This window comes from Lithobates pipiens, unplaced genomic scaffold (genome assembly GCF_037356315.1).
Source record: "Lithobates pipiens isolate NorthernLeopardFrog02 unplaced genomic scaffold, aLitPip1_a1.2 Scaffold_18, whole genome shotgun sequence".
Classification (NCBI taxonomy): Eukaryota; Metazoa; Chordata; class Amphibia; order Anura; family Ranidae; genus Lithobates; species Lithobates pipiens.
The window spans coordinates 2,595,730-2,700,424 of NW_027507758.1; the positions used below are offsets into that span (position 1 = coordinate 2,595,730).

At 48.2% G+C, this 104,695-nt stretch overlaps 3 protein-coding genes and 2 non-coding genes across 6 annotated transcripts in view; 1 reads left to right on the plus strand and 4 right to left on the minus strand.

Moving 5' to 3' along the window:
- Nucleotides 1-14,536, minus strand: part of LOC143990083 (WD repeat-containing protein 43-like) — a gene marked incomplete in the record, with an annotated part of 18,624 nt that extends 4,088 nt beyond the window's left edge. The window contains 6 exon segments of the mRNA XM_077490283.1: nucleotides 254-356; nucleotides 2,610-2,743; nucleotides 3,314-3,434; nucleotides 4,465-4,586; nucleotides 6,709-6,843; nucleotides 14,263-14,536. Coding sequence (XP_077346409.1) covers nucleotides 254-356; nucleotides 2,610-2,743; nucleotides 3,314-3,434; nucleotides 4,465-4,586; nucleotides 6,709-6,843; nucleotides 14,263-14,487 — 840 coding nt within the window.
- Nucleotides 617-694, minus strand: LOC143990714 (small nucleolar RNA SNORD53/SNORD92). The gene has a single exon (XR_013277430.1). It is a non-coding gene; the product is annotated as a small nucleolar RNA SNORD53/SNORD92 (small nucleolar RNA).
- On the minus strand, nucleotides 3,942-4,016 carry LOC143990712 (small nucleolar RNA SNORD53/SNORD92). The gene has a single exon (XR_013277428.1). It is a non-coding gene; the product is annotated as a small nucleolar RNA SNORD53/SNORD92 (small nucleolar RNA).
- A 23,871-nt stretch (nucleotides 14,537-38,407) lies between the features above and the next one.
- Nucleotides 38,408-56,651, plus strand: LOC143986947 (tRNA (adenine(58)-N(1))-methyltransferase, mitochondrial-like). 2 transcript variants are annotated; one of them, XM_077485360.1, is made up of 7 exons: nucleotides 38,410-39,439; nucleotides 43,601-43,703; nucleotides 45,838-46,028; nucleotides 50,515-50,606; nucleotides 53,643-53,848; nucleotides 54,522-54,608; nucleotides 56,480-56,651. In XM_077485360.1, exons 1-7 carry the CDS (start codon nucleotides 38,447-38,449, stop codon nucleotides 56,542-56,544), a joined length of 1,737 nt encoding a protein of 578 aa, XP_077341486.1. In that variant the 5' UTR covers nucleotides 38,410-38,446; the 3' UTR covers nucleotides 56,545-56,651. The 2 variants fall into 2 exon arrangements, with proteins under 2 accessions (XP_077341487.1, XP_077341486.1); XM_077485361.1 differs by lacking the exon at nucleotides 54,522-54,608 and having other exon boundaries at nucleotides 38,408-39,439.
- A 412-nt stretch (nucleotides 56,652-57,063) lies between these two features.
- LOC143986949 (speedy protein A-like) lies at nucleotides 57,064-98,073 on the minus strand. The gene is made up of 6 exons (XM_077485362.1): nucleotides 97,861-98,073; nucleotides 91,445-91,503; nucleotides 81,968-82,053; nucleotides 70,146-70,317; nucleotides 63,438-63,720; nucleotides 57,064-57,942 (listed from the first exon to the last, which is right to left on the minus strand). The coding sequence occupies exons 1-6, from the start codon at nucleotides 98,063-98,065 to the stop codon at nucleotides 57,866-57,868; spliced, it is 882 nt and encodes a 293-aa protein (XP_077341488.1). The 5' UTR covers nucleotides 98,066-98,073; the 3' UTR covers nucleotides 57,064-57,865.
- Between the last annotated feature and the right edge of the window lie 6,622 nt (nucleotides 98,074-104,695).

Here is a 104,695-nt window from a genome sequence, read left to right on the forward strand (position 1 = left end):
GGAACATTGGATATGTCAAGTGGGAGACCGGCTGGACTGTGCTGCCCCCCATTCCCCCCCCTCCCCCCATGGTGCGCAGCCGCCCCAATGGTGCACAGCCCACCTTCCCTTATGCCCCACCTACCTCCCTATGCCCCCCCCCCTGTCCTTGTTCTGGCCATCTTGAGTAGAAGCAGAGACTGCACAGTGTAACAGATTCAAGAAAGTGGATAGCAGGGACTCCCCCAAGAAGGGAATCATTGAGGTGTCTTACCTCGTCTTTGCTGAGGGAGGGCGCCAGGTCTACAGCCACCGGAGATTTCTGAGAGGGTGAAGGACAGAACCGCGTTCTTCTCTTTCTTGTCAGTCCGACCTGCCTAGAACACACAGCGCATGTTTACAGGTCGAACGATACAAATCCAAAACCCTCTTATTACAGGAATACGTCACCGTCTGATGACACCTGAGCAGCACAAGTGGTGAACGTGGCGCGGTGACCCCCCCCCCCCCCCCGTGTTATCCAGTGTTCATTTTGGAAACAAAAATATTTGATGAAACACTAAAGTTGTCGGGGTGGGGTGGTGGCCCTCTTACAAGCAGCTATTGAGGACAGCCGGGGGAGGGGGGGCGACTGGTGGCGCTCAGACACAGCCAAGGAAATGTCTTCACTGGATTCAGAGAATTGAAACCACATTTTTGGAGATCATCATCGCACACACCAGTACTACCCCCCACCATCTCCTAAATTAGGTGGAAACAAGTTGAACCATTTTAATATTATCTGAAGGCCCAACCACATTTGGGAACGGGATTGTTATTCATAAACGGGGGTTTCCAGTGATTGGATGGTGAGGGAGGAAGCCCCACCCCAAAATAAATTGTAGCCATTCACATATAACTGCCCCATGGAGCAATCTGCCCTGTATGCAGACTACCCCCAGCACTGATCACCCACAGGTAAATCCCTCCATGAGATCACACGTGCTCCTACAGAAGCCCTTCCATTTCAATGGGGCTTCCTTCTGCATCTAATCGCTATGTACCCCATTTCCCCCCCCCCCCAGTTTCTTGCATGCAAATTGGCAACGGCATTTGGAAGAGTGAATGAGACCTTAAAGCTGAACTCCGGGCACACTGCAGGTGCCAACAATGCAGCACCCCTACACCGCAAACAGAGGAGAGCGAAGAGAGCAGAAAGTCCCATCTACATACCGCTGCTCCTCAATTGTCCAATCAGCTAGCTGGATGGAGTTTCCGGCTCAGAACACAGGTGGAGGATCTGGCTGGTGAGGTGCTTGGGTCAAGTTATTTTGCCCCCCCCCATATATGAAGCCATCTGGCTGCCTGCAGTTCAGTTTTGAGCAAAATGGTGCAACTTTCACATTCCTGCAATTCCAGACATTTTCTCTGAGTTACCAAGTCCCCAGGATAAGCCATGGAGACGGCACAAACTCAGGACCGGCCTTCCTTCTCTGCACGGAGAAAGCGCAGGTTACCTTTAGACCCCTTTCACACCGGAGGCGTTTTTTCCAGGCGCTTTAAGTGCAAAAAAAATAAGCGCCTGAAAAATACCTCATCTTCAGTCCCAGTGTGAAAGTCTGAGAGCTCTCACACCGGGGCGGTGCGCTTGCAGGACGTTAGAAAGAAAGTCCTGCAAGCAGCATCTTTGGGGAAGCTTGAGAGTTGTATACACCCCTCCCTCCACCGCCCCACCCATTAAAATGCATGGGCACAAGCAGCGCTACACAGGAGCTTTTAACCCCTCTGGGGGGGGGGGGGGGGGGGGGGGGGGGGGGTAAATAGCACCCCGATCCAAAGCACCGCTATAACAGCAGTAAAGTGCCACTAAAACCAGCAGCACTTACCCTTTTCACACTGGGGTGGTAGCGGTATTTAAAGGAATCTTTGCAGGATTGTAACACTTTTAGACATGGGACCATTTTTTTTCCTGCACCTCTAATCATTAAAAAGCCATCTTTAAGCTTCCATTCAGGGATGTATTGGCTGACATGATGCCATCAGTCTGCTGCAAGCAGTGGAAAGCTTTTCTCAGTCTCCCCTCCCCCAGAGATCAGACTGTAAATTAACTTTTAGTTATAAGGTGAGAGGCTTACGCCGGGGGTGGGGGGGGAATGATGATCTATGTACTGCTGAAAGAGGAAGTAAACCCTGATGGGTGTTACTTCCTCTTTGATTCCCTGCAAGGTAAAGCATAATGGACTACTATGCATCGCATCACATAGTAGCCCATTATGTGTCACTTACCTGACACAGGAGCCAGCGATGTCACCTCTGTCCCTTGTAGTCCGCCGCATCCATCTTCTCGTGGGTCTCCCTGCCCCGCCGCTGTCATTCAGCGAAGCCGCAATGACGTCACTCCCATGCACGGGAGCCGCCACTCGCAGCATATCGCCGTTGACCGTGGCGCGCTCAGTGCCTGTCTTTCAGCAAATATCTCCTAAACCGTGTAGGTTTTAGGAGATATTTCTTGGACCTACAGGTAGGCCTTAATCTAGGCTCACCTGTAGGTCAATGTTGGTTGTAAGGGTTTACAACCACTTGAAATCTGCATATTGTCAAAGCCGCTCCCCCCCCCCCCCCCCCCAAAAGAGATGATGCAGCCAGCTTACCACACACTGATTAACCGATCGTTTGCGGCTCCAGACAGGAAATACAGGCCCATGGTGTCACAGGATGAGTGAGACTCCCCTGGAGGTCGGATGAAGATGAGGGATGTGACGGCTGATGAGTGTCCAGTGAATTGCTGGAAAGGCAAGAAAACAGATAAAGCAACAAATTCGGTGATGGTGCCAACCGGGAAACCGATCTTTACCGGCCATTACAGCTCAACTGTTTATAAAATCTCAAAGGGAGAGATGTAGTGGGGGGGGGGGGGGGGAAAATCGAACGACTCTGGAGGACACAGTAGTGTGGGGGAGGGTTCTATAGACAATGTAGTGGGAGTTTGGAAATCGGTGAACCACAAAAGATAAACCAACTCGGTATTCTCCGCGGTGATCTGGCTGTCTCAGGAACAGGCAGGGACGGCACCATGCAGCAGCCCTGAGCAGGTAGACAGCCGATACCCTCCCCCACCGAGTCACTTACTGAGAGGAGTGTCTGGATTGTAGATCACATTTACCAACACATGACCGATGGCGGGGAGAAGGCAGACCAGGTGGTGCAGCCAAGAGTCAGCCTACCAAGTCACCCGAGTGAGCGCCACCACTGGGCCGGACACAGCGAGTACACGGGGAACAGGCTGAACCTCAGAAGGGCTCCGAATGTTTAGGGGTACCCCCCCCCCCCCCGGGTTCAGGTCGGGGTGACTTACCCTGGTCAGGTTTTTGGTTTCCAGGTCCCACAGTTTGATCGTCCGCCCCGCAGACAGCAACATTTTTCCATCTGGACTTATACACAAACAGCTGACCCCCCCATTGTCTCCTTTCCATTTGCTGCAAAAAGGGGGAGAAAAAATAAAATGTTACAGCAAGAAGGTCACCATGTTATATCACAGGAAGGAAATGAGAATGACCATGTTATATTACAGAGAGGAAGGAGGAGGGGGGGGCGGGGTCACCATTATATTGCAGGGAGGAGGAGGAGGAGAAGATACAACGTGGGAGGGAAAGGAGGAAAGTTTCCAATTTTACAAGAAAGGAAAAAATAGTATCCATCTATTCCTTCCTATTACAAAGGAGGGCTGTCATGTTAATAGTATCTAGATTGGAAAGAAATATATACAATGTTACAAGGCAGGGTCACTGCCATTATATTAGGGGGGCAGGATGCAAGGACCGCCGCGCGCTCCACCACAGGGGGGGGGGGGGGGGGGGGGCAGGACGCAAGGACCGCCGCGCGCTCCACCACAGGGGGGGGGGGGGGCAGGACGCAAGGACCGCCGCGCGCTCCACCACAGGGGGGGGGGGGGGGGGGGGCAGGACGCAAGGACAAATGACGGGACGCTCAGACAGCCAAGAGAGATTCACCATTTCTAAATCAGAAATAAGCAAAACCATTTTATATCATCACAGCGCTCCATCCAATCACCTCGCTCCTCCTCCGGGTATAGGGATTGGGGGGTTCATAGTTCTAGTGTAGTGAAGTAGGGCCCCCCCCCCCCTCCCCCCAATAGTGGTGTCTGATCACTCTTCAGAGGGACACCAATACAAATCCGACTAAAGTGACAGCGTGTAATTCTCTTTTGGTCTGATAAACATTAAAGTGGAAGAATTGTTTTTTTTTCTCTCTACTGAAGCGCCGCCATGTTGATTTTGTCAGGAAATCAGCTGATAAAACTCCTGCGCTTCATTACATAGTCGCAGCTCTCTGACAATTCTGCGCCCTCCCCCCCCATAGATACAGTAAAGTGAGGGAGCCTCATTACCAGGAAAATAACGGCGCCTGGAAGATGACTCAGGAAAACAAATGCCCCCATCTACAGACTGGTCTTGTTCCCGGGTTCAGAGCCCCTCATCCACTCACCATTTCACTTTGCAGGTCTGTGTGTTCCATTCTACGATGTGTTTGTCTTCTGAACAACTATACAGACAGCCGCTGTCCTGATGCCACCGGATGCAGTTCACTCGGTGATCGTGACCACCAACCTGGACCAAAAAAAAAAAAAAATTTTAAAACTTGGAGCCCTTTAAATAGATCAGTGTTCGGGGGATTTGAGGGGGGGGGGGGGGGTCCCAGGAGAATGTTGCGGACATTTAATATCGGCATGCCACACACAGACAGACCAACTCGGTAATGTCCACCATGATCTCGCTATCTCAGGAACAGGCAGAGACCACATAGTGTAGCAGCCCTGAGCAGGTAGATAGTGGAGACACCACACTGACCCCCCCCCCCCCCCATATTTATACCAGGGGTTATAACTGAAACTCACACCCATTGAAGGAAAAAAATAAAAATAAAAAAATAAAAAAAATAAAAAAAACACACATTGCAGCTACTCATTTGTGGTGGGCACATTATTTTTTTTAACCCCCCCCCCTTACTTTTTAACACTAAACCCCCCCCCCCCCCTTTTTGCCCCCAGGTAATGCCGCTGGTAACACTCCCTCTCCTGGGTGGGGGGAGGGTTACAACACCCACTGAACTGTATGGAGGGAGGGAGCCATGGGTGTCACCCAACCTTCCTCTTCCCACCTCCATTTTATGGAAGGAGATTTGAGGAAGAAGAGAAAACAGTTTCCAGTTTCAGTTCAGGAAGGACGCAGCATTTGTGGCGGGATCAACAGGTATTTTGTGTACAGGCTGAAATGGTTTTTTAGCCGGAATAAAAAAAAAAAAAAAAAAAAAAAAACCAATGAAGCCACCTGGTGATCTGCAATGCATTCAATATTAGCTCCCGAGTTCAGATCTCTTAACTCAGGGCTTGACAAATTTGCTTGAATCTAGGAGCCAGCTAAAAAAGTTAGGAGCCGGGTCGGTAACGGCAATCCAGACCTGTCCCTGGCCTGACATGGAGACGAGTGAGGGGAGGATAGCGCGGCCCCCCCACCTGTCTCCATGTCATTGCCCATAGCTCTTAGAGGGACATTTTTTTTTTTTTTTTTTTTTTTTTTTTTTTTCAAATGACAATTTTTTTTTTTTTATTGCATTTTAGTGTAAATTTGAGATCTGAGGTCTCTCTGACCCCAGATCTCATATATTTAAGAGGACCTGTCCTGTTTTTTTCAATTACAAGGGATTTTTACATTCCTTGTAATAGGAATAAAAGTGACAATTTTTTTTTTTTAAAAGCACCGTGAAAAAATAAAAAGTTAAAATAAGAAAAAAAAAAATGTTTAAATGCGCCCTGTCCTGCCAAGCTTGCGTGCAGAAGCGAACGCATACGTGAGTAGCGCCCGCATAGGAAAGCGGTGTTCAAACCACACATGAGGTATCGCTGCGTTCGGTAGAGCGAGAGCAATAATTCTAGCACTAGACCTCCTCTGTAACCCAAACGTGCAACCTGTAGAATTTTTTTAAACGTCGCCTATGGAGATTTTAAAGGCTAAAAGTTTGTTGCCATTCCATGAGCGGACGCAATTTTGAAGCGTGACATGTTGGGTATCAATTTATTCGGTGTAACATTTTTCACAATATAAAAAATTGGGCCAACTTTACTGTTATATTTAATTTAAAAAAATAAGACTTTTTCCCCCGAAAATGCGCTTGTAAGTCCGCTGCACAAATACGGTGTGACAGACAGTATTGCAACGACCACCATTTTATTCTCTAGGTTGTTAGAACTCCTAAACACACACACACACACACACACACACACACACACACACACTTTTTTTTTATTATTCTAAGTAAAGGTGAGATGGGTGGGCAGTGAAAGCTTCATTAGCATCGCTGGCTGTCATACCAACAGCCACCACTAGATGGCGCCAGATTACAGAACTAAACATAGGACCACAGAAGGCCTCAAAGCCGCGGCCTCAATTACCGGCCGGCGGCGGCGCGGCCCGACACGATCACGCCAGGGGGGGTGGAAGGAGACAGGATACCCCCGCTGTGCTGCCCCAGGCGCCAGATCACAAATTCTAGTCGCCAATGCGATCTGGCGCCCGGGGTTTGTCGAGCCCTGTCTTAACTCATTGGCTGTGGGTGGAGAGAATCGGCGCCGATTGTGGCGAGCGCTTCCAGTCGATCTGTTCAGGGCGGAGTAACACTTTGAGAAAAAGGCAAAAAAAAAAAAAAAAAAAAAAAATAGAAAAACAAACTCACCAATTTGCTTTGTAGTTCCCCTTTGATGACGCTGTATAATAATATGGTGCCGGTCGCCGTGCCGATGGCGAGGAGGTCGTAATTTCCATCTTTATTGGGCGCTTCCGATTTCCTCTTCTTTTTCTGATGACTTTCCTAAAAATAAAAAAAGTGACAAATCAGTTTCATTCCCCCGAGCCGTGTATACAGAATGTTCACCCCCCATATATAAAGACTTCCTCCGACCCCCCCAGTTATGTAAAGGACCCGCCCCCTTTCAGCAGAGATCACATGACACAATGCCTAGGCTTTTGCTTATATTGACTGCAGAAGACTATCCCCCGGGGTGGGCAATTCATCCTTTTGTTACCATGTATCCATCCGAAGGAGGTCAGTGCAGCTTCCAGCGACATCAGCGCACAGGACTGCAGCACTATGGAGAGGGAAATTGGGGGTCTCCAAAAACTTATACAGAGAGGGACATTTTACTGTCCTTCAGGTTTTAGGGGGGGGGGCTGGACCCCATGGCCAGTGGGAGTAGGAAATGTCCCATCTTTGGTACTAGGAAAATTGGTGCCCCCCCCGGCGGTGTCAGCGGGGGGGGGGGGGGGGTTGCCCCATAAAGGCAAAGGACCACACCCTCCGGGCCGAAGTTTGGAGATCACTGGTGTAAAAGGGGGGGGGGGGGGGGGGGGTGTCCATATCCTGATTACTGAGCTCTCCCCCCTGAAATCCAACTCCTTTCCCATCAAGCTCCAAACTACAAATCTGTAGATTGGGAACGTCACTTCCGTGGAGCGAATCCGAGGGAAGAAAAAACACGAATAGGAAGAAGTCGCATCAGACCAGCGAATTACTAAAACCGATCTCTGCATCAACTCCTCCGAGAATGTAAAATTCTAATTACAGACAAAAGTGTCAGAAGATCAGCTGATTGGAAGAGGGAATGGAGAATATCCAGCAGGGTGACAACACCCAACTCCCTTCAGTGAATTCACAGCAACGTTGTCACCTACATTCTATGGTGTCATACACTGAGGAGGGCCCCATCCTAAGCCAGCTGGCAAGGGATATGGAACTCTCAGGATCTGGAAGGCCAGAGGGAATCTTAGCATTTAGTAATGTGTATCAGCAGGTTATTACATATGGGGGGGGGGGGGTCAAAGAATCAGCCGGCTTTGCAATAGTGATTTTGATACAATGTTCACTTTACAAGGAGGAGGGGAAGAGAACAAATGAGAGGAAACATTTCATACAAATGTATCCGAAAACAGAAAGCGATGAACCGGATCCGTATCCGACACCAGCCGCCCCTCCCCCACCACACTTCTACTGTATGAGACGTGACCACATCCTGACATGTTACACCCCCCCCCACTGATATGTCATAGGAGACCCCTCCCCAAATCTATTACACGAGCCCCCCCCCCACACTATTACATGAGACCCCCCCACACTATTACACAAGCCCCCCCAACCACACACTATTACACAAGTCCCCCCTTGCCCAAATCTATTACACGAGACCCCCCATCCCCAAATGACAATCACTGCCGCGATATATGAGGTCACACATGACCAGGTGTGGGGGAGGGAAGACAATCGATCGTTTTGTATACAATTGATGACAGAACAAATCTTTCTAGTAACTCCAATGAGACGGATCATGTGACCAGATGGCTCCATGTGGAGTCACCGGGGGATGTGCAATTCCCATCACCCGCCGTCCAGGGCGCGACGTTCCGCCAAGATCATTTTTTTTACTTTTAGCCCTTCTGTGGGGAAGCAGCCGGTTCACTTGTCAGATGGACACAAGCCGACGCCCAATTCCACACACCCCGGTAAAGTGCCCCCCCTCCCCCCCGCCCATCTACCCAGTAGAGGAGGGCGGACACATCCTCTCCCCTCCCCCAGAAGAGACGCGTATGACATCACGTCCGGGTCCCCGCCCATCAAGACCGGGAAAGAATGGAATGTGGTGTGAGTTACAGTCAGTGGAGCACAGAGGAGATATCGGGGGCCGCAAGACCATGGGAGGTCTCACTAAAGAGAACGTCACCCCCCCCCCCCCCCCCCAAAAAAAAAAAAAAAAAAGCCCCACATCTGAAGACACGGATTGCAATGGACATGTTACACATCGCCGCACACGCCGGAGCGAGAGCGATAATTCTACACCAGACCTCCTCTGTGACACTAAACTGATGACCTATAGGGGACTTTTAAAGACTTGCCTATGGAATATATATGTGCTGAAGTTGGTCCCCATGTCAGGAGAGCACACAGATAGAAGTGATAGGAAGGGCAAAAAAAAAAAAAAAAAAAAAAAAAAACACACCACACACTTACCTCCACTGTGCAGCTAGTTTTGCAGTGACCCCAATCCTCTTCCGAGGTCCCTGGCGGCTCCCCCCCACATCTGATAACCCCCCCCCCCCGGTAGAAGCGCTTGCAGGCGCGCTCCCGAGTCCAGCATTTGCGTCCATAGACACAGCCGGACTTGCCCCCCCCGCATCATTGGATTAGATTGACAGCAGCGGGAGCCAATGGCTGCTCTGCTATTAATCTATCCAATCAAGAGCCTGTGCAGAGAGACAGCGCGTCCCTGCCGACTGAATGAAGGGTTCAGGCAAGTAAAAAACGACAATGGCAGCGGTGGGCATACCTGTACGAGCGCCTACCGCGTACAGCATGACCGTGGGTCCCGCGCTCGTGCCACAGAACAGGGAGTGGCCTATGTAAACAAGGCATTGCCCCGTTCTGCCTAGTGACATGACAGATCGCTGCTCTGCCATTGGGGGCGGCAATCGCTGTCATGCGAGTTGTAGCACCTCACCCCCAGTTAGAATCACTCCCTAGGACACACTTAACCCCTTCATCGCCCCCCCCCCCCCCCAGTGTTTAACCCCTTCTCTGCCAGTGTCATTTACACAGTAATCAGTGCATTTTATAGCTCCAATCGCTGTATAAATGACAATGGTGTCAGACATGTGATCTGTCCACCGCAGTCATGAGACTATAAATAAAAAGGTATATGTATATGTATATATGTATATATATGTATATATATATATATATATATATATATATATATATATATATATATATATATATATATATATATATATATATATATATATATATATATATATATATATATATATATAGGTATGTATATGTATATATATATCTATCCGCCATTACTAATTTTTTATTTTTATTTTTTAAATGCCATAAATCTGTCCTTATTTTGTAGACGTTATAACTTTTGCGCAAACCAAACGCTTACTGCGATTTTCTTTACTAAAAATATATAGAAGAATACATATCAGCCTAAATGGAGGAAAACATTTATATATTTTTTGGGGATACTATAGAGAAAAAAATAAAAATAAATAATAAAAAAAAACGCTTTTTCTCTAAATTGTCTTTTTGTTATAGTGAAAAAAATAAAACCGCAGAGGTGATCAAATACCAAAAGGAATCTCTATTTGTAGGGAAAAATAAAGATGACATCCATTTTGTTTTGGTGCGCGACACACGGCCGCAACGCAGTGCCGACTCGCAAAGAGTGCTCTGGTCAGGAAGGGGGTAAAATCTCTTGGGGCTGAAGTGGTTAAGGTGAAAAAAAAAACACACACCTTTACAACCCCTTTAAGGTTTAGCGTGTTGGGTATTTATTCCATGCGCCTCGTCTTTTATATTTTACCTAAAAATTTGGGTAATTTATTGCTTTTTGTGAGACCCTAAAATTAACTTTTTATTTACTGAAATTTTGAGTTCCCTTCTGGTAATATTGTGACACAAAATTGGCACCACCGCCATTTTATTCTCTAGGGTGTCTCCATCATGTATTGGGGGTTTTATGTCAATTTCAGGCCTCGGAAGTTCTGTTTGTTACAATAATAATAATAGTAATAAGACGTCACTTCTACAGAGGATGAGGTGATAGGAGGGGGGGGGGGGGGGGACTTATTACAATGTAACAAACTCCGAACATGTGACAGACACACCCCCATATGAGAGGATATCTCCAATCATGTCAGTGCATCTCCGGGGGGGATTGGACATGTTACATGTAGAGATCACATGTTCTGTTTGTTACATTGTAATAAGACGTCACTTCTATAATCTCTGTATAAAGGACATCTGATTACATTGTAATATAAAACATGATCACCGACCTCACATGTAACACGCCCACCGACTTCTACAGAGATTATCAGGGGGCGCCTTATTACCATGTAACATGTGATCTCCAACCCCCCCCCCCTATATACACACACCGCATGTGCCATATGCTCCCCCCCATACACAATGCCCCCCCATCTACACCCCCCCCCTTCTTCCTGGTTGCCCCTCCATACACACACTGGATCTCACCCAGCCCCCTCAGTTGGGGCCCCCCCATATACACACACACTGGATCTCACCCATCCCCCTCAGTTGGGGCCCCCCCATATACACACACACTGGATCTCACCCATCCCCCTCAGTTGGGGCCCCCCATATACACACACTGGATCTCACAAATCCCCCTCAGTTGGGGCCCCCTATATACACACACACTGGATCTCACCCATCCCCCTCAGTTGGGGCCCCTATATACACACACACTGGATCTCACCCATCCCCCCTCAGTTGGGGCCCCCTATATACACACACTGGATCTCACCCATCCCCCTCAGTTGGGGCCCCCCTATATACACACACTGGATCTCACCCATCCCCCTCAGTTGGGGCCCCCCTATATACACACACTGGATCTCACCCATCCCCCTCAGTTGGGGCCCCCTATATACACACACACTGGCTCTCACCCACCCCCCTCAGTTGGGGGCCCCCTATATACACACACTGGATCTCACCCATCCCCCTCAGTTGGGGCCCCCTATATACACACACACTGGATCTCACCCATCCCCCTCAGTTGGGGCCCCCTATATACACACACACTGGATCTCACCCATCCCCCTCAGTTGGGGCCCCCTATATACACACACACTGGATCTCACCCATCCCCCTCAGTTGGGGGCCCCCTATATACACACACACTGGCTCTTACCCACCCCCTCAGTTGGGGCCCCCTATATACACACACACTGGCTCTCACCCACCCCCCTCAGTTGGGGGCCCCCTATATACACACACTGGATCTCACCCACCCCCTCAGTTGGGGCCCCCTATATACCCACCCCCCTCAGTTGGGGCCCCCTATATACCCACCCCCCTCAGTTGGGGCCCCCTATATACCCACCCCCCTCAGTTGGGCCCCCTATATACCCACCCCCCTCAGTTGGGGCCCCCTATATAACACACACACTGGATCTCACCCACCCCCCTCAGTTGGGGCCCGCTATATACACACACACTGGATCTCACCCATCCCCCTCAGTTGGGGCCCCCTATATACACACACACTGGATCTCACAAATCCCCCTCAGTTGGGGCCCCCTATATACACACACACTGGATCTCACCCACCCCCCTCAGTTGGGGGCCCCCTATATACACACACACTGGATCTCACCCACCCCCCTCAGTTGGGGGCCCCCTATATACACACACTGGATCTCACCCACCCCCCTCAGTTGGGGGCCCCCTATATACACACACTGGATCTCACCCATCCCCCTCAGTTGGGGCCCCCCCATATACACACACACTGGATCTCACCCATCCCCCTCAGTTGGGGCCCCCCATATACACACTGGATCTCACAAATCCCCCTCAGTTGGGGCCCCCCTATATACACACACACTGGATCTCACCCACCCCCCTCAGTTGGGGCCCCCTATATACACACACTGGATCTCACCCACCCCCCTCAGTTGGGGCCCCCTATATACACACACTGGATCTCACCCATCCCCCTCAGTTGGGGCCCCCCTATATACACACACACTGGCTCTCACCCACCCCCCTCAGTTGGGGGCCCCTATATACACACACTGGATCTCACCCATCCCCCTCAGTTGGGGCCCCCTATATACACACACACTGGCTCTCACCCATCCCCCTCAGTTGGGGCCCCCCTATATACACACACACTGGCTCTCACCCACCCCCCTCAGTTGGGGCCCCCTATATACACACACACTGGCTCTCACCCACCCCCCTCAGTTGGGGCCCCCTATATACACACACACTGGCTCTCACCCACCCCCCTCAGTTGGGGCCCCCTATATACACACACTGGATCTCACCCATCCCCCTCAGTTGGGGCCCCCCTATATACACACACACTGGCTCTCACCCACCCCCCCTCAGTTTCTCATCCGCCCCCCTCAGTTGGGGCCCCCATATACAGACTGGATATCACCTGCCCCCCTCGGTTGTCCCCCCTATATACACACACTGGATCTCACCCACCCCCCTCAGTTGGGGGCCCCCTATATACACACACACACTGGATCTCACCCACCCCCCTCAGTTGGGGGCCCCCTATATACACACACTGGATCTCACCCATCCCCCTCAGTTGGGGCCCCCCCATATACACACACACTGGATCTCACCCATCCCCCTCAGTTGGGGCCCCCCATATACACACTGGATCTCACCCATCCCCCTCAGTTGGGGCCCCCCATATACACACTGGATCTCACAAATCCCCCTCAGTTGGGGCCCCCCTATATACACACACTGGATCTCACCCAGCCCCCTCAGTTGGGGGCCCCCTATATACACACACTGGATCTCACCCACCCCCCTCAGTTGGGGCCCCCTATATACACACACTGGATCTCACCCACCCCCCTCAGTTGGGGCCCCCTATATACACACACTGGATCTCACCCATCCCCCTCAGTTGGGGCCCCCCTATATACACACACACTGGCTCTCACCCACCCCCCTCAGTTGGGGGCCCCTATATACACACACTGGATCTCACCCATCCCCCTCAGTTGGGGCCCCCTATATACACACACTGGATCTCACCCACCCCCCTCAGTTGGGGCCCCCTATATACACACACTGGATCTCACCCATCCCCCTCAGTTGGGGCCCCCCTATATACACACACACTGGCTCTCACCCACCCCCCTCAGTTGGGGGCCCCTATATACACACACTGGATCTCACCCATCCCCCTCAGTTGGGGCCCCCTATATACACACACACTGGCTCTCACCCATCCCCCTCAGTTGGGGCCCCCCTATATACACACACACACTGGCTCTCACCCACCCCCCTCAGTTGGGGCCCCCTATATACACACACTGGATCTCACCCACCCCCCTCAGTTGGGGCCCCCTATATACACACACACTGGCTCTCACCCACCCCCCCTCAGTTTCTCATCCGCCCCCCTCAGTTGGGGCCCCCATATACAGACTGGATATCACCTGCCCCCCTCGGTTGTCCCCCCTATATACACACACTGGATCTCACCCACCCCCCTCAGTTGGTGCCCCCTATATACACACACTGGATCTCACCCATCCCCCTCAGTTGGGCCCCCCATATACACACGTTGGATCTCACCCCCCATACACACAGACTGGATCTCGGGTCTCACCTGCCCCCCTCGGTTGCCCCCCTATATACACACACACACTGGATCTCGGGTCTCACCTGCCCCCCTCGGGTGGGGCCCCCCCAGGCCAGGCATGTACAGGTGGCGGAGAGGTGAGCGGAGGGCACGTACTCCCGGCGGAGCTCCCCTCCCCCTCCTCGGCTGTCCCACACGGTGATCCTCCCGTCCAAGCCGGACACGGCCAGCAGATCTCTCCTCCCCGGGGTGAAGGCGCTGGCGGGGGGAAGCGCTTCGTACACGCCGCCCGCTGCAGCCGCCGCCATTCCTCCCTCCGATCCGGGCCACGTGTTTAAGGATGGAGCATGCGCACGACGCTCGGGGGAGGGGCTTCGCTCGCGCGCCACGCCTCCCCGGAGGAGACGTCGGCCATTCGCCTGGCAGAGTCACGCTGGGCGCCGCTCCGTCTATAGAGGCCGACTGATAGGACGCGCGGTGTCTCCGCGGCGGCGGCCATGATGGTGGAGCCCAGTTCCTACTGATAGTACTGGGAGGAGGGCTCCGAGAACATGGCGGACATAGCGCGTGATCGCAGACATGTTTGTTTTATGGGAAGTATAACACATGTCACTTCTCCAGCACAGGGGAGAGCACGCTGCCTTCACGTGGTGATGACAGTCCCCAGCCAAGAGGACCGGTCACCGGGCCCAATATCATATATAGACCTTGTCCAGGAGCTCACACTCTAATCTCCTTCACTATGGGACCCCATTCTCCCCGAATGTTATAAACACGCGCCTGCCGGTCAGGGCGATTCCTGCCTCTTCCATTAATGTCCATCGTGTCCCAGAAAATCAGTGAGAACCCCCAATATGTGAGATATTTTCTGGAAGCAGAGACCCCAGAGAATAAAATGGTGGTTGTGATTTTTTTTTTTTTTTTATGTTGCACAATATTTGCGCACATACCAATCAAACTAGTCAAAACCCAGTCACTATCACCTCGTATGACACCATTTCCAACCATCCATCTTTTTTTTGAGCGAATCCTGGCGGGAACTTCCCCCACCACTGGACAATCTCAACACTTATACACACAGGAGGCTCTATAACCTCACCTTATGAATCCCCACAGATCTCACGATTGTCAGTCTCTTCTCCTGTAGTTTATCCATTGATGAAATTAGCGTCTTGAAAAAAAGGCTTGAACTTTTGCCCCAATCAAGACATTGATATCTTCCAAATGTATAAAGACCTCCAGCTCTTTGTTTGAAAATTACTCTTGGAAAAAAAACCTTTTTTCAACAAGGAAATCTTGACAGAACAAACCCCTCAAGAGAAACAGGCCCTCAGTCAATTAGTCGCCCTCTTGGAAGAAAACGTTCCTAACCGACTATATCGATCGGGTCGACCTCACCTCGCTATTGGAGGATACTGTTTATTCTCACGATGCCTCTAGATTAACAAAAAAAATCTCATTTAGAGAAGAAATCTGACTTTTGTCCTGCCCCTAGCGGCTGTCCAAATGCTGCGGCATTTCTCAAACTCATACACAATGATTTGGAAGCTTTAAAAATCCATACTCAATCTCCCTCTAACCTCAATGAAAAAGAACATATAGCCTTAAAACAACTTTCCCAGAGTAAACATATTACTTTTAAAGTGGTTGTAAACCCTTACAACGCACTTTGACCTACAGGTAAGCCTAGATTAAGGCCTAGATTAAGGCTTACCTGTAGGTCCAAGAAATATCTCCTAAACCTACACGGTTTAGGAGATATTTACCTGAAGACAGCCACCGCTGTCTACGGCGCATGCGCCATAGACAGCAGCGCGCAGGCGCACTGGGTAAGCCGCAGATCGCGGCGATATGCCGCAGATTGCGGCGATATGCCGCGAGTATCGGCTCCCGTGCGCATGAGCGGGAGTGACGTCATCGCTGCTCCGGCGAATCACAGCGCTGGAGCAACGAGACCCACCAAGAAGATGGACGCTCGGAACTACAGGGGACAGCGGTGACTTCGCTGGCTCCTGTGTCAAGTAAGTGACACATAATGGACTACTATGCGATGCGATGCGATGCATAGTAGTCCATTATGCTTTACCTTTGCAGGGAATGAAAGAGGAAGTAAACTCATCAGGGTTTACTTCCTCTTTAAAGGGGTTCTAAAGGTTTGTTTTTTATTTTCTAAATAGGTTCTTTTAAGCTAGTGCATTGTTGGTTTACTTACCTTTTCCTTCGATTTCCCTTCTAAATGTTTTTTTTCTTTGTTTGAAATTCTCACTTCCTGTTTCTCCTCAGTAAACTTCACACCATCATCCGAGCCGTGTTTAGTCAGCCAGAACTGCTTACTGAGGAGGAACAGGAAGTGAGAAATTCAGACAAAGAAAAAAAACTTTTAGAAGGGAAATTAAAGGAAAAGGTAAGTGAACCAACAATGCACTAGCTTAAAGGAACCTATTTAGAAAATAAAAAACAAATCTTTACAACCCCTTTAAGGCAGCTGTCACATACCTAGTGGTGAGCCCGGAATGCAGAAGGAGACCTCTCTTGCGACTCACGGCCCCTGATGGTGGTGACAGGAGGCACGGGAGTCAAAGGTAGCACAAGTGCCTGGCAGGATCAAGAGCTGAAGGGTGGATCAGGCTGACTTCCGGAACTGTAGGTGGACAAGCAGGCCTCAGTGGCAGCGGACAGGAACCAGCAAACAGCAGGAGACCAACAGGAACAGGAAGATCGCTCAGGGGCAGGCACACAGAAGAGTCGGGCAAGCCGGGTCAAACCAGATAGTCAGTACAGGAACAGATGCAGCAGGCAGAGGCAGGAACGTGGAACAGGCCGGGTCGGTAACGGAAGAGCACGGATGGACCAGAGGATAAGACAGGTGCAGAGTCGTAGACAAGCCGGAGGTCAGAGGCAGGCAGGGAAGGTCACAGGTCAGGCCGGCTCAATACACGAACAGATCAGATTCAGGCAATAGTCTCAGGAATAGTGATGGACGAACTTCCGACGGGACGTTTCGCGAACGCGAAACGCGAACGGACACAAACGTTCGCGAAAACGACCGTTCGCCGCGGGCTCCATTGACTTCAATGGGAGGCGAATTTCGCAAACCTTTAGGTCGAATTTGCGGCCACGGGGTAATTATTAGGGGGTAGCACGTAGTCCCACCACCTGGACAATAGCATAATACATGTATGAGGTGAATTTGGGATCGATAACTACAAGCATTTTTTTTTTATTTGGGAAATTGTTCTGACAATTCAGGACTATGGAGCTAATGAAGGCAATGGAGGAGAGGGAAGGTCAGGGACCAGGGTAGGCAAACAAGAGGGTGCAGGAGATACAGAGCACTGACAGCAGCACCGTAATACAGAGCACTGACATCAGCACCGTGACATACAGCGCTGACAGCAGCTCCGTGACATACAGCGCTGACAGCAGCTCCGTGACATACAGCGCTGACAGCAGCTCCGTGACATACAGCGCTGACAGCAGCTCCGTGACATACAGCGCTGACAGCAGCTCCGTGACATACAGCGCTGACAGCAGCACCGTGACATACAGCGCTGACAGCAGCTCCGTGACATACAGCGCTGACAGCAGCTCCGTGACATACAGCGCTGACAGCAGCTCCGTGACATACAGCACTGACAGCAGCTCCGTGACATACAGCGCTGACAGCAGCTCCGTGACATACAGCGCTGACAGCAGCACCGTGACATACAGCGCTGACAGCAGCTCCGTGACATACAGCGCTGACAGCAGCTCCGTGACATACAGCGCTGACAGCAGCTCCGTGACATACAGCGCTGACAGCAGCTCCGTGACATACAGCGCTGACAGCAGCTCCGTGACATACAGCGCTGACAGCAGCTCCGTGACATACAGCGCTGACAGCAGCTCCGTGACATACAGCGCTGACAGCAGCTCCGTGACATACAGCGCTGACAGCAGCTCCGTGACATACAGCGCTGACAGCAGCTCCGTGACATACAGCGCTGACAGCAGCACCGTAAGCAGCCCCAGGAGGAAGTCAGCACAGCACAGGGATGGTGTGATCCCCTCATAATAAGAACCCCCAGGAGGAAGTCAGCACAGCACAGGGATGGTGGGAGCCCCTCATAATAAGAACACCCAGGAGGAAGTCAGCACAGCACAGGGATGGTGGGAACCCCTCATAATAAGCAGCCCCAGTAGAAATATGACACCGCTCAACCTCTTCAAAGAGGAGGGTAGGGGCATATAGTACGGTGTGCTTTTTTGGGTCAGGGAAGTGAGCCAAATGAATTAAGAAGGTCTGTGTGCTTGATTCCAAAAATTGTTTATAGACATATACATGGTCTACTGATCACATGTGTTGAATTCCTCCGAGATCCATGCCTCATTCATTTTTAGAAATGTGAGGTAGTTAACACTGTCGTGAGCTAGGCGAGTACGCTTATCGGTCACAATCCCCCCTGCTGCGCTGAACGTCCTTTCGGACAGGACACTGGATGAGGGGCAAGCCAACAGTTCGATTGCAAATTGGGCAAGCTCTGGCCAGAGGTCAAGCCTGCCCACCCAGTAGTCTAGGGGTTCATCACTCCTCAGAGCGTCCACATCGGCCGTTAACCCAATGTAGTCGGACACCTGACGGTCTAGGCGTTCCCTGATGCTGGATCCGGATGACACCTGTCGATGGGTCGGCTGAAAGAATGACCTCATATCCGAAGTCACCAACACATCTTCAAACCGGCCTCTTCTTGCAGGCGCTGTTGGATTGGTACCCGCAAATCCTTCTCTGGGAGTGGGAATTGCTCCTCTGCCAGCGCACGCAAAAGCAGAATGCAGCATTTCTCGAAGCAAGGCCTGGAAGTGCTGCATTCTGACAGCCCTCTGCGACGGCGGTAACATTTCCGCCATTTTGTGTTTGTACCGGGGATCTAAGTACGTTGCCACCCAGTACTGGTCCTTGACCCTCATGCTTTTTATACGGGGGTCCCTATTAAAACACTGGAGCATGAAGGCCCCCATTTGCACTCAAGCGGAAGGTATGTGGTGGTGGTGGTGTTGTTGGTGGTAGTGTCTTTGGGGGTGCACATAGCAGAGAGTGAAGAAGAGGGTGCAGATCGAGAGGATGAGGAGGGTGCAGAAGAATAAGGCTGAGTGAGCCACTCAACCAAGTCTGGTGCGTCCTTTAAAGTAATTGAACGCACCTTCTGCAACTTCCCACTTTGGCTCAAGGCTGTTGCTCCTGCCCTACCCCTACCACCCCTGCGGAAGGGCCTGCCTCTTCCTCTGCCTGTCATTTTTTAAATCACCCTGTGACAAAACTCTTAGTCCCTATACCGCTGAAGGACTGCTGCAGTATAGGGCAGCGGTCAGCAGTAGTGCACGTCAACCCTATGTATTGTGGACCGATAGCGGTCCTTACAGAACAGCAGACTGTAACGCACTCAGGCCTATGTACCGTAGCACCCTATACCAAGTTACCAGTCCTTATAAGAACTTTTGTGGACCAAGCAGGTTGTGTGTTAGTGATTAGCAGACTGTACGTCAGTCCCTATACCAATGAAGGACTGCTGCAGTATAGGGCAGCGGTCAGCAGTAGTGCACGGCAACCCTATGTATTGTGGACCGATAGCGGTCCTTACAGAACAGCAGACTGTAACGCACTCAGGCCTATGTACCGTAGCACCCTATACCAAGTTACCAGTCCTTATAAGAACTTTTGTGGACCAAGCAGGTTGTGTGTTAGTGATTAGCAGACTGTACGTCAGTCCCTATACCAATGAAGGACTGCTGCAGTATAGGGCAGCGGTCAGCAGTAGTGCACGGCAACCCTATGTATTGTGGACCGATAGCGGTCCTTACAGAACAGCAGACTGTACTGCACTCAGGCCTATGTACCGTAGCACCCTATACCAAGTTACCAGTCCTTATAAAAACTTTTGTGGACCAAGCAGGTTGTGTGTTAGTGTTTAGCAGACTGTGCGTCAGTCCCTATACCGCTGAAGGACTGCTGCAGTATAGGGCAGCGGTCAGCAGTAGTGCACGGCAACCCTATGTATTGTGGACCGATAGCGGTCCTTACAGAACAGCAGACTGTAACGCACTCAGGCCTATGTACCGTAGCACCCTATACCAAGTTACCAGTCCTTATAAGAACTTTTGTGGACCAAGCAGGTTGTGTGTTAGTGATTAGCAGACTGTACGTCAGTCCCTATACCAATGAAGGACTGCTGCAGTATAGGGCAGCGGTCAGCAGTAGTGCACGGCAACCCTATGTATTGTGGACCGATAGCGGTCCTTACAGAACAGCAGACTGTACTGCACTCAGGCCTATGTACCGTAGCACCCTATACCAAGTTACCAGTCCTTATAAAAACTTTTGTGGACCAAGCAGGTTGTGTGTTAGTGTTTAGCAGACTGTGCGTCAGTCCCTATACCGCTGAAGGACTGCTGCAGTATAGGGCAGCGGTCAGCAGTAGTGCACGGCAACCCTATGTATTGTGGACCGATAGCGGTCCTTACAGAACAGCAGACTGTAACGCACTCAGGCCTATGTACCGTAGCACCCTATACCAAGTTACCAGTCCTTATAAGAACTTTTGTGGACCAAGCAGGTTGTGTGTTAGTGATTAGCAGACTGTACGTCAGTCCCTATACCAATGAAGGACTGCTGCAGTATAGGGCAGCGGTCAGCAGTAGTGCACGGCAACCCTATGTATTGTGGACCGATAGCGGTCCTTACAGAACAGCAGACTGTAACGCACTCAGGCCTATGTACCGTAGCACCCTATACCAAGTTACCAGTCCTTATAAGAACTTTTGTGGACCAAGCAGGTTGTGTATTAGTGTTTAGCAGACTGTGCGTCAGTCCCTATACCGCTGAAGGACTGCTGCAGTATAGGGCAGCGGTCAGCAGTAGTGCACGGCAACCCTATGTATTGTGGACCGATAGCGGTCCTTACAGAACAGCAGACTGTACCGCACCCAAGCCTATGTACCGTAGCACCCTAGACAGACCAAGTTACCAGTCCTGATAAAGAGCTTTGTGGAACAAGTGAGTTGTGAATGATTAGCAGACTGCAGCAGAAGGGCAGCAGTCAAGTATAATATTCTTTCTATATTTGGAAGAAAGAATATTATACGTGTACAAGCCTATTACCGTACCACTGATACCAGTCCTGAAAAGAACCTTTGTGGAACTAATAGTAACAGCAAGTCTTTAAAATTATCCTCACTGCCTGACACACTGCTTCCTGCCTGTCCCTATACAAATTGGCAAAAAAGAGTAGGCTGGAACGATTAGCTGGAACAGCTCTTTTGTGGACCTGATAGTAACAGCTAATGATGATGATGATGATGATGATGAAGAAAGACTAATCTGGCTGAGCTGTCCCTAAAATAGCAGCATACAGCGCTCTGTCCCTTTATCTAAACTGACAAAAGAAACTCAGGCTGCTGACCTAACACCTATACCAGTCCTGAAAAGAACTTTTGTGTACCAAATAGCTAGCGTTTTCTCTGTCCCTACTCCACACAGGATCCTTTCCCTACAGTGACAGAAGAAAGAATGTAAAATGGCCACCGGATCGGGTGTATTTATAGGTTAGGGGGAATGTCCAAGTGTCCATGAGCTGTCATGTCTCAATTGGTTGTCCTGTAACACATGATAAACGTGTCACGAAAGGTTAAAGTTCTTGTATACATTAAACACGTAAGTCCGCCGGGGCGAACGACGGAAAAAGGCGTTCGAACCCGCGGACGGCGAAAGTCGGAAATTCGCCGCGAAACGACCGCCGGGCGAAACGTTCGTCCATCACTACTCAGGAACACTGTAGATCAAGCAGCAAGATCTGAAGGGAGAACTGGGTTTAAATAGACCACCTGGTGCCGATAACCGGGACACACCAAGGCACCCGCAGGTGCGCAAAGACAGGCAAAAGAGAACACTGTCCCCAGCCAGCCTTTCCTGACAGCAGCTGACAAGGGAGGGAACATTGTTGTCATGGACAACGCGGCATACGTTGACATGTGCAATAAAATACTCAGGGATGCAGACTGGTATCGCCGAGGTTGCGGCAGACATTGTAAAAATAAATATATAATGATGACTTCTATCTACTTGTAGATTCGGCATATTCCAATCAAATTATTACCCAGCAAACTTAGGATTTTATCAGGAACAAATTTCCCCGCTTACCTGTGTTTTAGGCGTTACCCAAAATCCACAAGGATGTAAACAACCACCCCGCAGTCGGCCCAACATTTCGGGAGTAGGCTCAGTTAGTGATAACGCCAGCAAACTTGTGGACGAAATTCCTCAAGCAACTAGTTTTTTCATTAACCCTCCTTTGTTAAAGAGGAAGTAAACCCTGATGAGTATTACTTCCTCTTTGATTCCCTGCAAAGGTAAAGCATAATGGACTACTATGCATCGCATCGCATCGCATCGCATAGGAGTCCATTATGTGTCACTTACCTGACACAGGAGCCAGCAAAGTCACCGCTGTCCCCTGTAGTTCCGAGCGTCCATCTTCTTGGTGGGTCTCGCTGCTCCGGCGCTGTGATTCGCCAGAGTAGCGATGACGTCACTCCCGCGCATGCGCATGGGAGCCGACACTCGCGGCATATCGCCGCAATCTGCGGATTACCCAGTGCGCCGGCTGTCTTCGGGTAAATATCTCCTAAACCGTGTAGGTTTAGGAGATATTTCTTGGACCTACAGGTAAGCTTTAATCTAGGCTCACCTGTAGGTCAAAGTGGCTTGTAAGGGTTTACAACCACTTTAAGGACACGCTACACGTTCTTCAAATTATTGACTCATTAGAGATTCCAGACCGATGCTCTTTTTGTCACGGTGGACGTAGAATCCCTTTACAGCTCAATTCCCCATGACAAGGGTATAGCTGTAATTAAAAACACTTTTTTTTTATTTATGGATGCCAATGTCGATGCGATGTATGGAGAATTAGTCGTATCTATCTTGGACTATACCCTTCAACATAACGTGTTCACGTTTAATGGCTCCCACTACCTCCAGGTACAGGGGGTCGCGATGGGAACGTGCTGTGCCCCATCATATGCCAACCTGTATCTGGGGGAGTGGGAGGCAATGGTCCTGGATGATGGGGAACTTATCGATGTACTCGGACCACATACTTTGCTGATACCGGTACATTGATGACATCTTCATCATCTGGGACGGACCCTCTGACCTATTTAGAGCAATGGCTTCTGAGAATCAATAAGAAATTATTTCAATTTATGTTTTACCATGACTTACGACCCCGATTGTGTAACCTTCCTTGATGGTGAGATCTATAGGGGAGAGTCAGGCACTGTTCTAAGTAAATTGTACAGGAAACCCACTGCGGGTAAATCCATTCTTTACGCCTCAAGTTTCCATCCTAAACCCTTATTAAATTCCACCCCTTACAGCCAGTGTCTCAGTCAGGCGCAACTGCTCGGATGACACCGCCTTTCGGGAGGAGGAGAATAAGCTCCGCGATAGACTTCTGTTGCAGGGCTATTCCCATACATAGTGAAAATAATGGTTTAGGGGCGCTCTTAATTAATTACTCTAATGGTGAAAATTACCTAAAGAAACTCAATAATAAAAATTAATAAGCAATAAATATGACATCAATGATAATAAGTATTCTATTCTCAAGTGATTGTGTGATTGAACTAAAATTAAGTTGTGAAGAGTTTTCTCTGGTCACTTGATCACAAGTAGAATACTTATTATCACAAATAGAGCTTTCTTTCGGTGGTATATGATCGCTAGGCTTGTGCAATTCGTTTCGTAACGAATCGAAATTCGGCCGAATTTTGCATCTTTCGGACATTCGGATGCATCCGAATGTCCGAATAAAAAAATAACAAATTACAACGAATACGAAAGAAATATAACGAATGAATTCGACATGATTCGACATTATTTCAACCGCATTCGAAAATATTTTGTGACCCGACTTTAGGGCCATGTATCTCGGGGGTCACTTGGTGCTAGACACTTCAAATTTGGATATGTTGTATTGCTAGTATTATTGTATTTGCATACCAAATTTGGGGTTTCTAGCTATAAGTGACCCCGAGATATGTGGCCCCAAAATCGGGTCGCAAAATGTCATTCTCTGCTCTATTAACTAATAACATTTTGCGACCCGATTTTGGGGCCACATATCTCGGGGTCACTTATAGCTAGAAACCCCAAATTTGGTATGCAAACACAATGGTACTAGCACTCCAACATATCCAAATTTGGAGTTTCTAGCACCAAGTGACCCCGAGATACATGGCCCTAAAGTCGGGTCACAAAATATTTTCGAATGTGGTTGAAATAATGTCGAATCATGTTGAAATCATTTCGAATCCGGTAGAAATATTTTCGAATGTGGCCGATTTTTCGAATTCGGTAGAAAACTAAACGAAATCCGAAAACGATTTTAAGGAAGTTAACGAATATAACTAAACGAAATTAATGAATTAACGAATTAAAACAAAACGAAACTAAACAAATTTTTTCCTTTTGCACATGTCTAATGATCGCCTCTGTGTTTTTTTTTTTTTTTTTTTTGCGCTATAAACAAAAAAAGAGCAACAATTTTGAAAAAAATCATTATTTTTTACTTTTTGCTATAATAAATATCCCTCAAAAATATATATAATTTTTCTTTTTCTCTCAGTTTAAGCGGATACGTATTCTTCTACATATTTTTGGTAAAAAAAAAAAAAAAAATCACAATACGCGTTTATTGACTGGTTTGCGCAAAAGTTATAGCGTTTACAAAACAGGGGATAGTTTTATGGCATTTTTATTAATAATTTTTTTTTTTTTTACTAGTAATGGCGGCGATCAGAGATTTTTATCGTGACTGCGACATTTTAGCGGAACACATCAGACATTTTTGACACATTTTTGGGACCACTGTCATTAATACAGAGATCGATGCTATAAAATTGCATTGATTACTGTAAAAATGTCACTGGCAGTGAAGGGGGTTAACCACTAGGTGGCAGTGTAGGGGTTAAAGCGGAGGTCCACCCTAAAGTGGACCTTCCGCTCATCGGAACCCTCCCCCCCTCCGGCGCCACAATTGGCACCTTTCAGGGGGGAGGGGGGTGCAGATACCTGTACAGTACAGGTAACTGCACCCACTTCCGGGATAGCTCTCTGCGGAAAGGGGCGTAGATTACGCCCCTTTCCGCAAGTGCCCGCCCCTTTCTGCAAGTGCCCCTCTGCCTGCTGGGAAACACACAGATCCCAGAGGCAGCGGGGACCGTCCTTATTGCGCAGCGCGACTCGCGCATGCGCAGTAGGGAACCGGGAAATGAAGCCGAAAGGCTCCATTTCCTGATTCCCATACCCAAGATGGCGGCGGCAGGACCCGAGAGACGATCTAGAGATCGGCTTCGGGTGCCGACATCGCGGGCGTGCTGGACAGGTAAGTGTCTCTATTTTAAAAGTCAGCAGCTGCAGTATTTGTAGCTGCTGGCTTTTAAAAAAAAAAAAAAACGCAGAGTCCCGGCGGACTCCCGCTTTAAGTGTTCCTAGGGGTGTGTTTCTAACTGTATGGGGGCGTGGCTGTGTGTGACATCACAGTGATCGCTGCTCCTGGTGACATGCTGTTTACATCGGCATCTCCCTGTACTTGAGCTCTGTGAGACGATCGCGGGTATCCCAGCGGCGATCGAGTCTGCGGGACCACGGTCACTGAGCTCGCAGCAGGTGGGTGTGCGTGCCGCACACGTGGCGGGAAATACAAAGTAACGTACGGGTACGTTACTTTGCCCAGCTGTGTCATTCTGCTGACGTATTTATACGGGAGCCGGTCGGGAAGCTGTTAAGTTTATTACTATCACAAGAGGTGAACAAGCTCCCTTTTGATAGCTTTGGGCAATGCCGGGTCCTCAATATGGAAACATCATCGTTGTTAAATAGTTGCTAAGGAGGAATAAAGACACCAGTCCATCCAGTTCACTCTGTGTGTGTAAAAAAGAAATCATATCCCATATCCCTGTATGTTGTGTTTGCTAAGATGGCCATCTAAGAGGGGTTTTTTTTTTTTGAACTATCAATACATCCCGCTGACACCACCGATTGTGGAAGAGAGCTCCACATCCTTATTTCCCTGAAAGCAAAAACCTCCGCACAGCTTAAGGTTAAACCGCTTCTCCTCCACACCCGCAGACTTTAGTGGCACATTAGCCCCTTCCCTAGGCCCGGGCCCTAGGCCTCGTGTCCTCCTACACTCGCTGAGGCTCATTCTTTTATTCCCTATGCCAGAATCGCCTTTGAGATATTTGTATATGTCGCCTCTCAGCGTCTCTTCTCCAGAGAGAAAACATTTAGCGCCTGTGGTCCCTCCTCATAATTCAGATCCTCCAATCCCCTTATTGATTTAGTGGCTCTTCTCTGGACTTTCTCCAGCACATCCCTTCTGAGGACTGGTGACCAGAACTGGACGGAATACTCCAGGTGCGGCCGGACCAGAGTTTTATAAAGTGGCAGATTATCGTTTTATCTCTGGAGTACATCCTCTTTTTTTATGTATGCTAAAATTCTGCTGGCTTTGATAGCCACAGCTTGACAATGCATGTTATTACTGAGCCTATCATCTACTAGGACCCCCAGATCCTTCTCCACCCTAGATCCCCCCAGAGGTTCTCCCCCTAGCGGGTAACTTACATTTATATCTTTAGGCCCCAAATGCGTTACTTTACATTTCTCCACATTAGACCTCATTTGCCATGTAGTTGCCCCTCCTCCCCCTTTATATTATTGATGTCTTCCTGTCAAGTTATGGTCCTGATTAGCTTCGTGTCGTCAGCAAACACTGAGATCGAGATTTTCCTATGATTTATGCTGAATGTGATTGTTGGTTCCAAAGTTGTCCCGTACTTCCACATCAGCGACCAGATCATAAGTATCACAGGCTCCTCCCATGTACATAAGTATCACAGGCTCCTCCCATGTACATAAGTATCACATGCTCCTCCCATATACATAAGTATCACATGCTCCTCCCATGTACATAAGTATCACATGCTCCTCCCATATACATAAGTATCACATGCTCCTCCCATGTACATAAGTATCACAGGCTCCTCCCATGTACATAAGTATTACAGGCTCCTCCCATGTACATAAGTATCACAGGCTCCTCCCATGTACATAAGTATTACAGGCTCCTCCCATGTACATAAGTATCACAGGCTCCTCCCATGTACATAAGTAGTACAGGCTCCTCCCATGTACATAAGTATCACAGGCTCCTCCCATGTACATAAGTATTACAGGCTCCTCCCATGTACATAAGTATCACAGGCTCCTCCCATGTACGTAAGTATCACAGGCTCCTCCCATGTACATAAGTATCACAGGCTCCTCCCATGTACATAAGTATCACAGGCTCCTCCCATGCACATAAGTATCCCAGGCTCCTCCCATATACAAAAGACTCCTCCTATGTACAAAAGTATCACAGGCTCCTCCCATGTACATAAGTATCCCAGGCTCCTCCCATGTACATAAGTATCACAGGCTCCTCCCATGTACATAAGTATCACAGGCTCCTCCCATGTACAAAAGTATCACAGGCTCCTCCCATGTACATAAGTATCACAGGCTCCTCCCATGTACAAAAGTATCACAGACTCCTCCCATGTACAAAAGTATCACAGACTCCTCCCATGTACATAAGTATCACAGGCTCCTCCTATATGCATAAGTATCACAGGCTCCTCCCATGTACATAAGTATCACAGGCTCCTCCCATGTACATAAGTATCACAGACTCCTCCCATGTACATAAGTATCACAGGCTCCTCCTATATGCATAAGTATCACAGGCTCCTCCCATATGCATAAGTATCACAGGCTCCTCCCATGTACATAAGTATCACAGGCTCCTCCCATGTACATAAGTATCACAGGCTCCTCCCATGCACATAAGTATCCCAGGCTCCTCCCATATACAAAAGACTCCTCCTATGTACAAAAGTATCACAGGCTCCTCCCATGTACATAAGTATCCCAGGCTCCTCCCATGTACATAAGTATCACAGGCTCCTCCCATGTACATAAGTATCACAGGCTCCTCCCATGTACAAAAGTATCACAGGCTCCTCCCATGTACATAAGTATCACAGGCTCCTCCCATGTACAAAAGTATCACAGACTCCTCCCATGTACAAAAGTATCACAGACTCCTCCCATGTACATAAGTATCACAGGCTCCTCCTATATGCATAAGTATCACAGGCTCCTCCCATGTACATAAGTATCACAGGCTCCTCCCATGTACATAAGTATCACAGACTCCTCCCATGTACATAAGTATCACAGGCTCCTCCTATATGCATAAGTATCACAGGCTCCTCCCATATGCATAAGTATCACAGGCTCCTCCCATGTACAGAAGTATCACAGGCTCCTCCCATGACACTCAGAATTGATCTCAGGTCCCTCTTGTTTCCACTGATCATCCTTGAAAAGTTTCTACAACCTGATTGGAGGTCACCTGTGGTAGATTCAGGTGATTGGACATGATTTGGAAAGGCACACACCTGTCTATAGAAGGTCCCACAGGTAACAGTGCATGTCAGAGCACAATCCAAGCCATGAAGTCCAAGGAATTGTCTGTAGACCTCGGAGACAGGATTGTATGGAGGCACAGATCGGGGGAAGGGTACAGGAACATTTCTGCAGCATTGAAGGTCCAATGAGCACAGTGGCCTCCATCATCCATAAATGGAAGAAGTTTGGAACCACCAGGACTCTTACTAGAGCGGCTGCCCGGCCAAACTGAGCGATCGGGGGGGAAGGGCCTTAGTCAGGGAGGTGACCAAGAACCCGTTGGTCACGCTGACAGAGCTCCATCATTTCTCTGGAGAGAGGAGAACCTTCCAGAAGAACCATCTCTGCAGCTCTCCACCAATCAGGCCTGTATGTAGAGTGGACAGACGGAAGACACTCCTCAGTAGAAGTCACATGACAGCCGCCTGGAGTTTGCCAAAAGGCACCTGAAGGATCTCAGATCATGAGAAACAAAATTCTCTGGTCTGATGAAACAAAGATTGAACTCTTTGGCCTGAATGGCAAGCGTCATGTATGGAGGAAACCAGGCACCGCTCATAACCTGGCCAACACCATCTCTACTGTGAAGCATGGTGGTGGCAGTACCATAATGTGGGGATGTTTTTCAACAGCAGGGACTGGGAGACTAGTCAGGATCGAGGCAAAGATGAATATCATTAAAGCCCCAAATCTGTATCCAGGTCCTCAAGTTCCCAGAGTCTGTGTGTTTTGGGGAGACGTGGACTTGAATCAGAAACAAGACCTCTCCAAGGGTCCATCGTCAGTAGGCAAGAGTCCACCCCGCAGTCCCCTCCAAGAGCTCCTGTCCTGGTTGGGTCTGTCACACCCCTGGATAGTTGCCAGCCAGTCATGTGAGCTGTCAATCCAAGTTTCAGATATTCCCACAAAGTCCACACCCTCCTCGTGTAACAGCAGCTCCACTTCCTCCATTTTGTTAGCTTTTCTCCTGGCATTTGTGTACATGCCTCTCAGTTTTGTACGGGTGCAAATTATTTTATCATTAGTACCCTGTTTCCCCGAAAATAATACCTAGCCTGATTGTCAGTGATGGCTGCAATATAAGCCATGCCCCCCAAATAAGCCCTACCCTGTTTCCCCGAAGATAAGCCCTACCCTGAAAATAAGACCTACAAGGACTTTAACTAGGGCTTATTGGGGGGGGGGGGGTATTGCAGCCATCACCGACAATCACGCTAGGTCTTATTTTCGGGGAAACAGGGTAGTTCTGTGGCTGTAATTAATTTGCTAACCCACCTATCCAGGGTTTAGTCATACCTCCCAACCGTCCCAGATTCCCCAGGACTGTCCTGGGATTTCAAGTAAATCCCAATGTCCTGCAAATCTGTGCTGAATCCCATAGTGGAGCAGTGCCAGAACAAGTTCATAGTGATCCTTCCTTCCTGCCTTCAATGTACCAGTGATCCTTCCTTCCATGTACCATAGAAATCCTTCCATGTGCCATAGTGATCCTTTCTTCCTGCCTTCCATGTGCCACAGTGATCCTTCCTTCCTGCCTTCCATGTGCCAAAGTGATCCTTCCTTCCATGTGCCATAGTGATCCTTTCTTCCTGCCTTCCATGCGCCATAGTGATCCTTCCTTCCTTCCATGTGCCATAGTGATCCTTCCTGCCTGCATTCAATGTACCATAGTGATCCTTCCTTTCTGCCTTCCATGTCCCATTGGGATGCTTCCTGTTTCCCATGTGCCATGGTGATCCTTCCTGCCTTCCATGTGCCATAGTGATCCTTCCTCCCTGCCTTCCATGTACCATAGCCAGCCTTCCTTCCATGTGCCATAGTGATCCTTCCTTCCTGACATCCATGTGCCATAGTGATCCTTTCTTCTTGCCTTCCATGTAACATAGTGATCCTTCCTTTCATGTGCCATAGTGATCCTTGCTTCCTGCCTTCCATGTGCCATAGTGATCATTCCTTCCTTCCATGTGCCATAGTGATTCTTCCTTCCTGCCTTCCATGCAACACAGCGATCCTTCCTTCCTTCCATGTACCATAGTGATCCTTCCTTCCATGTGCCATAGTGATTCTTCCTGCCTTCCATGTACCATAGTGATGCTTTATTCCTGCCTTCCATGTGCCACAGTGATCATTCCTTCCTACCTTCCATGTGCCATAGTGATCCTTCCAGCCTGCCTTCCATGTGCCATAGTGATCCTTCCTTCCTGCCTTCCATGTGCCACAGTGATCCTTCCTTCCTGCCTTCCATGTGCCATAGTGATCCTTCCTTCCATGTGCCATAGTGATCCTTTCTTCCTGCCTTCCATGTGCCATAGTGATCCTTCCTTCCTTCCATGTACCACAGTGATCTTTTCTTCCTGCCTTCCATGTGCCATAGTGATCCTTCCTGCCTGCCTTCAATGTACCATAGTGATCCTTCCTTTCTGCCTTCCATGTCCCATTGGGATGCTTCCTGTTTCCCATGTGCCATGGTGATCCTTCCTGCCTTCCATGAGCCATAGTGATCCTTCCTCCCTGCCTTCCATGTACCATAGCCAGCCTTCCTTCCATGTGCCATAGTGATCCTTCCTTCCTGACATCCATGTGCCATAGTGATCCTTTCTTCTTGTCTTCCATGTAACATAGTGATCCTTCCTTCCATGTACCATAGTGATCCTTTCTACCTGCCTTCCATGTGCCATAGTGATCCTTCCTTCCTGCCTTCCATGTGCCATAGTGATCCTTCCTGCCTTCCATGTGCCATAGTGATCCTTCCTTCCTGCCTTCCATGTGCCATAGTGATCATTCCTTCCTTCCATGTGCCATAGTGATCCTTCCTTCCTGGGTTCCATGCAACACAGCGATCCTTCCTTCCTTCCATATACCATAGTGATCCTTCCTTCCATGTGCCATAGTGATTCTTCCTGCCTTCCATGTACCATAGTGATGCTTTATTCCTGCCTTCCATGTGCCACATTGATCATTCCTTCCATGTGCCATAGTGATCCTTCCTGCCTTCCATGTGCCATAGTGATCCTTCCTTCCATGTTCCATAGTGATCCTTCCTTCCTTGTAACACAATGATCCTTTCTTCCTTCCATGTACCATAGTGATCCTTCCTTCCATGTGCCATAGTGATCCTTCCTGCCTTCCATCTACCATAGTGATCCTTTCTTCCTGCCTTCCATGTGCCATAGTGATCCTTTCTTCCTGCCTTCCATGTGTCATATTGCTCCTTCTGTTTGCCTTCCATGTGCCATAGTGATCCTTCCTTCCTGCCTTCTATGTGCCATAGTGATGATTACTGCCCTCCATGTGCCATAGTGATCCTTCCATGTACCATAGTGATCCTTCCTGCCTGCCTTCCATGTCCCACTGGGATGCTTCCTGCCTTCCACGTGCCATGGTGATCCTTCCTGCCTTCCATGTAGCATAGTGCTCCTTCCTGCCTCCCATGTGCCATAGTGATTCTTCCTTCCTGCCTTCCATGTGCCATAGTAATCCTTCCTGCCTTCCATGTGCCATGGTGATCCTTCCTGCCTTCCATGTGCTATGGTGATCCTTCCATGGGTCATAGTGATCCTTTCTGCCTTCCATGCGCCATAGTTATCCTTTCTTCCTGCCTTCCATGTGCCATAGTTATCGTTCTTCCTGCCTTCCATGTGAAATATTGATCCTTCTTTCTGCTTTCCATGTGCCATAGTAATCCTTTCTTCCTGCCTTCCATGTGCCATAGTGATCCTTCCTTCCATGTGCCATAGTGATCCTTCCTTCCTTGTAACACAATGATCCTTTCTTCCTTCCATGTACCATAGTGATCCTTCCTTCCATGTGCCATAGTGATCCTTCCTGCCTTCCATCTACCATAGTGATCCTTTCTTCCATGTGCCATAGTGATCCTTTCTTCCTGCCTTCCATGTGTCATATTGCTCCTTCTGTTTGCCTTCCATGTGCCATAGTGATCCTTCCTTCCTGCCTTCTATGTGCCATAGTGATGATTACTGCCCTCCATGTGCCATAGTGATCCTTCCATGTACCATAGTGATCCTTCCTGCCTGCCTTCCATGTCCCACTGGGATGCTTCCTGCCTTCCACGTGCCATGGTGATCCTTCCTGCCTTCCATGTAGCATAGTGCTCCTTCCTGCCTCCCATGTGCCATAGTGATTCTTCCTTCCTGCCTTCCATGTGCCATAGTAATCCTTCCTGCCTTCCATGTGCCATGGTGATCCTTCCTGCCTTCCATGTGCTATGGTGATCCTTCCATGGGTCATAGTGATCCTTTCTGCCTTCCATGCGCCATAGTTATCCTTTCTTCCTGCCTTCCATGTGCCATAGTTATCGTTCTTCCTGCCTTCCATGTGAAATATTGATCCTTCTTTCTGCTTTCCATGTGCCATAGTAATCCTTTCTTCCATGTGCCATAGTGATCCTTCCTTCCTGCTTTCCATGTATCATAGTGATCCTTCCTTCCTTCCATGTGCCCTAGTGATCCTTCCTGCCTTCCATGTGCCATAGTGATCCTTTCTTCCTGCCTTCTATGTGCCATAGTGATCCTTCCTTCCATGTGCCATAGTGATCCTTCCTTCCATGTGCCATAGTGATCCTTTCTTCCTGTCTTCCATGTGCCATAGTGATCCTTCCTTCCATGTGCCACAGTGATCCTTTCTTCCTGCCTTCCATGTGCCATAGTGATCCTCCCTGCCTGCCTTCATTGTACCATAGTGATCCTTCCTTTCTGCCTTCCATGTCCCATTGGGATGCTTCCTGTTTCACATGTGCCATGGTGGTCCTTCCTGCCTTCCATGTGGCATAGTGATCTTCCTCCCTTCCATGTGCCATAGTGATCCTTCCTCCCTGCCTTCCATGTACCATAGCCAGCCTTCCTTCCATGTGCCACAGTGATCCTTCCTTCCTGCCATCCATGTGCCACAGTGATCCTTTCTTCCTGCCTTCCATGTAACATAGTGATCCTTCCTTCCATGTACCATAGTGATCCTTTCTACATGCCTTCCATGTGCCATAGTGATCCTTCCTTCCTGCCTTCTATGTGCCATAGTGATCCTTCCTTCCATGTGCCATAGTGATCATTCCTTCCTTCCATGTGCCATAGTGATCCTTCCTTCCTGCCTTCCATGCAACACAGCGATCCTTCCTTCCATGTACCATAGTGATCCTTCCTTCCATGTGCCATAGTGATCCTTCCATGTACCATAGTGATACTTTCTTCCTGCCTTCCATGTCCCATAGTGATCCTTTCTTCCTGACTTCCATGTGTCATATTACTCCTTCTTTTTGCCTTCCATGTGCCATAGTGATCCTTCCTTCCTGCCTTCTATGTGCCATAGTGATGATTACTGCCTTCCATGTGCCATAGTGATCCTTCCATGTATCATAGTGATCCTTCCTTCTATGTGCCATAGTGATCCTTCCTGCCTGCCTTCCATGTCCCACTGGGATGCTTCCTGCCTTTCACATGCCATGGTGATCCTTTCTGCCTTCCATGTAGCATAGTGCTCCTTCCTGCCTCCCATGTGCCATAGTGATTTTTCCTTCCTGCCTTCCATGTGCCATAGTAATCCTTCCTGCCTTCCATGTACCATAGTGATACTTTCTTCCTGCCTTCCATGTGCCATAGTGATCCTTTCTTCCTGACTTCCATGTGTCATATTACTCCTTCTTTTTGCCTTCCATGTGCCATAGTGATCCTTCCTTCCTGCCTTCTATGTGCCATAGTGATGATTACCGCCTTCCATGTGCCATAGTGATCCTTCCATGTATCATAGTGATCCTTCCTTCTATGTGCCATAGTGATCCTTCCTGCCTGCCTTCCATGTCCCACTGGGATGCTTCCTGCCTTCCACATGCCATGGTGATCCTTTCTGCCTTCCATGTAGCATAGTGCTCCTTCCTGCCTCCCATGTGCCATAGTGATTCTTCCTTCCTGCCTTCCATGTGCCATAGTAATCCTTCCTGCCTTCCATGTGCCATGGTGATCCTTCCTGCCTTCCATGTGCTATGGTGATCCTTCCTGCCTTCCATGCGCCATAGTTATCCTTTCTTCCTGCCTTCCATGCGCCTTAGTTATCGTTCTTCCTGCCTTCCATGTGAAATATTGATCCTTCTATCTGCTTTCCACGTGCCATAGTTATCCTTTCTTCCTGCCTTCCATGTGCCATAGTGATCCTTCCTTCCTGCTTTCCATGTATCATAGTGATCATTCCTTCCTTTCGTGTACCATAGTGATCCTTCCTGCCTTCCATGTATCATAGTGATCCTTCTTTCCATGTACCATAGTGATCCTTGCTGCCTTCCATGTACCATAGTGATCATTCCTGCCTTCCATGTACCATAGTGATTCTTGCTGCCTTCCATGTACCATAGTGATCCTTTCTTCCATGTACTCTCCACCAAACACTTTTTATGACAATAACTTGCATATAAGCCTTTAAAAATTAGCACTTCTGATTTTTCATGTTCTTGTCCCTTAGACTTTAATAAGGTTCACATGTTCGCATGTTCTGGTGCGAACCGAACTGGGGGGGGGGGGGGGGGGGGCTTGGGGTGTTCAGCTCATCCCTAGTGATCACACTGGATGTATATTGCACTCTGTGATCACACTGGATGTATATAGATGTATATTGCACCCTGTGATGTATAGGTGTAGACTGCGCTCTGTGATGTATATTGCACCCTGTAATGTATATAGATGTATATTGCACCCTTTAAAGAGGAAGTAAACCCTGATGGGTTTACTTCCTCTTTTTTTCCCTGCAAAGGTAAAGCATAATGGACTACTATGCATCGCATAGTAGCTCATTATGTGTCACTTACCTGACACAGGAGCCAGCGAAGTCGCCGCTGTCCCCTGTAGTCCGCCGCATCCATGTTGCTTGTGGCGTCTCGCAGCTCCGACGAATCACAGCGGCGAAGCCTCGATGACGTCACTCCCGCGCATGCGCACGGGAGTCGACAAATTTGGCAAATCCATTCTTGGATTTGCCGCATTTAGTGCGCCTGCGCGCCGCTGTCTACGGCGCATGCGCCGTAGACAGCGGTTCCCATTTTCGGGCAAATATCTCCTAAACCATATAGGTTTAGGAGATATTGCTTGGACCTACAGGTAAGCCTTAATCTAGGCTTACCTATAGGTCCAAGTTGTTTGGAAGGGTTTTAGTGATGTCCAGTTCATGAACGAATCGTTCTTTTGAATCGATTCTTTTCAGTGAACTGATTCGTTTGAAACATATCACTCTGCACTCAGTACATAGCAGAGCAGCAGAGCTGGCAGTGGTAATATGATCCTAGAGTGAGAGAGCTCGGCCCCTCCCTGCAACCAATCAGCTGACTCAAAGCACAGCGACACTCAGGAACTGGATACAAACTTAAAACAAGAGCCAGGAGTACACAGTACACCGAGTTAAAGAATCGAACAGTACACCGAGTTAAAGAATCGAACAGTACACCGAGTTAAAGAATCGTACAAGTTACCGAGTTAACGAGTGAAAGAATCATATCAGTTTTTAGAACACAGTACACTAAAAGAACCACGAGTCCCACCAGTAGAGAACACTACACTAAATCAATGATCAGCTAGCAGTAGTACACTTACAGACTGCTTTATAGACAGAGAGGACAGAGTCAGGATAAGAAGATATCCTCATTCAGATTAATTATTTAACCCTTTAATATTTAGTTGGTTTATGCTAAAGAAGATATTCATGTTAAGAAGGACAGGAATGCCTTCTGGGACATGTGTCTAATTTAGTAGCTATATAACTGAATGAGAGAGCTGTCTAATTTTTATAACACAAAAATACATTTTATCCTGCTTTATGGTAATATTTTTCTGCGTTCTGGTCCTGAGATTTCTATGCCCCCTGGATCCTTAGATTATTATTTATTTTTTTTAATTCCTCCAACCATGACCATTTTTTAAATAGTGGTATAAAAAATAACACAGACAAAATAGGAAAAAAATCAACAGTTTTTAATAGAACAATATAAAACTATTTGAAAGTACTGGAATAATTACGATAAAAAAAAACATTTATTCACATGCAGATATCGGGGTTGGTGGGGATGGTTTTAGTTTTTATTTTATAAATTTTTCACTTAACAAGCCCCTATGTGATCGTTTGTTGAAGTGACAGGTTCTCTTTATTGCATATATGGGGTCTGGTATATGATTATATGAGTATAGGATTGTGCTCAGTGACCTGGGTAGCAGGTGTTCTGTCAGATCAAGCGATCTATAGGAGCAGCCAATATTGCGACTTTCGGTGATGCACAAACAGTCGTGTAAATGAAAAGCGTGTTTTTGTGTGTATTTTCTGCATTCTGATGGGCCAACTTCACATGTAAGATTGCTAGCTATCAGATTTGTCCGTAGTCTTTACAGTGCATAATGAGGCTCCTTTTACACTTGTGTGACTTATCATGCAACCTGGGACTACAAAGTCGCATGACAAGTCGTACCCCAAGATTTCCAATGAGTACCGTTCATATCTGTGGGTCTTCCAGTCACAGCGACTTCAAAGTAGTTACTGCACTACTTTGGTGCGATTTTGATGCGACTTGAGGCAGAGACCTCAAGATTACATAAGTATTCCTTCAAGTCACATCAAAATCGCATCAAAGTCACGGTAAAAATCGTGGCAAAAATTGCATGACTTTCAAGTCGCACAAGTGTGAAAGGAGCCTAACGATTGGATTTTACTACCGTGGACACTTCGCCTGCACACGGAAGTAAAATACAATCATTTTTCCTGTGAATACGCTGTAAAGAGAACGGAAAAATATGTCTAGCAATGGTAACTGTGTAGTTAGCCCATCATATGCACAAAAATCCGCTTTTCATTTTCACAGCTTTATGTGTCACCAAAATTGATGACACGGCTGATCTGACAGAATAATAGGATTGTGCTACTAGCAAGGAACTAAATGCAAGTAAACCTCCCAGGACCTGCCAGCCTTCTGAGAAGAATCATTCTTTTGATTCTAATCATTTAAGAAGGCTGAGTCAGAGCTTCAGTTCACTTGCTTGTCAGTAGACTCAGCAAGTGAACCGAAGAACCGAAGAATCCATTCATTGAATCGGTTCATTTCACTGAGTAGTTCGAAATGAACCGATTCAGTTAAAAGATCCGGACTTCCCATCACTAAAGGGTTTACTTCCTCTTTAATGTACTGGTATATTACACTCTGTGATGTATATAGGTGTATATTGCACTATGTGGTGTATATTGGATGTATATTGCACCCTGTGATATATATTACTGTGATGTATATAGGTGTATATAGTACTGTGATGTATATAGGTGCATATAGTACTGTGATGTATATAGGTGTATATAGTACTGTGATGTATATAGGTGTATATTGCAACCTGTGATGTATATAGGTGTATATAGTACTGTGATGTGTATATTACACCCTGTTATGTATATAGGTGTATATTGCACCCTGTGATATATAGTACTGTGATGTATATAGGTGTATATCGCCCCCTGTGATGTATATAGTACTGTGATGCATTATAGTTGTATATTGCACTCTGATGTATACAGTACCCTGTGGTGTATATTGCACTCTGATGTATATTGCACCCTGTGACGTATATAGGAATGGTAATTCGCAGTCTCTCCGCACATGTCACACTCCGGGCACACACGTGCAGCGCACTTCCTGTGTGTCGCCGGCTGATGACGTCAGTGCGGTGCGCGGGCTGAGTGTCAGCATGTTCCCGGGGAGGAAGGTTCCTCTGCTGTGCCGCGCTCTGCTCTCCCGCACACTGCCCCCTGCTGGCGGTGCGGACTCTCTCCTCTCCTGCAGGCTCCGCCTTCCCCCAGCTGCCAGTCACTCAGACTGCCCGGGAGGAGGCAGCAGGGAAGATGCCCCAGGGGCCCAGGAGGGAGGAGGAGCCCAAGAATCTGCCAGGGACAGGCTGCTCAGGAGAGCATGGGGCAGATCTCTGTCTCCCCTGGACAGGGTCAGTAGGATGATCCCCCCTGAGCTCATCTCCAAAGAGGTCCAGGATCTGCGGGGGCCGGAACTGCCCAGTCCAGAAGGCGAGGGGCCCTTGGACCAGGTCACCCCACCCCTTTCCTCTATGGAAAAAAACACCTTTGATGTGGGACTGGGGGACATCGGAGCTTCGGCACCTCTACTGGGCAGAGAGGTCCAGGATCTGCGGGGGCCGGAACTGTCTATTTCACCTGGTAAGGAGTCCTTGGACCAGGTCGCCCCACCCCCATCATCTCTAGGAAGCCCCTTCCATGTAGAACCAGAGGACGTTGGAGCTCCAGTACCTCTATGGGGTAAAGATGTGTCAGAAGAATTTGGGAAATTGGCCCCACCACATGCCGAGGAGGCCACAGAAGAGAACTCTCCACCCCATCCCCCAACACCCCCTCCATCACCCACCTCCCTTCCCACCCCAGAAGTAGATGGTGACCTCTCACCTCCGCAGGGTGTACCGTTCACTCCCGGGGACCTCCTGCTGGCGGCGTACAAGAGGAAATACCATTCCATGTTCAAGAAGATGTTCCTCCTGAAACCTCACGGCAAACTCATCACTAACTGGGGGGCCATCAGCAACCAAGACATAATGGGCAAACTGCCGGGACTGAGCCTCCAGACTTCTACTGGGCACAAATTCCTTCTGAGAAGACCCTCTTTGGAGGAATATGTCCGCTTCATGAAGAGGGGGCCAACTATTGCCTATCCAAAGGTATACAGGAGCTGGGCCGACACTGTCCCATGAAGGAATAAGGAATCACGTGAGGGATAATTTATACCAATGAGATAAAGAAACAACCAGGCATGGTGGGTAGAGGGTCAGTCGATGACCAGCAGGACAAGTATGGTGGTTAGGAGGGTCTGTAGATGACCAGTAGGACAGTATGGTGGTTAGGAGGGTCAATAGATGACCAGTAGGACAGTATGGTGGTTAGGAGGGTCAGTAGATGACCAGTAGGACAGTATGGTGGTTAGGAGGGTCTGTAGATGACCAGTAGGACAAGTATGGTGGTTAGGAGGGTCAGTAGATGACCAGAAGGACAGTATGGTGGTTAGGAGGGTCAGTAGATGACCAGAAGGACAGTATGGTGGTTAGGAGGGTCTGTAGATGACCAGTAGGACAGTATGTTGGTTAGGAGGGTCAATAGATGACCAGTAGGACAGTATGGTGGTTAGGAGGGTCAGTAGATGACCAGTAGGACAGTATGGTGGTTAGGAGGGTCAGTAGATGACCAGTAGGACAGTATGGTGGTTAGGAGGGTCAGTAGATGACCAGTAGGACAGTATGGTGGTTAGGAGGGTCAGTAGATGACCAGTAGGACAGTATGGTGGTTAGGAGGGTCAGTAGATGACCAGTAGGACAGTATGGTGGTTAGGAGGGTCAGTAGATGACCAGTAGGACAGTATGGTGGTTAGGGGGGGTCTGTAGATGACCAGTAGGACAGTATGGTGGTTAGGGGGGTCTGTAAATGAGCAGTAGGACAGTATGGTGGTTAGGGGGGGGGGGTCTGTAGATGAGCAGTAGGACAGTATGGTGGTTAGGAGGGTCAGTAGATGACCAGTAGGACAGTATGGTGGTTAGGAGGGTCAGTAGATGACCAGTAGGACAGTATGGTGGTTAGGAGGGTCAGTAGATGACCAGTAGGACAGTATGGTGGTTAGGAGGGTCTGTAGATGAGCAGCAGGACAAGTATGGTGGTTAGGGAGGGTCTGTAGTTGAGCAGTAGGACAGTATGGTGGTTAGGAGGGTCAGTAGATGACCAGTAGGACAGTATGGTGGTTAGGAGGGTCAGTAGATGACCAGTAGGACAGTATGGTGGTTAGGAGGGTCTGTAGATGAGCAGCAGGACAAGTATGGTGGTTAGGGGGGGTCTGTAGATGAGCAGTAGGACAGTATGGTGGTTAGGAGGGTCAGTAGATGAGCAGTAGGACAGTATGGTGGTTAGGAGGGTCAGTAGATGAGCAGTAGGACAGTATGGTGGTTAGGAGGGTCAGTAGATGACCAGTAGGACAGTATGGTGGTTAGGAGGGTCAGTAGATGACCAGCAGGACAAGTATGGTGGTTAGGAGGGTCAGTAGATGACCAGCAGGACAAGTATGGTGGTTAGGAGGGTCTGTAGATGAGCAGTAGGACAGTACGGTGGTTAGGAGGGTCTGTAGATGAGCAGTAGGACAGTATGGTGGTTAGGAGGGTCAGTAGATGACCAGTAGGACAGTATGGTGGTTAGGAGGGTCAGTAGATGACCAGCAGGACAAGTATGGTGGTTAGGAGGGTCAGTAGATGACCAGCAGGACAAGTATGGTGGTTAGGAGGGTCTGTAGATGAGCAGCAGGACAAGTATGGTGGTTAGGGAGGGTCTGTAGTTGAGCAGTAGGACAGTATGGTGGTTAGGAGGGTCAGTAGATGACCAGTAGGACAGTATGGTGGTTAGGAGGGTCAGTAGATGACCAGCAGGACAAGTATGGTGGTTAGGGGGGGTCTGTAGATGACCAGTAGGACAGTATGGTGGTTAGGAGGGTCAGTAGATGACCAGTAGGACAGTATGGTGGTTAGGAGGGTCAGTAGATGACCAGTAGGACAGTATGGTGGTTAGTAGGGTCAGTAGATGACCAGTAGGACAGTATGGTGGTTAGGAGGGTCAGTAGATGACCAGTAGGACAGTATGGTGGTTAGGAGGGTCAGTAGATGACCAGTAGGACAGTATGGTGGTTAGGAGGGTCAGTAGATGACCAGTAGGACAGTATGGTGGTTAGGAGGGTCAGTAGATGACCAGTAGGACAGTATGGTGGTTAGGAGGGTCAGTAGATGACCAGCAGGACAGTATGGTGGTTAGGAGGGTCTGTAGATGACCAGTAGGACAGTATGGTGGTTAGGAGGGTCAGTAGATGACCAGTAGGACAGTATGGTGGTTAGGAGGGTCAGTAGATGACCAGTAGGACAGTATGGTGGTTAGGAGGGTCAATAGATGACCAGTAGGACAGTATGGTGGTTAGGAGGGTCAGTAGATGACCAGTAGGACAGTATGGTGGTTAGGAGGGTCAGTAGATGACCAGTAGGACAGTATGGTGGTTAGGAGGGTCAGTAGATGACCAGTAGGACAGTATGGTGGTTAGGAGGGTCAGTAGATGACCAGTAGGACAGTATGGTGGTTAGGAGGGTCAGTAGATGACCAGTAGGACAGTATGGTGGTTAGGAGGGTCAGTAGATGACCAGTAGGACAGTATGGTGGTTAGGAGGGTCAGTAGATGACCAGTAGGACAGTATGGTGGTTAGGAGGGTCAGTAGATGACCAGTAGGACAGTATGGTGGTTAGGAGGGTCAGTAGATGACCAGTAGGACAGTATGGTGGTTAGGAGGGTCAGTAGATGACCAGTAGGACAGTACGGTGGTTAGGAGGGTCAGTAGATGACCAGCAGGACAAGTATGGTGGTTAGTGTGACTTTGTTGCCGTTGGGTCCTTGAGTACAGGGGCTTTATCCGCATGGCCTTATCTCAGGTGCTCTGATTTTTTTTCCCAAAAAATCCAAATCGGCCTCCATCCAAAACTGTCCTTGGTTGGTTGGTTGGTTGGTTGGTGTCAGCACAGTGGTGACGGGACATTGGATCTTCCCAACCGATAAAAAATGTTCACACATGATAAAGCCAGTGCTGATGTCTTCCCAGTCCATAGACCCCCCCCCCCCCCCCCATGTGGTGATCCTGCCTGTAACACACTTCCTGTCATAGGGTGACAACACTACATAATACTGTATGTAAGGAGGAACAGCGTTGTCACCTTATTACAGGATTTCAGAGCCCCTCCCCCCTCTCCTCCGGGATCCTACACCGTACTCCTTCATCCTGAGACTAAAGCAGCATTTAACCCTCGCACTGCCAGGGTGTCACAGTCCCATAGAGGTCCGCTTTAACCCTTTCAATACCGGAGACCTTCCCCCCCTCCCTGCCCAGGCCAATTTTAAGCTTTCACTGCTGTTGCATTTTGAATGACAATTACGCGGTCATGTAACATTGTTATTGTTTTTTTCTCTCACAAATGGAGCTTTCTTTTGGTGGTATTTAACCACTTAAAGCGGAGTTCCGCCCAAAATTGAAACTTCCACTCATTGGACAGGTATCCTGCCCCCCCACTTCCGGGAGTCTGGGCTGCGACGAATTACGTCAGCGGTTTCGCTCCTCCCCCCCCCCCCCCCCCGCTGCCAGTAGGGTTCCCGGCGTGAAGCGGTGATGCCGCACTGCCGGCATTTCGTCACATATGGCGACCTATCACATAGATATAGAGTTAGATTATAATAATGGTGAAGCGAGGCTGTGCCCAAAGCGTGGCGAGGGGCCCTGTGCTGGAACGCGCATATGGCGGCGGCGCGCATGCGCACTACAGCGGGTAGCAAAATGTGACTTGTCACAAAGTGTCATTTCTTCGGTGTCGTCACATGAAAAGATTTACACAGATGTGAGTGAGGGGTGTACTTACTTTTGTGAGATATTGTATGAGTTGAGGGAAAATTGAGAGAGTCTCTAGAAAGCTCACCCCGATCTCCTTAGACTCACCCCCAATCATACCCGAGTGCAGGGCAGGGTGTGCCCTCCTTCCATGATACAGTGCCCGGGTATGGGTGGACAGGGGGCAGAATTGTACCTTTTCCTGGGGTGAGTCCCAACGCCCCCCCACTATGGAGCTTACACGGGGTTTACCAACATGTTATGGGGGCAGCAGGTGAGTGCAGGAAGGGGGGGTATATGAAGGTTGGGGGGGGGGGGGCAAGCGGTCAAGAGCCCCCTGTCCCCTGGCTGTGTCTGATTCCTGAATAAAGGTGATGGTTTTCTGGGGTGCCGCGATCTGTCACATTACTGACATAATCTTCCCTCTGGCAGGACGTGGCGGCCATGATGATGATGATGGACGTCAGTCCCGGGGATGTGGTGCTGGAGGCCGGTTCTGGTTCCGGAGCGTTCAGCCTGTTCTTGTCTCGTGCAGGTGAGTGTGATGGACGGAGGTTCTATCCCTCATCCTCTATAGCAAAACGGGTTCCTCTACACAACATACTATATATTATATATATATATATATATATATACCCCCGGCCTGTCTCTGCACTGAGCGCCGGGGGCGGAAGGAGCATCTAGTACTTCTGGGTATGGAGGAGCATGTGACCATGATGGGCCAATCACGGCTGTCACACCAGAAGTCCATAGCCCTGTGCAGGATGGGAATCTGGCAATGCTTGGCTTTCACTGCTAATGGGTGAATGTCGTGGTCAGTGTAAGAACCCAGATTCACCCGGCCACATGTCTTACAATCTGATTTAGATTTGCCGACAGTGTGACAGGCGAGCCGATCGGCTACATAACAAGTTCCTCCACCCCAAACTCAGCCAACCCCTGAAAAACAACCCCACATCATAATTCCCCCTCCACACCATAATCCCTCCACACCATAATCCCCCCTCCACCTCCCCACACCATAATCCCCCACACCATAATCCCCCCTCCACACCATAATCCCTCCTCCACACCATAATCCCTCCTCCACCCCTCCACACCATAATCCCTCCTCCATCCCATAATCACCCCTCAACACCATAATCCCCCCTCCACACCATAATCCCCCCTCCACACCATAATCCCCCCTCCACACCATAATCCCTCCTCCACACCATAATCCCCCCTCCACACCATAATCCCCTCTCCACACCATAAACCCCCCTCTACACCATAATCCCCCCTCTACACCTCCACACCATAATCTCTCCTCCACACCATAACCCCCCCCCCCCCCTCCACCAAATGATTGGGACCAGTGCACAAAGCAAGGTCCATAAAGACACGGATGAGCAAGTTTGGGGTGGAGGAACTTGACTGGCCTGCACAGAGTCCTGACCTCAACCTGATAGAACACCTTTGGGATGAATTAGAGTGGAGACTGCGAGCCAGGCCTTCTCATCCAACATCAGCACCTGACCTCGCAAATGCTGCAAAGGGTGGGCCAACTCAACATTAAACCCTACAGACTAAGACTTAAAGTGTACATTTTAACCCCTTGCTGACTGCGCTATAGTCAACTGACGGCTACAGCACGGTTGCACATTTCTGGGAGGGCGTCTATTGACATCCTCTTGAGAACGAGCCTCCCGCATGCCCCCTGGTGGAAGGATCGGTGATCGCTGTGTGCCTTGAACACAGCACGTCACAGATCTGGGTAAAGAGCCAATCACAGAGGCTCTTTACCGTGTGATCAGCTGTGATTGGATCATAATGTAAACACACTTGCAGGTTATCAGCGGTCCTTTCCTCACGTCACAGTGTGAGGAAAGCAGAGCCAGTAACAGGCAAGTGTGACAGGGGACATGTACACAGGTAATCAGGGCACTGATCATCAGTGCAGCCCCAACAGTGCCCGTGAGTGTCACCCATTAGTGCCCATCAGTGTCACCTCATCAGTTCCTATCAGTGCAGCCCCAACAGTGCTGCCTATCAGTGCCCGTGAGTGCCACCTATTAGTGCTTTCTATCAGTACCGCCTCATCAGTGTAGCCCCAACAGTGCCTTTGAGTGCCACCCATTAGTGCCCATCAGTACCGCCTATCAGTGCAGCCACATCATTGTCGCCTCATTAGTGCCCATCAGTGTCGCCTCATTAGTGCCCATCAGTGCAGCAGCCTCATTAGTGCCCATCAGTGCAGCAGCCTCATTAGTGCCCATCACTGCAGCAGCCTCATTAGTGCCCATCACTGCAGCAGCCTCATCAGTGCCCATCAGTGCAGCAGCCTCATCAGTGCAGCCTCATTAGTGCCCATCAGTGCAGCCTCATCCCTGCAGCCTCATAAGTGCCCATCGGCGCAGCCTCATCCCTGCAGCAGCCTTTCAGTTCCAATCGGTGCACATCAGCGAAGGAGAAATATTACTTATTTGCAAAATGGGGGCGAGTTCCCGGTATTGAAGGGGTTAACGTGTGTGCAAAAACAGTCCTGGTAGGGGAGTTGTTAAGGATCTCATTACCTTTCTGTGTGTGGATTTTGCCCATCCCCCATTGTAGATCTCACCCGCCTTCACCTTGCTCTCATCTCTCCTCTTATGTATCTGCTCACCTTGACACCCCCCCGCCCCCCCCAGTGGGCTCAGAGGGCGCCGTGTACAGCTTCGAAGTGCGTGCCGACCACCACGAAGTCGCGAAGAGGAACTTTTCCAATTGGAGGAAGGCGTGGCAGATTCGCAGCGGTCGGACGTGGCCGGATAATGTTCGTTTTTTCAACAAGAGCGTCACCGACGCCCTTCCTGACATTAAATCTGTGGCCTTCGATGCTGTGAGTATCACATTCCCTGTACTCTTCGATCAGTCGTTTGTTTTTATAGTCACTGGCTGACTGCAGAATTACTGCGGCAGAACGCCCCCCCCTCCCCCCGCTGTGCTGGATCACATACATGTACACGTGATCCAGCAATTCCGGGTAGGGGGCGCGCACTCCCATCTGTGCTGCCCTTTGCTGGTCAGCGGGTCCTGACCAATGAATTATGGCAGGAATCCGCCGATCGGCTGAGTGAATGACAGAAGAGAGCCCTGTGTAGGTAAACAACACAGAACTTTCTACTGACACCAGCGATGGGCCGGTATTGTTCTCCCTGCAAAGCAAACCAGCACATTGCTTAGCAAAAACAACACACATTACACATTGTTAGACGCACATTTAACCCTTTGATCGCCCCCCCAAGATGTTAACCCCTTCCCAGCCAGTGTTATTAGTACAGTGACCATCTATAGTGTTATTACAGCACAGGCCGATCAGCGGGTGCCGGCCAAAAATTGTCCGCTGGCACCCGCTGATCGGCAAAGGGGAAAACAGGACAGAGCTCTGCATACGTGAACAACACAGAGCTCCGTCCTGTCGGCGGGGATGTGGCGGACTTTGTTTCCCTGAAGAGCACATCCTTTACCGAAAGCCTCTCACATAGTACAATACTGGCTAGGCACATATTTAACCATTTGGTCGCCCCTAGACGTTTAACCCTTTCCCAACCAGTGTCATCAGTACAGTGACAGTGCAGGAAGCACCCTGACGGCTAACAGAGGACAGAATTAGAATTAGACTTGGGAAACGTAACGTTAATAAATCACCGGGACCAGATGGCTTGCACCCGAGGGTACTTAGGGAACTCAGTCAAGTAATCGCCAGACTGTTGTTCCTAATTTTTACTGACAGTCTACTGACGGGAATGGTACCAGCTGATTGGAGAAAAGCCAATGTAGCTCCAATATTTAAAAAGGGCCCCAAATACATCCCTGAGAATTACAGACCAGTCAGCCTCACATCAATAGTATGTAAACTCTTGGAGGGGATAATAAGGGACTATATACAAGATTTTAGTAATGAGAACGGTATCATTAGCAGTAATCAGCATGGATTCATGAAGAATCGTTCTTGCCAAACAAATCTATTATGAGTAGGTGAGTTGCCATCTAGATAAAGGAAGGCCTGTAGACGTGGTGTATCTAGATAAAGGAAGGCCCGTAGACGTGGTGTATCTGGATAAAGGAAGGCCCGTAGATGTGGTGTATCTGGATAAAGGAAGGCCCGTAGATGTGGTGTATCTGGATAAAGGAAGGCCCGTAGACGTGGTGTATCTGGATAAAGGAAGGCCCGTAGATGTGGTGTATCTGGATAAAGGAAGGTCCGTAGATGTGGTGTATCTGGATAAAGGAAGGCCCGTAGACGTGATGTATCTAGATAAAGGAAGGCCCGTAGACGTGGTGTATCTGGATAAAGGAAGGTCCGTAGATGTGGTGTATCTGGATAAAGGAAGGCCCGTAGACGTGATGTATCTAGATAAAGGAAGGCCGTAGACGTGGTGTATCTGGATAAAGGAAAGCCCATAGACGTGGTGTATCTAGATAAAGGAAGGCCGTAGACGTGGTGTATCTGGATAAAGGAAGGCCCGTAGACGTGGTGTATCTAGATAAAGGAAGGCCCCGTAAACGTGGTGTATCTGGATAAAGGAAGGCCCGTAGACGTGGTGTATCTAGATAAAGGAAGGCCCGTAGACGTGGTGTATCTAGATAAAGGAAGGCCCGTAGACGTGTTTCTGGATAAAGGAAGGCCCGTAGACGTGGTGTATATAGATAAAGGAAGGCCCGTAGACGTGGTGTATCTTGATAAAGGAAGGCTTGTAGACGTGGTGTATCTGGATAAAGGAAGGCCCGTAGACGTGGTGTATCTGGATAAAGGAAGGCCCGTAGACGTGGTGTATCTAGATAAAGGAAGGCCCGTAGACGTGTTTCTGGATAAAGGAAGGCCCGTAGACGTGGTGTATCTAGATAAAGGAAGGCCCGTAGACGTGGTGTATCTGGATAAAGGAAGGCCCATAGACGTGGTGTATCTAGATAAAGGAAGGCCCGTAGACGTGGTGTATCTAGATAAAGGAAGGCCCGTACACACAATCAGACTATCCGGACGAGTAGGTCCAGTGGACAATCCGCCGGACTATGGCAGGACTTTTGAAATGAACGGACTTGCGCACATGGAGTAAAATCCATTCATTTTGAACGTGGCTCCAGGTAGACGGGACTAGGGAAGGAGGTCAATGTCGCCGCCTCCATACAGACCCTTATCCAAGCACGCAGCCCAGCCGGTCAAGAAAGGGGGTGGGGATGAGCGAGCGCCCCTCCCTCCTGAGCCGTACCAGGCCACGTGCGCCCAACATATGGGGGTGCTTTGGGGAAGGGGGGTCCCTGGGGCCCCCCCACCCCAAAGCACCTTGTCCCCATGTTGATGAGGAGAAGGGCCTCTTCCCGACAACTCTGGCTGTTGGTTGTCGGGGTCTGCAGGCGGGGGGCTTATCAGAATCCAGGAGCCCCCTTTAATAAGGGGGCCCCAGATACCGGCCCCCCACCCTATGTGAATGAGTATGGGGTACGATGTACACCTACCCATTCACCTGGTAAAAAAATGTGTAAATAAAAAAACACAACCAAAACAGAAGTTTTTAAAATAATTTATTAGACAGCTCCGGTGGTCTTCTTCCATCTAGGGGGGTCTTCTTGCCGGACTCCTCCACTATCTTCTGCTCTTTTGCTAGCTCTTTTAGTACCGGAGGCGCCCGGCTTTCTTCTTCGTCGATGCCGTTATCCGGGGGTCTTCTTCTGACTTCAGGGTCTTGTCCCGCTCTTCGGGGGTCTTGTTCCGCTCTTCGGTTCTTCTTGCCGGGCCTCCGCTATCTTCTTATAGCTCTTTTACTAGCGTTGGCCCGGTCTTCTGTCACCGCCGCCGCCTTCTTCTCTTCTTCCTTGCGATGTTGACACAACGCTCTCTGTGGCCGCAATGGCAGGGAGGCGTTGTGCGGCGACTTATATAGGGACAAGGGGCGGGATCACCGGGTGATGTCACATGGTGACCCCGCCCCTTATGTCGTCACAGCCCCAGCATCCTCCGGGACTGTGACGACATAAGGGGCGGGGTCACCATGTGACATCACCCGGAGATTTTGACGAGTTGACTTTTTTGACGGAGCACCGGCGCACCACCTAGCACACCTATGTGCACCCCCTATCCGGTAGTGCTGGATCACGTGTTAGATATACATATTCCAGCACAGGAGAGCCGCTCTGCCGCCGTACTCCTATGTAAAGTGCCCAGAAAGCAGTTAGTATACGAACAGTCTGTGATTGATAGTGTGGAATCACAACTTAAATCAACGCAAAGCCATATAAAGTGAAAAAGAAAAAGTCCAACGCACAATCCGAGATTGATGGCGATTTATGTGACAATTGATATGTTGTTAGAAGTGTCCCCGCACTCCTATTTCCTGTTGGGGGGAAAAAAGCGTGCATCCACCACCAGGTGTCACTGTATAAAGGAGCCTCTTACCGGACAGTGTGGATCACTACATTATAAATAGTCAGATAGACTTATACCGTAATACAGTGGTACCTTGGATTATGAGCATAATTCGTTCCAGAAAAATGCTTGTAATCCAAAGCACTCGTATAGCAAAGCGATTTTCCCAATAGGAGTCAATGGAAACTCAGATAATTAGTTCCACGGTGACTTTGATTGTATGCAGTACCGCATGTGGCCAGAGGTGGGGGTGCCGTAGACACTCAGAAACACTCGGAGACCGATTGGAATCACTCGGATGCACTTGGAGAGGATCGCAGATTCAGAGTGGCTCCAAGTGTCACCAGCGCCCCCACACTTCTGGCCAGATGCGGTACTGCACACACCCTATTGGCTTGAATCCTGCTCATCTTGCGAGACAACGCTCGCAACCCGAGTCAGGATTTAAAAAAATAATAATAATAGCTCGTATTGCGAAATGCTCGTAAACCGCGTTCCGAGGTATTACTGTACACGGTTTTCCATGCTTAGGGTGCATCCTCCATCTGGATCTCTCCACCAGCATTAGGTGCTTGCCAAAAAATAAAAATGATGCCTTCCCCCTAGTGAAGTATAAATATGTAAGTATAAAAATTTCATTTATTAAACGCGACTTGGGCACACCAGTTTATAAAAATATATGTGAATGGGCACAGCAACAATGCATATAGCAAGCTCAAAACGGGCTCTACAGCCGCAAATACCAAATAATTTTACCTGCAGGTGACACTTCCAGAGCAGCTGGCTGAATTAGCCGCACCGGGCTCCAGGCTCCGGTTGGCAGGTGTACATGTTGACGTCACGTTGTAGCCATTCCCTACGCGTGTCGTCAGAAATGACGTCTTCTGGAGGCAGGCTGAATTCTTTCATATTGACGATTAGTGGCTTCCATAAGGTGCTTTATTCCTTATCCTTTCTGTAGGCTGCACTGGACATGTTGAACCCACAAATGGCTCTTCCAGTAATAACAAGGAACCTCAAGCCGGGAGCCGTGTGTGCCGCGTACATCGCTAAGTAAGTCCATAAAGGTTTCCTGTTACGTCTAAAACATGCAAACATAACATCTCATCGATCAGTCCGTCTTTGTTACTCATGTTAGACTCATCCTTTTGGCTTCAATACTTTCTAAGGCCCCATTCATACAGGCGCCTCCATTTGGTGGACTCTACTTGCTCAGTGGTGGGTGGGAATGGCTCCGCTGATCCCCGCTAAGCAGGTAGATGACAGATCCGGGGAGACGGACCCAGCCCCACTCTCCTCTATGGGGAGATAGGGTGAAAATGCACCGCCTGTCCATTTTCACCCGATCATATCCGTCTGGATTTAGTAGACAGGATCATATAGCGGCGGGAGTCACCGGACATGTGACCGCTGACATCTACCGCTCCATTGGGGTGAATGGAGGGTCCGATCGGGTCCACCTGTTAAAGGCCTTTGTGAAAAGGGCCTAAGTCATCAGCCTAGAGCAGAGGGGCCTCAAACTGGCGGCCCTCCAGCTGTTGCGAAACTCCAAGCCCCATCATGCCTCTGCCTGTGGGAGTCATGCTTGTAACTGTCAGCCTTGCAATGCCTCATGGGACTTGTAGTTTCGCAACAGCTGGAGGGCCGCCAGTTTGAGACCCCCTGGTCTAGAGAATGTATGGATAAGGAGTTCTGATTTCACTCACTGCTTGTAGAATATATTGGAAATAGCCAGGTGAAAAGCATTTTTTAGGAGGCCAGTAAGGGCAATACATATGTAAAAAAAAATAAAAATAAAGTCCTCCGTGCAAAGAAGACCGCGCTCACCTCTCCTGCTGCCGTCAGCACCTCTGATGTCTCCTATAAAAAAAGAAAGAGAACCCCTAGGGGTGGGATTTTTTTTAGGCACTACCAGCAAACAATGAATTAAGAAGAATCATTTTAATAATTTTGTAGAAAAATACATTGAATATTAAAACAAAGTCATGAACATTGAAAAACCAAGATATGCAAATTGAGGCAAAGATCCTATACCCAACGCGTTTCGGAGATGAATGTCTCCTTCATCAGGGGTTAAACAGGATATATATAATCTCTTATTCAATTGGACATACATGAGGTCGCCCATATTCATTTTAAAACGGAGACACTGTGACATGGAGTCATTCGACCTTGAAGTAAATCTCTCTGTGAAGGAAGTATCTCCAGCCCAGAGCGTATAATGAAAAAATAGTCCCTATATATATGCCCCAATTCAATAGAGAGGGGCTTGTTCCTAATTGTGGCAAGGCCATGTGTACTGGGGCCTACAGAACAGGAATCCTTAATGTGAGGTCATATCAAACACCGGCAGCCAGGCTTGGAGGGACAGAAAGATCAGGAGAGGATGTAAAGTGATCCAATCACTGTTGCATTGAAGGATGTGAATGTGTTCAATCTCCCGTCAGCATCTCCGGATATGTCCGCCTGTTGACCGTGGTCTGCCTGTTGACCGTGGTCTGCCTGTTGACCGTGGTCTGCCTGTTGACCGTGGTCTGCCTGTTGCCCATGGTCCTCCTGTTGCCCATGGTCCGCCTGTTGCCCATGGTCCGCCTGTTGCCCATGGTCCGCCTGTTGCCCATGGTCCGCCTGTTGCTCATGGTCAGCTTGTTGTCCATGGTCAGCTTGTTGTGCATGGTCAGCCTGTTGTCTATGGTCCGCCTGTTGCCCATGGTCAGCCTGTTGTCCATGGTCCTCATGTTGCCCATGGTCAGCCTGTTGTCCATGGTCAGCCTGTTGTCCATGGTCTGCCTGTTGCCCATGGTCTGCCTGTTGCCCATGGTCTGCCTGTTGCCCATGGTCTGCCTGTTGTCCATGGTCCGCCTGTTGCCCATGGTCCGCCTGTTGCCCATGGTCCGCCTGTTGCCCATGGTCCGCATGTTGACCATGGCCTGTCTGTTCACCATAGTTGTCCCTATATATATTTTTTTTTTCATTATACGCTCTGGGCTGGAGATACTTCCTTCACATAGATTTACTTCAAGCAGTGATAATGTGAGCAGGATGGTCGGATAACTCCATGTGACAGTGTCTCTTTTAAAATGAATACGGACAACCTCATGTATGTGTAAATGAATAAGATATTATATATTATCCCTGATGAAGGAGACAACATTCATCTCCGAAATGCGTTGGGTATAGGATCTTTGCATCATCAATTTGCATATCTTGATTTTTCAATGTTCATGACTTTGTTTAATATTCAATGTATTTTTCTACAAAATTATTCTTCTTAATTCATTAATATTATTAATATTAAGGATAATAATATATTATTATTCTTAATTCATTATTTATTTGCAATCTTGCATGTCAGAATTTCTTTTTCCTATAAAGAAAAACAGACGGAGGAAGAATCTTCAGAATCTGACACTTCCAGGAGTGTCGGATTTCTGGCCGCCCTCGGTGCTCCTCCCGCCAGACGGTACGTCACTATAGGACACAGGGGGTGACGTAACGGCTGGTGGATCGACCCGCCGAGCACCAGGAACCCGACGCTCAGCGACGCGGGCAGCCGGAGAGGTAGGTTCTATCTTCTTTGCATGGAGCACATTATTGTCCATATTTATTTCAGTGACAGTCACTGAAGTGCTTCTTCAGGGTGCAATAAAAGGTTGACTCAAAATGGAACTAAACCCTCCTATCCTATTCAGCCAAGGAAGCCGTCATCTCAGCCTGTGTTTGATTCTGCAGCTGCGGTGGTGCTGTTCCTGTGATCGCAGCGGGCATTCGATGGGTAGACAGTTTGGTGACCCGTTCTTTGCCAGAGACGTTTTTGTGTTATTTGCACACATGTTTAGCCACCCCTCCCCCCCCCCCCGGCCCCACGCCCCCAGGGCTGACGTCATGTGACAACTTTGGCATGAAAAAAAAAGTTTTGTCTTTTTGTTTTTCTTTCTTGTGGATGGGGAAAGGGAGATGAAGGTGAAAAGTCAGGGAATCCGGGAGTTCAGCTTTATCTACACACACACCTTACTTTTTTTGTAATGTCTGAAAACAGCATGACGTCACCTGGGATTGATTTTCTGCTCTGCGTTGTGTCCATGTAAGCATCACGCAGGTCATTGACCTCCTGGAGGGGATTCGGTGCTGCAAGCTTCCACTGATGTGTGAAAAGATTGAAGAAGTCAGTGTCACAGACTGGCTGGTGGTGCCATCCGTACGCAAAGACGGCAAACTTTCCAAGAGGATGGAGCCTCAAACACCGGAACAGCTTCATCGAGGGGAAGAAGAGGATGACGATGGTGGAACAGATGGTAAGATACTACAGGGGGGTACCAGCAGGGCACGTATTCGTTAAATCACAGCAAAGGATCACTAATCAATATCTGCGTGTCCCCCCCCCCCCAATGTAGTGCGGACGAGCGCCCGCTGTAGGCAAAGCGACATACTTGTACGTCGCTGTCTAGGGCGCATGCCCCCCCCACCCAGCTCACAACGGGAGCCTGTCAGCATTTTTACTGAATGAAACTGATTCATTCGGTGTTTTACTATTGTGATTAGCTGTGATTGGCCAGAGCTAATCACATGGTACAGATGGGCTGTGATTGGCCTTGTCTGTACCATGTGATCATTGTGACCAATCACAGCTAGCAACACAATTGTACACAATAAAAATGGCATGTATGGAAGCCATCCACCGTGTACAGTTGTCAGATGATCTGCTGTGATCAGTCACAGTGATCACGTGGTATCCGGTGGCGGGCCGGAGCACTGATCAGTCATAGGCCGTCTCAGATGGACACAGCCGGTGACAGATCGTGCCTCGGGGTGCACAAGGAACGTTCTGGGAGGACGTCATATGACATCCACCCAGAACAATGAACGTCACGCCCAGCCATCATATTACAATAGGCTGTGCGGGAAGTGGTAAAATAAATCATAGTATAATTCTACCTTTCATACAGTATTTTTCTTTTCTTCCTGTAGAGGGCGATGAATGCCCAGCAGGATCAGAGGCATTTGGACAAGTGCCTTATATTGCTCGACCTCTCCCTTGGCAAACAGGACACACAGGTAAGTATCAGACATGCTGTTTTTAAAAGATAAGAACATGAAAGAAAAGACTGCGCTGTTGCCCATAGCAACCATCTGAATGTCTGCTTTCCTTTCCTCGCTTGTGCTGCCTTCTCATTGGTTGCTATTGGGAGCAGTTAATTGCTTGTTTTCTACACTGATCCCCACTATCGGTAGCTGAGTCTCTGTAGAATAATATACATGGAATGTAAGAAATGTCTGCTATGCTAACTTGCTGATAATTTTGTAAGTTGGGAAAAAAATAAAATTGTAAGACCCCTTTCACACCACACCGCCCATAGCGTGGGCGGTAAAACACTGCTATTTTTAGTGGCGTTTTACCGCCGGATTTGCGGCACATTTCGGCTGCTATCGGGGCGCTTTTACCCACCATTAGCTTCCAAGAAAGGGTTAAAACCGCAGGCAATATGCAGCAATAGCGGCGTTTTGCCGGCGGTATTACAGCGCTGCCCCATTGATTTCAATGGGGAGCAGCGGTGAAGGAGCGGCGTGAAGCTGCTGGCAGGACTTTTCCCTGACGTCTTGTTAGCGCACCGCTCCAGTGTGACAGCCCTCGGGCCTTCACACTACAGACAATGGTGCAGCTTTTTTAGGGCGCATTGCAGGCGCTATTTCTAACACTATAGCTCTTGCAAAACGCCCTGGTGTGAAAGGGGTCTTAGACCCCTTTCACACTGAAGGCGTTTTTCAGACGCTACAGCGCTAAAAATAGCGCCTGAAAAAAGCGGCTCCATTCATTCAAGTGTGAAAGCCCTGCCAGCAGCTTCTTCGGAGCGGTGAACTCACCACTCCTCCACTGCTTCTCCCCATTGAAATCTATAGGGCAGCACTGCTATACCGCCGGCAAAACGACACTGCTGTGGTGTTTTGTGGGCGGATTTAACCCCTTTTCGGCCGCTAGCAGGGGGGGTAACACCGCCCTGCTATCGGCCGAATAGCGCCGCTAAAACGACGGTAAAGCGGCGCTAAAAATAGCGCAGATTTACCGCTGACGCCCTAGGCGGCACAGTGTGAAAGGGCTCTAAAGCTGGGAATATGCTTTTCATCCGATCTCTGGCCTTCCCTTCAGGTCTTGCATTCATTGGATTTCAGTTCCTTAACTGCTTAAGGACCGCCTCCTGCACATATACATCGGCAGAATGGCACGGCTGGGCACAGTCACGTACCTGTACATGGCTCTTTAAGTGCCCAGCCGTGTGGTCACGAGTGCACCGGGAAAGGTATCGTAATTGGTGTCGGTGAGGAAAGGGATCGGTAATTGGTGTCGGTGAGGAAAGGGATCGGTAATTGGTGTCGGTGAGGAAAGGGAGCGGTAATTGGTGTTGGTGAGGAAAGGGAGCGGTAATTGGTGTTGGCAAGGAAAGATATCGGTAATTGATATCGGTGAGGAAAGGGATCGGTAATTGGTGTCGGTGAGGAAAGGGAGCGGTAATTGGTGTCGGTGAGGAAAGGGATCGGTAATTGGTGTCGGTGAGGAAAGAGATCGGTAATTGGTGTCGGTGAGGAAAGGGATCCGTAATTGATATCAGTGAAGAAACGTATCGGTAATTGATATCGGTGAGCAAAGGGATCGGTAATTGATATCGGTGAGGAAAGATATCGGTGCGTTACTACTTTCCACGCCTGGCCCTCGTCTCCGGGTTGGACATGAGGAGGCGCTCTCTCCGTCAGGCGGAATGTTTGTCCCCACCATGCCCTGGATGTCCCCAGTGTGTTCCCATTACATAGATTGCCAAACTCTAACTGTTATTGATTGGCTGTGAACTCTGTTATTGATTGGCTGAGAACTCTGTTATAGATTGGCTGTGACTATGAATGACCATTCAGCAGAATTGATATTTATTTTCCAGCCTTTCTTGTGCACCTGAGGAAATTGAACCCGGCACCACCAACAGATCCAGAAGATTCCGGCTGATGTGGAGGACTTTATTATGTGTATTATTATTATTATTATTATGTGTACATAGCTCCATTTTTTACAATATGCAGCACACAGTGACCCAAATAAATCTCTGACTTCTACTTTGTGTGTGGTCTTTATTCAGGAGAAGAAGATTCATACACTGACAATAAACAAGGATAGGGCTGCGATAGTCGGCACAGTATAAGAGATTGCCGTGTATCACGCGTGTGATCAGAGTCATAACAGTATAATAATAAAGTGCTAATGCTGTTCCCATCAGGAAGAACTAGGGGGGGATTGAGTGGGGTAGGGCATAGGGGACAAGGGAATGGGTGGTTATGGGGGGATGATGCTCGAGGGGGGTGATTGAGTGAGTGGGGTAGGGCATAGGGGGCAAGGAAACGGGTGGGTAATGGAAGAGAGGGGGGGATTCAGTAGGGTATGGGATAGGGGGCAAGGGAATGGGTAGGCATGGGGGAATAATGGAACAGAGGGGGGATTGGGTGGGGTAGGGCATAGGGGGCAAGGGAATGGGTGGGTTTGGGGGGGGGGGGGGGTGATGGGAGAGGGGGGTAATTGAGTGGAGTAGGACATAGGGGAGCAAGTGAATGGGTGGTTATGGGGGGATGATGGGAGAGGGAGGTGATTGAGTGGGGTAGGGCATAGGGGGCAAGGGGATGGGTGGTTATGGGGTGATGATGGGAGAGAGGGGTGAATGAGTGGGGGTAAAGGAATGGGGGGGGGGTGTGGGTGATGGGAGAGGGGGGTGATTGAGTGGGGTAGGGCATAGGGGACAAGGGAATGGGTGGTTATGGGGGGATGATGCTCGAGGGGGGTGATTGAGTGAGTGGGGTAGGGCATAGGGGGCAAGGGAACGGGTGGGTAATGGAAGAGAGGGGGGATTCAGTAGGGTATGGGATAGGGGGCAAGGGAATGGGTAGGTATGGGGGGATAATGGAAGAGAGGGGGATTGGGTGGGGTAAGGCATAGGGGCCAAGGGAATGGGTGGGTAATGGGAGAGAGGGGGGATTGCGTGGGTAATGGAAGAGAGGGGGGATTGGGTGGGGTAGGGCATATTGGGCAAGGGAATCGGTAAGTATGTGGGGATAATGGAAGAGAGGGGAGATTGGGTGGGGTAGGGCATAGGGGGCAAGGGAATGGGTGGGTATGAGGGTTCTCTCACCCCCCTATGATCCGGATGCCTTTACATGGGTTCTAATGCAGGATTGCTTCATACAGTAAAATCATTCCAATAATACTTTTTTAGATACAAACTTTTGCTACAATAAATATTCTGTAACCTTCTTCATCATGTCACACTCTGCGGATAAATCTACTCGCTGTGTGAGAACCACTCCATGGACTTGTCTTGGGATGGGACGCGTCCGCCCGTCACATGTTCCTGGTTAACTGAAAAGCGCACAAATAGACATCAATTTCACTGGGATGTTGTAGAAAATATAACTAAACACCAATCAAAATGTTTCCTACGCTTCTAGAGCCCTTTCACTCCGAGGAGTTTTTCAAGCGCTTTTGCGTATATATATATATATATATATATATATATATATATATATATACAGTGGTGTGAAAAAGTGTTTGCCCCCTTCCTCATTTCCTGTTCCTTTGCATGTTTGTCACACTTAAGTGTTTCGGAACATCAAACCAATTTAAACAATAGTCAAGGACAACACAAGTAAACACAAAATGCAATTTGTAAATGAAGGTGTTTATTATTAAAGGTGAAAAAAAATCCAAACCATCATGGCCCTGTGTGAAAAGTGATTGCCCCCTAAACCTAATAACTGGTTGGGCCACCCTTAGCAGCAACAACTGCAACCAAGCGTTTGCGATAACGTGCAATGAGGCTTTTACAGCGTCCTGGAGGAATTTTGGCCCACTCATCTTTGCAGAATTGTCCTAATTCAGTTACATTAGAGGGTTTTCGAGCATGAACGGCCTTTTTAAGGTCATACCACAACATCTCAATAGGATTCAGGTCAGGACTTTGGCTAGGCCACTCCAAAGTCTTCATTTTGTTTTTCTTCAGCCATTCGGTGGTGGACTTGCTGGTGTGTTTAGGATCATTGTCCTGCTGCAGAACCCAAGTTGGTTTCAGCTTGAGTACACGAACAGATGGTCGGACATTCTCCTTCAGGATCTCTTGGTAGACAGCAGAATTCATAGTTCCTTTTATCACGGCAAGTCTTCCAGGTCCTGAAGCAGCAAAACAGCCCCAGACCATCACAATACCACCACCATATTTTACTGTTGGTATAATGTTCTTTTTATGAAATGCAGTGTTCCTTCTACGCCAGATATACTTGGACACACACCTTTCAAAGAGTTCCACTTTTGTCTCATTGGTCCACAGAATGTTGTCCCAAAAGTCTTGGGGATCATCAAGATGTGTTGTGGAGAAATTGAGACGAGCTTTGATGTTCTTTTTGCTCAGCAGTGGTTTTCTCCTTGGAACTCTGCCATGCAGGCCATTTTTGCCCAGTCTTTTCCTGATGGTGGAGGCATGAACGCTGACCTTAACTGAGGCAAGTGAGGCCTGCAGTTCCTTGGACGTGGTTGTGGGGTCTTTTGTGACCTCTTGGATGAGTCGTCGCTGCGCTCTTGGGGTCATTTTGGGCGGCCGGCCACTCCTGGGAAGGTTCACCACTGTTCCATGTCTTCGCCATTTGTGGATAATGGCTCTCACTGTGGTTCGCTGGATTCCCAAAGCTTTGGAAATGGCTTTATAACCCTTTCCAGACTGATAGATCTCAATTACTTTCTTTCTCAATTGTTCCTGAATTTCTTTGGGTCTCGGCATGATGTGTAGCTTTTAAGGATCTTCTGGTGGACTTTACTGTGTCAAGCAGCTCCTATTTAAGTGATGCCTTGATTGTGAACAGGTGTGGCAATAATCAGGCCTGGGTGTGGCTAGAGAAATTGAACTCAGGTGTGGACAACCACAGTTATAGTATGTTTTAACAATCACTTTTTCACACAGGGCCATGATGGTTTGGATTTTTTTTCACCTTTAATAATAAACACCTTCATTTACAAATTGCATTTTGTGTTTACTTGTGTTGTCCTTGACTATTGTTTAAATTGGTTTGATGTTCCGAAACACTTAAGTGTGACAAACATGCAAAGGAACAGGAAATGAGGAAGGGGGCAAACACTTTTTCACACCACTGTGTATATATATATATATAAAAAAGCACCTGAAAAGCTCAAGAAAAACGCTTCCCATTAAAATCAATGAATGCTTTCATACTGGGGCGGGGGTGTGCTGGTGGTGCAGTGAACAAAAAAAAAAAATCTTGCATGCAGCATCTTTGGGGAGCTAATAAAAACGCCCCCCAAAAATGCCCCTCTCCGTTTAAAATGAATGGGAAGCGCTACAAATACGCCTCAGTGCAGATTTTGAGTCACGTGACCTTTAACAAACCAAACCGCAAACGCCTCAAAAGCGTTTTTCTAAAAGCATCTTTCTGGCAGTTTTGAACCGAAGCAGTGTGAAAGGGAGGGGCCTTAGTCGGGGTGGGGTCTTTTTTTTTTTTTTTTTTTTTAAATATCAATTCATTAAAGTGCATGTATATATGTGATTCTTCCTTCCTGGCAGAGGACGTGTGTGCCCGCCCAGCTGTGCTGTGATTAGTTACAGCACAAATGCCGATCACGGGGTCCCGGCCAGTCACTGACCGCCGGCAGTTCTGAGCGTCACGGAACACAGCTGTGTGAGTGTAAACAACACAGAGCTATATTCAGTGACCGGGGATCTTATTTAACCCTTTGATCGCCCCTATTGTTTAACCCCTTCCCAGCCAGTGTCATTACTACAGTGACAGTGCATATTATTACCACCGATCACTGTAATAATGTCATTGGCGATGTCAGTGGCAGTTGGTATGACATTGCACGCCATTCTGCTATAAGCCGCTGATCCCCACCATTTACTAGTATTTAAAAAAAAATTAAAAATTCCAGTACATATCCCATTTTTTTTTTTTTTTTTAGGCGCTATAATTTGCACACAAACCAATCAATATAAACTTATTGGGACTTTTGTTACCAGACCTGTAGCAGAATATATTTTGACCAAACTTTTTTATTAAGAGATTTTATTTTATTTTTTTTGGGATATGCTTTATAGCAGAAAGTAGAAATATTTTTTTTTCAAAATTGCCGGTCTTTCTTAGTTTTATATAATAAAAAAAACGCAGAGATGATCAAATGCCAGCAAAAGTAATCTCTATGTGTGTGAAGGATATAAACGCCATTTGGGTACAGCGTTGCATGACAATTGACATGTTAAAGTAGTGTAGAGCTGAATAGCAAAAAAGTCATTCACACTTGTGCGATGCCAGACTGCACTGCTGTGCAGATCACATGCGATCTCTGACTGTGCAATGCCAGTTCAGCCATACAAACCGAGTAGCTGAGTTGGCATCGCATTTGGACCAAACTCGTGCAGGACCCTTTATTTTTGTCGGCACCAGAATAGGATTGCATGAATGTTCATAACCAACGCCATCCAATTCCTGTCCGAATTTACAGTTCGCACTGGGGGGGGGGGTGTCATCACCCACAGCGTTTCGCAAAGGGCAGTGTGACCCGCCGGCGAGGATTGGATTGGCAGGGTTTCCTGCATCGCACCTGTGTGAATTGAGCCTCAATCTTCTGGAGGTCAAGTGTATAAATACCTCTAAAAATTATATGACGAATCAAATGCACTGATGTTTATGCTTTTCTTGTCGGAGTGCCGGTTCACACCAGCAAGATTCCGGTCCCGGTTCACACCAGCGAGATTCCGGTCCCGGTTCACACCAGCGAGATTCCGGTCCCGGTTCCCGCATCGCATACAACTCGCAGGCAGCGAGAAAGTTAATGACACCCCCCAGATCAGTTTGCATATCGCAGTGCAAACTGTCAAATGGTCAAAACAGGCCTCAGATGGTGTCACCTGGTACTTCCTGCTGTGGTCCCCTCCTCCCTACCCGGTGATCACTGGACAATACAGGCCTCAGATGGTGTCACCTGGTATTCTCTGCCGTGGTTCCCTCCTCTCTACCCGGTGACCACTGGACAATACAGGCCTCACATGGTGTCACCTGGTACTCCCTGCCGTGGTCCCCTCCTCCCTACCCAGAGACCACTGGACAATACAGGCCTCACATGGTGTCACCTGGTACTCCCTGCCGTGGTCCCCTCCTCCCTACCCAGAGACCACTGGACAATACAGGCCTCAGATGGTGTCACCTGGTATTCTCTGCCGTGGTCCCCTCCTCCCTACACAGGGACCACTGGACAATACAGACCTCAGATGGTGTCACCTGGTACTCCCTGTCGTGGTCCTCTCCTCTCTACCCGGGGACCACTGGACAATACAGGCCTCAGATGGTGTCACCTGGTACTCCCTGCTGTGGTCCCCTCCTCCCTACCCGGTGACCACTGGACAATACAGGCCTCACATGGTGTCACCGGGTACTCCCTGCCGTGGTCCCCTCCTCCCTACCAGGGGACCACTGGACAATACAGGCCTTAGATGGTGTCACCTGGTGCTCCCTGCCATGGTCCCCTCCTCCCTACCCGGGGACCACTGGACAACACAGGCCTCAGATGGTGTCACCTGGTACTTACTGCTGTGGTCCCCTCCTCCCTACCCAGAGACCACTGGACAATACAGGCCTCAGATGGTGTCACCTGGTACTCCCTGCCGTGGTCCCCTCCTCCCTACCCAGGGACCACTGGACAATACAGGCCTCAGATGGTGTCACCTGGTACTTCCTGCCGTGGTCCCATCCTCCCTACCCAGGGACCACTGGACAATACAGGCCTCAGATGGTGTCACCTGGTACTCCCTGCCGTGGTCCCCTCCTCCCTACCCAGGGACCACTGGACAATACAGGCCTCAGATGGTGTCACCTGGTACTCCCTGCCGTGGTCCCCTCCTCCCTACCCAGGGACCACTGAACAATACAGGCCTCAGATGGTGTCACCTGGTACTCCCTGCCATGGTCCCCTCCTCCCTACCCAGGGACCACTGGACAATACAGGCCTCAGATGGTGCCACCTGGTACTCCCTGCCGTGGTCCCCTCCTCCCTACCCAGGGACCACTGGACAATACAGGACTCAGATGGTGTCACCTGGTACTTCCTGCTGTGGTCCTCTCCTCCCTACCCAGGGACCACTGGACAATACAGGCCTCAGATGGTGTCACCTGGTACTCCCTGCCGTGGTCCCCTCCTCCCTACCCAGGGACCACTGGACAATACAGGCCTCAGATGGTGTCACCTGGTACTCCCTGCCATGGTCCCCTCCTCTCTACCCAGGGACCACTGGACAATACAGGCCTCAGATGGTGTCAACTGATACTCCCTGTTGTGGTCCCCTCCTCCCTACCCGGGGACCACTGGACAATACAGGCCTCAGATGGTGTCACCTGGTGCTTCCCTGGCCGTGGTCCCCTCCTCCCTACCCAGGGACCACTGGACAATACAGGCCAGTCAGAAAAAAAGTCAGAAGGAGCCCACACACGATCGGAATTTCCGACAACACAATCCGATCGCATATTTTCAGTCGGAAGTCCGACCGTGTGTACAGGGCATTAGTGTGGGCGAGTGCGGGGTGTACCAAGATGGCCGTGACGGAACGTCACTTGCGTTACCAGTTTTGACAGGTCACCCAATCTGACGGAACACTTGCAACTGTCATCCTTGCAATGCCTCATGAGACTTTCCTTGCAATGCCTCATGGGTCCCGTAGTTCCACAACAGCTGGAGGGCCACAGGTTGACCACTTTGAATAAACACAAACTTATTGAAATAATAATAAATAAAAAAATAAAAAAACATTTACGATAAATTGCTACACCGCCTAGTGTAATATTTCACAGAGAGGGGCAAACCTTGGAAGTAGTGGCAGGACGGTTGTGGGTCGGCTGTTGGTTTTGGAGAACCCTGTGGTACTTTTCTTTTCATGGGTGAAGTGTCGGATGAGGATGACGAGGAGCCGGATAATCCCGGGACTACGAGGCGTCCTTTTTTTCCGCACACGAAGCAGTCTGGAGGTGTAGCTGAAGGACCGCGGGGAAAATTAGATTCATCCGGATTATAATTTCTCACTGCGCCGCTATGCTGTTCAGAGCGTTCTCGCTGCCAGATGTAGTGCGCCGGAGCGATCGCCATCACCTGCAGAGGAAGCGAGAGGGAAGTAAACGCTGGAAGGTACACAGGCCGGTTTTATATTATTGATATACATTATTATAGGAGGTCATGTCAGTAATCTCTGCAGCTTACAGTAGAACTAGACACGTGCAGAGCAAAAAAAAAAAAAATTTTTTGGGGATTAATTATTTAAATAATTTTGTTTAGTTAAATTTGTTTAATTTGCTTTAGGAATTCATTTCATTTATTCGTTTCCAAATTTGATTCAAATTTTCCTGAATGCGGTCAAATTCAATTCAACTGAATTTAGAAAATGTGAAATCGGCATTCAAATTTATTCTATTCGAATTTCGTAAGACGGATGGTTATATTCTTTCTAATTTTTTTCTATTCTATGTTATTCAAATCTATTCTATTCGTAATTAGAATTTTCGGAAGACTGTTATATAATTGTATTTTATTCTATTCTATTGTGTTTTCTATTTTATTTATTTCTCTTATCTTCTATTCTATTAAAATTTTATTTATTCAAATGTCAGAAGATGGATATATTCTTTCTATTTTATTCAATTATATTGTTTTTTTTTCTATTCTATTCTTTTACTTTCGATTCTATTTGAATTTATTCTATTTGAATTTGGGAAGACGGTTATCTTCTTTCTATGTTATTTCTATTCTATAGTTTTTTTCAATTCTATTCCTTTCATTTCTATTCTATTTTATTATTTTATTTTTTATTCTATCCTGTTTTACTCTGTTCTTTTCTATTCTATTTTATTCTATTATTTTTTATTCTATCCTGTTTTACTCTGTTATTTTCTATTCTATTTTATTCTATTTTTTTTATTTTATCCTGTTTTACTCTGTTCTTTTCTATTCTATTTTATTCTATTTTTTATTCTATCCCGTTTTACTCTGCTCTATTCTATTCTATTATTTTTTTATTCTATCCTGTTTTACTCTGTTATTTTCTATTCTATTTTATTCTATTATTTTTTTATTCTATCCTGTTTTACTCTGTTCTTTTCGATTCTATTTTATTCTATTATTTGTTTATTCTATCCTGTTTTACTCTGTTCTTTTCGATTCTATTTTATTCTATTATTTTTTTTATTCTATCCCATTTTACTCTGTTCTATTCTATTCTATTATTTTTTTATTCTATCCTGTTTTACTCTGTTATTTTTATTCTATTTTATTCTATTATTTTTTTATTCTATCATGTTTTACTCTGTTCTTTTCTATTCTATTTTATTCTATTATTTTTTTATTCTATCCTGTTTTACTCTGTTATTTTCTATTCTATTTTATTCTATTATTTTTTTTTTATTCTATCCTGTTTTACTCTGTTCTTTTCTATTCTATTTTATTCTATTTTTTTTATTCTATCCCGTTTTACTCTGTTCTATTCTATTCTATTATTGTTTTATTCTATCCTGTTTTACTCTGTTCTTTTCGATTCTATTTTATTCTATTATTTTTTTTTATTCTATCCCATTTTACTCTGTCCTATTCTATTCTATTATTTTTTTATTCTATCCTGTTTTACTCTGTTATTTTCTATTCTATTTTATTCTATTATTTTTTTATTCTATCCTGTTTTACTCTGTGCTTTTCGATTCTATTTTTTTTATTCTATCCTGTTTTACTCTGTTCTTTTCTATTCTATTTTATTCTATTTTTTTTATTCTATCCTGTTTTACTCTGTTCTTTTCTATTCTATTTTATTCTATTATTTTTTTTATTCTATACTGTTTTACTCTGTTATTTTCTATTCTATCCCCTTCTCGGTTAGGCTGGCTGGAGGCTAGGGAGGCCTAACAACTTAAGTACATCAACCGGCATACCTCCGTTATAGGGTTTGTGTTTGCTGAAACATGAAACAATATAGAAATATAGAAATATAGAAACAATATAGAAACCCCTGAAAGGCATACTACTCTAAATCCAACCCTGTGGTAAACAGAGAGAATATAACTTGTACTAAAGGGGTTGAGAACCCCTCCCAAAGTAAGAAAATATCTATTTTCCGACAACAAAATCCGATTGTTTACATTTCCGATCGCGTGTACACAATTCCGACGCACAAAGTGCCACGCATGCTCAGAATAAGTTACGAGACGAAAGCTGTTGGCGACTGGCCTGTTTATAGTCCCGTCGTACGTGTTCCACGTCACCGCGTTCTGAACGATCGGATTTTCCCGACAACTTTGTGCGACCCGTGTGTATGCAAGACAAACTTGGGCCAAAATCCGTCGGAAAAATTCCAACGGATTTTGTCGTTGGAATGTTCGACGGTGTGTACGGGGCATCATTTTTTTTTTTTTTTAACCACTTCCGGACCGCCCACCGTCGTTATACATCGGTACTTTGAAGAGGAAAATCGTTGCTATGGCAGCAGCTAGCTGCCATAACCCCCGCTATCCTCTTCTTCAGCGGGCGGTCCGCTGCAGGATGAAAGTGGTCTCTGCGGCGGATTCGGTGCAAGATCACTTACCAGAGCCGCCAGCAGCGTCGAAGGCGATCGGATCTTCACCCTAGCCTGACATGGAGAGGAGTGAGGGGAAGATCGCCCCCAACCGTCTCCATAACATTGCAGGGCGGAAGCGACATCAAGGCGTTACTTCCACCCATAGCTCTTAAAGGACCATTTTTTTTTTTTTTTTACATTTTTTTTTTTTATTGCATTTTAGTGTAAATATGAGATGTGAGGTCTTTTTGACCCCCCCCCCCCCCAGATCTCATATATAAGAGGACCTGTCATGCTTTTTTCTATTACAAGGGATGTTTACATTCCTTGTAATAGGAATAAAAGTGACACTTTAACCACTTGCCGACCAGCGCACGACGATGTACGTCGACAGAATGGCACGGGCAGGCAAATGGGCGTACATGTACGTCCCTTTAAATTTGCCGCCCTGCCATCGGAAGCCCGCCGCCGGCGGCGCGCTCCTGCGCTGGTCGGGACCCCCGTGAGTCCGGTCGCGGGACCCGCAGACTCGATCACCGCGGGCATCCCCGCGATCGTCTCACGGAGCGGCCAAATGAAGAAATGCCGTTGTAAACAGCATTTCTTCATTCTGCCTAGCAACTAGTGACGCTGATCTCTGCTCCATGTGATTGGAGCAGAGATCAGTGTTCACTAAATGAAAGCCCAACCCCCCCCCCCCCCACAGTTAGTAACACACCCCTAGGAACACTTAACCCCTACACTGCCACCCACTGGTTAACCCTTTCACTGCCAGTGTCATTTACACAGGAATCACTGCATTTATATAGCACTGATTGCTGTATAAATGACAATGGTCCCAAAAATGTGTCAAAAATGTCCGATGGGTCCCCCACAATGTCTCAGTCACAATAAAAATCGCTGATCGCCGCCATTACTAGTAAAAAAAAAATAGTAAAAAATTATTAATAAAAATGCTATAAAACTATCCCTATTTTGTAAACGCTATAACTTTTGGGCAAACCAATCAATAATCGCTTATTGCGATTTTTTTTTACCAAAAATATGTAGAAGAATACGTATCGGCCTAAACTGAGGGAAAAAAATGTTTTTTTATATATTTTTGGGGGATATTTATTATAACAAAAAGTAAAAAATAATGCGTTTTTTTCTAAATTGTCGCTCTATTTTTGTTTATAGCGCAAAAAATAAAAACCGCAGAGGTGATCAAATACCACCAAAAGAAAGCTCTATTTGTGGGGAAAAAAAGGACGTCAATTTTGTTTGGGAGCCACGTCGCACGACCGCGCAATTGTCAGTTAAACGACGCAGTGCCAAATCGCAAAAAGTGGTCTGGTCTTTGACCAGCAAATTGGTCCGGTCTGTAAGTGGTTAAAAAAAAAAAAAGACTGTGTAAAAATAAAAAATAAAAGGTAAAATAAGAAAAATAAATATGTTTTTTTTTTAAACGCGCCCCATCACGAAGAGCTCGTGTGCTGAAGCACATGCATATGTGAGTAGTACCCGCATGTGAGGTATCACCGCGATTGTTAAAGCGAGAGCAATAATTCTAGCCCTAGACCTCCTCTGTAAGGCTGGGTTCACACTGAAGCGATGCGGGAACGCCGCGAATCCGCGGCGGGTTCCCGCATTGCATACCTCCCGGCGGCAGTTCACACAGCCCTATGCGAACTGCTGGGAGTGTCAGTGAAATGTTAATGACACCCCCAGATCAGTTCGCATATCGCAGTGCGATCTGCAAACTCGGACAGGAATCGGATCGCATGGTGTGAACACCCAATGCGATCCGATTCTGCTGCGGACCAAAAACAGGGTCCCGTGCGAGTTTGCGGCGGGTGCGATGCGAATTCAGCCATACTATCTGTATACTATCTGTATGGCTGAACTCGCATCGCACAGAGATCGGATGTGATTTGCACTGCAGTGCGGTGCGAATCACATCCGATCTCGTACACCGCTGCAATGTGAACCCAGCCTAACTCAAAATATGCAACCTGTAGAATTTTTTAAAGGTCGCCTATGGAGATTTTTAAGGGTAAAAGTTTGTCGCCGTAGCACGGGCGCATTTTTTTGAAGCGTGACGTGTTGGGTATCAATTTACTTGGCGTAACATTATCTTTCACAATATAAAAAAAACTAAAAATTGGGCTCACTTTACTGTTGTCTTATTTTTTAATTAAAAAAAGTGTATTTTTTCCAAAAAAAAAATTGCGCTTGTAAGACCGCAAACACGGTATGACAGAAAGTATTGCAACGACCGCCATTTTATTCTCTAGGGTAAAATTTTTTTTTTACAATGTTTGGGGGTTCTAAATAATTTTCGAGCAAAAAAAAAAAAAAATGTTTTTAACTTGTAAACAACAAATCTCAGAAAGAGGCTAGGCCCTTAACCGGTTCCCGAACCGGCTCCTGTACATATACGTCAACAGAACGGCGCGGCTGGGCCGTACGTTACTTTGAATTTCCCGCCTGTGCGCGCGCATGCCTGCCGAGAGCTCCGTGGCCGCGGGTCCCATGGACACGATCGCTGTTGGGATACCCGCAATCGTGTCACGGAGCTTAAGAACGGGGAGATGCCGATGTAAACAGCATCTCCCCGTTCTGCCTAGTGACAGCACACCGATCGTCTGCTCCCTGTCATCGGGAGCAGCGATCAGTGTGATGTCACACACAGCCACGCCCCTAGGAACACTTAACCCCTACACTGCCACCTAGTGGTTAACCCCTTCACTGCCAGTGACATTTTTACAGTAATCAATGCAATTTTATAGCATCGATCGCTGTATTAATGCCAATGGTCCCAAAAATGTGTCAAAATTGTCCGATCTGTCCGCTAAAATGTCGCAGTCACAATAAAATTCGCTGATTGCCGCCATTACCAGTAAAAAAAAAATTATTAATGAAAAATGCCATAAAACTATCCCCTATTTTGTAGACGCTATAACTTTTGCTCAAACCAATCAATAAACGCTTATTGTAATTTTTTTTACCAAAAATATGTAGAAGAATACGTATCGGCCTAAACTGAGGGAAATTTTTTTTTTTTAGATATTATTGGGGGATATTTATTACAGCAAAAAGTAAAAAAGAATGCGTTTTTTTCAAAACTGTAGCTCATTTTTTGTTTATAGCGCAAAAAATAAAAACCGCAGAGGCGATCAAATACTACCAAAAGCAAGCTCTATTTGTAGGAAAAAAAGGACGCCAATTTTGTTTGGGAGCCACGTCGCACGAACTCGCAATTGTCAGTTAAAGCGACGCAGTGCCGAATCGCAAAAAAAGGTCTGGTCAGGAAGAGAGTAAATCCTTCTGGGGCTGAAGTGGTTAACTGGTTAAGAAAAAAAAAAAATCTTTTTTTTTCAATAGATTAAAAACGTAAAAAAAAAAAGGTGAGCCACGTTTTTGAGCGTTTAGTGTTTTTAAGCTTCTTTTGTGGTCAGAAAAACAGCTCCTGAATGTTATTTTAGGGTGTTCAGACAGCAGCCCATAAACTCCATTGCTGATAAATGTCCAAAAATGTCCATGTGTGTGTGTGTCTTATGGACACATTGGACAACATAGAGGGGAGTTTATGGGCCTCCCAAAAAAAAACAAAAAAAACAACAACCGTTTATGAGCTTCAGTGTGCACGGAGCCTAAACCTGAACACATGACTTACACGGGTTTTGTGGCTGATTAGGGGTGCCTTATCAGCATTTAATCAGCCTCCGTACCCATGTAATTAATATGTGTCCGGGTTTAAAGTCCAGGTTTAAAGGGATGAGGTGGCAACCCTAGTTGAACTCCATGCAATGGATTCATAAAAACCGGACACAGCGAGCTCCCGCTCAGCCAGTGAATTCCTTGTTACACCGGGGGAGGGTGGGTCCTGATCGATCGCTCCGGGCAGTCGCGGAGCGGATTTCGCCTCTCATTCAGGAAAATGTAAATGGGAAACTTGGTCCCGTCCCTTTTATACGTGTTTGTAGAATGGACTGACCTCATCACAGCAACGCCGGCTGACTGACGCTCGGTGCTGGATGCGTGACCACAGCTCGTCCCTCGCTCTTAGGAAGTCTGGGAAGAGCCGCGTCCAGTTCTTTCCTAATGCCCAGGGGAAGATCTCGTATTTGGCTTCTTCATTGTCCTCTTCCACCGTGTTCGCCAGATATCTAAACAATAAAGAACAAGGAAAGCCTTCATTCTGGGATCATGCTTTACCTTACAACATGTCTGGTTAACTTTCTATATACACCCTTTATGGCAGAATAGGTGTTAGCAGTGGGGGGAGGGAGGGGGGTATTTTTAAGATTAGTCACGGTCATCATGGAATTATTCTATAGGGTTAGTTCACCTTTACAAAAGTACTGCCTATAAAGGTAGAGGGCTGTTTATGAATAAAAACAAACTATGCAGATCTGACCAAAGTTGGATAATGTCCTTACCAGTAGCGGCTGGTGGTTTTTTGTTTGGGGGGGGGGGAACAAAAACCATCCCCCCCATGGCACCTCAACCACCCCCCCCCACCCCCTTGCTGTTTGCCATTCCACTGGCACTTACCCCTATCAGGCACAATCACAGGGGGCAGGCACATCTGGTAGCGGCGGGCACATCGGACATCGGTGGGGATTGGTGCATCGGCGGGCATCAGGCTGCGGCTTCTGTGTCTTCTCCTCCTCGCTTCCACCGTGAGTCTCCTCCCCCTCCTCCTAGGAATCCAATAGGATCACCTGTCCTTTGAGCCAATCACCTGCTTCCCGAATGGCTGGAGGAGGATCAGTGTTGCAAGAGCGAATATTCATTCGCTCTTGCAACACACCTGGGTGGGCTCCGGACGCAATGCTCTGTGTCCCGAGCCCACCCTATTCTGAAGCCTATTGAAGCCTCTGGCTATAATCAGGTGCTTCAAAAAACACTCTCCCCCACCCCCCCCCCGCCATAGAAATTAATGCGCCCGCTGTCCTGAAAGGGGCCGGACACATGGATAGGGATGTCGATGTTAGGGAGCTCAGGTAAGTGTTTGGGGTGGGTGGGTGCTGTACAGAGAGGGTTTTTTTGTTAACCTCCATGCATAGAATACATGAAGGTAAAAGAACCTTACAACCTTTTTTAACTGCCATTTGCAGATTGAAGCTCATCCCCTTTATCTGCAGATGAATGAAACAAAAGACACAAAAGTAACAATGTTGCATTATATTTGTTTCAGAAGGTCATTTTTCCACTTTAACCACTTCAGCCCCGGGAAAAATGTACTCCCTTAACCTCCCTGGCGGTACGATTATTTCCGATTTTAGGTGCTGAAAGCAGTACAATTATTTTGCATGAAAATTTGGCGTTTTATATTGTAGTCCTGTAATTCTCAGCCCTTGTACACACGGGTCGGACATTCTGACAACCAAATCCGTTGGATTTTGTCCGAAACTGTTGCATACACACGGTCGGACAAAGTTGTCGGAAAATCCGATTGTACATAACGTGATGACGTTATTTCGTTACGACGGGACTACGTTCAGGCTAGTAGCCAATAGCTTTGATGTAGGAATTTGATCTGAGCATGCGTGACACTTTGTCCGTCGGAGTAGGCTACACATGATCGGAGTATGTCCGATCGGAGCATTTTGTCAGAAAATTTTACGGACAAATTGGAAAACTTGGTCCGTCGGATATTCCGACGGAAACAGTCCGATGGAGACCACACACAGTCGGATTATCCGACAACACAGTCCGATCGGACACATTCCGTCGGAATCTCCGACCGTGTGTACAAGGGCTAAGGAATAACTCACTTAAATCTGTCCAAACCAGAGTCTAGCAGACATCCCGGGTATGATAAAGTTTGAAAAATGAAATCATAAATTATAATATAATAAATAACTATAAATAATTATACCAAATAATAATATAACAATAATAAAAAATATTCAATAATGTGATCAAATCAAAAACACAGAAATTTGCTGAGTTGCAGAATTGTCACTGTCGTTACTTTTCAGTATTTGATGATGGATCTCCCCACAAATCGCTATCCTTCAATTCTGCGAGTGATTCCAATTTATTATCGCTGTTTTCTAGCTGGTCTAAAACCATTTTTGATGTAAAGGGACAGTTTTGGTTGCTATGGACAATCTCCAGTTTCCTGGCATAAAGAACAGTTTTTATAAGATAAAACTGCATGCAGGGCACTGGGCAGACCACTAGGGGACAAAGGGGATGTGAAATAATTACATACAGCAATATAATCTGTAAGATTACATTATACTGTATGTAATGTATGTGTTTCACTTTTTGAATTTGGCGCCGTTCTACGTCCCTGTGCGTCGCAAACGCTTGCAGGGAACGGAGATCGGCTCTGTGATAGATCGAGCGGAGCACGGCTCGCTCGTACAGCGGGGGGGGGGACATCGCTGGATCCAGGGGACAAGGTAAGTAACATCTCCCTGCATTCAGCGATGCGGTCCCTAGTCTGGCTCGGGGGTTACCGCTTTTGGTATAAAATCTCCACCCCGAGCCAGGCTCGGGAATGCCGCCAGGGGGGTTAATGACCAGGCCATTTTATTTTATGCAATAAAGCACTGCGTTACTTTTAACTGACAATGTCGCGGTCTTGCGACGCTGTAACCGATGCGCCCACAATGGACGGGCTGTCCCTGGTCCTTACTGTAGTAGTAGGACATTTACACGCCTCCAGAAGCCTGACTGGAATACTCCCAGGATGTTGCTAGGTGAGGCCTAGTCATTACTGCTCACCTCCTCCATCACAGGAGGGAACTTTTCATCTGATTCAAACCCCCTGAGCCCTTGTACACACGATCGGAGATTCCGTCGGAATGTGTCCTATCGGACCGTGTAGTCAGATAATCCGACTGTGTGTGGTCTGCATCGGACTAATTCCGTCCGAATATCCGTCGGACCCAATTTTCCAACATGTTGGAAATATTTCCCGACCAACTGGGCCGGACGGACCTAATCCGATCATGTGTAGAGCATTTTGATCGGACCAAGTGCCACGCATGCTCAGATCAAATTCCTACATCAAAGCTATTGGCTACTAGCCTGAATGTAGTCCCATCGTAACGAAATTACGTCATCACGTTCTGAAAGATCGGATATTTCGCCAACTTGGCCCGACCGTGTGTATGCAACAGTTTCGGACTAAATCCGACGGACAAAATCTGACGGATTTGGTTGCCAAAATCTCCGACCGTGTGTACGTGGGCTAAGCCCTTGTACACACGATTGGAGATTCCGACGGAATGTTTCCTATCGGACCATTTTGTCGGATATTCCGACTGTGTGTGGTCTCCATCAGACTGTTTCCGTCGGAATATCCGACGGACCAACTTGCCGGTAAAACAATTTTCCCACAAAATGCTCCGATCGGACATACTCCGATCATGTGTAGCCTACTCCGACGGACAAAGTGCCGCGCATGCTCAGATCAAATTCCTAGACCAACGCTATTGGCTACTAGCCTGAACGTAGTCCCGTGGTAACGAAATAACGTCATCACGTTATGTACAATCGGATTTTCCGACAACTTTGTCCGACAGTGTGTATGCAACATCACTTCCGGACCTCTTCCGGAATTAATCAGTCGGAATTACTCAGATGGATTTGGTTGTCGGAATCTCCGACCGTGTGTACAAGGGCTTACACTGGCTCTCTCTCCTCTGAGATGCAACAGCTCTGAGCTCAGTGTCTAAACCCCCTTGAAAGACATCTGTGCGGCTTCACAAAATCGACAAAAGTAGTGCAGGAACTACTTTTGCAAACGGGTACGATGCCGGAACAGTGCCGTTGCTGGACATAGGCTGCGACTCGTCATGTGACTTGACAAATCGCATGACCAATCGCTTCAATGTGAATGAGGGCGAAAGTGGTTTAACCAAAAATGCCATAAATCTACCCCCTATTTTCTAGACGCTATAACTTTTGTGCAAACCAATCAACGCTTATTGGGATTTTATTTCTCAAAAATATGTAGCGGAATACACATTGGCCTAAACTGACGAGTACATTTGTTTTTTTTTTATATATTTTATTTTGGATATGTGTTATAGCAAAAAGTTGTCGCTCTTTTTTTTTCTTTATCTTATTTAGCTCATTATGAAATACTTACCTTAGAACAAGGCCCCCGACATCGCACCCGATACACACTGAGGGAGCAGACATGTTCCCTCGGCGTGTTTTTCCGGATATCGCGGCTCCGGCGCTGCTGTAAGTGGCCGGAGCAGCGATTTCTTTTCGGCAGGGTCCGGCGTCTTCCCGGCTTCCAGCCGAGAATCCCCTGTGCGCAAGCGGCGCTGCAGTCAGCGGCTCATTGCGAGGGGAATATCTCCTAAACCGTACAGGTACAGAGATATTTTTTTTTACCTACAGGTGAGCCTTATTATAGGCCTTATTATAGGCTTACCTGTAGGTTAAAGTAAAAAAAAAAAAAAAACACTACACAACCGATTTAAAGCGGAGGTCCACCCTAAAATGGACCTCCGCTCATCGGAATCCCCCCCCCTCCGGCGCCACAATCGGCACCTTTCAGGGGGGAGGGGGGTGCAGTTACCTGGATAATCCAGGTAACTGCACCCACTTCCGGGCTAGCTCTCTGCGGAACGGGGCGTACGTTACGCCCCGTTCCGCAAGCGCCCGCCCCCTTCAGCAAGTGCCCCGCTGCCTGCTGGGAAACACACAGCTCCCAGAGGCAGCGGGGACCGTCCGGATTGCGCCGCGCGGCTCGCGCATGCGCAGTAGGGAACCGGGAAATGAAGCCGAAAGGCTCCATTTCCTGATTCCCATACCCAAGATGGCGGCGGGACCCGGCAGCCGAGCGAGCGATCGGCTTCGGGTGCCGACATCGCGGGCGCTGTCAGGGAAGAAGCCGCAATCTCGCGAGGCACGTTCGTGTTAGCGCGCGTCGGCGCCCACGTAAACGCACAGTAGTTTCTAAACGAACGACCGACGCTACGCCTAACCGGGCGGGCGTGCGCAGGGATGTCACGAGTACTCTACGTAGCCGTACGATCGCTCCGACGCGCCCACGACGTGACCCGGTCATCTCGTCTATTTAAACGTTCACCTGACAGAGCCGCATCGCTGGATTGTCGTCAGCTCTCCTGTGTACCTGTGCCTGCGATCCTTGTTTGATTTGACCTCCTGTGTACCGACCCGGCTTGTTTAACCTGTTCCTGTTGTTCTCCTGGCTTCGACCCTTGGCTTGCACCCGACGTTCCTTGTCTGCTCCCTGCACCCGATCTCGGCTTGGCTCAGACTCCTGCTTCCGGTCTCATCTAACCTCCGAAGACTTACCTCCCGTGTTTGAACCTCAGCTTGGTTTGACCTCTCTACTGAACTTCCTAGCACGGTTGCCCCGGACTCCTATTCACCAGGCCCTTGTCCTCAGCTGCTGCTACCTGGCAACCTGTGCTACTGTGGGCATTGCATCCCTGTATCACCTTCAGGGTTGTGCTGCACTCGGCCGCAAGGGGAGCCCTCTCAGCATCTCGGCCTCATCTCCCGGACGTGACAGGCGCGCTGGACAGGTAAGTGTCACTATTTAAAAGTCAGCAGCTGCAGTATTTGTAGCTGCTGGCTTTTAAAAAAAAAAACAAAAAACGCGGAGTCCCGGTGGACTCCCGCTTTAAGGGAGTGAATTCTTCTGGGGCTGAAGTGGTTAAAGTGGAAAAATGACCTTCTGAAACAAATATAATGCAACATTGTATGTTACTTTTGTATCTTTTGTTTCATTCATCTGAAGATAAAGGGGATGAGCTTCAATTTTGCAAAAGGCAGTTAAAGTGGTTGTAAATCCTTACAAACCACTTTGACCTACAGGTAAGTCTAGATTAAGGCTTACCTGTAGGTCCAAGAAATATCTCCTAAACCTATACGGTTTAGGAGATAATTACCTGAAGACAGCCACCGCTGTCTACGGCGCATGCGCCATAGACAGTGGTGCGCAGGCGCACTGAGTAAGCCGCAGATTGTGGCGATATGCCGCGAGTGTCCGCTCCCGTGCGCATGCGCGGGAGTGACGTCATCGCTGCTCCGGCGAATCACAGCGCCGGAGCAGCGAGACCCACGGAGACCCACCAAGAAGATGGACGCTCAGAACTACAGGGGACAGCGGTGACTTCGCTGGCTCCTGTGTCAGGTAAGCGACACATAATGGACTACTATGTGATGCGATGCGATGCACAGTAGTCCATTATGCTTTACCTTTACAGGGAATCAAAGAGGAAGTAAACCCATCAGGGTTTACTTCCTCTTTAAAGAGGCTGTAAGGTTCTTTTACCTTCATGTATTCTATGCATGAAGGTAAAACACCCTCTCTGTACAGCACCCACCCACCCCAAACCCTTACCCGAGCTCCATCGCGATCCAGCGATGTGCAACGACAGCTTCGACTCTCCGGGACTCTTCCTCCTCATTAACTAAGACAGCAGCGGGATCTATCGGCCAATGAGAGGAGAGAGGGGGCGGGGTTGAGCCACGGCTCTGTGTGTGACTAGACACTCAGGAGCAAGCCCCCATAGTAAGCTGTTTGCTCTGGGGGCAACTCAGCAGGGGCCAGGAGTGCCGACGGGGGGTGCCCGAGAAGAGGAGGATCGGGGCTGCTCTGTGCAAAACCAATACTGAGCCGGTAAGTATAACATGTCTATAACATGTCTGTTATTTTAAAAAAAAACATAAAAAAAAAAAACGTGTCTTTAATATCATTTTAAGAGCTCACTCGTGTGAAGGCAGAGGTGACCGACCTCAGTAGCAGACATAGGGTCAGGCTTTAAGCCTGCTACACATGATGAGAATATCGGAGGAACGATCGTCCGTTTTTTTGTTGCATATCGAAAGTGAAGAGGACACTCAACTTACGAAAATTCTTGTACGACAGAATGCAGCTTGGGAAGTGATGTAATGTGTTGCGTTGTATTGTAATTTATTCATTCGTTAATCTTGCTTTTCTGATTTTTTTCAGACGAAAACTGTATAATTAACCACTTGACATCCGCGCTATGGCCAAATGACGGGCACAGCGCGGATCTGGATTCCCGGGAGGCCGTCATATGACGCCCACCCCCGTGCACGCTCCCTGCAGGCTCTGATCACCGATTCACTGAGACTCGGGTGGTCAGCGATCCGAGTAAGGGGCCGATCCCGGCCCCTTACCATGTGATCAGCTGTCAGCCAATGACAGCTGATCACACGATCAAAACAAAAGCTCGGTGATCGTTTTTTTTTTTCTCCTCACGCTGACATCGGAGGAGAAAAAAAAAAGCCGTTCACCGGCTCATCTTAAAGGGACATCGGTCCCGAAAAGGAAGAGGCAATTATGCCTCATTTATGCCATCTGACAGTGCCCACAAGTTCCACCTATCAATGCCCACCAGTGGTGCCAATCAGTGCCACCTGAAAGTGCTGCCTATCAGTGTAACCGATCAGTGCCCATCACTGCCACCCATCAGTGCCCATCACTGCTACCTATCAGTACCCATCACTGCTACCTATCAGTGCCCATCACTGCCACCCATCAGTGCCCATCACTGCTACCCATCAGTGCCCATCACTGCCACCTATCAGTGCCCATCACTGCTACCTATCAGTGCCCATCACTGCCACCCATCAGTGCCCATCACTGCCACCCATCAGTGCCCATCACTGCCACCTATCAGTGCCCATCACTGCTACCCATCAGTGCCCATCACTGCCACCTATCAGTGCCCATCACTGCCACCCATCAGTGCCCATCACTGCTACCCATCAGTACCCATCACTGCCACCTATCAGTGCCCATCACTGCTACCTATCAGTGCCCATCACTGCTACCTATCAGTGCCCATCACTGCCACCCATCAGTGCCCATCACTGCCACCCATCAGTGCCCATCACTGCCACCTATCAGTGCCCATCACTGCTACCCATCAGTGCCCATCACTGCCACCCATCAGTGCCCATCACTGCCACCTATCAGTGCCCATCACTGCCACCCATCAGTGCCCATCACTGCCACCCATCAGTGCCCATCACTGCCACTTATCAGTGCCCATCACTGCCACCCATCAGTGCCCATCACTGCCACCCATCAGTGCCCATCACTGCCACCTATCAGTGCCGCCTCATCAGACAAAAATTACCCGTTTTAAAATTTTATAACAAAATAAAAAGTACATTTTTTTTTTTGATTCAGTCTTTTTACATTTTTTTTTAACAAAAAATAAAAATCGCCCAGGTGATCAAATACCTCCAAAAGAATTTAATTTGTGTACAGTGTAGCGTGACCGCGCAATTGTCATTCAAAGTGCGACAGCGCTGAAAGCTGAAAATTGGTCTGAACAGGAGGGGGGGGGGGGGGGGGGGGTTTAAGTGCCCAGTAAGCAAGGGGTTAAACTAAATTTGTTGTGTTCATGTACAATAAACACGTAAATAAAAAACCTTCTGTGTGCAGCAGCCCTCTCTCAGCCGGCAATAAAAACTGACAGGGGTTCTAATCCCTCTCCACTCCATCCAAAACTAAAGAAAAAAAGTTCTTCCTTTAGGCCCCTTTCACATCGAGGCGCTTTGCAGGCGCTAAAGTGCTAAAAATAGCGCCAGCAAAGCGCCCTGAAAGAGCCGCTCAGTGCACTCCAATGTGAAAGCCCCGAGGGCCAGCGCGCTGAGCGCCCCAGTGTGAAAGTAGCCCATGTTACAGCTCCTTGAAAAAGTATTCATACCCCTTGACATTTCCCACATTTTGTTACAACCAAAAACATAAATGTATTTTATTAGGATTTTATGTGATGGACCAACACAAAGTGTCACATAATTGTGAAGTGGAAGGAAAATGATAAAAATAAATATGTGAAAAGTGTGGGGGAGGGGCATTTGTATGGCGCCCCCTTTACTCCGATACCTCTAACTAAAATCTAGTGGAACCAATTGCCTTCAGAAGTCACCTAATTAGTAAATAGAGTCCACCTGTGTGTCATATAATCTCAGTATAAATACAGCTGTTCTGTGAAGCCCTCATAGGTTTGTTAGAGAACCTTCGTGAACAAACAGCATCATGAAGGCCAAGGAACACAGCAGACAGGTCAGGGATGAAGTTGTGGAGAAGTATAAAGCAGGGTTGGGTTATAAAGAAATCTCTCAAGCTTTGATCATCTCACGGAGCTCTGTTCAATCCATCATCGGAAAATGGAAAGAGTATGGGCACAACCGCAAACCTACCAAGACACGGCCGTCCACCTAAACTGACCGGGCCGGGCAAGGAGAGCATTCATCAGAGAAGAGCCAAGAGGTCCATGGTGACTCTGGAGGAGCTGCAGAGATCCACAGCTCAGGGGGGAGAATCTGTCCACAGGACAACTATTAGTCGTCTCTCCACAAATCTGCCCTTTATGGAAGAGTGACAAGAAGAAAGACATTGGAGAAAGAAAGTCATAAGAAGTCCTGTTTGTAGTTTGTGAGAAGCCATGTGGGGGAGGGGGCAGCAAACATGTGGAAGAAGGTGATCTGGTCAGAGGAGACCAAAATTCTACTTTATGGCCTAAAAGTAAAACGCTATGTGTGGGGGAAACTAACACCGCCCATCCCCCAAACACACCATCCCCACCGTGAGACATGGTGGTGGCAGCATCATGTGGTGGGGATGGTTTTCTTCAGCAGGGACAGGGAAGCTGGTCAGAGTTGATGGGAAGATGGATGGAGACAAATACAGGACAATCTTAGAAGAAAACATGTTAGAGTCGGGAAAAGACTTGAGACCGGGGCGGAGGTTCCCCTTCCAGCAGGACAACGACCCGAAACATCCAGCCAGAGCTACAATGGAATGGTTTACATCAAAGCATATTCATGTGTTAGAATGGCCCAGTCACAGTCCAGACCTAAATCCCATTGAGAATCTGTGGCCAGACTTGAAAATTGCTGATCACAGACGCTCTCCATCCAATCAGACAGAGCTTGAGATATTTTACAAAGAAGAAGAATGGGCAGAAATGTCCTCTCTAGATGGGCAAAGCTGGTAGAGACACCCCCAAAAAGACTTGTAGAGAAAGGGGGTTCTACAAAGTATTGACTCCGGGGGGCGCCATACAAATGCCCCTCCCCCACACTTTTCACAGATTTATTTGTATCATTTATAATTTTCCTTCCACTTCACAATTATGTGACACTTTGTGTTGGTCCATCACATAAAATCCCAATAAAATACATTTATGGTTCTGGTTGTAACAAAATGTGGGGAATGTCAAGGGGTATGAATACTTTTTCAAGGCACTGTGTACATTAAATATCAAATAAATACCATAAAAATATCTGATAGTTTTTGCGTGTGATTTGTGGTGTGGGAAGACACGACAGTCGCTGGCTGCAACTTCTATTTGCTAGATATTGTCACATAAGTTGGTGAGCGCGGAGGTTTTTTCTGGTTTTTCATTGGACGCAGGATCATGCATTTCATACAGGACTCTGTAGAATTTTTAGGCAGGTGTGAAGAAATGCTGTAAAGTAAGAATGCTTTCACAAATCGAAGAGTTAATTTTTATTTTATTGATTTTCAATGAACAAAATGGAAAGTAAAGGAAGGGAAATCCAAATCCAATCAATATTTGGTGTCACCGCCCGATCCCAGACAGACTTGATGGTTGAGATCCTTTGGATTATACAACGGGGCTTAAAGTGGAAAAAAAACATTTGCAATTTTTTTTTTTTTTTTACCTTTTTATGCCTGTTGCTAGGGGGTCCCTTGAAATCTGCCTTCTTCAGCACCTGCACTCCTGATGTCACTTCCCCTCAGTGCAGGAAGGGAGATCAGCTCCGCCCCCTCCCTCTAGGCAATCATCTGGGACTTGTGACAGGTCCCAGATGATTGCGCGGCCAGTCATGGCGCCGATCGCGCAAGCGCAGTGGGTGCCCGGCTGTGCAGCCACAGCTAGGCTCCCACAGTTAGCCGGCGCTCCCGAGCGGAGGGAGAGGGACGAACGGGGCTTCCATCCCCCACAATGGCTGGACCCCGGGACAGGTAAGTGTCCGATTATTAAAAGTCAGCAGCTGCAGTATTTGCAGCTGCTGACTTTTATTTTTTTGTGTTTTTATAATGGGAACTCCGCTTTAAAGAGGAACTGCAGTCTGCTCACATAATTTGCCATTCTGAAGCTTCCCTCCATCCACTTTGCATATTATTTTATATATACCGGAGATATGCAATTAGTGGACCTCCAGCTGTTGAAAAACTACAAGTCCCATCATGCCTCTGCCTCAGTGTTTCATGCTTGCAGCTGTCAGAGTCTTGCTATGCCTCATGAGACTTGTAGTTCTGCAACAGCTGGAGGTCTGCTAATTGCATATCCCTGATATATGCTGTGATTCTTCTGTACTTGCCAAAGATGCTGCAAAAATCTCCCTACACTGAGTCTGGCTGCAGCCATTTTAACTGTGGGCAGCTGAAGCCGCTGCCTGTTCACTTCCTGGGTTTACACAGAGCCACGGCTCCAGCTCTGCAGCTCTCATTGGCCCTCTTATGACTCATCCTCCCTTCCCTTCCTGGTAAACTCTCACCAGAGTAAGAGAGAGAGAGAGAGAGAGAGAGAGAGAGAGAGAGAGAGAGAGAGAGAGAGAGAGAGCTGTCATGATGATGTCATAAGCCTAGACTAGTAACCAGACAGGAAACAGGAAGTGGGCTGTATAAGGGGTTTACTGGCAGAAAAAAAAAAAGTTTTACTATCCAAAGTGAATATGTACAGAATATGAAACAATGTGATGTCTTCATTACTTATATACATTGTCTATCGTAATAAAAAATGATTGAACAAAATAATAAGCCACACCCATTACATGAATGTAAATGGTACTTACAAAGCTATAAAGAAATGAGCTCTGGTGTACTCATTTATACTGAATCCGGCTCTCTTAAAATAAACAAATGTCATTGCCAAGAGGTACTGCACACAAATAGAGAAAACACGCCGTCATTAGTATAGTATAGTATTAGTATAATCTGCACACATGAAAGACACTTCAGCAGCTCTCTAGCCTTCTATTCTACCCGGCAACCTATAATGACAGTCATTTGCACCATCCATATTAGTCTCAGTGCCCCTATAAAGGATACATAATGATACATAGTACAGTATCCGAATATCACACCCAAATTACCATTGTGTGTGTGTGTGTGTGTGTGTGTGTGTGTCTGCACATCAATTTAGCCCCGTCCTATCCAGCCCTGGCCTCCTATGCCTTGGGGGGAGGGATCAGCAGATCATGTGACCACTGTGATTATTTGTCATAGGCTGCATTCACACCTGCGCTTTTTTGGGCATTTGTATATCCGTTTTTTGAGCGTTTTTGTACAGCATGTTTGAGCGTTAGCATTTTTTTTTTTTTTTTAAATTAGCCAACCGAGAAAAATATCATGTTTCATCATTTGTTGCTATGTTTTCAGCTTTTTCATCTGCTTTTATTTATTATTATTTATTTATTAATTCATTTTTTAATCTTTTTTTTTTTTTTAAGGGGTTAAGGGTTATGGTTAGGGCTTATTTTATTTATTTACTTAATTTGATGTATTTATTTTGTTAGGTTAGGGGTCAATATTAGGGGTTAGGATTAGGGTTATGGGTTAATATTAGGGGTTAGGATTAGGGGTTAATAATATGGTTGGGGATTAATACTATGATTAGGGGTAAAAATTAGGTGTTAGGATTAGGGGTGAGTATTAGGGTTTAATATTAGGGTTTGGATTAGGGGTTATTATTAGGGTTATGGATATATTAAAGGTTAGGATTAGGGTTAACATTAGGTCAATTTTAGGGTTAGGGGTTAATATTAGGGTTAAGATTAGGGTTAGGGGTAAGGATTAAGGGGTTACTATTAGGATTAGGGGTTAAGATTAGGGGTAAATATTAGGGTTAGGATTAGGGGTTACTATTAGGTTTAGGGGTAAATATTAGGGTTAGTATTAGGGGTTACTATTAGGGTTAGGGGTAAATATTAGGGTTAGGATTAGGGGTTACTGTTAGGGTTAGGATTAAGGGTTACTATTAGGGTTAGGGGTAATTAATAGGGTTAGGATTAGGGGTTACTATTAGTGTTAGGATTAGGGGTTACTATTAAAGTTAGAGGTAAATATTAGGGCTAGGATTAGGGGTTACTATTAGTGTTAGGATTAGGGGTTACTATTAAAGTTAGGGGTAAATATTAGGGTTAGGATTAGGGGTTACTATTAGGGTTAGGGGTAAATAATAGGGTTAGGGGTTAATAATATGGTTGGGGGTTAATATTAGGGTTAGGGGTAAGGATTAGGGTTTACTATTAGGATTTAATATTATGGGTTAGGATTAGGGGTTAATAATAGGGTTGGGGGTTAATATTAGGATTAGGGGTAAAAATTAGGTGTTAGGATTAGGGGTTAATATTATGGTTAGGGGTTAATATTAGGGTTAGGGGTTAGGATTAGAAGTTACTATTAGGGTTTAATATTAGGGTTTGGATTAGGGGTTATTATTAGGGTTATGGGTCAATATTAAAGGTTAGGATTAGGGTTAACATTAGGTCAATTTTAGGGTTAGGGGTTAATATTAGAGTTAAGATTAGGGGTAAATATTAGGGTTAATATTAGGGTTAGGGGTAAGGATTAAGGGGTTACTATTAGGATTAGGGGTTAAGATTAGGGGTAAATATTAGGGTTAGGATTAGGGGGTTACTATTAGGGTTAGAGGTAAATAATAGGGTTAGGATTAGGGGTTAATATTAGTGTTTGGAGTAGGTGTTACTATTAGTGTTAGGATTAAGGGTTACTATTAGGGTTGGGGGTAAATAATAGGGTTAGGATTAGGGGTTACTATTAGTGTTAGGATTAGGGGTAAATATTAGGGTTAGGGTTAAGGATTAGGGGTAAATATTAGGGTAGGATTAGGGGTTAATATTAGGGTTAGGGGTAAATATTAGGGTAGGATTAGGGGTTAATTTTAGGGTTAGGGGTCAACATTAGGATTTTGGGTTAATATTTAGGGTTATGGTTTTTGAATCTATTATTATTATTTTTTTATTTTTTTAAAACACTCAATAACGTGCTAAAACACCCAAATCAAGCGTTTCCATGCATTTTCATGGAACAAAAATCACTTCAATAACGCATTGCCCTTCAGGTGACTTGTAGCGGAGATGTGAACCATCTCCATAGAGAATAACTGATATAAGCTACAAAACGCCGAGGTGTGAATGGGGCCATAGAGGTCACATGATCAGCTGACTCCCTGTCATCCGTACAGACTGACAGCTCGGTCTCTGTGCTGGGAGCGGGCAGTGATCAGTGCCCCCCCCCTATGTTTATAGAGAAAAGGGGGAGGGGCAGGTCAGTAGATGATAAGAAATCCTGAAGAAAGAATACTGACTAATGCAGCCAAAACATCGAGGATAACATACATTACATAAGGCCTTACCCTAAGAACAGATATGCAATGTATCTTATCCTCAATGTTTTGGCTGCATTAGAGAGATTTTAAAGCTGGTTGTAAATTATACAAAGGGGCGTCCAACCTGTGGCCCAAGACAGCTACAAATGTGGCCCGACACAAAATTGCAAACTTACATTTTTACGTTTACATTTACTAAAAATGTTTAAAAAAAAAATTTTTTTTTGGGGGGGTTGGTTGTTAAAAATGCCTTTACACTTAGCAAACACATGTGGCCAAAGCAAAATGTGACAGGGTATCTTTTTGTCGACTTTTATACGTTTTATCTTCTCCCACTCTTCACATCGTCGAGCCTTATTTGTGTCATCAGTTTCCGGCGTTGTGTCGAATTCCGTCCCCCGTCGGATAGTGCCCGCCCTGTAGTGCGCTTGCGCAGTACGGAGGACAAGGAGACGCCGAAGGTCTCCGAAGATGAGCGGCGCCTGCGCACTGAGTGCAGGTTCAGTCTCCGCCATCCAAGTGGAGATAGAGTTAGAATAAAAGATAGCCGAGCAAAGCGAGGCCGTGAGCGAAGCGTGACGACCGAAGCGTGACGACCGAAGCGTGACGACCGAAGCGTGACGAGCGTAGTGTGACGAGCGAAGCGAGCCCACGAGGGGCCCTCTTACTATGTGCTACCGTGTGTCCACTTGGATGGGGCGGCTTGCACCTGGACTCAGTGCGCAGGCGCCGTTCCTCTTCTGAGACTTTTCGGAGTCTCCTTCTCCTCCGTACTGCGCAAGCGCTGCGCCTGCGCAGTACGGGGCGGACACTATCCGATTGGGGGGGGGACAGATTTTGTCAGAACACCGGCAGCACCGATATATATGTCAGCGACTATTTTCATGGATGAATCACAGGAAGGCAAAATTAGAACCAAAATAACTGAAGAGCAGCCTGAGAATTGATCGAGAATCCATCCTCCATCCATCCAAGCCGATATCGATGCGTTTGTTTATCAAACACAGTGTCAGATATCGGATATCGCACTCGTCATATGTCGCCCTCTTTTACTTTTATAATGAAAAAAAAAAGCAGAAGAGGGAGACTTTTTCTGCTCATCAGCTCCCCCCTGTGTTAGTGTATTTTACAGTATCTCACAAAAGTAAGTACACCCCTCGGTCACATTTTTTTGTAAATCTTTTCTTCTATCTTTTTATGTGACAACACTGAAGAAATTACACTTTGAACTTTTTTTTTTTTATATTTTTATTGCACACTTAAGTATTTTACAGACAATACACCCGACATGGGTTACATCCACAACAATGGAGAAAAAAAAAAACACAACAAGATGCATTAACCACTTCAATACCCGGACATAGTAAAATGATGTCCTCTAGTTTGGGCAGGACAGGGCGGCACAGTGGTGTAGTGGTTAGCACTCTCACTTAGCAGTAAAAAGGGTCGCTGGTTTGAATCCCAACCACGACACTACCTGCCTGGAGTTTGCATGTTCTCCCTGTGCCTGCGTGGGTTTCCTCCGGGTACTCCGGTTTCCTCCCACACTCCAAAGACATGCAGGTAGGTTAATTGGCTTCTGTCCCAAATTGGCCCTAGTATATGAATGGGGACCTTGGATTGTTGGATCCTTGAGGGTAGGGACCGATGTGAGTGTGCAATGTACAGGGATAGGGACAATAGACACTCACTCAGGTTGAACTGGATGGACTGGTGTCTTTATTCAACCTTACTAACTATGTAACTATGTAACTAAAAAAAGTTTGTGGGGGGATATCTGAATGATGCCTATAGCTCCAGGCATCATTCAGATATCAATCTTTCCGGCCGGCGATTCTGTGCACGATAAGAACAATCATTGCGGAGGTTCCGCCGCTTGATCGTTCTTATAGGCAACGGGAGGCAACGTTCCCCCCCCCCCCCGCCACCATCCGGTGCTTCTCCGGGCTCTTCCCGTGCCATCAGGGGCCCGGAGAAAGAATCACCCGCCGCCGGATGACGAGCATAGAGATTTCGGGTGACCAGATGGTCGCCAGTCATATGTATGACCATCAGAGTACCCGGAAGTAAACAAAGCCGCGATCGCGGCTATCAGTATGAGATCGGTGATTTTATTTTTTTTCCTGATCTCATGCTTTCCAGCCTGGAGGAGAGATGTGGGAGGTCTTACTGACCCCATATCTCTCCATAAAGAGGACCTGTCACATAGATTCCTATTACAAGGGATGTTTACATTCCTTGTAATATAAATAAAAGTGATCAAAAAAAAAAAGAAAATGAAAAAAAAAGTGTAAAAATAAAAAAAAATTAAGTAAAAAAATTAAATTAAATTAAAATTAAAACGCCCCTGTCCCCGGTAGCTCGCACTCAGAAGCAAACGCCCATGTAAGTCCCACCCACATATGTAAACGCCGCTCAAACCACACATGTGAGGTATCGCCGCATGCGTTAGAGCACGTGCAACAATTATAGCGCTAGACCTCCTCTGTAACTCTAAACTGGTAACCTGTGAAAAAATTTCAAGCGTCGCCTATGGAGATTTTTAAGTACCGAAGTTTGGCGCCATTCCATGATTGTGCGCAATTTTAAAAGCGTGACATGTTAGGCATCTATTTATTCCGCGTAACATCATCTTTCACATTATATAAAAAAATTAGGCTAACTTTACTGTTTTGTAATTTTTTTGATTCGTGAAACCGTTTTTGTTTTCCAAAAAAAAAAGGCGTTTGAAAAATGATTGCACAAATACCGTGTGAGATAAAAAGTTGCAATGACCGCCATTTTATTCCCTAGGGGTGTCTGCTAAAAAAAAACATATATATAATGTTTGGGGGTTCTGAGTAATTTTCTAGCAAAAAAATGATGATTTTTACATGGAGTAGAGAAGTGCCAGAATAGGCCCCGGTATTGAAGTGGTTAAAGAGGAAGTAAAGGCTATTTAAAAAAAAAAAATGCAACCTACAAGGCAAAGGCATAATGAGCTAGTATGCATAGCATACTAGCTCATTATGAATAACTTACCTGAGAACGAAGCACCCGAAGCGGTCCTCCGTCTTCATCTTCGCCGCTGCCATGTATCCCGGAGTGACTTCCGGGTCTCGCTGCTCTGGCGCTGTGATTTGCCAGAGCCGCGATGACGTCACTCCCGCGCATGCGCACGGGAGCCGACAGGAGCATCATATCGCAGTGATCTGCGGCCTGCTCAGTGCGCCTGTGCGCCGATGTCTACGGCGCATGCGCCGTAGACAACAGTGCCTGTCTTTTTGTAAACATCTCCTAAACCGTGTAGGTTTAAGAGATATTTCTTGGACCTACAGGTAAGCCTTAATCTAGGCCTTAATCTAGGCTTACCTGTAGGTCAAAGTGGTTTGTAAGGGTTTACAACCACTTTAAGAATAGTAACATTGTACATATCAACCATGGCTTATCTGAACCAAATATGTTTCCAACCCCGCCGTTCCCCCAGATATGCGCTTTCCATTTTTTTTTTTAACCTAAAACGAGTTGAATACCCCAGGAAAAAGAAACTCCCAGCCCAAGGGATATCCACCTTCAGTGTCACTTTAGATAGAATGAAAATAGCCCACCTCTGCTCATACTAGAAAAACACTTTCTACTCTCTGTCTAAGTTTCAAGAAGGATTAATTCTACGCAATCAAACACCCTATTTTCTCTCCTCCTCCAATGTGATAACACCAAATTTAACACACCTGCTCCCCATTCACACCTGAGACCTTGTAACACTAGCGAGTCACATGACACCGGGGGAGGGAAAATGGCTGATTGGGCCCCAATTTGGACATTTTCACTTATGCCGCATACACACGACTGGACTTTCCAGCAGAAAAGGTCAGACGGAATCATTTCATCGGATATTCCGATCGCGTGTGTGGGGCTTCAGCAGACTTTTATTTTTTTTTCAAAAAGTCTGACGGACCTAGAAATAGAACATGTTTTAAATCTTTCCGACGGAATCAAATCCTATCGGGGAAAATCGTTCGTCTGTGTGCTGATCCGACGGACCAAAATACGACGCAAGGGCAGCTATTGGCTATCGAACTTCCTTTTTCTAGTCCTATTGTACGTCACTGCGTTCGATACGAACGGACTTGGTCTGATCGTGTGTAGTCCATTCGGTCGGAACTCCGTCGGAAAAGACAGTTTATTCGTGTGTACGCGGCATTAGGGGTGTACTGACTTTTGTTGCCAGCGGTTTAGACATTAATGGCTGTGTGTTGAGTGATTTCGAGGGGACAGGAAATTTACACCGTTATACAAGCTGTACACTCACTACTTTACATTGTAGACAAGTGTCATTTCTTCAGTGTTGTCACATGAAAAGAGAGAAGAAAAGATTTACACAAATGTCACTGAGGGGTGTACTTACTTTTGTGAGATACCGTGTGTGCGGCCCAAGACCGGTCCTCTTCTTTCCTGTGTGGCCCAGGAAGGTCAAACGTTTGGACACCCCCTGGATTATACCATCCTCCGGGCAAGCTGTCTGCTGCAGAGCATCTTTTTTTTTTTTACTAACTTTTTTGGGTTCAGTTCCAATTATTTTTATAATCTTTTATTTTTTTGTCTCCAGTTTTTTTATACATAGGCCTTTAGTGATGCGGAATGCCACAGATCGGCGGGTGGGGGGAGAAGTGTGAGGTATGAGATCTGGAATAAGAAATGACTTCCGGTTTAGGCGGCTCTCCCAGGGAGTAACAGACACAGATCAACGCGTTTCATCGCAACAACCAGTATGCATGAGAGTCCCCAGAAGTGTGATATAGAGTCCAACAAAAATAATACAATTCATTTCAATGAATGAAAAAGGAATAAGAGTTACATACATTTAAATCCAATCCATGTTGGGGAATTAGCAGAACAGAACATAAGAAATGCTGAAGAAAGGAAACATATACTGAATTGTTATGTATGAAATGATTCTGGGGGGCTCCAGTCTATTACGTGTTTCCTTTCTTCTCCATTCGCCATGTCCTGATGAATCCCAGAAACGCGTTGGCTTTATCTTATGTTGACTAGTAATACAAAGATTCTGTAGCTTAGAAAATGCTTCTGGCGTTTTTCCCCCTTGCACACTAATGGACCAGCTTATGTGCTAGAGCAGGGGGTCCCCAATTCCTGGGGCTGCGGACCGGTGGCGGTCCATGGCCTGTTGCTGTGCAGGCCACACAGCAGAAGATGAGCGGTAACGGAGGTCTGCACAGGGCTACCGCAGCATCAGGGCATGCCTGTTTACCCTCTTCCGGCTCCTCCGCCAGCCCGACAATGTCATCCTATCAGCAGGGCAGGGGGGCGGGAGGAGCTGCAGTTAGGAATGGAGAGAGCTCTTCCCACTCCCTGCCCTGGTGATAGGATGGCATGGTCGGCCGAGCGGGTGGGCGGAGGAGCCGGGAGAGGGCACACGGACTGTTACCAGCCTCTGCCCTAATAGAGAGGAAAGGAGGAGAGGGTGCAGACTGCAGGGGCACTGTAATGTAAAGGGGACTGCACTGTAAAGGGGGGGGGCTGTGATATAAAGGGGACTGCACTGTGAAGGGGAAGCTGTAATGTAAAGGGGGTGCTGTGATGTAAAGGGGACTGCACTGTAAAGGGGGCGCTGTAATGTAAAGGGGACTGCACAATAAAGGGGGCACTGTAATGTAAAGGGGGGATGTGATGTAAAGAGGATTGCACTGTAAAGGGGCACTGTAATGTAAAGGGGGGCTGTGATGTAAAGGGGACTGCACTGTAAAGGGGGCGCTGTAATATAAAGGGGACTGCACAATAAAGGGGGCACTGTAATGTAAAGGGGGGATGTGATGTAAAGAGGATTGCACTGTAAAGGGGCACTGTAATGTAAAGGGGGGCTGTGATGTAAAGGGGACTGCACTGTAAAGGGAGCACTGTAATGTAAAGGGGGGCTGTGATGTAAAGGGGATTGCACTGTAAAGGGGCACTGTAATGTAAAGGGGGGCTGTGATGTAAAGGGGACTGCACTGTAAAGGGGGCACTGTAATGTAAAGGGGGGCTGTGATGTAAAGGGGACTGCACTGTAAAGGGGGCACTGTAATGTAAAGGGAGGGCTGTGATGTAAAGGGGACTGCACTGTAAAGGGGGGCACAGCAATGTAAAGGGGGCTGTGATGTAAAGGGGAATGCACTGTAAAGGGGGGTGCTGTAATGTAAAGGGGGGCTGTGATGTAAAGGGGACTGCACTGTAAAGGGGGGCACTGTAATGTAAAGGGGGGCTGTCATGTAAAGGGGATTGCCCTGTAAAGGGGGCACTTAAAGGGTCTCTGTTACAGTGCCCCTTTACATGACAGCCCCCCTTTACATTACAGTGCCCCCTTTCCAGCGCAGTCCCCTTTACATCACAGCCCCCTTTACATTACAGTGCCCCCTTTACAGCGCAGTCCCCTTTACATTACAGTGCAGTCCCCTTTACATCACAGCCCCCCCTTTACATTACAGTGCCTCCTTTACTGAGCAGTCCACGTTACATTAATGTAAAGGGGACTGCACTGTAAAGGGGGCTGTGATGTGAAGGGGAACTGAGGACACTGTGGGACTGCTTTAAAGGGGGAACTGTGATTTAAAGGGGTAATGTGGACACTGATATATAAATGGGGGACTGTGCTGTAAAGGGGGGGGTTGTGGTGTGAAGGGGGCTGAGGACAGACTTTGTGAGTATCCCATCCCTCAACCCGTCCACCACCCTCCCCCAGCCCGTCGACCCTGCCCCCCCCCCCCAATTGGCTACCATGAAACTGGTCCCTGGAGCCATAAAGTTTGGGGACCGCTGTGCTAGAGGGTGACTTCATAGACAAAGGAGTACAGCCCATGTAATCTGAAGTACATTCTAGACATGATAAAACTATTTCACGTGGTGCTATAGGTGATGTACTGTGTGTATATATATAGGTTACCTTGTCCGCTATTATACAGCAGCAGTCCATCCACAGGAAATCTTGAATTAAGTCATCATCTGTAATGGAAGTACAAATATTTGGACACATAAAATAAAATACACATTAAAGTGAAAATTGAAGAACAAGCCTCCTTATACGTTTTACCTCTTGAAGCTGACCTAACGGGCCCCATCCCCCTCTCCTCAGTGATCCGGTAGCCACGGCCCCTGGAGTTTGGTAACACCCCTCGCCGATAGTCCTTCCATCTCCTGGCTGTGTGGGCACAGTAGAGCCCCATAGTAGGCTGCGGGTCCCGTCTCTCTGTGTCCCCTAGACAGAGATGCAGGTAGTTGGGCCCCAGAAGCTGCCATGAGGGTCTCCTGGCCTAGAGACAGAAGAATTAAGTTGGCCATAAATGGATAGAAATTTGACTGGTTAAAGTGGAGTTCTACCCAAAAGTGGAATCTCCGCTTATCTCCCCCCCCCCCCCCCCAGGAACCACATTTGGCACCTTTCAGGGGGGAGAGGGGGGAGCGGGTACCTGTTTTTGTCAGGTACCCTTTCCCCACTTCTGGGAGAGTGCACCGTGGCGCCGTCCCTCGGAAGTTTGCCCCTCCTCCTCCGCTGCCGGGCCACTTATGCCCCATACACACTATGAGAAATTCTGCCAGCAAACGTTGGATGAGAGCTTTTGGTCAGAAATTCCAACCGGGTGTATCATCGGGACTTTTGCTGGCAGAATTCCAGCCAGCAAAAGATTGAGAGCGGGTTCTCTATTTTTCGGTCGGAAAAGGTTTCTTATCCGAAAATGCGTTTGTCTGTATGCAATTCGGACGAGCAAAAAAAAAATCACGCACGCTCAGAAACAATTCGGCGCATGCTCTGAAGCATTTCGGAAGCAACTTGATTTCCTCGGCTGGTGGTAGTGTTGTACGTCACCGCGTTCTTGGCGGTCGAAAGTTCCGAGAATTTTTCTGTGAACCGTGTGTACGCAAGACAAGCTTGAGCGCAATTCCGTTTTCTCTGACGGAATTTCTGAATCATGTGAATGGGGCATCAGAAAGCTTCACTGATGATTTCCCTTACCATGAATGGCGGCGGCAGCACCTGAGAGCCGATCGGCTGGGGTGCGGACATCACGGAAAAGTAAGTGCCCTAATATTAAAAGTCAGCAGCTACAGAATTTGTAGCTGCTGACTTTTCATTTTTTAGTAGGGGGCGGGGGCATAACTCCTCTTTAAGTAGGGACTGGCTGAATTTCAATTCATGTATGGGCAGTGTGATTGCCAATCTGTCCGATTTTCCTCTCCCGATCAGCACTGTAGACTATATCCCGCAGCGCTGATCCGTGTGTCCTGACAGTGGGGAAGTCTCCCCGCCATCACAATACAATAGTGCAGCGGGGAGGATTCCCCCATCCACTTATCTGCCCACCTGACCCTAAACCTCCACAACAACAAATTTCCTCTCTGGGCCTAAAGAGGAACTTCACTTTATTTTTTTAAAAGTCAAGTGCTACAGTGTATCCACCTCGACACCCGCCCTTTTCTGGCACTTTTTGTTATTTATATTTTTTGCTAGAAAATTACTTAGAACCCCCAAACATATTTATATATATACACACACAGTGGGGGAGGGGGGGGGGGGTGGAAAGTATTCAGACCTCATTACATGTTTCACTCTTTGTTATATTGCAGCCATTTGCTAAAATCATTTAAGTTCATTTTTTTTCCTCATTAATGTACACACAGCCCCCCATAGTGACAGAAAAACACAGAATTGTGGACATTTTTGCAGATTTCTTAACCACTTGCTTACTGGGCACTTAAACCCCCTTCCTGCCCAGACCAATTTTCAGCTTTCGGTGCTCTCACACTTTGAATGACAATTACTCAGTCATGCAACACTGTACCCAAATGAATTTTTTGTCCTTTTTTTCCCACAAATAGAGCTTTCTTTTGGTGGTATTTGATCACCTCCTGAGGTTTTTATTTTTTGCGCTATAAATGAAAAAAGACCGAAAATTTTGAAAAAAAAAATGCATATTTCTTTGTTTCTGTAACAGAATTATGCAAATTATTAATTTTTCTTCATAAATTTTGGCCACAATTTATACCGCTACATATCTTTGGTAAAAAATAACCCAAATTAGTGGATATTATTTGGTCTTTGTGAAAGTTAGAGAGTCTACAAGCTGTGGTGCGAATCGCACAAAATTGATCACACCTGATGTACTGGTGGCCGATCTCATTTCTTGTGACCCAAACAAGTCAGGAAAGTACAAATACCCCCCAAATGACCCCTTTTTGGAAAGTAGACATTCCAAGGTATTTAGTAAGAGGCATGGTGAGCTTTTTGATGCTGTCATTTTTTTCCCACAATTCTTTGCAAAATTAAGATTTTTCATTTATTTTTTTCTCCACAAAATTGTCATTGTAATAGGTTATTTCTCTCACGTGGCATGTGTATACCACAAATGACACCCCCCAAAAAATTCTGCTACTCCTCCTGAGTATTACAATACCACATGTGTGTGACTTTTTCACAGCCTGGCCACATAGAGAGGCCCAACATGCAGGGAGCGCCATCACGTGTTCTAGGAGCATAAATTACACATCTAACTTGTTGACTATTTATTACACTTTTGAAGCACCAGGACAATGACACGTGACACTGATGACAGATGGCACTGATACGTGGCAATGATGACACTTATACGTGGCACTGATGACAGGTGGCACTGATGACAGATGGCACTAATATGTGGCACTGATGACAGATGGCACTTATACGTGGCACTGATGACACGTGGCACTTATACGTGGCACTGATGACACGTGGCACTTATACGTGGCACTGATGACACGTGGCACTTATACGTGGCACTGATGACACGTGGCACTAATACGTGGCACTGAAGACAGATGGCACTAATACGTGCCACCGATGACAGATGGCACTAATACATGGCACCGATGACGTGTGACACTGATGACAGATGGCACTGATAAGTGGCATTGATGACACGTGACACTGACAACAGATGGCACGTGACACTGACAGGTGGCACTGATGACAAATGGCACTGATACGTGGCACTGATGACAGATGGCACTATGTAGCACTGATGACACGTGGCACTGATGACACGTGGCACTGATGACAGATGGCACTGACGACAGGTGGCACTGACGACAGGTGGCACTGACAACAGGTGGCACTGGGGGCAGGTAGCACTGGGGGCAGGTAGCACTGGGGTGGATGGCACTGGGGTGGATGGCACTGGGGTGGATGGCACTGGGGGCAGGTAGCACTGGGGTGGATGGCACTGGGGTGGATGGCACTGGGGCAGATGGCACTGGGGCGGATGGCACTGGGGCAGATGGCACTGCTGGGGGGCGGATGGCACTGCTGGGGGCGGATGGCACTGCTGGGGGAGGATGGCACTTTTTATTTTATTTTTTTTACTTTTTTTTTTTTTACTACAGGCAGAACGGCTGCCGCTGCAGCCGTTCATCTCTCCCCTCTCACGCTGTCTGTGCGAGGAGGGAGAGCGGCGCTGAGAGATGATCTCATATGTTTACATATGAGATCATCTCCCATTGGACACGCCGATCACGCTGTAAACGGCCGCTGTGATTGGCCGTTTACAGCGATCTGTGTTTGCCTGTCCCCGGGGGACACGGCGAACACAGAACTTCCGCGATGCGTGCCCGCGGCGGCGCGCATTGCGGAAGTAAACATCAGGACGTCCAGGGACGACCACCCGGACGAACGCGCCTGCTCTGCGGCCGTGAGGTGGTTAAGTTCATTTTTTTCCTCATTAATGTACACACAGCACCACATAGTGACAGAAAAACACAGAATTGGTGAAATTTTTGCAGATTTCTTAAAAAAGAAAACCAGAAATATCACCCGGTCCTCAGTATTCAGACCCTTTGCTGTGACACTCATATATATAACTCAGGCGATGTCCATTTCTTCCGATCATCCCTGAGATGGTTCTACACCTTCATGTGAGCCCAGCTGTGTGTTGATTATACTGATTGGACTTGATCAGGAAAGCCGCACACCTGTCTATATAAGACCTTCCAGCTCACAGTGCATGTCAGAGCAAATGAGAATCATGAGGTCAAAGGAAGTGCCTGAAGAGCTCAGAGACAGAATTGTGGTCTCCATTAATCTCTATGGCCAGCCATGTGAAATGTCAGATCATCTTAGGGTTGCCACCTGTCCAGGATTCACCTGGACAGTTCGGGTTTGGAATCATGCGTCCGGGTTTCAGACTGCCTGAAACCCGGACACATTATTTTAACTGGACTATGGCTTCCCAGCAGGGTTGCTGGCTTCAGTTGTCTAGGCTGAGAGTGTCTGTTACACTCTTTCACACTGCCCAAAGCCAACACTAACAATTCACCCCCAAACACACACACAGAGGAGAGAGGGCTCAATCAGCACCTCATCCTCCCACCCCTACCCCTCTGTGTCTGCCCACACTCCAATCCCTGGTGCTGTGCCTCAGAAAGGAAAGTTGGGGCCGGAAATTTCAATTCAGCAGCCTTGGACGCATCTGGATGAGAGGTGCTGACTGCCAAGGGGTGAGTGAGCTCACCATCCGTCCCTGTCTGTCACTGAAGTCTCCCCCCTTCTCTCTCCTGCCTCTGAGTGAGTACACTAAGGTAAATCAGGGTTCTCAGAGCACCCCTTACATCACAGTTCCCCTTTACACCAGAAGCCGCAGTGTTCCCCCTTACATTAGAGTCCTCTCCGTACATCAGAGTTCTCAGTGTTCCCCCTTAAATCAGGGTTCTCAGAGCATCCCTTATGTTAGAGGCCCCAGAGTTCTCCCTTATATCAGAGTCTGCAGAGACCCCCCTTAGAGTGACACTCTGCGAGTTCAGATGTAAAGGGGAACTCTTGTTATTAACTTCATATAATTAGAAATGTTATTTAATGGCAATATATATATAAAGTTTATACTATAAAAAAAAAAAATTGGCACGCTCCGCTAAAGTGTTCGGGCTTTACTTGAAGAAAAGGTGGCAACCCTAGATCATCTACCAGGCACACCAGTGAAAACGGTAAGCCCGAGGACCACCGGGGAGCGGGGGGCGACCAGCGAGTAGGACGATGAAGCTGCCAGCTTTATCCATAACCCGATAGACCATTTACAAGCTGTAACGTGTATATATATATATATATGTATTGAGGGCGGCAAGTGGATATGCAGTACTGCAGCTGCTGACTTCAGATACTTATCTCTGCCTGGGATCCAGCGCTCTCTTCCTGCAGCCGCTTACCACAGCGGGTCCCTTGCCCCGCCATCTTGGATACAGCCGGCCCCCCACCGTGCGTGCATGAGCTCATGAGTAATGTTGGGATTGCTCCTGCAGCCTTCTGGGACATGTAGCGTTCTCCAGGAGGATGCAGGAAAGGGCAAGGAACGCCATTATCTCCTAGGTGAGGATTGTGGAAATGAGAGCGGGTACCAAGAAAAATCTGAAAAAATAGCGTAGGGTCCCCCCTACCCTGAAACCCCCCCCCCCCTCCATTGTTGTGGCCCGGTATGGTTCCGGAGGGGGCGCTCGCTTGTCCCCACCCCCTTTCCTGGCCTGCCAGGATACATGCTCAGATAAGGTTCTGGTATAGATATTGGGGGGAGGGGGGGGGATCGAAGGGCCTGGTATGGATTGGGGGGCCCCCCATGCTGTTTTTTTGTTCCTAAAATTTTAATTGCTGCCAATTCTTTTGTTTACATTCAGCTATAAGCGGGGAAACCCGCTGACAGCTGATGAGTTATCGGTTGATAAAGCGGAGCTCCACCCAAAAAGGGGAAGTTACGCTTTAAATACTCCTCCCCTGCCACGTTTGGCATATCATTTTTTTTTTTGGAGGGGGGGGGGGGGCGTGTACCTAGTTTTGACAGGTACCCACTCCCACTTTCAATCGGATCGCCTAGGATCTGCCCCTCTTTTCATGCACTCATCTGGGACACGTTATAGGTGACGAAGCCGCAACTGTCAAAAAAAAGTGCCAAAAAAGGCCTGGAGGGGGGTAAGGGGGGGACCCCCATGCCATTTTTTTTCTGATTTTTATTGGTACCCGCTCTCATTTCCACAATCCTGAGGGGGGGTCTTTAAATGGATAACTAAGCCCTGTGGAAAGGACGCAACGCGTCGGGAGCTGTGCCCTGCACGGAGTTGGGCTGAAGCTGCTTTTCTTGGAGGGCAGCGCTTTGGGTTTCCTTTGCCTTGGTTGTGTACATAAAGCCGGGATGAGCCCCTCCCCCCCCCTCACCGGAGTTGGGGGATGGAGACCTGGAGCGACACCCAAAGCTTTCCTGGTTACCCGTCACTATAAATAACTCCTCTGCAAAAAAAATGAGAAAAGATTTTTTTGAAGTAATGGAGGAGAGAGAATACGGAGAGACTTACGGAAGAGTTGGAAGAAGGCGCTCATCTCCTGGCGCTGTATGACCAGGCACAGTCCTCGGGGGCGTTTCACAGCAGTGCTGTTGTGCGTTTCCTCTTTATAGCGCTTCATCAGAATCTTGTTCTGCTGGGGGGGTCTGGATGCAGATCGGACGTACACTGTGACCGTGGCGGGCGTCTGACTGCGGGACGGCGGGACGTATCTCATGTCCGGAGCAATCTACAGACAGAAGAGATTGTGGTGGAGAACGCACATGTGAGAGCGGCAATGAGAACTAAATTCCAGACACACAGATAAATACCCCCCCTCCTCCCCCGCCCCCCGGGGGCTGCTCCACCTGACAAAGACTTTGTATATCTGTCTCTCCCATCACTGGGCAGTGACAGAAGCCTCAGCTCATTGATTCGCTTATCTCTCTGCTGTCTCCTCCTATCAGCATGCTCCATGCATTGCTGCACAACTGACTGGCTGCTTCTTCTGCAGCAAACCTAAGCCTTGCTGTATAGTAGAGAAAAAAGAGAGGAGGACAGAACTCCTCCTACAGATCCTGCGCTTCTCTGTGCGGCTGCAGCTTCCCCTTGTCTCCGCCTCCCCTGGTCTCTCAGCATTCAGCTGACTCCAGCCCTCCTCCGGACCTCCTCCAGACCTCCTCCAGACCCTGCACTTTCTGCTTCCCAGCTCCGCCCCCAACTTCTCCCTGGCAGCAGCACAAAGCAAGGGGGTGCACTGTGATATAAGGGAGGGTGAGGGGCTGGTAATGCTGAGGTGGAACTGTCTCTGCCGCAGGCCTATGGGAGCGGAGGAACTGTCTCTATCATGGTGGCAGGCCTATGGTGGCCCCTGTCATGGTGGCAGGCCTATGGTGGCCCCTGTCATGGTGGCAGGCCTATGGTGGCCCCTGTCATGGTGGCAGGCCTATGGTGGCCCCTGTCATGGTGGCAGGCCTATGGTGGCCGCTGTCATGGTGGCAGGCCTAAGGTGGCCCCTGTCATGGTGGCAGGCCTACGGTGGCCCCTGTCATGGTGGCAGGCCTACGGTGGCCCCTGTCATGGTGGCAGGCCTACGGTGGCCCCTGTCATGGTGGCAGGCCTACGGTGGCCCCTGTCATGGTGGCAGGCTTATGGGAGCCGCTGTCATGGTGGCAGGCCTATGGTGGCCCCTTTCCTGGAGGCAGGCCTATGGTGGCCCCTTTCCTGGAGGCAGGCCTATGGTGGCCCCTTTCCTGGAGGCAGGCCTATGGTGGCAGGCATATGATGGCCCCTGTAATGGTGGGAGACTTATGGTGTAGGGGCCCTTGTAGTGAGGACTGTGTAGAGGCTCCTGTGTGTGACTGTGTAGGGGCCCCTGAGGATTGTATAGAGGCCCCTGTAGTTAGGACTGTGTAGGGGCCCCAGGAGGAGAACTGTGTAGGGGCCCCAGGAGGAGAACTGTGTAGGGGCCCCTGTAGTGAGGACTGTATAAGGGCCCCTGAGGACTGTGTAGAGGATCCCTGTGGATGACTGTGTAGGGGGCCCTGTGGAGGATTGTATAGGGGCCCCTGTAGTTCGGACAGTGTAGGGGCCCCTGAGGACGGTGTAGGGGCCCCTGAGGGCAATGTAGGTGCTCCTATATTTAGGACAGTGTAGGGGCCCCTGAGGACAGTATAGGGGCCCCTGTGGACAGTGTAGGGGCCCCTGAGAAGTACAGTGTAGGGCCCCCTGAGGACAGTGTAGGGCCCCCGAGGACTGTACTGGGGCCCCTGAGGACAGTGTAGGGGCCCCTGAGGACTGTATTGGGGCCCCTGTGGACAGTGGAGGGGCCCTGAGGAGTGTAGGGGCCCCTGTGGACAAAGTAGGGGCCCCTGAGGACAGTGGAGGAGCCCCTGAGTACAGTTTAGGGACCCCTGTGGACAGTGGAGGGGCCCCTCTCTACCTCGCACATTTCTCTCACAGACTCCATTTGGCGCCCAGGCGGGGAGAAGATCTCTCCACCAATCAGCAGCGATAACACACTGTGGCTCACCAATCACAGGTCAGCGCCACTTGGGCTGTATTCTACCAATGAGCTCCGCCCACACTCTCACTTCTGACCAATCATGGCGAGCCCTGATCTCCACCCAACCACAGCGCAGCTCCACTCCGGACTTCACCAATGAGGCGTCCCCCTCGGGTCCTGCCCAATGACAGCACACCTCCCCTGGGGCTGAGGTGTTTCCCGCCCAAACATCCCGCCAATCACCGGTCGTCTCCGATGAGGACTTCCCCATTGTACGGCCATAGAGGATCCTGGACGGGGAAATCGCCTCAGGATCATTACTGAGCTCAAGCCAGCCGTGGTTTGGAAATGCCCGGTCTAGCCAGCCGCCAAAAAAAGGTGTGTGCGCCTATTAGGATGAGTACGGTAGTGACAAAACAAAACACACACAGCCCGCCCCGTATTTAGGGGGAGGGGCTGCGAGGCCGGTCGGCACACCCCCTTCCCGGCTCAGATCAGTCTCTACAGCGGCTGTCACAGCCGAGCACAGTGAGGCCGCCTCCCCCCTCCCCCCCCTCTCCCTCTCCCTCTCCCTCTCCCTCTCCCTGCATGCAGGATCCTTGTGCCCGGTGTGCAGACTGCCTCCAATGCGAAACCATTACCTTGGGCTCTCCGTGTGTTTTGAATGGGGCTGTATTGTATATTGTGTTAGGGGGGGGGGGAGGGGGGTCTGCACTAGGGAGGGGGCCTGCACTGTGGGGGGGAGTCTGCACTGTGGGGGGGTCTGCACTGTGGGGGAGTCTGCACTAGGGAGGGGGTCTGCACTGTATGGGGGGGTGGTCTGCACTGTATGGGGGGGGTCTGCACTGTATGGGGGGGTCTGCACTGTATGGGGGGGGTCTGCACTGTATGGGGGGGGGTCTGCACTGTATGGGGGGGGGTCTGCACTGTATGGGGGGTGGTCTGCACTGTATGGGGGGGGGGGGTCTGCACTGTGGGGAGGTCTGTGTAAAATGCAGGGAATCCAGAACTGTTAGGGGGGTGTCTGTAAGGGGGGGTCCAGAGGTGCAGCAGGGAGCTGTGTAACATAAAGTGGTCCAGAGGTGGAGTGTAATGCAAAGGGCTTCAGAGGTACAAGAGCTGTGTAATGAAGGGGTCCAGAGTGCCGTATAATGTAAAGGGGTGCAGAGTGTTGTGTAATGTGAATGGGTTCAAAGTGCCATATAATGTAAAGGGGTCCAGAGGTACAAGGTGCAGAGTAATGCAAAGGGGTCCAGAGGTGCAGGGTGCTGTGTAATTTGAAGGGGTCCAGAGGTACAGTTGTGGAGAGGGGTGGTAATATCACACGGTGTATGATGGGGGCGGTAATATCACACGGTGTATGATGGGGGCGGTAATATCACACGGTGTATGATGGGGGGGGGTAATATCACACGGTGTATGATGGGGGGGGGTAATATCACGCGGTGTATGATGGGGGGGGGGTAATATCACGCGGTGTATGATGGGGGGGGGTAATATCACGCGGTGTATGATGGGGGGCGGTAATATCACGCGGTGTATGATGGGGGCGGTAATATCACGCGGTGTATGATGGGGGGGGCGGTAATATCACGCGGTGTATGATGGGGGGGGCGGTAATATCACGCGGTATATGATGGGGGGCGGTAATATCACGCGGTATATGATGGGGGGGCGGTAATATCACGCGGTATATGATGGGGGGCGGTAATATCACGCGGTATATGATGGGGGGCGGTAATATCACGCGGTATATGATGGGGGGCGGTAATATCACGCGGTATATGATGGGGGGGGGGCGGTAATATCACACGGTATATGATGGGGGGGGGCGGTAATATCACACGGTATATGATGGGGGGGTAATATCACACAGTATATGATGGGGGGGTGGTAATATCACACGGTATATGATGGGGGGGGGTAATATCACACAGTATATGATGGGGGGCGGTAATATCACACGGTATATGATGGGGGGCGGTAATATCACACGGTATATGATGGGGGGCGGTAATATCACACGGTATATGATGGGGGGCGGTAATATCACACGGTATATGATGGGGGGCGGTAATATCACACGGTATATGATTGGGGGGGTAATATCACACGGTATATGATGGGGGGCGGTAATATCACACGGTATATGATGGGGGGTAATATCACACGGTATATGATGGGGGGGTAATATCACACGGTATATGATGGGGGGGGGTAATATCACACGGTATATGATGGGGGGGGGGTAATATCACACGGTATATGATGGGGGGGGGGGTAATATCACACGGTATATGATGGGGGGCGGTAATATCACACGGTATATGATGGGGGGGCGGTAATATCACACGGTATATGATTGGGGGGGTAATATCACACGGTATATGATGGGGGGCGGTAATATCACACGGTATATGATGGGGGGGTAATATCACACGGTATATGATGGGGGGGGTAATATCACACAGTATGTGGGGGGAGGGGAGAATATAGGGGGAGGAGAGTATATAGGGGGAGGGCAGTATGTGGGAGGAGGAGAGTATATAGGGGGAGGGCAGTATGTGGGAGGAGGGGAGTATATAGGGGGAGGGCAGTATGTGGGAGGAGGGAGTATATAGGGGGAGGGCAGTATGTGGGAGGAGGGGAGTATATAGGGGGAGGGCAGTATGTGGGAGGAGGGGAGTATATAGGGGGAGGGCAGTATGTGGGAGGAGGGGAGTATATAGGGGGAGGACAGTATGTGGGGGGAGGGGAGTATATAGGGGGAGGGGATAATATAGAGATCAAGGTTTGGGTCGGATTTCCTCCATCTTGCCCCTCCCCCGGGTGCTCTGATGTTGAGGGGGGCGTTTCCATAGCCAGGGGGTTTGACCCGCAGGAGACCTGCCTACAGCCCGCCCCCTTATTGGTCGGCCCCTCCACACTGCCGATCATTGGTCCGCCCCCTCCCGCTATTCCGCGCCGCTCATTGGTCCGCCCGACTGTCCGTCACACTGAGCTGTAAACTTCACTATAGCAACCGCGGGAAGGAGGAGCGCGAGGCATGTCGGGAGAAAGGGGCGGAGCCGAGCAAAGCGCACAAATCTGACTGACAGGAATTCCCGGATGTGTCCGGATATAGAGGTGGGGGAGGGGTCTACACCCGGGTGACGTCATCCCAACTCTCAGGAGGGTGAGGAAAATCCCTGACATTCCAGCACTGCCTGTCCTCCGTCACATCTCACAGACAACGACGTCACATCTCACAGAGAACGACGTCACATCTCACAGACAGCGACGTCACATCTCACAGACAGCGACGTCACATCTCACAGACAGCGACGTCACATCTCACAGACAGCGACGTCACATCTCACAGACAGCGACGTCACATCTCACAGACAACATTGTCACATCTCACAGACAGCGACGTCACATCTCACAGACAGCGACGTCACATCTCAACAGACAGCGACGTCACATCTCACAGACAGCGACGTCACATCTCACAGACAGCGACGTCACATCTCACAGACAGCGACGTCACATCTCACAGACAACATTGTCACATCTCACAGACAGCGACGTCACATCTCACAGACAGCGACGTCACATCTCACAGACAGCGACGTCACATCTCACAGACAGCGACGTCACATCTCACAGAGAACGACGTCACATCTCACAGACAGCGACGTCACATCTCACAGACAGCGACGTCACATCTCACAGACAGCGACGTCACATCTCACAGACAACGACGTCACATCTCACTGTTATGGGGAGCACCTGATGTAAGGGGTACTGTTATGGGGGCACCTGATGTAAGGGGTACTGTTATGGGGGCACCTGATGTAAGGGCACTCTGATGGGGGCACCTGATGTAAGGGGCACTGTTATGGGGCACCTGATGCAAGGGGCACTGTTATGGGGCACCTGATGCAAGGGGCACTGTTATGGGGCACCTGATGCAAGGGGCACTGTTATGGGGGCACCTGATGCAAGGGGCACTGTTATGGGGGCACCTGATGCAAAGGGCACTGTTATGGGGGCACCTGATGCAAGGGCCACTCTTATGGGGGCACCTGATGTAAGGGGCACTCTTATGGGGGCACCTGATGTAAGGGGCACTGTTATGGAGGCACCTGATGTAAGGGGCACTGTTATGGGGGCATCTGATGTAAGGGGCACTCTTATGGGGGCACCTGATGTAAGGTGGTTCTATTACTTACAATGTGGATGTGATTGGCTGACGTTTGTGTTCTTTCTTTGTCTTCCATCTTGTTTCTGGTACAGATAGTTGTTGGTGGAAGGACGGAATAAAAGGGTCCAGCCAGTGAAGGGGGAAGAGCTCAGAGTACAGGAGAAGAGGAGTGTCCTGCAAGGCAGAATCCGGGGCTCAGAGAAGACCGCTCACCATCAACATCTCCAAGGCCAACACACCACTGGAAGCTCTGAGGATCAGCACTAAACAGCTGCCCCGCTAGGAGGTAAAGCCTAACCTACTAACAATGTCTTTGCTACAAGTCACCCCCCAGTATCTGCTGATACCCCACATAGTTACAGGTCACCCTCCATTCTACCCATACTCTAGGCCACCCTCTGGCCCAGTCTGTAAATACTACAGATCACCAGTTATCAGGACCATCAATAGGGGGTACAGGCAGCACTTCCCATTGGGTCAGCAGGTGGTGGAACAGAAGCTGTCTGTGGATAGGTGGGGGCTGTCAGGTCAGCTTTCCAGTGCCCCATCATTTCTAATGGCAGCCCAGTCTTCCTCCGGAGGGTTCAGTATTGAGTTGGCCCTTTGCAGCTGTAACAGGTTCACCTCTTCTGGGAAGGCCGGTCCACAAGGTTTAGGAGGGTGTCTATGGAAATGTT

Coding starts and splice junctions, on each gene's coding strand:
- LOC143986947 (XM_077485360.1), top strand. CDS start 38,447: ATGTTCCCGGGGAGGAAGGTTCCTCTGCTGTGCCGCGCTCTGCTCTCC. Junction 39,440..43,600: donor CAACTATTGCCTATCCAAAG/GTATACAGGAGC, acceptor TCCCTCTGGCAG/GACGTGGCGGCCATGATGAT. Junction 43,704..45,837: donor CCTGTTCTTGTCTCGTGCAG/GTGAGTGTGATG, acceptor CGCCCCCCCCAG/TGGGCTCAGAGGGCGCCGTG.
- LOC143986949 (XM_077485362.1), bottom strand. CDS start 98,065: ATGAGATACGTCCCGCCGTCCCGCAGTCAGACGCCCGCCACGGTCACA. Junction 82,054..91,444: donor GCTGTATAATAGCGGACAAG/GTAACCTATATA, acceptor ATTTGTGTGCAG/TACCTCTTGGCAATGACATT. Junction 70,318..81,967: donor GCTCATTTCTTTATAGCTTT/GTAAGTACCATT, acceptor TTTATTGTTTAG/ATATCTGGCGAACACGGTGG.